The 144,179-nt window shown below is 46.2% G+C and overlaps 1 protein-coding gene, 1 long non-coding RNA gene and 1 pseudogene across 2 annotated transcripts; 1 reads left to right on the plus strand and 2 right to left on the minus strand.

Annotated features, from left to right (window-relative positions):
- The first annotated feature begins 53,885 nt into the window (after positions 1-53,885).
- On the plus strand, positions 53,886-83,105 carry LOC141498085 (uncharacterized). Its single transcript, XR_012471550.1, has 4 exons — positions 53,886-54,035; positions 79,966-80,088; positions 82,055-82,163; positions 82,805-83,105. It is a non-coding gene; the product is annotated as an uncharacterized LOC141498085 (long non-coding RNA).
- A 2,537-nt stretch (positions 83,106-85,642) lies between these two features.
- Positions 85,643-97,639, minus strand: LIF (LIF interleukin 6 family cytokine). The gene is made up of 4 exons (XM_074201034.1): positions 97,548-97,639; positions 94,020-94,152; positions 89,483-89,661; positions 85,643-87,030 (listed from the first exon to the last, which is right to left on the minus strand). The coding sequence occupies exons 2-4, from the start codon at positions 94,036-94,038 to the stop codon at positions 86,620-86,622; spliced, it is 609 nt and encodes a 202-aa protein (XP_074057135.1). The 5' UTR covers positions 94,039-94,152; positions 97,548-97,639; the 3' UTR covers positions 85,643-86,619.
- Positions 97,640-126,876: 29,237 nt separating this feature from the next.
- LOC141501904 (uncharacterized) lies at positions 126,877-134,224 on the minus strand (annotated as a pseudogene).
- Between the last annotated feature and the right edge of the window lie 9,955 nt (positions 134,225-144,179).

A 144,179-nucleotide genomic window follows, 5' to 3' on the forward strand; every position in this document is an offset into this window, starting at 1 on the left:
TGGTGTGCTATCGGTTATTGGTGAGCAACAGAGACTGGCAGTGGCATCTACGCTGGTAACCAAGGATAAGCTAGTTCTCTGGAGGAAAGACAATGTAAGCATTCTAGAAGGAAGGAAGATGAAAAGGACCTACAGGTACAAAAGTGTTGATAGTACGTTTTATCATGGTGGCCTCAGAATTGGATTCTAAAGAGATTCCCTATTAATTGATGAACAAATGGTGCTCAGTGAGTGGAACAATGGTTTTGTGCCATAGGAGAGGATGAAAAGGACAATTTCAGAGGAAATTTGGAAGATCTTTGTGAATTGACTCATGGCAAAGTCAGTTGAGCTTGGAAAAGATGTTGCATAATGGAGGAAAGTGACTTTTGAATTCTGATCCATACAAAGGTAATCCAACAGTAACAAACAATGAAGATAACGCACCCTACTTGTTTCTTGGGTGGTTGTGAGCAGCATAAATGATTTGGTTATTTGGTGGTGTTTTTGATCTTTCATTTTTTTTTTTACTTTTTGCAAGGCAATGGGGTTAAGTGATTTGCCCAAGGTCACACAGCTAGGTAATCATATGTCTGAGGTCAGATTTGAACTCAGGGACTCCTGACTCCAGGACCAGTGCTCTATCCACTGTGCCACCTAGCTGCCCCTGATCTTTCATTTTCAAAGAAGATCAATGATACGGTGGGATGATACTAAATTGGATTTAGGTGAGGTTGAGTGGTACAATCATCAGCCTCACTCTGCTACAAACAGATCTGAACTCAAGATGGTTTTGGCAACTATATGAATGCTAAGTGAGAGAAAAGACACTCCAGAGGAAGAGAGACCAGTTAGAAGGCTGTTGCAATAGAAAGAAATGAAAAGAGGGCAAACTAGAGGAGTGGCAATGAGGGTGGAGAGGAGAGGATGGCTGGTTGCAAGAGATGGGATGTAGATTCAATGAAGGTGGGTGAGGGATTGAATAGAGGAAGAGATAGGAGAGAAAAGATGCATTGCCTAAAGTTTGGAGCCTGGGTGACTGGGAGGATGGACATTGGGAGGGGATCTAGGGCAGCCCCTTCATTTGATGTCGTAGCACTCAACATGAGATTCAGCACATAGTAGGCTCTTCCCAGAAGTCTGTTCAGTTGAACTGAGCTATTTCCTCATGCTGAAAGTGGGTCACCAGCCTCTGGAACATAGCTTAGCCTGGGGTTTAATTAGTAGTTAAGATTCATATCATGAACTTATATAACTTTAGTGTGGGAAGGTTCTAGGAGGTCATAGAATTCAATGCTTTATTTAATGCATGGACATTTCAGGTGCCCAGATCCTCAAACTGGAGGGATCCTCAGAGGCACCACATTCAACTGGAATTTGGCCAAGGACCTCCCTCTTCCCTAGGAAGAATCCATCTATTCCTTCTCCAAAGGCCTGCAGTGAAGGGGGGGAGGGAGTCACTGCCTCCCGAAGAGCTCCCAAGATTTCTACATCACTCTCATTGTTAGGAAGGTGTCCATTCCATTGTGCTCAAATTTGTTTGTGTCCTCCACTCCATGTCCTGCCCCCTGGTGTCAGGCAAAACCTGACAATGCTCAATGCTCAATGCTCATCATGCTTCTCTTACCTCTAAATTCCAAGATGATAAATTTGATTTTAGGTGACTTGCACTTGAAAGATACATCCCTAGTTCAAGGCCTGGGTTGGCTTCTTTCGTGAGCTGGGGTAGTGGTGCAGTGGATAGCCTGGAATCAGGAAGACTCATCTTTAGATGTTTGAATCTGGTCTCAGACTTATCAACTGTGTGACTCTAGGCAAGGCAAGTCCTGTTTCCTCTTTTTCTCCTCTGTAAAATGGACTGGACAAGGAAATGACAACCCACTCCAGTATTTTTGCCAAGAAAACCCCAAATGGGATAACAGAAACACTGAAAAATGACTCAACCACAACCAAGAAATTACTCTAGAAAAAGTAGGCTAGGACCTTGAAAACTAAGAATGACATCAGTTTGGAAATTTGAAATCTGGTGCTCTAGGGAGCAGGTGTAGGAGAAGAACAGCATCTTGGGAAGATGTATTCAACTTGTGAAGGGAAATAACCATGTTGTCTGGTCTTGCTTGATCTCATTTCACAGATCAGTAGGCAGTGTGTAAAAACTGTCCCAAGGTACAGAATATGGATTTTTCTTTCTTTTATTTGCTATCTAATCTAAAAAACATTTGTTTTAGGGCAAGAAGTTTTTGTATTTATGGGCTAGGATGAATGACCCCTTTCTTCTAAGGACCTCTAAGTACTTTCTCCCTGGCCTTGCTCTGGCTTCTCATCCTTGAGTCACATGGAGGGGGCAGGGTTGTCATCAAGCTAAAGCAGATAAGAAGAGGGAGGCTGAGGGATGAGGGAATTGAGGAGTTCAAGGTCATAGTGAGTCAGTGGCAGGGCAGGGTCTGGAATGCAAATCTCCTGATTCCCATGCCTTGGTCCTGTCCACCAGACCATGCTTAGGGTGGTCCCAGCTATGGAGGAATGTAACTGAATGAAAGCTTTAAATAGTCTCCTTCCTTCTCTCTCTCTCTCTCTCTCTCTCTGGCTGGACTTCTCTCTTTGTCCTTCTGAAACTTAACCCTTTCCTTCCAGTTCCCTAGTGAATCCCTGCAGGTCTGAAAACCTTTGGGTTGAACTGGGAACCTGGCCTGGAAAAAGGCGAGGAAACACCCAGGCCTCCTCCAAAGCCTTCCGGGGGCTGGAGGAAGAACTGGTGCGGCCTTGTCCGGCAGAGCCAGGAGGGAAAACATGTGTTTCACATTTGTCTCAGGGATGGGAAAAGAGAAACTTTTCCTTTCACTTAATCTCTGTTTAAACAAACAGAGGACCTGCCCTTTTTGTAAACCCACTCCACGTCAGAGATTGTTCCTTGGCATGCTACCCAGCTTACTAAGCCCCTGCAGAGCCCCCTCTGCCTCACGTAACCCCTCAAGGGGCTGAAGTTGAAGAAGGGGGAAAGGAGGGTAACTAGCTGGGGGCAGATTGCCTCCCTCCTCCCGCCGGAGAGCCTGAAGAGGAGGTCCCAAGGGCTTTGGGTTACCCAATCCAGAGCCTCTCCTTCGATGGAGCCAGGGGCCCCCAGGGGCTGCTGCAGCTTCTAATCATGACTCAGGAGTTTATGTCTATGAGCTAGCACGGCAGATGATGTAAGAAAATTCCCCCCATTCCCTTCATCCTACAGGCTGGTGAAGTAAGCTGGCCCCTCCGGGGGAGCAGGCCCCATGGCATTCATGGGTGCTCCATTGCCAATGGGTGGCCAGGCCCTGCCCTGCCCCGATGGCAGCGGGGGCCAACGTCAGCATCACTTGACAAAGGAAGTATTCAGTTACGATGATTTTCCTGTTGGCCAGGGAAGCTTGGATGATTGCTTGTGTGTGTGTGTGTGTGTGTGTGTGTGTGTGTGTGTAATAAAGTAAACTGCAGACTTGAGGGCCGGCCCCTGTCTAAAGAGCGGGGGAAGCAGTGATGCAAGACTGGCTTTGAAGTCACTTTGTTTATCGAGAGTCTACTGTCCAATCTTCAGGAAACTCCTTGGAATGAGGTTTCTGTGGCTGGGGGCTCGGGGCTATTGTTGCTGGCGGTGGTGGCGGTCCTTGCAGGCCCCAGCTAGGCCGCGTGTGCAGCCCCTCGCAGCTGCCTCACATACCGTTGCTCACCAGTTCATTACATCAGGGGACTTGTACTCAGACACATTTGAATGCCTCATTGTTTCATAGGGCAGGAAGTTTACTCTCGATGTAAATGAGGAATTTTTATTGCTCCTTGGAAGATTTTTCTGAAAGAGACTGGCCCGTGCCCAGGTGGTGCCCCCATCTCCCGTTGACTGCCCTAGGATTATGGAAGGTTTGGACTGCTTCCTTCCAGAAATCCCAGGGCTGGGTGGGATCTTGGAACCTAGAACAGAGAATGTCAGACTTGGAAGAGACCTTAGATACAACCCAGAATGTTCCTTAGGGTGAAGGATGCCAGAGCTTGGCAGAGGGAATCTTAGAGCAAAAATGATGATGATGATTGTCCTTCGTTCTTGAAGACAACCATCGCATCAGGGAGTTGACATGCATGTGAATTGGATCTGAGTGAGGGGGCGCTGTGCTAAGTTCTCAGCTTCACTTTCTCCTCCAGAGCCACCTGGGTCCAGGGGCCAGATATGAATCAGGACGACTGGAGGTGGTTCTGGATGCGAGGCAGTCAGAGTTAAGTGGCGAGTGTACAAGGCTGGATTTGAACTCCTGGCCTCCTGACTCCAAGGCCAGTGCTCTATTCATCTACCACCTAGCAGACCCCTGGATGCTCTCCCCCCATCAGGAAGGACTAGGAGGAGGGTAAAAAATGATGAGATTATTGCATAGAGTAGACAGGGGAGCAGGGTGAGATTAGATTATCTGTTTGTCCATAGCCTTGAATGCCAGAATAGTTTGAACTTATTCTACACCCCAAATAAAACAAACTACTCTGCTCTTAGGACAAAAAACAGAAGATCTGGAAGTAGTCAGAGCTGGGCAGAACCCTAGAATATCACAACTCCAAGAAACCTTAGAACACAAAATATCAAAGTTGAATACAAGTCAAAACAATAAGCATTTATTAAGTGCCTACTGTGTACCAAGCCCTAGAGCTACAAAGAAAGGCCAAAAAAATCCCTGATCTCAAGGAACTCACAGTCTAATGTGGGAAATTTCAAAATTTAATGTCAAATTAGAAAATACCTTAGACCAGAGAACACAGAATATCAGAACAAAGAATGTTACAGGTATAAGGGACCCTAAAACAGAAAATGTTATACTGGGAGGAATCTTGGAGCACAAGCATCAGAGTTGGAAGGGTATTTATGTAGGGAGTATCAGAGGGCAGAGAGACTTCAAGACACAGACTTCAAAAATGTGGGTGCTAAAACACACACACACAGACAGACACACACACACACAGATAAATGACCTTTGATGATCATGATTTTGCCAATGAGGAAACTGAGGTTCAGAGAAATATGAAGCAAAGACTGGCCATGCAGAGCCTGCAGGCTGGATCCTTTCTCAGAATTTACCCCACTCTTCTCAAGACCAAATGCAATTTTGCTTTAATTTTTTGGCCTCAGAGATGGAAGGGGAGAGGATGCTTGCAAGGTGGCAGGTGAGGAGATGATCAGGGAATCAAGAGAAGCATGACTGGGGCTTCCTGGAGGGAGCAGATCCCCGGATGCTCTCTCCCATCAGGACAGGCCAGGAGGGAGGTGGGAAGTGATGAGGTTTATGCATAGAGGGGACACTGAGGAGCAGAGTGAGATTAAGCTTGGAATGGTATCTGTCAATAGCCTTGAATGCCAGAATAGAGTTCAAACTTATTCTGAACTCCAATGAAAATAAACTTCCTGCCTCCCCGACATGGCCTCTGTAGTCCTGCTTCTGCTTACTCCATGGCCTTCCTAAACCACCAGTCCATTCTCATCTGACTCCTTTTTCAGTCAACCCCTTCCTTGAGGGGGTCAGTAGAGGAGGCAAAGGAGCTATAGATGGTTCAAGACCAGGCGAGGGAAGGGAAAATGTTCACCAGTCAGAGAGCAGCATTTTAGAGAAGGATGGACTTTGGAAAGGGGTGAGTCCAGAAACAAGTCCTCACACTTGTTTGGACAGAGCACAGTGTGATTCTTTGCTGTGGGGAAGCAAGGCAGACTTTGGGAGATTTGGAGATGAAAGCATGCCTGTGAGTGTGTGAGTGTGTCTGTGAGTGTGTTATTTCAAGTGTAAGCTTCATGCAATTAGTGGCACAGTTAGAGAAACTAGGGCCACATGACCCTAGTGCAGCCTTTGGAAACCACTGGTCTAGTGCAAACTTTCTTTTTTTAATTTTCATTTTACAGAGAAGGTAACTGAGGCCCTGAGAGAATTGACTTACCCAAGGCCATCTATAGCAGGTAAAGAACAGAGTTTAAACCCAGTTAGTTCTATGTAGAATTCCTTGTCTCCTCCCCAGTGGAGCCTTCCTTGATTTCCCTGGTCACTAGTGTCCTTCCTTTGGTGACTTCCCATAGTGCTTTATCTTACCATCTAAGGCACGTATCGAAAAATATCATTTATTAGAGGTATCTGTGCTTCTGGTTTCTCCCCCTGTGAACTGGATGAGAGAAGGGATGATGTCCTATCTAAATATTTGCATTTGGAACAGGGACCTTCTGCCTTACATAGTGTCATTCTCTTCGTTTAAAGCCCAGTGCTCTTGCCCAAAGGACTGGAACTCCTAACTGGCCCCATGTGGGACTTAGTTTCCACTTGCTTGTCATCTCCAACTCTTCATGAACCTATTTGGAATTTTCTTGGCAAAGGTAGTTTGCCATTTCTTTCTTCAGCTTATTTTACAGATGAGAAAATTGAGGCAAGCAGGGTAAAATGACTTGCTGAGGGTACACAGCTAGTAAGTGTCTGAGGTTCAATTTGAATTTCCTGGCTACAGGTCCATTTAGCCACCCAACTGCTCCCCACACTTTGATTTACCCTTTTTCTAGAACATCTATCAAATAATCTTACGGATTTGACTTATCTGTATTTGTGCCAGATCATTCTGGCAGCTGTGTGGAGGGTAGAGGATGACTCTGAGTTATTGAAACCAATGCTGTGAATAAACACAGTCTTGCACTAGCATGGTAGCCTTGGGAGGGATGAGAACGGGGTGGTTGGGAGGTGGATCCAGAAGACTAGGCCACTGATAAGAGCCCGGTGGAAAGGGAGAGGGAAGAGGTGTGGGTACCTCCAAGGCTTTAAAACTCAGAGAATAAAAGGGGAGTGTGCTTGACAAAAAGAAGGAAGTTGGGAAAGGGGGTAGGTTATTGGGGGGCAGGGAGAAACAAGGAATTCTGCATGAAGCTTATTGGGTTTGGGCTCTATTCTTTAGCAACTGGATGACCATGGAGCAGCCAATTGCCCTCAGTTACTTTTTCTGTAAAATGAGAGAGTTCCAACAAGACCAATGGTTCCCAAGGATGTGCTAGAGTCATGTGACAAGTTTCCCTATTTGTGGTACAAATTGTATGAAATGCACACTTGAGATAGTATACACACAAACACACCCACACACTCATATGCATTTTTCTTCCAAAGTCTGTCTTGATTCCTCCCAGCAAAGAATAACACTGAGCTCTGAGCAAACAAATGGGAGGACCCCTGGACTCACCAATCTCCAATGTCCTTTCTTCTCTAAAATCCTAGTCTCTGACTGGTGACCTTTCCCTTAACTTTGCCTGGTCTTAGTTAGGTCTGAAAACATCCCAGAAAGCCTTCCCATTCCTGACAAGGAGACCTCCATCAAGATGGCTCTATCCTCTCTGTCTTCCTTCTCCAAAACTCTCTTTGGTTACCCCTCCTCCAGCAAGTTAGACTGTAAGCTCTTTGAGGACAGAGACACTTTCCTTGCCTTTGTTTAGATTCCCAAATACTGGCTTAATAAATGCTCTTTTCATTCATTTATTTTGTGGTGACGAAGGCCTTGGACCTCTGAATTCTAGGTCCCCTCTACAAGATGGGACTGGGATGTTCTCTTGCCCCAACATATCATGCAGAGAGATTGACCCTTCTCCAGACTGTGAACATTGCCTGGCAAGCCGGAGGCAGATGAGTTAGGTGATTAAATACCAAAGAGCATAGCAAGTAGCAGAATGAGTGGCAGAAAGGGAAATACTGACTAATAATCAGAAGACTAGCACACCCAACGCTCCCCACCTGACCCCGGGCAACTGCTGCTATGCTGGCTCGGGAGGGAAATAGAACGTGTGACCTTCCATGGAACGGAAGAACCAGCTCACGAAGTCAGTGGAAACAATGGCTGGGAGATGCCTAGACATTGGGCATGACCGAAAGGGACCAATGAAAGCACCATTGGTTGGATGTGACAGGATGAGCCCAAAGCAAAAAGAGTTTGCTCATCAACTCAGGAGGAGGTCTCCAGTGGAGTTCCTCAGGAACTGTTCTGATTTTGAAGCTCTTAATCGGTGAATTAGCTCAAAGCATGAATATTGAGTTTGTCAGCTCGGTGGGTGACACACTAGTTGAGATGACTCACATGGCGGATGGCAGAGTCAGGATACAAAAGAATCTCAACAAGCTAAAACATTGAGCTGAATCTGAAAGTGGGAGTGGGCAGAAACACACCTACTATGGTCTAGACACTGTGCTAAAGCACATGACAAATATTGTCTCATCAAAGATTGTATTTTTATAGGAATAATTTAGAGGAGTAAATGGAACATATTATGCTTGGGTATCTGGGACACAGCCTGGAGTTCAGATTCAGCCTCAGACACTAGCTGTGGGACCCTGGACAAGTCAACTTCTATTTACTTCTAGTTCCTCATCTGTTAAAAGGAGAGTGAGAATAGGAGCTGCCACTTAGGGTAATTGTGAGGATCAAATGACACAATAATTATAAAGTCCCAAGGAGAGACCCAGAGGCTGCCATGCTTATGGGGCTAAAACAAATCTACCAGGATGACAGGTGGAGAGTGTTGCTAGACACTAGTTCACCTGGGAAAAAATCTCCCTTTCTATCCCATATAGATAAGTTGGAGTGCATCTGGACAAGGATAACCGGGGCGGCTAGGTGGCGCAGTGGATAGAGCACCGGCCCTGGAGTCAGGAGTCCCTGGGTTCAAATCTGACCTCAGACACTTCATAATGACCTAGCCGTGTGGCCTTGGGCAAGCCACTGAACCCCACTGCCTTCCAAAAACCTAAAAATAAAAATAAAAAAGAAGTAGACGAGGATAGCCAAGAAGTTCACGAGCCATCCATCATGGAGGAAGGTCTTTTGAAGGAAGGGGTTTGACTGAACTGCAAACTCAGTGTGAGTTGATGATACAGAAACCATGATAATAAATGTGTTCCTAGACCACATAATAGCCAGGAAGAGGACCAGGGAAGTGCTAATTCTGTACTCTCCGTGGGTCCCTCGTTCAATCAATAAATATTTATTAGGAGCAGACAAGACGAGGACAATGATTAGGGTATTTGGGAAAACAGCCTGTAGGTATTGAAGTCTAACATGAGCATGAGGTTCTGGAGCTCTTGCCCTCTCGTTCTCCCCTCAGCCCCTCCCTCCCCACTTTGGATCAGGTGAATATGACCTGCGTTCAATCCTAGCCACCCTACTCTCCTGGAATAAGAAGGCTCAGATTCTTTTTTGCAGCTGCTTTGACTATGACATACTTCTCCACCCCTCACCCCCTCCAGTGCCTGGGGTGGGGGGGGGAAATGACTTAAAATTTAGATTTTGACTCATGTCTAGGGTCTACTGAAATGAGGACGTAGAAAGAGACTGAGTATGGCACGGGACCACCATTTATTTCCTATATACAAAGAAATAAATGAAAGGCTCTCAGAAGCCTTTATTGATAGAAAGGCTGAAAGGGGATTCTGGAATTTCTGACTGCTGTTGTACCTGCCATATATTTCACAGAAACACACACACAAATGACTGTTTTCCTGTCCCAGGAGGGTGCAACTTCAGTTTTGGAACATGAAGTAGTTTATAGCAGAACTGAACAGGCAGGGTTACTGTTCATGTGGTTCTAGGTATCTTCTGGTAAGACAGACCAAGACTTAGGATCATCTTCTTATGGGTCATCTTTGTTACAAAAACTCTTCTCATCACCAATCAACCAGGATTGAGAGGTAGAGTCAGGAGCTCCAACCTCTAAACCCCACAAGCGGTCCTCCAAAATTGGACACCTCAGGATTGCTATTGGATCACCAAAACAAATAATGACAACCACCTCAAAGTAGAAAAGAGAATCAGTGGTTTGAGTCCATCTGTTTGAATTCTTCTGCCAATCAAATGGGTTCAGTTGCTTTGCATCCAGGGATGGAGAATGGTGGTTCTTTCTTCCCATCCCTCATGACTTGAATAGTTTTGACATGATCTCCAGCCAGAAAGGGAAGAGATGGAGAGCAGGGAAGAGATCACTCTCATTTAAAAATCCAATGAGTCAGGATAATTTTGGGGTATCTGCTATGGAGAATACCATCTGTATCCAGAGAAAGAATTGTGGAGTTTGGACAAAGACCAAAGACTATTACCTCTAATTTAGGGGAAAAAACTGTTTTATTATGTAATTTTGCTCTCTTCTACTTTATTTTTCTTCCTTAAGGATACGATTTCTCTCTCATCACATTCAACTTAGATCAATATATACCATGGAAACCATGGAAAGACTGGCAGATTGCCTTCTGTGGGGGGTGGGGGAGGGAAGCGAGATTAGGGGAAAAATTATAAAACTCAAAATAAATAAAATCTTTCTTAAAAAAATGTTTGGGTAAAAATCCACTGAGTCAAAAGCTCTTCCTAAGAAAGGGATTGCTTCATTAGACATAAGGAACCCAAGTCATCAGAGACAAGCCAACATTCATGGAAGTGTTCTACATGATTCTATGTGACCCAGTTTATGTAAGCACAGATATAATGATTGATGTTGATGATGATGATGATGATGATGTTGATGATGATGGTGATGTTGATGATGAAGTCTGACCTTCATTCCTGAAAGAGACCATGATATCAGGGAGGTGATGTCATGACAGGCAACTGGACTGGGTTTGAGTGAGGGGGACCCTGATAAGTCACCAGTCTTACTTTCTCCTCCAGAGTTGTTTGGGTCTAGTGGCCAGATATGAATCAGGATGACTGGAGATAGATCTGGATGTGATGCAATTAGGGTTAAGTGATTTGCCCAAGGTCACACAGCTAGTAAATGTCTGAGGCTGGATTTGAACTCAAGTACTCCTGACTCTAGGGCAAGGCTGCATCATCTAGTTAAATCAGGATATTTTATATACATATATATATATATATATATATATGTATGTATGTATATTTGAGAGAGAGATAGCAACTGTGGTTTCAGGAAAGGATTTCTGTTAGAGTTAGAAGGCCCTGAAGTCAGGAGGATCTGAGTTTAAATCCAGTCTCAGACACTTAATAACTGCCTAGCTGTGTGACCTTGGGCAAGTCACTTTACCCCACTGCCTAAAATACATTTTTTTAAAAAAGGGAAAAAAAGGAAAAGATTTCTGAGAAAGGTAGAAATGCAGTTGAATTTTGAAAGAAATGAGAGAATTCTGTGAGATGGAGATGAGGAGATAGTACATTTCCAGGAGTGGAGCTAGCTTGCAAAGTCACTAGAAGGGTAAATAGCAAAAAGATTGGGGTGTGTTTGATGAGTGGGGGACAGCTAGATGGGGATACAGCACCAACCCTAAAGTCAGGAGGACCTGAATTCAAATCTGGTCTCAAACTGTGACTATATGACTTAATCCTCATTGCCTGCTCCCTTGCCCTACCCCCCAAAAAACAGATGGTTTAATTGAGTCATAAAATGTAAAAAAAGGAAATGTTATATAGCAAAGAAGGAAAGTTAGATAGAGGTAGGGTTATGAAGGACTTTAATGCAAAGACATAAAGGCAATAAAGAACCAATGGCATGAATCAGAGATGTAATGGTGGACTGGACTTTTCCTAGCCAGTCTCTAATGAATAGGAAGGCTTAAAGAATATTCCAGATCACACCTTCTCAGACAATTGGGTTTGGTTCTGGTTGTTGGATATCAGGAAAGACATTGATAAGGTGAAGTGCATCCAGGATTGTGGAGAACTCACTGCCAATCCATTCCCCAGAAGGATCTATGGAAGGACTCGGAGATTTTTAGCTCCGAGAGAAGACTCAGTCAGGGAGGGGAGGACACGAAAGCCATTTTCAGGTATTTGGAGGGCTATCAGGTGGATGAGGGATTCTTTTTTATCTGCTTGACCTAAAGGGTAAAGTGAGGAACAATGGATAAGCATAGAAAAGAGACAAATTTAAGCTCTAAGCTGGGAAAACTTCCTAAGGATGGAACAGGGCTGATTGCCATGAGGTCCCTGAGGAGGTGATGGGCTAGGTGAGTCTATGAAGAGATTGGGTTAACCCTTATTGAGGATACTGCCTTTGGAGTCTTTTTTTTTCAGACTTTGGATTTTGTGATCCTGAGAAGGAACGCCATGTTCTTCCCTCCTTTGTACTACCTCAGCTGAGACCTTCTAAAGGATGGGCATGGGGAGACAAGAACAGGGTTCTAACATCTGGCTTCCAGAACAAGGGAGGCCTCATCCCTGACCAAATCCCACCCATGTCCTGTCTTGGATCCCATTATTACAGGGCCATTGATGTACTGGAACAGCAGATTAAAAATTGGCATTTTTTAAAAAATAGGATGCTTCATGTTGCAAAGGGTCTTACTGTGCATTGCTCCAGAACTTGGGTTCCTAAATCAATGAGTGAAAGTTACAGGAAGACCGATTTCAGGTTGCAGTTAGATCTGTCTCAAAGTGAAATGATCTATCTTGTGAAGTAATGAATTTCTTATCACTGAAATGACTTAAATTGAGTCTAGCAAGCTATAAATATCAGGGACATGAAAGAGAAGTACAAGACGACAGTAGACCCCTGAGGAAGACGGCTGGTTCTGGACTCCCATCTTACCTCTGATGCTTACTCTAGGTGATCTCAGGCAAAATCCTTCATCTCCTTGGGCCTCAGTTTCCTATTGTGTAAGATGAGGGTTTAGAGGTGGAAGAACTCTGAGGTTTCTTCCAGGTCCAGATCTATGATCCCATGATCTGACTTTAAATCCTGACCTTGATACTTAACCAGCTGTATGACCCCAGCCAAGTTCCTTCAAAATCACTTGGCCTCGGTTTCCTTTTCTGTAAAACTCTAGGGGTTCAGCTAGATGAGTCCAAGTCTTTTCTAGCTCTGGCTCAAGTATTCTATGAAAAGGGAATTCCTGCTCAGGCCAAGAGGCTGAAACTCTCTGGTCCCTCCTCACTCTGACATTCTTGCTCCTAGGAGGGGTGTCTGGCTTGGTGGGAGGCCCTTCCTAACCATCAGTCTCCCTCCAACCACCTCTGACGTCAAACTGGGTTGTCTGGAAGCCTCATCCAAAGTACAGCCCCACTGACTCCCACTTCATGTCTCTGTCTCCCCTCAATGGTAAGATTGCTGATTGGAAATGAGAGTAGGGGACAAAGAAGGTCTAAATCTGGACCCTCCCTCCCACTACACACACACATACACACACACACACACACACACACGCACACACACGGGGTAGCCCCCATGGGGCTGGAGAGATCCCTCTGGAATCTGGTGTTTCCCCTTTGGCCAGGGAAGGGCAGAACTGGGAAGGGATGGTGCGAAGCTGGTGGGTGGCCCAGGCTTTTCATAGGCTAGGCCCCTGCGGGTGATAGGGAGAGGCTTCGGGCTTCTCAGAGGCCTCTCCTCCCAGGAGCCAACACAAAGCCCAAGCCGAAGCCAGGGAAGTTAATCTGCCCTCAGATATGGGAGAACCACTCCCCAAGGTGGAGATGGAGGTGAGAGCCCCAAGGAAGCCCAGGACCTAGCTTGGCTCTGAGACCTAGAGGGTTGCTGAGTCACAATGTCTGCTGGGGGAAGCTTGCCATCCAAGTTACATGCCTACAAAGGAACAAGAAGAAAGTTAAAAAAAATACCTTTCTGGCTTGAATGTTGCCCTCTGACCATGTGAAAAAGATAAAGACATTTTTAAAGGACTTTTCTCTGGTGCAAGGAAATGTCTGGTACCTAATACTAAGGAGTCACCTTCAAACAAAAGCTCCTGCCAGTCCCTGGCACTCCTCCCACTCCCCACCTGATCCCACATCCTTGATTTGTTGTTGGGCTCCCCCGATATGGTCATTGCCTTTAGAATACAGAGAGATAGGAGGGAATCTGGTGACCAGTTAGGTGGGGAAACTGAGGCTCGGAAAAGAGAAAGGGCTTACCCCAGATGCCACAATGAATAAAAATAGCAAAAACAGTGATCTAGGGGCAGCTAGGTGGCACAGTGGATAGAGAGCACTGGCCCTGAAGTCAGGGGGACCTGAATTCAAATGTGATCTCAGCACTTAACAATTGCCTAGCTGTGTGACCCTGGGCAAGTCACTAAACCCCATTGCCTTAAATAAAAAGAAAAAAAAACAGTGATCTGAATCCAGTGTCCATCCACCCCAAAGTCCAAGGTCTTTCCATGTCCCAAGAAGGAATTCTAGGGGCTATCTCCTGATACACTAGGGGTCAAGAGTGTGGCATCTTGGAACCTTAGGGCCCAGATCATGACCAAGAGCTAATGAACCTGTTGGACATTTAATACATTATTGTTTGCCTTCTCTATGAGTGGGGGAGGCAGTGAAGAGAGGTTGAAAATGGGGATTTGAGCATTTTTTTCAATGTTTAAAAATCAACAATATTTTTTTTTTAGGTTTTATTTTGCAAGTCAGTGGGGTTAAGTGGCTTGCCCAAGGCCACACAGCTAGGTGATTATTAAACGTCTGAGGCTGGATTTGAACTCAGGTACTCCTGACTCCAGGGCCAGTGCTCCATCCACTGCCCCACCTAACCACCCCTCAACAATATTTTTTTAAAAACCACTCAATGAGCATTTATTAAGTTATTTGCCAGCAAATTTGCCAGGGACTAGGTCTATAAGGCCCTCTAGTTTCCACTGGATTTGGAAAGAGAGGGAGGGGAATAGAATGTGCATATGCACAATATAGAGAAAAGCCCTGTGGAGGATGTTGACTCTGGGAGGCAAAGTGAGTTGGTGACAGCCCATGGATGAGGGACCGGAGTGGAGAGAGACTTGTGGCATGGAGACCAATGACGAGGCCATTACAGTAGGTCTGGATAAACAGATCTGGTACAGAATGTCTCAAGATGGTCATCATCAAAACTGACATGGCTTCTTTAGCCTTGAGTCTCATGGAAATTTTATTTTTTTTAATTTTATTTATTTAAGGAAATGGGGTTAAGTGACTTGCATAAGGTCTCACAGCTAGGCCATTATTAAGTGACTGATGTCAGATTTGAACTCAGGTCCTCCTGACTCCAGGCTCTCTATTCACTGTGCCACCTAGTTACTCCTACTCATAGAAATTTTATTTTCAAGGATCAGATCTTACATCCTTCCATCTTGTTATCAGAAAATAATAGGAGCGGACATCTTGGCAAAATATTGCTGGGTGCAGAGTTGGAAAGCTTTTCCTCTGGTCTTCTGTCCGCCTTTGCCAGGCCCAGTTGGTTGATGTTTTTCCCCAAGACTCAATTTTCCATCTGGTACAAAGAGAGACTATTTCCCTCTGGCTCTAGTAAATATTCTGGTAAATGGCTCTAGTAAAAAGAGAAAATATTCACCTATGATCCTGGAAGGGAAAAGGCATCACACCTGAAAAACCCAGGTGTCCCAGCCTGACGTGACAGCTAAATGATAGAAAGGGTCATTTTCCAAATGCCTGGTCCCAGCTACCTGAAGATGCTAGCAGAGGATCACCCAGCATGGCTTGCCTGCATCAAAGATGGCGCCGGGCTCTAAAAGCAAAGCAGATTATACTAGCTCAAAAGTAAAGTGAGATGTGTAAACTGAGAGCCGTCTCCACTCCAAATGGGCCCATGAACTATTTGTGTCTGCCCTATGGCAGAGCCTTCCAAGCTCATATTGGTCTCATCAGCCACAGTTGGACACCAACACAGTGATCGGCCATTTCGATCCTCTTTGAGACTGAAGGACAAACAACAACCTGAAGACAGTCTTCTTCCTTTTATCTGTTAAAACCTTTCACCATAATGGGTTCAGGGAGGGAAATGGTGCTCGGGAGGAGGGGAGGAGAGATCCTGAAGATGGCCCATGGCCATGCCTTCCTTCATTTCTCAACCACCTTCTAAGTACAAGGTGCTGTGTCAAACATCACAGGGCATGCAAAGGAGACAAAGCCAAGTCCCTGCCCTCACGGAACTTATAGTCAATTAGAAGGCTGAGATGGTCAAGTCATGGATAAAGGTGCTAGGTATAGAATGTGAAAGGCAACTGAGAGAGAGAGGGAGAGAGAGTGGGAGAGAGAGAGAGAGAGAGAGAGAGAGAGAGAGAGAGAGAGAGAGAGAGAGAGAGAGAGAGGAAATTCTTTCAGAGGAAGGAGAGAGAGGGAGAGACAGAGACAGAGATTAGAGAGAGAGGGGGTGAGAGAAGGAGGGAAAGAAAGAGAAGAGAGAAGAGACAGAGAGGAGATAGAGAGAAAACGGAGAGAAGGAAGGAAGAAGGAAGGAAATGAGAAGAAAAGAAAGAGAGGCCAAGAGATTGAGAGAGATACAGAGAGAAAAGTGAGAGAGAAGGAAGGGGGGGAGGGGGAAAAGAGAAGAGAGAAAAGAGAATCAGAGAGACAGAGGGACAGTTAAAGAGAGTGATGGCCTGCAGCATGGGCCCCCAAAACCTTCATGGAAGAAGCATCCTTTCAGTCGGGCCTTGGAGAGGCACAACAGTCAGGCCTGATAAAACAGGATTCGAACTTGGAGTAAGGACAATAGTAACTCATCTTTCTGTATTACTTCAGGATTGACATGGAGTCTTCCTCCCAAACACTAAGTCTAATATGCAGCTCCAGGGTCCCACTGGTCTTTTCTGATCTTCCCCAACTGCAGCTGTTGGAAGGATCTAGGAGATGCCATACTGCACAGGAGATCAAATCCAGTCTCACACACTTACTGATTGTGTGACCCTGGGTGAGTCATTTAACAACCTATTTGTCTCAGTTTCCTCAGCTGTAAAATGGGGATAAAAACCTACCTCCAAGGGTTGTTGCAAGGAACAAATGAGATAATAATTGCAAAATGCTTGCCATATAAATACTACTTAAATTTTTATGCTTATTATGATTATTATTATGATTATTATTGGAAATCTAGGTGATACAGAACACAAGCCCTAGAGTTAGGAGGACTCAATTCAAATCTGACCTCAGTCATTTACTAGTCATGTGACCTTGGGCAAGTCACTTAACCCTGATTATCTTGCATTCAGGACCATTTCTAGACATCTTGATCCATATCTGGCCACTGGACCCAGATGGCTCTGGAGGAGAAAGTGAGGCTGGGGACTGAGCACAGCCCCCCCCCACTCAAATCTGAGTCACTTGCTTGCCATGGCATCACTCCCTGATCTCATGGTCTTCGAAAAAGGACAAATATCATCATCATCATCATTCTTGGTGCCTTCCCTCTGAGATTACCTCTAATTTCATATATATATTTGCAAATATATATATGTATATATACCTATATATAACTACATATATTGCCCCTGCCCCCCCGCCTCCATTGTCTGATCAGGTGACACTGGCCACTTTGTGGTTCCCTATCTCCTGCCTCTACTTCCCAGTTCTGTCCTTTCTCCCTGGCCATCTCCCATGCCTAGAACCTCTCCCTCCTCCCCCCACTGAGCCCTATCTGAGTCTTCTGTGGCACTGGATTGTTTGCTTAGGGTTCCCCTTCCCCCTCCACTAGAAGAAACCCCTGTAGGGCAGAGTCTGGCATCACCTTTCTCAGTGTTGCGGTGATTGGCACTTAGTAGGCACTTAATAAATAGCTATTGACTAAATATAAATCATGACTAATATTTGCAAACAGAGCTGTGTGGGAAAGAGCAGGTTCATCCCCATAAAAACCCATTAGGTTTCTGGGAGGGATATAACCTAGAAAAAACCAAGACTTTATTTGTCTTCACTGTCCTATGAATCATAGGAACCTTAAGGATCATCTGGTCCATGCAATTTATTTTTCCAGATGAGGAAACTGAGGCTCCGAGACTTGCTCATAACTAGCTGAGCTAAGATTTGAACCGCAGTTTTCTGATTCCAAAGTGAAAGAGCTATCCATTCCACCATACTGCTTTTTCTTCTTTTCTCCCCTTGGTCCTCATGGAAGACCTTAGAGTTTGTCCAATCACAGAATCACAAAATCTCCAATTTGGGGGTCCAATCTAATCCAGACCAGAGTGAATCTTGCTTCTACAATAATTAAGATGAGTGGGTATCAAACCAATCTGCTGGAAGGTCTGGGAGTTGGAGAGGACAGACCCCCAGTTCCAAAGGCAGCTAAGCCCATCTTGGGCAGAAGGTTCTCCAGACATCATGCCTTAGTAAGTTTGATTGTTGCTTGTGACCCTCATCCCTCCTGATGTGCCTTGGGGTATCCATCTGTCCTGGCTAAACTTTAAGGCTCCCATTCTTGCTGGCTGAGCCTTGAGGCCTTCCAGTTATGCCTTGGGGCCCCCCTCCCTCCTGGCTGAGCTTTGGGGGCCCTATCTCTTGTGGCTGAGCCTTGGGGCCCCCCTCCCTCCTGGCTGAGCCTTGGGGCCAATCAGACTGGGTAGAGCCCCCCCTCCGGCCTTCCTTATCCCAGTGCCACTTGTATCTGGCCTTGGTCTATGTTCTTGCTTTTTTCTTGGGAATCAGTATACCTGGACTGGAAGGGAAAAGAAAGGAAGAGCCTATCTCTACTGATGCTCCTGCTGCTCACTCCCTGGGTCTTGTCTCTCTGAGCCTCAGTTTCCCCCTTTGAAAAAGAGGAGAGACTTCTGGGGTTCCTTCCAGTTCCAGATCCCATGAAGGTTCACCCCAGTCCCTCTCTCTCCACCCACCCTGTGGTCCAGGTCGTTGCTTCGGCTCAAGGGCAGTGGACCGGAAGGAAGGAAATCCCCGCCAAGGATGATGACATCAGAGTGTCTGGGAACAGGGCAGCACTTGGGAGCACGCCCCCCACCCCTGGCCCCGAACAGCCTCGAGGGAGCTCATTTGGAATGTGGGGTTGAGCCAGGAGACTCTCGTGACACACAAGTTTGACAGTGAAAGGGACCACAATTTCCCCATTTTTAAGAAAGCCTCTGGCATGAGAGAAATCCCCAAAGGGGAAATGAGGGGGATTGGGGACAGGCTTTGGGTTAGAGGCTGTCTGGAGACCGGAGAGAAGACCAGAAAGGTCAGTGCCTGTCTGCACTTCATTTCCACTCTCAGAACTCTCTTCTAGTCACGGCTTGTTGGTCCCTCCCCAGAGGACTGACCCTGGGTTGGACCTGGGAAGGAGGCCAAGAGAGGGCATTCTGAACTTGGAGGTAGGGCCCTGGTGTTCCAAGCATTTTATCAGGTGGAGGGAAGCCTTGATCCCTGGGGAGGGGCTGCTCTGCCCATCTACCAGGAAGTAGGCAGGGAGCCAGAACTAGGGTCAGGGTGTCCAAATCTACCTGGGTTAGATCTTTAAAACTTCTTAGAACCCGCCTATTTTACAAAAAGGGGAAACTGAGGTACAGAGAAGTGGTCTATTCAGGAGTGAGATTTGAATCTCACTCTTTGTAGCAGGTCTAGGGTTCCTGCAGTGTCCCCCCAACTCCAAAGTCCTTTCTCGCCACCCCACTCCCCCAGTTTTGACTGGGAGGAGAGGCAGAAGAAGGAGAGGGAGTACCCTGTGCCCCAGAAGTGCCACTCTCACGGAACCTGCCCCTTCTTACTGTGCCATAATGTCATCCAGAATGAGATGCCAGCCCAGCCTAGAGCTGGCATCTTAACAGTCAGAAGTGAGTCACTTTGGGGTTTTGGGGGGGGACTGTTTATCAAGCCCAGCCATCCCAAAGTGTAGGGATAGTGGTACCAGGATCTGTCAGGATCCAGGAATGAATGGAATTCACCCTCGAAGGCTCCCACCTGCCCCCAGAATCCACATCCCCCAGAATGAGACAATGTTTGTCCAATGACAGGTGCAAGTGAGAAGCTGTACAAAGAATGAGTCTCCCCACAGGACTGCCCGCACAATGCCAACCTCCTCCCACCAATGTCCGCGTTCCTGTGTCCCTGGGGCTCCACTGAAGAGCACGAAACCACTGGTGAGGAATCCAGGAGGAGGAGAAAGGAGGGGGAAAAAAGCATTGTAAGTTCTGGAGGGAGGAATCTCTTGGTTTTAAGCCACCATGAGCTGGTCGGTAGTGATTGCCAGGTTCCCTTTCCCAAAGCTCGGCTGTGACCACGGCCCGCCCCCATTCAGAAATCTTCAATGACTCTTGTCGGGTGCCCTGCCTTCAAATCTAGGTCTCTTTAGTCATCATTATTATTTGTGTTCATCCGAAGGAAGAATGGATGGATGGATGAATGGGATGGCTAGATAAATGGACGGATTAAATGAATGAATGGAGGAATGACTGAACATATTGAAAAGAGCCAGTGCCTCTCACTCTGCCCCATCTTCCTCCCCCGAGCACAAGATGCTCATATGGATTTGAAGGGCTAAATGTAAAAGTTACTGTATCTTCCCCTGTTTTAGTAGTTTAGACCTGATGATGTCACCATGACTGCCCATCATCCTGAGTCAATGTGAGATTACCGAAGCATTATGGTTAGTGACCTTATCCACCATCTCAGAACCAGTTCATCGTCACTGGTTTTATCTCCCAAGAGTAGAACCCAGAATCACTGGGTGGCAGGGCCAAAACAGAGCTCTGAGATGATTTAGTTTAGCCTTTCCATTTTACAGATGAGGAAACTGAGGTTCAGAAGAGTAAAGGGCCTTACATCCAGTCCTGACAATGCTCATCCACTCAGATCCTCTCCCAATCTGCTCTAGCAAGCATCTCAGTGGCACAGGGATTGCATTGCTGAGTCTCATGTCAAGAAGACTCAGGTTCAAATCTGACTTCAGCTGTGTGACCTTGGACAAGTCACTTCACTTTTATATGCCTCTGTTTCCTCATTTATAAAATGGGAATAGTAATAGCCCTTAGTTCCCAAGGTTGTTGTGAGGATCAAATTAGAAAATATTGATTAAAAAAACATTTTGCAAATCTTAAAGTGTTGGGGCAGCTAGGTGGCACAGTGGATAAAGCACTGACCCTGGAGTCAGGAGTACCTGGGTTCAAATCTGGTCTCAGACACTTAATAATGACCTAGCTGTGTGGCCTTGGGCAAGCCACTTAACCCCATTTGCCTTACAAAAAAAACCCCACCAGACTTGCTTTAGGGGGTGGCTAGGTGGCACAGTGGATAAAGCACTGGCCCTGGAGTCAGGAGTACCTAGGTTCAAATCCGTTCTCAGACACTTAATAATGACCTAGCTGTATGGCCTTGGGCAAGTCACTTAACCCCATTTGCCTTACAAAAAACCTAAAAAACAAAACAAAATAAAATCTAAGTGTTCTATAGATCCTGGCTATTTGCTATTTATTAAGCACCTACTATATGCCATACCTGAACCACCTGAGTGTTGGGAATACACAGAGACAAGTTCCAAGGCTCTCCTCCCATGAGGAAATGTCTATTGCCCTGAAATGGTCTCTATTTTCCACTCTCCTTTCATTTTCCTGAAATTCATTTTTACACCGACCGTACCCTGGCTTCTGGCCCTTTGGGCCCCATTTCTGAGAGGGTGCTGGTCTCTGGAGATAGTCTCCTTAGTAAGTAGGTAATTCTACTCATTAATAATAATAAAAAACTATTAAGTAGTTATTCGACCGAAGAATCCTCCAGGTTGATTCTTAGGTAAATCATGGTGAGGTACAGGGGGCCCTGAGCTCTGGAAGGTTCTACTGGGGAGAGAAATTCAATTTTGGGCTGTTCTTCTCCATCAGAAAGGGCTTCAGTCATGCCAAGGCTCCAAACTCCTTGACATCTCTCCATCTGAGGCCATCTTCAGTCATCTTGCTGTCTTGCCACTGAACTCCAATGACTCTGAAAAGGGGAGTGAGGTGGGTGGCTTTGTCCAGTTCTGCCTTATTCAAATCCAAGTCAAGACATCATCCTCCTGATGACACTGACCCTCTTCAAGAATGAAGGATGATTCACTGCCAGGAGGAGGAGGGAAGGAAGGGAGGGAGGTCGAAAAATGTGAAACTCAAAAGCTTGCAAAAAGATGAATTTTTTAAATTGATATTTTATTTTATTTTTCCAATTACATGTTATAGAAAATTTTTCAACATTCATCCACTTCCATATTTATAAGTTATACATTTTTCTACCACCCTGCCTTCCCACACCCCTTCCCTTGGCAGTGAACAGTCTGGTAAAAGTTATATATTTACCTATTAGTCACTTTGTGTATGAGGAATTAGGACTAAGGGAAAAGAAAAAAAAACCCTGAGATAGAAGGAAAAATTGAAGAGAAGTTTTAAAAAGGTGAACATAGTATCCATTCAGATTCTGAGATGTTTTTCTCCCTCTGGATGAGGATGGCATTGTCCATAGTTGGTCTCCCAGGGCTGTCCAAGCTCTCTGAACTACTGAGAAGAGCTGTATATATACCTATATATAACTACATCAATATTGCCCCTGCCCCCCCCGCCTCCATTGTCTGATCAGGTGACACTGGCCACTTTGTGGTTCCCTATCTCCTGCCTCTACTTCCCAGTTCTGTCCTTTCTCCCTGGCCATCTCCCATGCCTAGAACCTCTCCCTCCTCCCCCCACTGAGCCCTATCTGAGTCTTCTGTGGCACTGGATTGTTTGCTTAGGGTTCCCCTTCCCCCTCCACTAGAAGAAACCCCTGTAGGGCAGAGTCTGGCATCACCTTTCTCAGTGTTGCGGTGATTGGCACTTAGTAGGCACTTAATAAATAGCTATTGACTAAATATAAATCATGACTAATATTTGCAAACAGAGCTGTGTGGGAAAGAGCAGGTTCATCCCCATAAAAACCCATTAGGTTTCTGGGAGGGATATAACCTAGAAAAAACCAAGACTTTATTTGTCTTCACTGTCCTATGAATCATAGGAACCTTAAGGATCATCTGGTCCATGCAATTTATTTTTCCAGATGAGGAAACTGAGGCTCCGAGACTTGCTCATAACTAGCTGAGCTAAGATTTGAACCGCAGTTTTCTGATTCCAAAGTGAAAGAGCTATCCATTCCACCATACTGCTTTTTCTTCTTTTCTCCCCTTGGTCCTCATGGAAGACCTTAGAGTTTGTCCAATCACAGAATCACAAAATCTCCAATTTGGGGGTCCAATCTAATCCAGACCAGAGTGAATCTTGCTTCTACAATAATTAAGATGAGTGGGTATCAAACCAATCTGCTGGAAGGTCTGGGAGTTGGAGAGGACAGACCCCCAGTTCCAAAGGCAGCTAAGCCCATCTTGGGCAGAAGGTTCTCCAGACATCATGCCTTAGTAAGTTTGATTGTTGCTTGTGACCCTCATCCCTCCTGATGTGCCTTGGGGTATCCATCTGTCCTGGCTAAACTTTAAGGCTCCCATTCTTGCTGGCTGAGCCTTGAGGCCTTCCAGTTATGCCTTGGGGCCCCCCCTCCCTCCTGGCTGAGCTTGGGGGCCCTATCTCTTGTGGCTGAGCCTTGGGGCCCCCCTCCCTCCTGGCTGAGCCTTGGGGCCAATCAGACTGGGTAGAGCCCCCCCTCCGGCCTTCCTTATCCCAGTGCCACTTGTATCTGGCCTTGGTCTATGTTCTTGCTTTTTTCTTGGGAATCAGTATACCTGGACTGGAAGGGAAAAGAAAGGAAGAGCCTATCTCTACTGATGCTCCTGCTGCTCACTCCCTGGGTCTTGTCTCTCTGAGCCTCAGTTTCCCCCTTTGAAAAAGAGGAGAGACTTCTGGGGTTCCTTCCAGTTCCAGATCCCATGAAGGTTCACCCCAGTCCCTCTCTCTCCACCCACCCTGTGGTCCAGGTCGTTGCTTCGGCTCAAGGGCAGTGGACCGGAAGGAAGGAAATCCCCGCCAAGGATGATGACATCAGAGTGTCTGGGAACAGGGCAGCACTTGGGAGCACGCCCCCCACCCCTGGCCCCGAACAGCCTCGAGGGAGCTCATTTGGAATGTGGGGTTGAGCCAGGAGACTCTCGTGACACACAAGTTTGACAGTGAAAGGGACCACAATTTCCCCATTTTTAAGAAAGCCTCTGGCATGAGAGAAATCCCCAAAGGGGAAATGAGGGGGATTGGGGACAGGCTTTGGGTTAGAGGCTGTCTGGAGACCGGAGAGAAGACCAGAAAGGTCAGTGCCTGTCTGCACTTCATTTCCACTCTCAGAACTCTCTTCTAGTCACGGCTTGTTGGTCCCTCCCCAGAGGACTGACCCTGGGTTGGACCTGGGAAGGAGGCCAAGAGAGGGCATTCTGAACTTGGAGGTAGGGCCCTGGTGTTCCAAGCATTTTATCAGGTGGAGGGAAGCCTTGATCCCTGGGGAGGGGCTGCTCTGCCCATCTACCAGGAAGTAGGCAGGGAGCCAGAACTAGGGTCAGGGTGTCCAAATCTACCTGGGTTAGATCTTTAAAACTTCTTAGAACCCGCCTATTTTACAAAAAGGGGAAACTGAGGTACAGAGAAGTGGTCTATTCAGGAGTGAGATTTGAATCTCACTCTTTGTAGCAGGTCTAGGGTTCCTGCAGTGTCCCCCCAACTCCAAAGTCCTTTCTCGCCACCCCACTCCCCCAGCTGGGAGGAGAGGCAGAAGAAGGAGAGGGAGTACCACCTAACCACCCCTCAACAATATTTTTTTAAAAAGCCACTCAATGAGCATTTATTAAGTTATTTGCCAGAATCCACATCCCCCAGAATGAGACAATGTTTGTCCAATGACAGGTGCAAGTGAGAAGCTGTACAAGCCCCACCTAACCACCCCTCAACAATATTTTTTTAAAAACCACTCAATGAGCATTTATTAAGTTATTTGCCAGCAAATTTGCCAGGGACTAGGTCTATAAGGCCCTCTAGTTTCCACTGGATTTGGAAAGAGAGGGAGGGGAATAGAATGTGCATATGCACAATATAGAGAAAAGCCCTGTGGAGGATGTTGACTCTGGGAGGCAAAGTGAGTTGGTGACAGCCCATGGATGAGGGACCGGAGTGGAGAGAGACTTGTGGCATGGAGACCAATGACGAGGCCATTACAGTAGGTCTGGATAAACAGATCTGGTACAGAATGTCTCAAGATGGTCATCATCAAAACTGACATGGCTTCTTTAGCCTTGAGTCTCATGGAAATTTTATTTTTTTTAATTTTATTTATTTAAGGAAAATGGGGGTTAAGTGACTTGCATAAGGGTCTCACAGCTAGGCCATTATTAAGTGACTGATGTCAGATTTGAACTCAGGTCCTCCTGACTCCAGGCTCTCTATTCACTGTGCCACCTAGTTACTCCTACTCATAGAAATTTTATTTTCAAGGATCAGATCTTACATCCTTCCATCTGTGTTATCAGAAAATAATAGGAGCGGGCATCTTGGCAAAATATTGCTGGGTGCAGAGTTGGAAAGCTTTTCCTCTGGTCTTCTGTCCGCCTTTGCCAGGCCCAGTTGGTTGATGTTTTTCCCCAAGACTCAATTTTCCATCTGGTACAAAGAGAGACTATTTCCCTCTGGCTCTAGTAAATATTCTGGTAAATGGCTCTAGTAAAAAGAGAAAATATTCACCTATGATCCTGGAAGGGAAAAGGCATCACACCTGAAAAACCCAGGTGTCCCAGCCTGACGTGACAGCTAAATGATAGAAAGGGTCATTTTCCAAATGCCTGGTCCCAGCTACCTGAAGATGCTAGCAGAGGATCACCCAGCATGGCTTGCCTGCATCAAAGATGGCGCCGGGCTCTAAAAGCAAAGCAGATTATACTAGCTCAAAAGTAAAGTGAGATGTGTAAACTGAGAGCCGTCTCCACTCCAAATGGGCCCATGAACTATTTGTGTCTGCCCTATGGCAGAGCCTTCCAAGCTCATATTGGTCTCATCAGCCACAGTTGGACACCAACATAGTGATCAGCCATTTCGATCCTCTTTGAGACTGAAGGACAAACAACAACCTGAAGACAGTCTTCTTCCTTTTATCTGTTAAAACCTTTCACCATAATGGGTTCAGGGAGGGAAATGGTGCTCGGGAGGAGGGGAGGAGAGATCCTGAAGATGGCCCAGGGCCATGCCTTCCTTCATTTCTCAACCACCTTCTAAGTACAAGGTGCTGTGTCAAACATCACAGGGCATGCAAAGGAGACAAAGCCAAGTCCCTGCCCTCACGGAACTTATAGTCAATTAGAAGGCTGAGATGGTCAAGTCATGGATAAAGGTGCTAGGTAGAATGTGAAAGGCAACTGAGAGAGAGAGGGAGAGAGAGTGGGAGAGAGAGAGAGAGAGAGAGAGAGAGAGAGAGAGAGAGAGAGAGAGAGAGAGAGAGAGAGAGAGAGAGAGGAAATTCTTTCAGAGGAAGGAGAGAGAGGGAGAGACAGAGACAGAGATTAGAGAGAGAGGGGGTGAGAGAAGGAGGGAAAGAAAGAGAAGAGAGAAGAGACAGAGGAGATAGAGAGAAAACGGAGAGAAGGAAGGAAGAAGGAAGGAAATGAGAAGAAAAGAAAGAGAGGCCAAGAGATTGAGAGAGATACAGAGAGAAAAGTGAGAGAGAAGGAAGGGGGGGAGGGGAAAAAGAGAAGAGAGAAAAGAGAATCAGAGAGACAGAGGGACAGTTAAAGAGAGTGATGGCCTGCAGCATGGGCCCCCAAAACCTTCATGGAAGAAGCATCCTTTCAGTCGGGCCTTGGAGAGGCACAACAGTCAGGCCTGATAAAACAGGATTCGAACTTGGAGTAAGGACAATAGTAACTCATCTTTCTGTATTACTTCAGGATTGACATGGAGTCTTCCTCCCAAACACTAAGTCTAATATGCAGCTCCAGGGTCCCACGGGTCTTTTCTGATCTTCCCCAACTGCAGCTGTTGGAAGGATCTAGGAGATGCCATACTGCACAGGAGATCAAATCCAGTCTCACACACTTACTGATTGTGTGACCCTGGGTGAGTCATTTAACAACCTATTTGTCTCAGTTTCCTCAGCTGTAAAATGGGGATAAAAACCTACCTCCAAGGGTTGTTGCAAGGAACAAATGAGATAATAATTGTAAAATGCTTGCCATATAAATACTACTTAAATGTTTATGCTTATTATGATTATGATGATTATGATTATGATTATGATTATTGGAAAGCTAGGTGATACAGAGCACGAGCCCTAGAGTTAGGAGGACTCAATTCAAATCTGACCTCAGTCATTTACTAGTCATGTGACCTTGGGCAAGTCACTTAACCCTGATTATCTTGCATTCAGGACCATTTCTAGACATCTTGATCCATATCTGGCCATTGGACCCAGATGGCTCTGGAGGAGAAAGTGAGGCTGGGGACTGAGCACAGCCCCCCCCCACTCAAATCTGAGTCACTTGCTTGCCATGGCATCACTCCCTGATCTCATGGTCTTCAAAAAAGGACAAATATCATCATCATCATCATTCTTGGTGCCTTCCCTCTGAGATTACCTCTAATTTCATATATATATTTGCAAATATATATATGTATATATACCTATATATAACTACATATATTGCCCCTGCTCCCCCGCCTCCATTGTCTGATCAGGTGACACTGGCCACTTTGTGGTTCCCTATCTCCTGCCCTCTACTTCCCAGTTCTGTCCTTTCTCCCTGGCCATCTCCCATGCCTAGAACCTCTCCCTCCTCCCCCCACTGAGCCCTATCTGAGTCTTCTGTGGCACTGGATTGTTTGCTTAGGGTTCCCCTTCCCCCTCCACTAGAAGAAACCCCTGTAGGGCAGAGTCTGGCATCACCTTTCTCAGTGTTGCAGTGATTGGCACTTAGTAGGCACTTAATAAATAGCTATTGACTAAATATAAATCATGACTAATATTTGCAAACAGAGCTGTGTGGGAAAGAGCAGGTTCATCCCCATAAAAACCCATTAGGTTTCTGGGAGGGATATAACCTAGAAAAAATCAAGACTTTATTTGTCTTCACTGTCCTATGAATCATAGGAACCTTAAGGATCATCTGGTCCATGCAATTTATTTTTCCAGATGAGGAAACTGAGGCTCAGAGACTTGCTCATAACTAGCTGAGCTAAGATTTGAACCGCAGTTTTCTGATTCCAAAGTGAAAGAGCTATCCATTCCACCATACTGCTTTTTCTTCTTTTCTCCCCTTGGTCCTCATGGAAGACCTTAGAGTTTGTCCAATCACAGAATCACAAAATCTCCAATTTGGGGGTCCAATCTAATCCAGACCAGAGTGAATCTCGCTTCTACAATAATTAAGATGAGTGGGTATCAAACCAATCTGCTGGAAGGTCTGGGAGTTGGAGAGGACAGACCCCCAGTTCCAAAGGCAGCTAAGCCCATCTTGGGCAGAAGGTTCTCCAGACATCATGCCTTAGTAAGTTTGATTGTTGCTTGTGACCCTCATCCCTCCTGATGTGCCTTGGGGTATCCATCTGTCCTGGCTAAACTTTAAGGCTCCCATTCTTGCTGGCTGAGCCTTGAGGCCTTCCAGTTATGCCTTGGGGCCCCCCTCCCTCCTGGCTGAGCTTTGGGGGCCCTATCTCTTGTGGCTGAGCCTTGGGGCCCCCCTCCCTCCTGGCTGAGCCTTGGGGCCAATCAGACTGGGTAGAGCCCCCCCTCCGGCCTTCCTTATCCCAGTGCCACTTGTATCTGGCCTTGGTCTATGTTCTTGCTTTTTTCTTGGGAATCAGTATACCTGGACTGGAAGGGAAAAGAAAGGAAGAGCCCATCTCTACTGATGCTCCTGCCACTCACTCCTTGGGTCTTGTCTCTCTGAGCCTCAGTTTCCCCCCTTTGAAAAAGAGGGGAGACTTCTGGGGTTCCTTCCAGTTCCAGATCCCATGAAGGTTCACCCCAGTCCCTCTCTCTCCACCCACCCTGTGGTCCAGGTCGTTGCTTCGGCTCAAGGGCAGTGGACCGGAAGGAAGGAAATCCCCGCCAAGGATGATGACATCAGAGTGTCTGGGAACAGGGCAGCACTTGGGAGCACGCCCCCCACCCCTGGCCCCGAACAGCCTCGAGGGAGCTCATTTGGAATGTGGGGTTGAGCCAGGAGACTCTCGTGACACACAAGTTTGACAGTGAAAGGGACCACAATTTCCCCATTTTTGAGAAAGCCTCTGGCATGAGAGAAATCCCCAAAGGGGAAATGAGGGGGATTGGGGACAGGCTTTGGGTTAGAGGCTGTCTGGAGACCGGAGAGAAGACCAGAAAGGTCAGTGCCTGTCTGCACTTCATTTCCACTCTCAGAACTCTCTTCTAGTCACGGCTTGTTGGTCCCTCCCCAGAGGACTGACCCTGGGTTGGACCTGGGAAGGAGGCCAAGAGAGGGCATTCTGAACTTGGAGGTAGGGCCCTGGTGTTCCAAGCATTTTATCAGGTGGAGGGAAGCCTTGATCCCTGGGGAGGGGCTGCTCTGCCCATCTACCAGGAAGTAGGCAGGGAGCCAGAACTAGGGTCAGGGTGTCCAAATCTACCTGGGTTAGATCTTTAAAACTTCTTAGAACCCGCCTATTTTACAAAAAGGGGAAACTGAGGTACAGAGAAGTGGTCTATTCAGGAGTGAGATTTGAATCTCACTCTTTGTAGCAGGTCTAGGGTTCCTGCAGTGTCCCCCCAACTCCAAAGTCCTTTCTCGCCACCCCACTGCCCCAGTTTTGACTGGGAGGAGAGGCAGAAGAAGGAGAGGGAGTACCCTGTGCCCCAGAAGTGCCACTCTCACGGAACCTGCCCCTTCTGACTGTGCCATAATGTCATCCAGAATGAGATGCCAGCCCAGCCTAGAGCTGGCATCTTAACAGTCAGAAGTGAGTCACTTTGGGGTTTTGGGGGGGGGACTGTTTATCAAGCCCAGCCATCCCAAAGTGTAGGGATAGTGGTACCAGGATCTGTCAGGATCCAGGAATGAATGGAATTCACCCTCGAAGGCTCCCACCTGCCCCCAGAATCCACATCCCCCAGAATGAGACAATGTTTGTCCAATGACAGGTGCAAGTGAGAAGCTGTACAAAGAATGAGTCTCCCCACAGGACTGCCCGCACAATGCCAACCTCCTCCCACCAATGTCCGCGTTCCTGTGTCCCTGGGGCTCCACTGAAGAGCACGAAACCACTGGTGAGGAATCCAGGAGGAGGAGAAAGGAGGGGGGGAAAAAAGCATTGTAAGTTCTGGAGGGAGGAATCTCTTGGTTTTAAGCCACCATGAGCTGGTCGGTAGTGATTGCCAGGTTCCCTTTCCCAAAGCTCGGCTGTGACCACGGCCCGCCCCCATTCAGAAATCTTCAATGACTCTTGTCGGGTGCCCTGCCTTCAAATCTAGGTCTCTTTAGTCATCATTATTATTTGTGTTCATCCGAAGGAAGAATGGATGGATGGATGAATGGGATGGCTAGATAAATGGACGGATTAAATGAATGAATGGAGGAATGACTGAACATATTGAAAAGAGCCAGTGCCTCTCACTCTGCCCCATCTTCCTCCCCCGAGCACAAGATGCTCATATGGATTTGAAGGGCTAAATGTAAAAGTTACTGTATCTTCCCCTGTTTTAGTAGTTTAGACCTGATGATGTCACCATGACTGCCCATCATCCTGAGTCAATGTGAGATTACCGAAGCATTATGGTTAGTGACCTTATCCACCATCTCAGAACCAGTTCATCGTCACTGGTTTTATCTCCCAAGAGTAGAACCCAGAATCACTGGGTGGCAGGGCCAAAACAGAGCTCTGAGATGATTTAGTTTAGCCTTTCCATTTTACAGATGAGGAAACTGAGGTTCAGAAGAGTAAAGGGCCTTACATCCAGTCCTGACAATGCTCATCCACTCAGATCCTCTCCCAATCTGCTCTAGCAAGCATCTCAGTGGCACAGGGATTGCATTGCTGAGTCTCATGTCAAGAAGACTCAGGTTCAAATCTGACTTCAGCTGTGTGACCTTGGACAAGTCACTTCACTTTTATATGCCTCTGTTTCCTCATTTATAAAATGGGAATAGTAATAGCCCTTTAGTTCCCAAGGTTGTTGTGAGGATCAAATTAGAAAATATTGATTAAAAAAACATTTTGCAAATCTTAAAGTGTTGGGGCAGCTAGGTGGCACAGTGGATAAAGCACTGACCCTGGAGTCAGGAGTACCTGGGTTCAAATCTGGTCTCAGACACTTAATAATGACCTAGCTGTATGGCCTTGGGCAAGTCACTTAACCCCATTTGCCTTACAAAAAACCTAAAAAACAAAACAAAATAAAATCTAAGTGTTCTATAGATCCTAGCTATTTGCTATTTATTAAGCACCTACTATATGCCATACCTGAACCACCTGAGTGTTGGGAATACACAGAGACAAGTTCCAAGACTCTCCTCCCATGAGGAAATGTCTATTGCCCTGAAATGGTCTCTATTTTCCACTCTCCTTTCATTTTCCTGAAATTCATTTTTACACCGACCGTACCCTGGCTTCTGGCCCTTTGGGCCCCATTTCTGAGAGGGTGCTGGTCTCTGGAGATAGTCTCCTTAGTAAGTAGGTAATTCTACTCATTAATAATAATAAAAAACTATTAAGTAGTTATTCGACCGAAGAATCCTCCAGGTTGATTCTTAGGTAAATCATGGTGAGGTACAGGGGGCCCTGAGCTCTGGAAGGTTCTACTGGGGAGAGAAATTCAATTTTGGGCTGTTCTTCTCCATCAGAAAGGGCTTCAGTCATGCCAAGGCTCCAAACTCCTTGACATCTCTCCATCTGAGGCCATCTTCAGTCATCTTGCTGTCTTGCCACTGAACTCCAATGACTCTGAAAAGGGGAGTGAGGTGGGTGGCTTTGTCCAGTTCTGCCTTATTCAAATCCAAGTCAAGACATCATCCTCCTGATGACACTGACCCTCTTCAAGAATGAAGGATGATTCACTGCCAGGAGGAGGAGGGAAGGAAGGGAGGGAGGTCGAAAAATGTGAAACTCAAAAGCTTGCAAAAAGATGAATTTTTTAAATTGATATTTTATTTTATTTTTCCAATTACATGTTATAGAAAACTTTTCAACATTCATCCACTTCCATATTTATAAGTTATACATTTTTCTACCACCCTGCCTTCCCACACCCCTTCCCTTGGCAGTGAACAGTCTGGTAAAAGTTATATATTTACCTATTAGTCACTTTGTGTATGAGGAATTAGGACTAAGGGAAAAGAAAAAAAAACCCTGAGATAGAAGGAAAAATTGAAGAGAAGTTTTAAAAAGGTGAACATAGTATCCATTCAGATTCTGAGATGTTTTTCTCCCTCTGGATGAGGATGGCATTGTCCATAGTTGGTCTCCCAGGGCTGTCCTAGCTCTCTGAACTACTGAGAAGAGCTGCATCATCATAACTCTTGAATGTGTTCATGTGTACAGTGTTCTCTTGGTTCTGCTCCCTCCACTCAACCACAGTTCATATGGTTCTTTCCATGCTTCTCTAAGGTCTGACAATTTGTGGTTTCTTATAGCACAATAATAGTATTCAAATAACATCGCTTATTCAACCACTCCTCAACTGATGGGCATCCCCTCAATTTCTAAAGAAAAGGATGGTCGTTAAAAACTATCTTTGCATGTAATTGGAAAATTAAAAAAAAAAAGAATGAAGGACGATCCACAGCAATCCTTTCTCTCCTCTTGCACATCCCTCCTTCTAGCCCAGGTCTTATCTTCATTCTCATGGATGATTATGAAGGAGGCAGGGTTTGGTCATCTTTCCTCTGGGTACTCTTCCCATCTCCTCTCCTCCCCAACTCACAGGATCCTCCCTCACAGCCTCCTAAATGGTTTACTTGTTTCCTCTCTCTCTCTCTCTCTCTCTCTCTCTCTCTCTCTCTCTCTCTCTCTCTCTCTCTCCTCTCCACTCCATCCTTAACACAACTACCTAAGTGCTATTCCATTAAATTGTTAATCCTTCCATTTCAGGGCCTGTTTTATGCATTCCAGCACTTAACGCAATGTCTAACATATAGCAGGTACCTCATAACTGACTTGATTTGGCTTCCTAAGCACAGTTCTGACCATGCCACTCCCCTGCTCAAGAAACCTCAATGGCTCCCTATTACCACTAAAGAAAAATACAAATTTTGTATGTAAACTCCCTTATCATTCCATATCCTTCCTTATTGCCCTCTCCTCATGCACTCTCAATGGCAGAAAAATGCAGCCTTTTTGCTGTTTCCCACAGAAAGACACACACACACACACACACACACACACAGAGAGAGAGAGAGAGAGAGAGAGAGAGAGAGAGAGAGAGAGAGAGAGAGAGAAGGTAGTGACTGACCCACTACCTAAAATATTTTCTTCTCCCCATGCCTCAGGACATCCCTAGCTCCTTTGTAAGGGTGTGAGGTAAAGCCCCTTCAGATTTTGTTGCTGTTCAGTCATTTCAGTCATATCCAATTCTTCATGCCCCACTAAAGGCTGGAGAGGAATAGAAGTCTAAAGGGGAGTTAGATGACTCAGTGGATGGCATTCTGGGCCTGGAGTCAGGAAGACTCATCTTGCTGAATTCAAATCTGGCCTCCGATGCTTACTATGTGACCCTGGGTAAGTCACTTCAATGGACTCAGTTTCCTCATCGATAAAATGAACTGGAGAAGAAAATACTAAACCACTCCAGCCTTTAGTAGCAACATTAACATTAATTTAGTAGCCACTTTGTGGATAGGCCTGGGATTCCCTGAGATCATGACTTTGCCCTCCAGTGAAATTTGCCTCAGAACATTTTCCCTGCCCACCAGGGAAAGAACCAAACTCTCTGACCCATTTAGTGGTTATTGGGGGGCAGGGAGCCAGAAATAAAGAACTGTGAGGAACCTCAGAAGCCATCTTTCTAATTTCCACATTTTACAGATGAAAAAACTGAGGCCAAGGGAGATTGGTAGCCTGCCCGAGCCTATGCAGTAATCAACATCAGAGCACATGGTCCCTGACCAGAGATGTGCAACTAGATACGTGGTGATACATACACAATGGAGACAATGTATATACATGTTGATACAAATGGATACATACAATATGATGTTACATAGTGACACACACATATAACGTGATACATCTAGACTTTGATACATGGTGAAATATGTTATATATTGATGCATTGTGATACATACATATATTTACATATAAATATAGAGACAGACAGAGAGAGACAGACAAAGACAGAGAGACAGAGAGGGACAGAGAGACAGAGAGACAGAGATAGAGAGAGACAGAGAGAAAGAAAGATCAAGAGAGACAGAGAGAAACAGAGAGAGGGAGGGAGAGAGAGAGGTCATTCATTATAAACTAGGGTGGCAGCTGTAACCAGAGGCATTTACACCCCTTCCTGAATTTCCTTCATTGACTGATAAATGAATGGTCATGGGAAAAGGTCTAGGACATATTCTAGGCCCAGGTCCTTGTCTCATCTAACTACTCAGAGAATTGTTGCCATTCAGGCAGATATACCCCCCCCTTAAGGTCTGAAAAGGGCAAAGCCTGAAAGTGAGGCCCAGCTTGGTATCTACCAAGGTCAGCTCCGAGGTTACTTACTGTCTGAGGAGTGGATGTTCCCATCCTCCCAACTGTTAGGGTTCCTCGCCCCATCAATAAGGCACTGGAGTCATTGGCTTCCACCATTAACTTCATTGTTTTTGTATTATTTTCACATCCTAAATTACAAAGTCCTTCTGAAGATGGGTCACTTGCCTTGGTATGGCTTCCTCATGACACCCTTTGTGTCTCTTATACAATTCTAGGTGGCCCCTGGGGTCTGGAGGGTAACTGTCCTCTACATTCTTCAGGGGTTGCTGTGGAATATCATTACTCAGTGGGAAGTAACCAAATTGGGGCTTGAACCCAGATTCATGGAGTGTTAGGACTGGGAGAGACATCTCAGAGATCACCTCTGAATGAATGAAGCCTGTCCCACTGAATTAATGAATGAGGGTTGAAGGCAGAATTGGAAAGGAAGAAATGAATGGTGAGGCATTTATTAATCACCTATTATAAACTGTCTAGGAACAGGGATGTTCTAAGGACAGAGTTGGTGCATGAAGGGAGGTGGTGGCCCAGGAAAGGAGTCTAGGCCTGGGGCCTCAGGGAAATGAGCTGGCCCATCTTTTCAAGTACAATCATAGTGTTTATCTGATTGTTCTTCCTAGGCAAATGAGGGAACAGGTCTGGTGCGAGGGCAGATGCCAAGCTGTTTGCGGAGGCCTGGCTTTCCTGAAGGATGGCACCAAGGTCTGGTCTAGAACCAGCCTACTCATTCATCAGTCAGAGTTCTTAAGTTTAGGGGAGGAGAGTGGTAGGGGAGGGGGGCTCTAGAGGTCAGACTCCATGTGTGAACCCTCTAGGAAGGGAGGAAGAGAGTGGCAGAGGTGCAATGTCTGGGAGGAGAGCTAGCTTTCCTTGCAGATAGTTCTATATTATTTGACATATGAGTAAACTGAGGCTTAGAGAGAGGAAAAGACTTGCTCAGGGCAGCTTCTCAGTGGCAAAGGCAAGACTTGAGTCATCTTCTGACTAGATCAGAGCAGCTTTCAGATTCACTGGGCTCCTCTCTGACCCTGGCATACCTCCTGCTTCCACCTGTCCTCCAGGGCCAGGAATGCCACCATTGCCCAATCATTCCTTTAGGCAAAAGTATTGCATGCTTGTCCAGGAATCTCCTGCTAGTGAGAGGTCGTCTGGCTGGGGGGGGGGGGGGGGGCAGGCTTTGAACCTGAAGGGTAGAGGAAGAATTTGGGGGAAAGGCCCCCAGGAGGGGAAGTTTGGATCAAGGGGAAGAAACAAGATTGGACTCCCTCCTGAGTCCCCAGTAGGGAGTCAGAGCAGGGCTTTGGGGGGGCTGTTCAGTGGAGACTTAGTCAGTGGGTCTTAGCATCAAAGGATAGGGTTTCAAATCTGCCCTCTACTTCTTGCTTTTTAATGTGACCTTTGGCTAACCAGTGGCTTCTGTGGGCCTCAGTTTCCTCAGCTGTAAATTGCAGGAATTGGGGTCAGGGGCTTCATGGTCTAATGCATATAACAAAAACATCATAAATGTTTTTCATGCATTCATTTATGGGTGTCCTCTAGCTCTGAATTTGGGGATCCTTCAAGTATGAGAGGTGCAGCTGGGGTATGAAGGAAACAGGAGAGAGAGAAATTGTTTCCTTCCCAGTCCTGTCTGGATCCATCTCTGGATGGAATGAATGGATTTCAGGGTGGAAGGTGGGAGGTCTCAGAATGCCGGCCTGTGAGATGTTAGTCACCATCGGAGGCTTATGAAAGGGTGGATTGTCTGGCCTGCTGCCTTACTCACCAGCAGGGTGTCCAGGGCTCAGCCCCCAGGGCCTGGCATCAGAAAGGTTCCAGGAACTGGATGACACTTGGAGGGCACAGATCGAGGGGTGGCCCTGAGGTCATGGCCAGCTCCAGTAACAGGTGAATCACTCGGCTGAGCCCGGGATTTTCTCTCTCTCCCCCATCCATCTCTTGGCTTCTTCCTCAGCTTCGTGTCACCCCCTTCTTGTCCATTCTCTCCTCCTAGCAAAATTAGCTTCTTAAGGCTCAGGGCTGCCCATCTATCTCCTTCCCATACTCCTGTGTACTCAGAGGCTGCTAGAAAGTTTGGACCAACAGGTTGTCAGCAACACCCTCCCCACTTCCCTCATGGCCAACTTTTATCATATTCAATAGAATTATAGGAACATGCTGGAAATGACTTTGGAAGTCTTTAAGTCCAATCCAATTACAGATGAGGAAATTGAGGTCTAGGCCCAAGGTCACACAACTAGTAAAGGTCATGGTGTGATTGAAATCCAGATTTTCCTGGTTCAGGGAAACCAGTTGACTCAGTGAATAAGGCAAGGGTCTGGAGTCAGGAAGCTCTGAGTTTGAATTCTTCCTCAGATCCTAACTAGCTATGTGATCCTGGGCATGTCATTTAACCCTTTTTGCCTCAGTTTTCCTTATCCGTAAAATGGGTAGAGAAGGAATTAGCCGACCATTCCAGGGCTCCCAAAGAGTCTGAAGTGACAGAACAACCACAAAGCTTCCTGAATCTAATTTAATTCAACCAGTATTTATTTATTAAGTATCTACTATGCAGCAGAAGCATAGATTTTTAACTGGGAGAGACCTTTGAGGTCGCCCCTTTCTCTTACAGTTGAGTATCAGACATAAGAAGTGGCTAGGCCTCGGTTGCAGCTCAGGGGTGTCTGAGGCAGGTCCCCAGACTCGGGGTCCACTTGTCCTTTGGGGAGATGGTGATCATGGAAACCCAGACTGTCTGGAGGTTCAATCTGCTGTTGGGCAGGCCCTTCTCAATCTGCCTCGGGCCCTCCACCCTCCCACATGGATTTCCTATGATTCCCCTTTCCCATGCTCTGCATCTCAGCTCAACAGAGCCACTACCTGCTCCCCAAACTTCTCCAGCCTTCTGTTTTTCCAGGCTTTGAGCTGAATGTTGACTTCAGAGTCAAAGAAGTTGAGTTCAGATCTCACCTCTGACGCTGTGTAACTTTAGGCAAGTGACCTCAAGTTCCTAGGCCTCCATTTGCCCTTCTGTAAAATAGAAGTAGTGGAGGGTGAAATGGGTACTGAGCTCTCTCCAGCTCCAGATCTGATGACTCTCCCAAGGACAACCAGGAATTAGAGGCCGGGGTGGAAATAGGGCTCAAGTGACATCCCTATCTTGGGCCCAGTCAGGCAGGACAGGTGACATGCTGTTTGTGGTGGGGGGAGCTGCTTAGATGATCTTTGGGCTCTTTAGAGTTCATCTTTTAGTCAATACTCTCATTTTATGGAAGAGGAAACCAAGACGCAGAGAGGGCAAATGATTTCCTCAATGTCCCCCAGTAAGTTAGAGGCAGACCCAGGATTAGAGACCACTGCCCAGCCACACTGCCTGCCCATATTTCCCATATAAGCTGTCTGTCCACACTACCTGTCCACATCAGATGGTGGGAGGGCTGCCATCCAGAAAATTTCTAAGGGTGGTAAACTCTGAGGGAATTCAGAGATCAGTTCCTTTTAGAGAAAAGGAAACTGAGTCTCAGAAACCATCAAGGGAATCCCTCAACTCCTACAGCAAGCTAATGGAAGCATTGAGACAAGACCCCAGATCTCCCAACTCCAAATCCTGTGCAGAGATTAGGAATTCTCATACTGGGGGCAATTGACCTGATTCCAGGACCAATGTCACAAAGCATGCTCTCAGCTAAGGAAGAGGATGAGTGGGGGGAGGAAGAGGTGTAAAGGAAGCAGCTCTTGTCCCATTCCAACACCTGGTACCCTCTGGTATCAGCACCTCATTCTTGCTAAGCAGGGACCAAGCTCTGATGTCCAGAACAGATAGTTCTTTAAATTTATCACTCTGAGGCAAAGGTCTAGCTGACCTACCCTAGTTACAACTAAATTGTGTTCTTTCCCCCTGAGGTCTGACATTGCCAGCCTGCAGGGTTAAGGAGTGAGATCGGTCTCCTAGGTTACCTGGAAGTTAGGCTCATCTGAAGCTCATTTAGGTAAAGGGGCAAATGCAGCAGGGACAGGGAGGAAGCTCAAGGTGGTCAAAAAAGAATTTTCACTCCTTTGGATGTGTTTGTAGGAAGAAAAGCAGAGGTAGATTTTTGATGCTGGCTCTGGGCCAGAAATGGGAGCTTTGGTGTTGGGGTGCCCCCAATGTTGGGAGAGAAGATGCCACCTTTGGAATGGGGAGCCTATTAGCCCTTATTAACCCTTGATGACTTAGCACAAATTTGTTTATCAGATGAATTGGCCAGTCATGTGATGCTGAGAGGATGGGACGTGGGCATCTAAATTCTGATGGGAAGTAGGGAAATGTGAGAACTCCAGATGTCTTCCTGGATTTGGGAATGAGCCAGGAAGTAATAGAAAGACTTTGGGAGCACCGTGCTACATTGTAGAGAGCAAGGCTTCTGAGGCAGAGAACTCTGAGTTCAAATCCTGCTTTGGGTATCCTTGGATCATTTCAGTCTCCTTCAGGGACCTCAGGTTCCTTCTCTCTAAAATGAGGAGTCTGGTCTAGAATCTGGTCTCTGAGACCCTACTGGCTCTTAATCATGTCAGAGCTGATTCACTAAATAGAGAGTCCATAGGACCTGTCTGATCTCAGACAGCTGTGTGACCCTAGGCAAGTCACTTTACCTCATTTGCCTCTGTTTCCTCCTTTTGAAATGAGTTGGAACAGGAAATGGCAATCCATCCTGGTATCTTTACCAAGAACCCCACCCCCCAAAGTCTGACTGTCACAAAGAGTCAGACTGAAACAACCAAACTATAGCTTTTGCAAAGCAATGGGGTTAAGTGGCTTGCCCAAGGCCACACAGCTAGGTAATTACTACATGTCTGAGGTCGGATTTGAACTCAGGTTCTCCTGACTCCAGGGCTGGTGCTCTATCCACTGCACCACCTAGCTGCCCCACTGAACAACATTAAAAAAAATAGAGCTGATGTCCTAGAATCACGAATTTGAAGGTCAAAACATTGACCCCCAAATCCAACCTTTTTTCCTCCTCTCCATGCTGAAGTCAAAAGGAATAATTATAGATGCTCCAAATTTTCTCATTAAGTGGATTCATTCAATTCTATTGAACAAACAATTATTCAAACACTAGCTTCAAGCAAAGGCCCCCGTCGGTGGTGAGACCACAAAGATGAACAGGACTACCCTCCCAGCACTGACAGGGAGCCATGTATGGAGAGCAAGAGTTCTTCAGACCTTCCCTCTGAAGTCAGCTTCAATTTCTCCTGTGAACAACTCATGGCACATGGTCATTTGCACATTTTTTTTCTCCCATGGGATGGTGAGTTCATTGACGGCAGGTACCCTTGTGGGGTCCTAATAATTAGTGTAGTGTATATAGTAGATGCTTAATAAATGTTTATTGCTCAGAGAAAGTTCAGGGAGGGAGAGAACTCAATCAGCTCTTAGGATCAGGAAAGGGGCAGTGTTGAGTTGTGCCTTGAAGGGAGAGAAGACTTCTCTAAAGATGAAGGGATGAAGGAAAGGATTCCAAGCACTGCTCCCCACCATACACTCAGCATCAGTCAAAAGAGGAAACCGACTGTGCCTCCATTTCCCACTCCCATGCACTTGCCAGTCATCTCCCTCCTTCCCCACCTGATGCACCCTCTCTCTTTGAACCCTCCAGTTGTTCGTGTTATTTTTCCCCTATTCGCATAAGTCTTTCTGCAGAGATACTATATGGTCACTCCCCTGCCCTGAACAGAATGGAAGCTCTCTGAGGGCAGAAGCCATCTTGGCTTTGTCTTTGTATACCCTGTGCTTCATGAAGGGTCTTACAAACATTGTTTTTGTTTGTTTGTTAGTTTGTTTTTAGGTTTTTGCAAGGCAAATGGGGTTAAGTGGCTTGCCCAAGGCCACGCAGCTAGGTCATTATTAAGTGGTTGAGACCGGATTTGAACTCAGGGACTCCTGACTCCATGACTGCAGGGCTGGTGCTTTATCCACTATGGCCACCTAGCCACCCCACAAACATTGTTTAATGAATATTTGATGACTTGAATTCCCTCCAGTCCCTTGGTGTCCAAGACTAGAAGACTCTCTTCAAAGTCACCAAAGAGGGGCAGCTAGATGGCACAGTGGATAGGGTACAGCCCTGGATTCAGGAGGACCTGCGTTCAAATCTGACCTAGCTGTGTGGCCTTGGGAAAGTCACTTAACCCCATTTCCTTGCAAAACAAACAACAACAAAAAAAAAAACCCCAGAGTCACCAATGACTCTTAACTCCCAACCCTGATGAGCTACCCTCCACTTTCATTGCCCCCTTTACAGATCTGGACACAATTGGCCACATCTTTCTCCTGTCTCCTCTCTGGACTGTTTTGTCTGTCTCTGTTTCCCTGACTATCTTTCTGTTTCTCTGTCTCTTTCTCCTTGGTCTGATTGCCCTTACTCTCCATGCTCCTTTGCTGGATCGTCATCAGTCCCTCCCTCCCTCTTGTCTGGGTGACAAACTCTTCTCCTTACATCCAGTATTTCATGCCTCCTCTCTAATAAATTCTTTACATGACCCACAAAATGATCTTCACATGGCACAGCTCTGCCTACATCACTCCCCTTCTCAATATTCCTCAGTGGCTCCCTATCACCTTGGGGACATAACATAAGCTTCCACAGCCTTGCTCTAGCCTACTTCTCTCCACACCCCTTAGACTTCAGTCACAGTGGCCCACCTCCAGAAATGATGGGTCCTGTCCTGATTCCTGACATTCACACAGGTCAGCTCCTCCTCACCCCCATGTGCAGCATGGTGTCTGGAACAGTTAGCACTTAAGAAATGGAGATTGTTGTCATTCACCTCTGATATCCCCTGTTCTGAGGCCCCTCCAAGCTCTGACATTCCCTGTTCTAAGATCCCTCCCAGCTCTGGCATCCCTTCTTCTAAGGCCTTTCCCAGTTCTTAGAACATTCCTTTTTCTAAGGTCCCTCCTAGCTCTCTAGTCAGTAAAGATTTCCATATTATTAACTTTGACCTTAAGTGGGGGGATTCAGGAAACCTTATTTCTGAGAAGCTGGAGGGGGTGGTGGTGTGATAGGGTAGAGCTCAGACCTGCTTCACCCCCCACCTCCCATCTCCAGAGCCACTGTTTTATCAGCCTCCCCAGACCCTGCTAATCAGTGTTCCCCATCCATCAGCCCCATGAGGAGCTGAAACAGGTTTTATCATTGTTCTTGCTGTAGAGAGATTAGATGATCCTCTCTGATCACAAGACTGCTACTGTTGATGACTGGGCAGAGAAGAGATTAGATGTGGAGCTTGTGATGGGCCCTGGAGGCTCCCTGGCCTCCCTGAGGCCTGGGGCCTGGGCTTACTTCTGCCACAGATCCACCTGCTCTCCTCAGTCGTGACCTCCTAGCTATCACCCCTGGTTTTTAACCTCCATCCAGTGCAGAAGTAAACCTTAATTCTGAAGTCAGACCTTCCCAGTTCTAAAGCTCTTCCTAGTTCTGCCATTCCCTGTTCCAAGATCCTTCCCAGTTCTGCCATCCCCTGTTCTAAGGCCTCTCCCAGCTCTGCCATTCTCTTTTCCAAATGTTCTCCCAGTTCTAATATTCTCTTTTCCAAGAGTCCTCCTGGTTCTAATATTCTGTTTGAAGTGTCCTCCCAGCTCTGACATTCCCTGTTCTAAGGTCTCTCCCAGCTCTGATAACTCTCTGCTCTAAGATCCCTCTCAGCTCTGATATTCCCCTTTCTAAGGCTCCTCCTAGCTCTGCCATTCTCTTTTCCAAGAGTCCTCCCAGTTCTAATATTGTCTGTTTTAAGGGTCTTCCCAGCTCTGACATTCTCCATTCTGAGGTTCCTCCCAGAATGGACATGCTCTGTTCTAAGATCCTTCCCAGCTCTGCCATCTGTTCTAAGGTCCCTCCTGGCTCTGGCATTGCCTATGCTAAGATCTTTCCAAGCTCTGACATTCCCTATTCTAAGACCCCACCCAGCTTTGCCATTCCCTTTTCCAAGGGTGCTCCCAGCTCTGATATTCTCTATTCCAAGATCTCTCCTAGCTCTACCATCTGCTGCTCCCGGCTCTGACATCCTGGGTTCTTTGCTCCTTTTTTGCAGCTGGTAGGGCAGCTGGTTACCAGCCTTCATAAAACTATTTCCCACATTTCAATCGTGCCTCCCAATTTACCAAAATGCCCCTCGAGGCAGGTGTAGCAATTACTCTTGTTCTCATTTACATATAAGGAAATGGAGTGAGGACTTGTGAGTCACAGGATGTGTGATTCACAATCAAAGGAGCAGACGTTTGGGACTGGAAGGGGCCTTAAGGATCTGCTAGTCTGTCTCTCCTTTTACAGATGAGGAAACTAAGGCCAAGAGAGGAAGAGGGCTGTACCCAAGGTGGCAGAACCAAGATGATGCTTTGATATTCCAAACTAACCCTGCTGCTCTCTGGAAAGTGAGGCAGCCTCTGTTTGGGTGGGAAAATGGGGGGGGGCAGGAAAAGACACCCCTTCTTTGGGAGGCCCTCTTTCTGACCAGAGTCTGTGACTTGGGATCAGCCCAAGGTTCCTTAGAAGCGAGCATGGCCAAGTTCCTGAACCACTCATCCATGAAAGGACAGTGAGGTTATTTGTAGAGGCCTTCTCAGAGGAAGGGACATGAATTGAATTCTTGACCCCCCCCCCATCCCTAGGCCTCTAGGAAGACCTCTAACTGAAACCATTCCAGACCAGTATGTCTGGCTTATAACAGCTCCACTTTAGGGTTTGCAAAGCCCTTTCCAATATATATCTCAGAACAACCCTGGGAGGTGGGTGCTACTATTAGAAAAACTTGAGGAAACTGGGGCACAACTGAAAATTCCTAAGGAAGGATTTGAATTCAGACATTTCTAGGGCTAAGTCTAACTCTCTCCACTATACCACCCACCAGTGAAAGGGAGGCTAAGAAACTCTGAAGCTCATCAGTTTTAGTCAACAAAGAATTTTTTTTAAAATAATGATGATGATGATGATGTTTGTTCTTTATTTTTGAAGAAGACTATGGCATCAGGGAACTGATGCCATGACAAGCATGTGAATTGGATTCGAGTGAGGGGGTGCTGTGCCAGGTCATTAGTCTCCCTTTCTCCTCCAAGAACCATCTGGGTTCAGTGGCCAGATATGGACAAGATGACAAGAAATGGTCCTGAATGTGAGTCAATCAGGGTTAAGTGACTTGTCCAAGTTCACAAACCTATTGAATGTCTGAGGGGAGATTTGAACTCGGGTCCTCTTGTCTCCAGGGCTGGTGCTAGGCAAAGCTCTGGTGATGAGAAATGTGCGAGTAGCCCAGTTGAGTTAGAATGCAGAACACTTGAGGGAGAATGTGGAAAAAGTACGTTGGAAGCAACAGCATGCTTTGAAGCCACACAGAAGAACTTGCATCTGGTCCTGGAGGTAGAAGCAATATCATCATCATCATCATCATCATCATCATCATCATCATCATCATCATCAATAGTAATAGTAATAGTAATAGTAATAGTAATAGTAATAGCAATAACAGGCAGTGGAGCGAGATGAGCAGATATGAGCAGGATTTTGGTGTGTGGAGGATGGACTCTGAAAGGGGATAAATGGGAGGCAGGGAGACCACTAGGCTATGACAATGGTCCAGGGGAGATGGGATGAGGACCTGACTGTCAGAAATGAGAGATAGCTTCTCTGGTCCCTTTTAGTCCAATAGGAGAGAGAAGTCCATCTCCTGGAGTGATCAGAGCCAAAGTCTTGGGGCCTTGGTACAGGAAAACCTAGAGAGCCTCTGCCTGCCCCCATCTTTGCCCCACAGGTGGTTTTCCCTCTAGGCTCCTGCCTCTTCCACCTTACTCTTACCCATTCTTGGCCCCCTCCTCTCTTTATATTTTATTTAAGGTCACACAGCTGGGCCATTATTAAGTGTCTGAGGTCGGATTTGAATTCAGGTCCTCCTGATTCCAGGGCTGGTGCTCTCTCCACTATGCCACCTAGCTGTGTCCCCCACCCTTTCTAGGACAGACAGCAACATCTGGACCCTTGTGTTGACCCACATAGATCTGGGCAAGCAGGAGTCAATGCCAGGTCTGGGAAGCCTCTGGTCCTAGAACCAGAATCAATGGGGCCCATTTTTTGGTGCCCAGACCATTGGGGGGGGGCAGATGATGTATCTCATGCCTGCCAGTCCTTTGAGCCATATTGAGAAGGCGGGGGGGGGGGCGGTGCAGTCAGCACAGAGGGTTCTGATTCTGCCTGCAAATGGCTTTTGTGTTCCGGAAGACCAGACCAGGGAAATGGTCTCTGCCAACCTGGGAATGGCCTCCAACAATAATGTTTTCCCTCATGATGTCCAGGAGGCATCAGCTGAGCCCTAATTCAAACCAGGCCCAGCCTGGAGGCTCAGACAGGGAGAACTCCCAGCCTGGCTCTAAAGGAAAGAAATCAGCCAACCAGTAGATGTGCTGAGTCTTGTTAATGGGATCTATTCTACACCCAGGATGCCACTTCCTCAGGTGAGCATCCCAGTCCCCCCCACCTAGGTCGACCTTCAAAGGTCCTTGGAGAAGGAAAGCAGGATGTGGTCCCCCAGTAAAAGTGCTCCAAATGATGCTTGTCCAGGCCAGGCCACTGGGTCGGCTGCCAGGGCTCCGAGAATGATGAAAAGAGCCATCATCAAAACCTCAATAGGAATGGACATTCGTGGACTTGTAAGGAGCCAGTTAGGAAGTTAGGAGACAGACTGGTGGACTTGGGGTATAAAAGATTCCTTCTTCCAACTCTTACTCCCCATGTGCCCTTGGGGAACTCTCTGTGACCATTCCTCAGCTCTAAAACAGAAATAATCAAAGCTGCTCCTTCCCAGGATTGGTGTGAGGATAAAGTGAGATAATATTTATGAAGTGGTTTGCAAACCTTAAAGTGCCTTTGTTGTTATAACATCTGCTTCTCTATTGATCTTTCTAACCACCCTGGGAAGTAGGTGCTGCCATTTTACAGGTGAGGAAACTGAGGCAGGGGATGTTAAAGACTTGCCCTGCTTTATTTAACTAGTGGATTCAAATTCACCTATGTTTCCCATTGTCCTCTGTAGATCTCCCCTTCCTACTGATATGAATAGAGATCTTGGATCTTGCTTCATTCACAGTGATAAAGGTAGTTTTAAAAGCACATGAGGAAACAAGAGAGAGTCAAGAGGAGGCTGGATGGCATGGGGAAGTGCCTGGCATCCACCTCACTGATGATCAAACTGGAGGAGAGAAAACGAGAGGGAGGCAGAAGGGCTGTGTCCAACTCATTGTGACTGCTGCACTTAACGAGATGGAGGACTGGGGGAGGACAGATGGCCATTTGTCTAGTCTGTAGTATTCTTTTCCTGCATGGGTTGGGGGAAATGATTTCTGAGGCCAGTCAGGCAGTCCACAAAGATTTATTAAACACCTACCATTTGCCAGGCTTTGGGGGTAAACACTGAGGATACCAAGAAAGGCAAAAACTTGGGCCCTGTCCTCAAGGAGCTTCCAGTCTCATGGTGGAGACCACTTGCGAACATCTCATCCCAGATTCAGACAACATCAAGAAAAGGTACAGATTGCAGAAGGGAGCCATAGGAAGGGAGGAGAGATCAGGAAAGAACTCTTGCACAAAGTAGGCATTAAGGTGAGGCCTGAAGGAAGACAAGAGGGGATGGTGAGTAGGGAGAAGCATCCCTTGCATGGCGGACAGCCAGTGTCAGTGAAAAGAGGGGGGGACAGTATGGGAGATGGTAGCATTCCTAGAGAGTTCCTTCTGCCTCTCCAAGTCTAATTCTCTCATGGGGAAGCAGGGATCTTACGATCAGATAGATCCCAGTATACACCTGTCTTTCAGCCCATTCCCGTAGCAAGGTTTGGTTGGCCACTCTCCAGTTGATGGGTTCCTCCTCCAGTTCTCTGCTGCCATAAAAACCACAAATAGTTTTGTTTGTGTGGATTCTTTTTCTATTTTATCCCTAGACAAAAACCTAGTCAGTGGTATTGCTGGGTCAAAGGGTATGACCAGTTTAGTGACTGGGGGGGGGGGGGTGACTCCAAATTGCTTCTCAAAATGGGTGAGCCAATTCTCTCAAACCTGAGCTTCTCCCATGAGGCCTTTTCTCATGGTGGTCAACTCTCCTTCTATACCAACCCCATCTTATCTGTGTTCCTCGTGGCTCCCAGAATGAAATCCCATCCTCCAGATGGGCTCTCCTCTGAGGAACCTACACTTGGGCTCCCTGTGCTCCTCAGGCCTGGAAGCTTCTTATTGAAGGGGGACCCTGAGCAAGGTGCTGACCTTCTTAGGGTCCAGGGAATTCTCTGAGATTATTTTTTAAAAAAAGGGACCAACCTCTTCTGATCAAGGGAATTTCCTCAGTGGAGAGTACCTTAAATCAATGACAGCACCCCCAAAGTCTGTATTAAAATGCCTTTTGCATGGACAGATACACATAAAATATTTAATATACATGGAAAAGATTTGTTAACCTCAGTGGTGAAGTCACATAAGCCATATAATGGGTTTGCATAGAACTGGGCAATATAGAAGATATAGATAATATTACATCCAATATGAATATTTTAGTATTTACGAATAGTTCACACTGATTTTGCAGCTCACTGAAACTCCTATAGATATTGGGATAGCTAGAACATCCATATGAGGGGCAGCTAGGTTCAAAAAAAGAAAAGCCATATGACTCTACATAGCTATATATAACAGATATTAGATAGCTCCATATAATATATACTCCTGTGTATTGACATAGATAAATATAATAGGAAGTTTCACAATCAGTTTGCAATTCACAAAACCTCCAAATATTTTTATGTATGTTTGTATGTTCATACACACATATACATGCTATATATCACAGATCACTCTATATAGCTATGATAACAAACTATTATAGAACCACATAGAACAAGCAAGAGAACTATTTAAAATATAACTATACATGGGGTGGGGGGGGGCAGCTAGGTAGATAGAGCACCGGCCCTGGAGTCAGGTGGACCTGAGGTCAAATCTGGCCTCAGACACTTAATAATGACCCAGCTGTGTGGCCTTGGGCAAGTCACTTAACCCCATTGCCTTGGGAAAAAAAACCAACTAAAAATAAAGCACCTAAAATATAACTATACAACTATAATAACATAAATCTACATAACAAAAGACCATATATAGATATGATATATGTAAGATACTTATGACATTCTACATAGCTATTTATAACAAATCTGACTCCATAGCTATCTAAGGTACAGATTACTACATATAACACATTAATACAAAGAGCTCTAAATAACATAGATTACTCTGTATGACTAAGCTTTGGAAATTCAGGTCTAAATCTAACCTTGCTTCTTTAAGACTGAATGGAAGGCTTTACATTGACCTCTTGAATTTCATTTTACCAGATCAGTGCCAGTGATCCTTCAGACTTGGCTTCAATTGCACATGAGATCTCTAGGCCACTCCACTGGAGACCTCCTTCCAGTTGACATTAAATGGTTAATGACCATGCTTTGGAGCTGCTCATTCAATCGTTTCTGATTCCATCCAAATATACTATCACTGAAGCTATATCTCTATCTTTTTCACATGAAAAACATGAGAAAATATCAAATATTTTGCTATCCACTATATATAGCATTCTCTTTACATGCCAATCTAGTAATCTCATAAAAATAGAAATAGGCTTAACCTGGTGACCTATTTTTTTAAAAAATTTGTTTGATTTTTTATCTTTATATTGCAGTCTTATTTAGAAGGGGAAAAAATTGCTACCACCCCCTTCCCCCACAGACACAAACATTCTAGATTGAATAAATAAAGGCAATTTAAAAACATCTGAAGCCTTTAATGGACTTGCTCATTCCATCAGGGCAAGAATCAGGCACAATTTTGGGATATCTGTGACAGAGAATGCCATCTGTATCCTGAGAAAGAATCGGGCAGTTTTTACAAAGACCAAAGACTTTCTATGTACCTTTAATTTTTTAAAAAATTGTCTTATTATATGATTTTGCCATATCTCACACTACATGTTTCTTCCTTAAGGATATGATTTCTCTCTCATTACTTTAACCTTACATCAATGCATACTATTGGGAATGATGTAAAGACTAGCAAACTACCTTCTGTGGGGGGTGGGGAAGGAAGCAAGATTGGGGCAAAAATTGTAAAACTGAAAATAAATAAAACCTTTCTAAAATTAAAAAAAAATAAAAACACGTGAAGCAATGGGCCCATCCAATGATATATATGTATATATGACATTCTACCCCAGTAGTTCTCCATCTCTAAGGCAGGATTTAATCTTGATGAGGTCAAGCTATCTTTGCGGCATCTTCATCCCCTTTTCTAAGTGTTCACTAACCATCTCTTTCACAATCCTTCCTTCCCAGTACTTTGCTGGGAATCAAAATCAAGCTCATTGGCCTATAGTTTGAGAAAATGGGGTTGTTTCCAAGAGTCATTCCTCAACAAATACATGATCCAAGAATATGAACAAACTGTTCTCAAAAGAAGCATTGTGAACTGTTAATGCTAGGAAATCATCAAATCATTTGAAAGATTGCTCAAATCACTAATAATAAGAGAAATGTAGATCAAAATAGTTTTGAAGTTTCACCTCACACTCAGTTAATTGGCAAAGATGACAAACGAAAGGAAAAGTCCATGTTGGAGCAACTGGGGAAAGACAGGCATGTTAGTGGAATTCATTGTTGATGGAGTTTATTAATTTGGCTCAGATTGGAGATGTCAGTCCCTGCACCTAGGATAGAAAAGAGCAGATGAAAAGATCAATGTTCCAAGCCTTAGGGGTCTTCTAGGTAGGGCCACAAGGATGAGGGAGAGAAGTTCCAAAGAACCTCCCACACTTAGGAAATCTCAACAGCTAGCAGTGATACAGTCATTTCCCTCCCCCAGACATAACTGGCACCAAAAATGTGGCTGTACCAACTCAGGCTCTTTTGAAGATTCAGACAATTCTGGCAACACAACCTAAGGAAGAAAGATTCCTCCAAGCATGTTGTAGGTCATCTGGAACCAATTACAGAATGTCCATGTATATTCCAGGCCTCCCAATTTTTCCCAGAAGCAACTCCCTATTATCCTCCATGTGAATTATGCCATCTTAGCAAACCGATGGAGACAATATCAGCAACAGATGCCACCAAGACATAGAGAAGCATGGAAAGATTTCCATGAACTGATGCAAAGAGATCCACTACAGAGCAGTGTTACATGGAAAGAACCAAAACCATAAAATACTTGAAACTGGATGTTGCAAAATTATAAGCAAAAAACTTGGACCCAAAGAAGAGATAGGGGAAGACACTTCCTCAGACTCCTTTGCAGAGGTCAGAGTTCACAGTTGTGGAACATTTCATGTCAGATCTGTTTTGCTGAAATTCATTTTTCTTTTTAAAATAATTCCTTGTTATAAGGGATACCTTTTGGATAGGAAGAGAGGGAGCATTTTAGGAGGAGGAGAAATTTAGATAACATGAAAAAGAGATCAATAAAAATGAATTTTGGGACGGCTAGGTGGTGCAGTGCATAGAGAACCAGTCCTGGAGTCAGGAGTACCTGAATTCAAATCTGGCCTCAGACACTTAATAATTACCTAGCTGTGTGACCTTGGACAAGACACTTAACCCCATTTGCCTTGCAAAAGAACCTAAAAATAAAATAAAAATGAATTTTTTTCTTTAAAGAAAGTAATATTTTACCCTCAAAAAAAGGAAAATGAAGGTGATGTAAAAAAAAGATCTTAATATTTGGGGAAAAAATTAAAATAAATGGGATCCTTTGACCTCATGCAATCCTGTAAAACTCTCTTCTTTTCTCTGAAGTTTGTTTGGAGATGGTTTTTGCAGTGGATAAAGCACTGGATTTGGAAACAGAAAGACTTCTCTTAAAGAGTTCAAATCCAGCCTCAGACATAATTACTAGCTGTGTCCTTCTGGGCAAGTCACTTAACCCCATTTGCCTCAATTTCCACATTGTAAAAAAAAGAGCTAGAGAAGGAAATGACAAACCACTCCAAAATGGGATTGCAGAGAGTTGAACACAATTGAAATGATCGAAAAATAATCTCATCTGCCAATGCTTGCCATTCTTGTGGATGTGGTCTATCCAGGCTTGGTAAAGTGAAAAGAGGCAAAAAAAAAGGATCTAGCAAAACAAAGGCCCAAAGATGGAGGTCAGTTTGTGGGAAATAGAGTGCATGATGATGAGTAAGAAGATGGGAAAGGTAAAAAGGGTCCAGGTAGGGAAGGGCTTTAAATGCCAAATGAAGTACTCTATACTTGAGGCTAGTATTTGTAAGGAGCCATTGTTGCTAATTGGGTGGTGGCATGGTCAGATCTAGGTTTTAGGAAAAGGTGACTGAGTGGAGAATGGTCTGGAGAGGGAGAGACTTAAGGTAAGGAGACCAATCAGAAGGCTATTGTGGAACAGAGCAACCTCAAACTCATCAAACTGACAAAGATGTCAAAAAGGGGGAAATGGTGATTGTTGGAGGCCCTACGAGATAGAGGCACATTAGGGCACTGTTCAGGGGTATCTGTAAATTGGTATGCCATTTGGAAAGCAATTTGGACAAAAAATAAAACTGCACAGCCTCTGGACTCAGTGACATCATAATTAGATTTTTTTCCTCAAAGAGGATCAAGGAAAGAGGAAAAAGGATCCATATGGACAGGAGTGTTCATTCAGAGCAGCTCTTTTTGTGGTGGCAAAGGAATGAGGGTGGCCATTTGCTGGTGATTGGCTGAACAAATTATGCCATGTGAATGTAATGGAATATTAGTACTCTATAAGAAATGATGAAGGGGATGGATTCGGAAAAACCAGGGAAGACTTGTATGAAGCAATAGAGGGTGAAGCAAACAGAACCAGGAGAACAATTAATGTAATAATAATGATATTTTAAAGACAATCAATTTTGAAACGACTTGAGAATCTAATCCAACGTAAGGACCTATTGTGATTACAGGGGACTGAAGGAACCTATTTTCTTGCAGAGAAGTGATGGCCTCGAGGTGTAGAGTGAGACAAACTTTTATTTTTATTTTTGTTTTTATTGATTTATTTTTTTTTGTAGGTTTTTGCAAGGCAATGGGGTCAAGTGGCTTGCCCAAGGCCACAAAGCTAGGTCATTATTAAGTGTCTGAGGCCAGATTTGAACTCAGGTACTCCTGACTCCAGGGCTGGTGCTCTATCCACTGCGCCACCTAGCCGCCCCCTTGAATCTATATTTTAAAGGAAACACACACTATGTGGAATTGAGTTTCAAGTACAATCTTTACCTTCTGTTGTATGATTTATATGGAAGTATCCTTTTGTCTGGCGTTTGTTGAATTCAGAATAAATGATAAAAAGGAATCTGGGATGATAATCAGAGAATGAGGGGGGTTTGAACTAGACCACTAGGTGGTGACTGTCTTAGTGGAGAAAAGATAGAGGTAATAGAGAACAAGCAAGAACTGGAAACTAAATGGATATGCAGGATGAGTGAGAGAGGAAAGATCTGAAGATGGCCTTGGGGTTGTAGCAACCCGGATTGTAAGAGATGAGTTTAGGAGAATGAATTGGAGTTGGACTTGTTTCTGGAGCATTTAGTTTGAAAAGCAGTTGGCAGTGAATGACTGGAACTCAGGAGAGAGGCCAAGAGTTGACCTTGGGAAGGAGAAGGGCTATTTTTCATCAGAGATGAGAATGAAAAAAGGAGATTTGGGGGAAGAGGTGATCTGAGATAGAAAAGAATTCTCCATGAATAGCCTCAAAGACTGAAGCAAGGCCTTCAGTGGAGAGGAGACCACGGCAGTCTTGAGAAAAGAAAAAGGTTTGGAGCAGTCATAGTGGTCAGTGTGGTCAATGTTCATTCATATCCAACTCTCCATGATCCCATTTGAGGTTTTCTTGGCAAAGATACTGGAATGGTTTGACATTTCCTTCTCTAATCCATTTTATAGATGACTAAATTGAGGCAAAGAGGGCTAAATGACTTACTCAGGGACAACCAGCTAGGAAGTAATTGGAATCAGATTTGATCATCCTGAGTCCAGGCTCAGTGCTCTATCCACTGCACCACCTAGCTTTTCTGGTCAATGGGCAGAGAGTTGATTTAAGACAGAGCCTTTAAGCCTTGCTGCAGTGAGGGCCCAATTGAGATAATATAAATGTGGAGTGAAAGCAATCAAGGGTTCCATAATTTCCTCCAGCTCTTAATCAGCGAAAGAGTTGGAGGGAAAGAGGTGGGTAAGTGTTGGTACTTCATGGGCAAGGAGTGATCAGTGTGATTTCATTCAGAAATCAGTAGGGAGCCCCCAGTAACTTGGGGTAACGGTAGGGGATGGGAAAGTACAGAAGGGATCTCAGGGAGTCAGAAAACTGGACCCAGCAGAAGGCTTGAATCAAGTCTGGGCTCCCAAAGTCATGCCAAGAGACTCTCTCCTACTTGTTTCTCACAAGTTCATAGATGGAGGGGTCACTTCCCTCCATGAGGTTCTCATCATTTTTGGCCCCAGTAACCACTTCCTCTTTTGATTGCTGATGAGAATTAGGTCGATAATGACAGTTCCCCTTAGAGATAACCTTTCTTTTTTGTACTGGGGTGACTGTCTTGGAAAAAGAACACACAAGGACCAGGAACTGCCCCCATGATTTCCTAGAAAGGGTTCACAGTTTTTCTCTGTTTTCCATAAGACATACTGGGTGACAGCCCCACCCCTAGCCCCAAGTTAAAACCTCTGCAAGAGAATTCTGAAGACTCTTATATGATTCTTATGTATATCTTGTCCAAAGGACTCACAGCTGGGTTTTAGGCCCAGCCACCTTGGGGTGAAGTGAATTCAAATTGCCCTGTCTGTTCCTTTTACCTGTTTTGTAACCTCAGGACTCAGCATAGTGCCTGACCATAATAGGCACTAAATAAATGTTTATTGGCTAATTAATTCACGATTAGGGGAGTAACCACCTTAGAGAGGTCAAGGAATTCTTCAACACTTCCCTCACTCTCACATTCTTCATCACTCTTGTCAGCAGACTGACTCAATCCACTTCTCTCTTCTTATCGCCCCAACACCCAGAATTCTTATTTTTCTTTTTCCATAAGCATGTTCAAATATGTCGAAGGATCTGTGATCTCATTGATTTAAGAGTTCTCTTCAATGACATTGATTGTAATCCATTAGTACCTTCCCATCTTGGGTCCTCCCATAAATGCTCTAGAGAGGGTCCACTTAATGTGCCTTCCTTACTTTCTCCCAACATTGTGACCTGCTTCCAAATCGCCCAACAGTATTCTCATTTAACATATCTGTCCACAAAAATAACACAATAAACTATTAAATGTTTATGGAAAGCTAAGCACATTATGACCATAGAAACTGACCTACCAATCTATCAGCAGGATGCTTCCAATAGATTTTTTTAACATTTAATGAGCTATTTTTATTTATGTCTTTTTAACATTCGTTTTTTAAAAATGTTGAGTTCCAAATTCTCTCCTTCCCTTCAGTCCCTCCTCCACCTATTGAGAAGGCAAGCAATATGATGTCAATTATACATGTAGAGTCATGCAAAACGTATTTCCATATTAGCCATGTTGCAGGAAAAAAAAGGTCTGTTTCAATCTGTACTCAGTCCTTTCTCATTAGTCCTTTCTCTGGAGGTGGAAAGCAGTCCAGGATTCTGGCATGGCCCATTCTTTGGGAAACCAGGCTGTCTCTTCAAAAGACCGACATTCTGCTAGTGTTGTCCACAGTCTGGTCGCAAGACATGGAGAGAACCCATCATTGAAAAACCGAAAGTGAATATTTCTGTAAGTATTATTAATTAAATAGATATTTATATATTATTGGAACATAGGTGAGTGAAAAGATGCCAAAGTTGGGGGGTGGTCCAGAAATGCAATATAGTTTTCTCCATTAAAATGAGTGGAAATGGAATTTGTTTTATATATTTTTGCTTTATGGGTAATTACCATTGAATGGAATTTGTCCCTATGATGAGGGATTGGCATACATACCTCCCTGGGGTGTTGGAAAGCCAAAATGAGATCATCCATGCCAGCTATTGTCCTGGGGACAGGGATTACTACCCTATTTGACAGACAAAGAAGCTAAAGCTCCTACTGATGCAATCCCAGAAGAGTTAGAAGAGATTTTTTAAAATAAGAATAAGAATAACAATGACTGTTAGCATTTATATGACTCTATAGCTTACAAAGATCTTTACAAATAGATCTCATTTGATCCTCACAACAGCACTGGGAAGTTATAATCCCCATTTTACAGATGAGGAAACTGAAGTAGACAGAAGTTAAGTGACTTGCTCAGTATCACAGCCAGAAAATATCTGAAACTGGATATCCTCTGGAGTCTTCCTGACTCCAAGTTTAGCATGCTAACCACTGCGCCACCAACCTCTTCCACTTAGAAACAGTTTTCATTGTTAAGAAACTCTTCCTTACTTCAAACTTTAATCTGTCTCTGTGATTTCCACTCCCACTGTTCCTCATTCTTCCCTCTTGGACCAAACAGAACAAGTCTAACATATTTCTGAGGGAGGGTCTTTCAAACAGTTGAAGGCTGCAAGTGTGCCCCACCCCTTCCCCAGCTCTGAGTCTTCTCTTTTCTGGATTGCCCATTCCCCAGTGTCCTTAAGCCACCTTCATGTGACCATGGGCTCAAGGTCTTTTGTCATCCTGGTCCCTTACTTCTGTATACATTCTATCTTGTCTCTGTCATTCCTAAAAATGTGGAATCTAGGACTGAGTTCCACACTTGAGATTTGGCAGAACCAAGGCAGGATTTACAGTGGGATTGGTACCACCCTATTCTTGGAACTATTATCAACTAATGTGACCCAAGATCATATCATCTGTTTTGTACTCATATCTTACCAATAATGCATTCTGGCATTGCGAGCCCCTAAGCCTTCGAGATCTTTGTCGCTGATGCTGTTCTCTAGTCACACGTCCCTATGTCCCATAGATCAGATTTTGATCCTGGGGTAGAAACTCACATCTTTTCCTGCCCAATGCTCTTTTTTTTTTAGACTTTGACTCTGTTATATAAAGTATTAGCTCTTCCTTGTTCCTTGGCGCTATCTGAAAATGTGGTCATTATGATAACAATAACACCAGTTAGCATTTCCAGAGCATTTTAAGGTTTGCAAAACACTCTACCATTGCTTTAATTTGAACTTCACAACAATCCTGAAAAGTAGATACTATTGATATATTCATTTTATAGCAAAGGCAATTGAGGCTGAGAAAAATTGAGTGCCTTCTAGTGAATGTCTGAAGCAGGATTTGAACTCATTTACTGTATCTCTCTATTGCTCTAAGTCTCTCTCTCTCTCTCTCTCTCTCTCTCTCTCTCTCTCTCTCTCTCTCCCTCTCTCTCTCTCTTCCATAAAAATTATTGTCAGATGCTTTATAGAAATTTGGTCATAACTTTTCCCTTATCTACTTCCATCAGCAAAGGAAATGAGGTGAATCTGGCATGACCTGTTCTTGATAAAGCAATGATGGTGATATGTGATTGCTGCTTCCTTTTCTGGATTTTCACTTATCATCCCTCTACTAACACGTTCCAGAATTTTTCAAGAATAAAATCTAGTAGCCCAGTCTATAGTTTGCAGAATCTCACCTCTTCCCCATCTTCTAACTATTTAAAGCATTTAAGGATCACATTTTCCCTTCTCTTGAGGCATCTCTGGATCTCCAGTCTTTCAAAGGTCACCTATCATTCTCAGTAACCACATCTGCCTGTTTCTTCAATACCCTATGATAATGTCTGAGTCTAGTGGTTTGAGCTCTGTGAGGGTAGCTACATGATGGTTGTTGATCTCCTCTCTTGTGCTTGGGTTGCCATTCTCAAGATCACAGAATTTCAGAGGCAGAAGGGATCCTGGAGACCCTCTAGATCAAAGCATTCCTTTTAAAGAATACACTCTGAAGAACATTCTTCTTGGAGAAGAAAACCAATAAGAGGAGAACGGAGCAGCCCATTTTTATAGGAAATGTCTTCTGTTCACTCTAAACACTTCCTGACTGTGTGACCATAAGCAAATCACTTTACCTCTGCCTACCTCAGTTTCCTCATCTGTAAAAGGGGGATAACAATAGCCATTGTGAGGTTTAAATGAATTCCTATTTGTAAAGCACTTGGCACAGTGCCATGCAAGCACACAGTAGGTGCTTATTAAATGCTTCCTTCTTCTGTCCTTGACATTCTTGGCTGGCAGAAAACAATAGATGCCATGTAATACTGGCAGAAACACCTTAGTGTATTCTCTATAGGTTGCTCCAAAATTCTCCTTTCTTTCTCTCCTTGTTCATCTTTTGGGTGGCTCTCTCGGTTAACCCTGTGACTATGAAAAATCACCTGTTTGACAAGAAATAGGTCTAATGAGATCCTCCCACCTTGTTTCACCTTGCTGCTGAGCTCTTGAGATTTCCTTCCGTTTCCCTGGATGTCTTACTCCTTTACCTACTGGAAGACCAAGGAGACAACTCAGCCATGAATACATAGGAAGAAATTTAATTGTCCCCAGGATGTAGATCTGTGGCCAGCGTTCTCTAGTTTCTTCATGCTTCTGCTTTTGCCTTGAATTCTTAGTTCTTAACTAGTTCTTGTCACAGAGTAAAATTTCATTAATATTTAACTGGAGCTGGAAGAGACCTTAAAAACCCCTGAGTTCAATTCTTTCCTTTTACAAATGAGAAAATGGAGATACCAAGGCCTTATCCATTCTCCAGCTTTCCAGAAATCTCTTCTCAGTCCTTCATGCAAAAGTTCAATGAACTATGTGCCCCCCCCCAAAGAGGCAAAAGAACAAAAAGGACCTATTTGCAGAAGCTATTTTTGTGGTAGTAAAGCCCTGGAAAGTGAAAGAAGCATTGGTTCTATGCCGTTAGGTATCTGGAGGAGGATGAGAGATGGCAAATGAGTCCTGCAAGCTCGCAGCCTCTGATGAGCTGAGAAAGGTTTCAAGAAAGTGGGGAGAAAGGCAAAGAGGAAGCCCCCCACCTCACGTGAAAGGTGCCAGGTGGAAGCTCTGATGTGAACTAAAACCACCAAGTGAACCACCCTGCGGGAAATAACCCCTGCAGGATGTGTGACCCTCAAGAAATAGAAACTGAAAGACACAGGCACTTTCCCTCAGAGGATTCTAGGAAAGAGAAGAAAGGAGTTTCAGGGCTAGAGCCATAGGCCTTGAACCAGGAAGGAAACTGTGGAGGTGCCAGGGAGAAAAGAATGCTACTGAGGGGGTTGCCCCAAGTCCATGGCTGACCTAGGATCTGAAGTGGGGCAGGGACTCTCAAGTCCTCCTTCCTCCCAGGTTACAGAAGGCCTCAATGACTCCCAGAAAGATCTGGAAGGGGAAAGTCAGAGCTGGGAGAAGCCTTAGAACAGGGGATGTCAAAACTAGGAAAGGCCTGAGAACAGGGGATGTCAGAGCTGGGAGGAATCTTAGAACAAGGGATGTCAGAGTTGGGAGGGGTCTTAGAACAAGGGGTGTCAGAACTGGAAGAGGCTTTGGAACAGGAGATGTTAGGGCTGAAATGACACTTAGAACAGGGAATGTCACACTTGAGAAGGGTCTTAGGACAGAGAAGATTAGGGACAGATTAGGGAGGGGTCTTAGAACTTAGAACCTAGAATGTCAGGGCTGTGAGTGATCTTAGATCAGGGAATATCAGAGCTGGGGGGGGGGGTTAGAAAAGGGAACAGAGAATGTCAGAATTTGACTGTCCAAAAACCAGGAAGACCTGGTTTTAAATCCTCCTCAAACATTTACTATCCATGTGACCTTGAGCAAGTCATCTAACCTCTTTTGGTCTCAGTTTCCTTGTTTGTAAAATGAGGCAGGCACAGCTTTTATGAGATCATCTGTGCCAATCTATTTAGCAAACCTTAAAAGGTTATATAAATGTAAGTTATCATAATCAAATAAACCCATGTAATAGTCGTCTAATTAAGAGAGTGGGATTTCCCAGGAGTGAGGAGGGAGTCATCTCACTGGTCAAAGTGGGGAAGCTGAAATGCTCCTTCCTGTCCTTGGCACCTTCCAGGTTCACCCCCTCCCTTCATCGCTCGGTGATCTCTCTGTTAAGGTCCACATAATCCACATCTCCAACCCAATTTAAATCCTGGCAGCTGCTGTCTACCCAGGGGTCAGGTCACTCCCCTTCCTTCCTCAATGCATTTGGTCCTTGGTCACAATTTTCTTCTCTTTTGGATTCTTCCCCTGGTACTTGGGGACTTTAATATACATAACTGACTCTCCCTCAAACACCCTAACCAATCAGCTCTTCCTTGCACTCCCTTCCTGTGAACTTCTCCTCCACCTCCCTTGGCCACACATAAAGATGATCAAACACTCCTATCTTGTCCTCACCAGGAAATACGCCACCTTCACGTTCAAGATTCCTGAAATCCTCTTATCATACCAATGTTGACTTCCCTCATTAAACCCTATTTTTCTTCTATATTTTGATCTCTGGTGTTTTGACCCTTCAATTCTCTCTCTCCCTGGCACTAACCATTCTCTCCACTTGCCCCCATTTTGACTCCTTGATGAACCAGTTTAACTTTACACTATTGTCCCTTCTTTAGTCCCCAGCCCCTTTATCCCAGATTCTGCCCAGTCAAGTCTCTGCCTCAGATCACTCCCACCATCCCCCATTTTCCTTCCTGTGCATGTGTTGTTGAATTAAAATGGAGAAAAGTATGCACTCATTCTGATTGGGTCCACCACAAAGTTATGTTATGTGATTTCAACTGGGTCCTCACTGCTGCTAAGCAACCCTGGGCTACCTTCCTTATCAACCCACTATCTCATTCCCCACAGTGTGTCTTCCAAACCTTCTTCCTCAGATCTCTTAGGGTTCCTCTTCCCTTCAGCCTCTCATCTGAGAACCTTGAGAACTCATAATTTATAGGGAAAAAAGAGACCATTCACCAAGAGCTCCCTTTTCCTCATCATCTCTACTCAGATTTCTTCTGCCACCCTCTCCACCTGTACCCTTGCCTCTCATAAAAAGGTGACCCTTCTCCTTACCAAGGCCCACCCTTTCACTAACCCAAGTGATCTCATCAATCCTGTCTTCTCCAATAAATCACTCCCTCTATTATCCCCATTCTATCATTTATTTGCAATGTTTCTTTGTCCAAAACAGAACTCATTGTCTTTCTCCCTAACCCTTCCCCACCTCCGACCTTCCCTATGATAGTTGAGGGCACCCCCATCCTCACAATGTTCTGACTCATAACCAGGGAGTCTTCCTGGACTCCTCCCTATCTCTCATTCTGCCATCACTAAGCTGTCATCAAAGTCTGTTGGTATCACCTTTGCAGCATCTCTCAAATACACCCCCCTTCTCTCCCCTAACACTGATAATCCCTTAGCACAGGCCCTCATCACCTCACACCAGGACTATTGCAATCTGCTTGCCTCAGCTTCTCCCCTCCACTTCACCCTCTATTCAGTCACTAAAATGATTTTCCTAAAATTTGAGTCTTATAAGGTCACATCCTCTACTCAATTAACTCCAGAGTCAAATAGAAAATATCTATTTGGCATCCAAACCCTTCATAATCCATCATCCATGATCCAAAGCCCCCTCCTGCCTCTCCAGTCTTCTTACACCTGATTCCACACTATGTCCTCTTGGATTCACTGACACTGGCTTCTTGAAGCTGTTTCACAAACAAGACCCTTCATCTCTCAGCTCTGGGAGTTTGTTCTGGCCATCCCCCAAGCCTGGACCACTCTTCCTCCTCTGCTCTGACCACTGACCACCCCAGCTTCCTTAAAGTTCCAACTAAAATCCCACTTCCTATAGGAAGCCTTCCCCACCCCTCTTCATTCCAGAACCTTCACTCTAATTGTTTCTTACTTAGCTTACTTGTTTGTTGTCTATTCTGGGAGATTGTGAACTCCCCAAGGGTGGTCTTTTGCCTCTTTTTGAATCTGAAGTGCTTAACAAATGTATAGGAGGTGTTTAATTAATGCTTATTAACTGAGTGACTGGTTGGACCACGTGCAGAATATTATGTTCAGTTCAAAGAGTCTCATTTCAGGGGGGACATTGATAAGCTGAAGAAATGGAGAAAGGGGGATGGGTACCTGAAAGGCTGTCTAACAGAAGGATTAGCTTGGTTCTGCCTGGTCTCAGGGAGTAGAACTAAGAGAAATGGGCAGAAATTGCAGAGAGATGGATGTCGGTGAGGCTCGGAAAACTTTATCATGATGAGAGAAATGAAAATGATCTGGGCCGTCTTGGGGAGGGAATGGGATGCCTTGGGCCTGGCAGGCCTTAAGCAGACGATGGAGGACTAGTCTTCGGGGGCTCCTCTGATGGGGGCTCCTCCAATGAGCAGTGTCCACCGGTGACCCTTCCAGCTGCTACCATTCTCCATCCATCCTCATCATACAGTCTTGAGAAAGAAATCATTGGTCATTTGAGCTTTTTGTTTATTTGTGTGGCTTCTGGATAAACTGGAAATGACGGTATATGGAGAGAGGAAACGTATGGAAGTCATTAGCCAAAGAAGGGGCCCGGGCCAAAAGCTGGGACAGAGTGGAGAAAGGTTTAAATAAATGCATGGATGGCAGATGTCTAACGGGTCATTAAGGGAGACCAAGAGGGTTGGGGATGATCCCTAACCTCTGATGGCAATTATATCCTTCCTGAAAAAAAAAATTATCCCTGTTGCTCCTCTCAGACAAAGAAACTAAACAGGGCAATGCCAAGAGCATGGGGCTTTCAATCAGTGACTGTGCTTAAGAGATAAGAAAACTCGGGTTCAAATCCTTCCTCTGTCACTTATTAGCTTTGTAACCCAGAAAAGTGACTAGATTTCTCTGGACCTCAGTTTCCTCCCAATATATGCACATGCATATATCTATATCTATATCTATATATCTATATATCTATGTATCTATATATCTATATCTATATCTATATCTATATCTATATCTATATACAATATAGATTTCATTTATATATGAATATAGGCCATTATAGTAAATATATGACATATGAATATGATATTTAATAATAAAATCTTTTAAATAATATTTTAATACTATTTAATAATATATTATTTAATAATAAAAATTCTTCATTTGATATTTCCATATATGTGGACATTGCTCTATCCACATGGTGTGGTAACCTTATATGTGTGCATTTCTATACATATATGTCCCAATTGTTCTATCCACACGTTACCTACGTGTATTGCCTTCCTCTGCCCAAACACATTTTAGCCATATTTAGATATGCTTAGATATGCATTCTTCTATCCACTCATGCTACATGTGTGTGCATTTATAAATACATAGATATACTGTCTTCTGTCCACACACAAGTTTCCTTACATGTATGGATGCTTTGATAGAGACATTTTTGCATGCATCACTTTATCCATAGTGTTATCTGCATGTATGGATGCCTTCCTCTATCCAAATAAATATTATCCATATTTAGATATGCTTAGATATGCGTTCCTCTGTCCACACATGTTACATGTGTGTGCATTCATAAATAAATACATAGGTACACTGTCCTCTATCCACACACATGTTATCTACATGTATGGATGACTTCCTTTGTCCAAACACATTATTATTAGCACATACATGTGTGTGAATATACATTGGCCCGCTCCTTCCCAAATAGCTCTTTCTAGTAATAAATAGATATAAAAGGAAAATTAGCAAACTTAACAAAATTCGCCAACATATTTGCTAAACTTGGCAGGTACTCGGTGGTCCATACCCATAGCTTCTCACCTTGGCAAAGAAGGCTCTATTGATTTCCTTTGATTAGAAGTGTCTCCCAATCTCTTTGTGTTTTCCATAGGCCAGATAGCATTTACCACCCAGGGTGATCCATATGCCCTACACCACTGGCCAAGTCATCACTGGAAAGGGAGTAGAAAGGAGTCTGCCATCTCCAGGGCTCCACCCTTTATGATATTACTTCCTTCCCCTGCTTTGAGGTAGAGTACAAGGTGGCGGGGGGAGAGGAATGCTGGGTAACAAGAAAATGGGTAGATTTGAAGATCTGACCTCAAATCCTTGTTCTGCATGACCTTGGGTAATTCATATCTCCTCTGAGCCTCAGTTTCTCATCCACAAAATGAAGTAGGTGAGGCGACCTCTAAGTTCCTTCCCTCCATGAGTGCAATCTTGCTGACCATATGCCTCAAGTGTCTGGGGAGTAATAGAGTAGGAAAGTAGGGTTTGACTGCAGCTCAGTCATTTGTTGTATGACTTTCAGGAAGTCCCCTGACCTAAGATACTTCTTTATACTTAGGAAGGGTTCAAGTAAGTAGAGAGACATGTGTATGTGTGTGTTGTGGCAGGGTCAAGTATGGGTTGGAGGAGAGGTCCCTTCCAACTCTGGGATTCTGGGATCTCTGCCCTATCTCCTTGTCTTTGGTCAGGGTTCAATGAGATGTATGATGCAAAACACTTCAGAGATAAGTGGGAACAATAAGTGGTCCTTTAGGATGGTTTTGGTCCTTTAGCAGAGAAAATGGTCTAGACCAAGTGATCAGAAAGCTGTGAGACCCTGTCAAAGTCACCTCCCTTCTCAGTATCCTCATCTGTAGAATGGGGCTTCTATACAAATGTTTCTCTTCTCCCAGGATTGGTATGAGGAAAGTTCTTTGGGAATCTTGCTGTGCTGTAAAAGGAGTTTGGGGTTCTGACACAATAACTGTGAGATGACTAGCCAGCAGTCGAATCTCTATCCGCCTTGGTTCCCCATCTGCATCATGGAGACAATAATCTTGGCAATGTGCTCTTCTTTCAAAGGAGGGAAGGGTCAGCTTCAAGTCTAGGACCCTACCATCCTCATGGGGAAAAGCTCTTGGTCAGGTTTTTGTTTTTTTAGTTTTTTTGCAAGGCAAATGGGGTTAGGTGACTTGCCCAAGGCCACACAGCTAGGTAATTATTAAGTGTCTGAGACCGGATTTGAACCCAGGTACTCCTGACTCCAGGGCTGGTGCTCTATTCACTGCACCACCTAGCCGCCCCCTTGGTCAGTTTTAAGGGTAATAGGGAGCCCCTCCAGCTTCTCGATCAGAGGAATGCCAGGGGCAGATCAGCACTTTAGGCAAACAACACTATGACATCTGTGTAGGGAGAGACCGGAGGTGGGGGCAGCTCTTAGGAAACCACTGTAAGAGTCTGCATGAGAAAGGACAGGGACTCGAGTGAGGGGAGTGGCAGCACCTCTAGGAAGAAGGGATTGTGAGGGATATTGGGGAGGCAAATGCAATAGGATTGAATAAATGATGATAGGAAAGAGGAGAGGTAAGAGTTGGGGAGGACTTTGAGGTTGATTGCACATAGGTGCTTTGAGGGATGGTTGGAAGGGTTGGCCATGCACTCAATAAAAATGGGAAAATTTAGCAGAAGAGAGTTTGACCTCAGTTTCCTCATCTGTAAGATGAAGTTGTTGCACTAGTTGGCCCCTAAGGTCCTTTTTGACTCTCAATCTCTCATCTGATAAAGGGCTGTATTCATAACAGCTTGGAATGTTGGGAGTGCAAAACGGATACTTTATAGAGGAAGAAACTTAAATTCAGAGGTCAAGTGACTTGTTAAAGGTCACACAAAATGGCAGGCATTGAACTCCAAACAAGTCCTATGCTGTCTTGACTGCACTGAACTCTCTCTCTCTCTCTCTCTCTCTCTCTCTCTCTCTCTCTCTCTCTCTCTGAAGGCCAAGCTTGTCAGTGTGTCAGTAACACACACACACACACCCCACACCACACGCACACCACACCACACACACACACACACACACACACACACACACACACACACACACACTTTCCCTGCTCCCATCTTGCATCAGATGAGCTAAGTAAAAGACGTGGGCTCACGGAGCTTGGGAAAAGTTTCTTCTGAGAATATGGAGGCAGAGCAAATGAGGGTTGATGATTTGATTTGCTGACAGCCTCCGCGGGGTGGGATCCCAGGTTATGGCCATTTGCGTTCACTCTGGACTGAGCCAAACCAGCTGGCGCCTCCTCTGTGTTTGAGAACCAGATGGTTGGAGAAATGAAGAGAGTCAGGACCCTGGGGCCTTGTGCAGAGTCAGCCAGCCCCTTGGCTATCCCGAGCACATTCCTCCCCACTTCTGGCATGGATCCATCTTCCAGGTCAGCCCGTTCCTCCTTGCTTCAGCCAAGGGAGGCAAGAAGGGGACCACCTGTACAGATAGGCAAATGGTGACCCTGGGTCACAGAAAAGATCAGTCTTAATCTTGGTAAATGTGTTAGCAACTCTGGATCAGCCCTCCCAGGGAACAGAACGCCTCAGACTAGCTATAATGCTTCCAAAGTCTCCCCTCTCCAAGCCAGTCTCTACATAGCTGCTAAGGTGATCTTCCCGAAGCATAGGTCTGACCATATTTCTCAGATCAACTGCTCAAGAAACTCCCATGGCTCCCTTTTATCCCTAATATTTGTTTTTGTTTTGCCTTTTTTGCAAGGCAAGGGGGTTAAGTGGCTCACTCAAGGTCACACAGCTAGGTCATTATTAAGTGTCTGAGGCTGGATTTGAACTCAGGTCCTCTTGACTCCAGGGCTGGTGCTCTATCCACTGCACCACCTAGCTGCCCCTTATCCTTAAGATTAAATACGAATCCTTTGTTGGCATTTAGAACCCTTCTAAATCTGTTCTGACCATATTCCTCAGCTCAACTGCTCATGAAACCTCCATGGCTCCTTCTTACTCCTGGGATCAAGTACAAATCCTTTGTTGACATTTAGAACCCTTCCAAGTCTGCTCTGGTCATACTTCTCAACTCAACTGCTCATGAAACTTCCACGGCTCCCTTTTACTCCCAAGATCAAATACCAATCCTCTGTGGACATTTAGAGCCCTGCTCAGTCTGGTTCCTGCATGTCTCTCCAGACTAATCTCAACTTCACATTTTATGTTCCAGTCAAACTGCCTAACTTCCTCTGGTCTATGTACATCTCTCACCTCCATGTCTTTGCATAGGCTGTATCTCCTGCCTAGAATGCACTCTCCCTTCCCATTTCTATTTCTTAGAACTTCTGGCTTTTTTCTAAGGTTCATCCCAAGCACCATCTGTCACATGAGGTCTTTCTTAGACCCTGCAATCCTTACGGTTTCTCATTGCCAGCTGAAATCAATTCCTAATTACTATGCATATATTTATCTGAGTATTTTTTTCCCTTCCAGAAGGGCCTAAAGCATTTCTTCATATTTTATTTCTTTCTTTTTCAGTATTTTTCCTGGACTTATCCTTTCATTGGTGAAAGGAGATCCCAGTGGTATTCAGTTCCCTCTACCAACTTAGGTGATCATCTCCTTTTCAACATAACCTTACTGAGACATTAGATGACTTATCTAGAGTCACACGGCTAGGGTGCTTCACTGGTGGGACTTAGTTTTTTTGACTTTGAGACTGGTTTGCTCATATCTGTACAGTGGGACCATGGTGGGTGAAGGAGACATGCATCACCCTTTCATTTGATCAGAAACTCCCCTCACAAGCAAATGGGAGAGACAGTGTTTTATAAACTTCAAAGCACTGAAGAATCATGGGAGCACAGATCTAGCAGGAGAAGAAACCCCAGAGGTCATTTAGTCCAGGCTTCTCGGGTTCCTTATCAATGGAGCAAACTAGCCAATTAATTGTTAAGGTCCTCATATGTGCAGGTAATAGTCTGTTAAGAAGGGGCTAGACAGACAAAGACATAATAGTCCCTTCCCTCAAGAAACTTATGTTCTGGGTGGCTAGGTGGCGCAGTGGATAAAGCACCGGCCCTGGAGTCGGGAGTACCTGGGTTCAAATCTGGTCTCAGACACTTAGTAATTACCTAGCCGTGTGGCCTTGGGCAAGTCACTTAACCCCATTTGCCTTGCAAAAACATTAAAAAAAAGAAGAAGCTTATGTTCTAGTGGGGGAGCATGTCAGTGGAGAAGAACATAGATACAAGAAAAACAATAGATACAAAGTGAACATCAGGGAGGTTGGGGGGAGGGTGCCCATCAGGATAGGGATGGGGGTGATCAGGGCAGGCTTCATGTAGCAGAGGATGCTCAAACTGACGTGTGAGAAGGGAGAGCATTCCAGATGAGGGGGACAGTCAATGAGAAAACATGGAGGTGGGAGATGGAGTGTCCTAGAGAGAGGGAAAGATGAAGAGAATTGTGAATGTAGAAATTGGGTGGAGAGGTAATCTGGCTACCACCTACTCTTGAGATGTAATTGGAACTATGAATATAGCAGAAACAGGCTTCTAATCTTGTCAAATTGGGTGGGGATCCCCATTGCTGATGTAAAATGTATACCCTGATCTCCTTAGACTTTACTTTCTACCTAATTCCTGGGCCAGCAAAGGAAAGGGAATTCACTTTTTGCCCTCTGGATGAGAGGCAAGACATAAAAACCTGAATTGAACTCCCGCTCAGGCGCGCAGTCTTCTCTGACTTGTTGGTCCAGCCAACACTGCTTGGTGTTCTCTCTCTGTCTCTCTGTCTCTGTTTCTGTCTCTATCTCTGTATCTGTCTCTGTCTCTCTCCCCCTCTCCCTTCCTATGTGTGTTGTAAATTCTTTTAATAAATTTTTCTTTTCTTTCCACCCTTGCTTTCCCAAATCTGCACAATGATTCCTCATAGGCAGAACTGAACTCAAGTAGCCAACAGCTACACTAGTTGAAGGCCAGTGTGGTAGGACCATGGCATTTGTGGAAGGGAACTAAGATCTGGCAAGAAGTGTTGGGGTGGCTAGGTGGTGCAGTGGATAGAGCACCGGCCCTGGAGTCAGGAGGACCTGGGTTCAAATCCGACCTCAGACACTTAATAATGACCCAGCTGTGTGGCCTTGGGCAAGCCACTTAACCTCATTGCCTTGCAAAAACTAAAAAAAAAAAAAAAACGACTGGAAGTGAAGGAAGGAGCCAGAGATCTCAAGAACAATTGATACTCAATAATGTTATGGGGGTGAGGGGGTTGATTGGGAAAATTTCTTTTGTGGCTGTGGAGAAGATAGATTATTTTGGCAAAAGACTTGAGGCAAGAGCCCAAAATGGAGGCCGTTGTCATTGTCCAGTGAGGAGGGGCATGGAAAAAAGATAGGAGGTCTAAATATCAAGGATTAACAACTGATTGACTATAGCAAGTAATAATGAGGAATCCAGGGTGACCCTCGGAGTGCAAACATAGGTGATTGGGAAAATGGTGCTCTGTTTGATAATAAAAGTGAAGAATGTGGAAGCTGAGTTACAGATCATAATGATAGTGACCACTAGAATTCATAGAATGCTTTACAGTTTGCAAAGTGATTTCATTTTTTCTTCACAACACTCTTGGGAGGTGGGGTTCTATTTTTCTCCCCATTCCACAGATGAGGAAAGTGAGACCCAGAGGGACCCAGACAGTAAATGGGAGAGCCAAGATTCCTTCAGCTCCAGATCCAGCCCACAGCAACCCAGTAACAGAGATGATCTTGGCTGTTTGGTCCTAACCCAACATACCAGAGTGATTTCTCTCTATTGGTGATGAGCGGATTTATGGGCCATGCCTGAAACTGTGTCCCTGTTCTCAGCCAATAGTGAGTGGGCTATCTAAGTGATGATGGCCTTCCCCATTGGGAGTTGTTGGAACAACAAAGTGCTATCAGTTGAGTTGGGGCAATGATTCTACACTGGACTTTATTCTTTGGTTTCTGAGATCAATTAAATAATAACTGAGACTCTTCAGATGAAGCCTCCAGGGAAATAAACAGAACGGAGCAGATGACCAAGTGGTTTTTTGGGAAGCTTTTCTGATTACCTAAGGGGAAACCCCTGAAAAGGTATCCTGGAGGGATCCCAGAACTTGGGGGGACCTCCATGGCCAGCTAGTCCAAGTCCCTCACTTTGCACTTCAGGTAATAGAAGCCTAAGGGCCCTCAGGGACCTACCCAAGCTCAAAGCTGGAAAAAACATTAGAAGGGATTTGAACCCCGGGCTGCTGACACCAGAGCCTGGGCTGTTTCCACTGAACCAGCCCCCAGGACTGTCTGGAATCTGGGCTGGGGGCGGGTGGGGTCTCAAGCACCAGACAGTGGGGAACTCAGGGGCTGAGAACCCCCAGGGCCTGGCCCAGGCTCCATCTCAGCTGCCTGTGGTTTGGCCAGGGATCTCTGGGCCTGTGGGAAGGATGGAGATCAGACCTCCTCCTCCAGGCCTGGCCCTGGCTCAGCCTTCTCTTCCCGGTCTCGCTCCAGCCACAGCAGGGAAATCGGGAGGCTGACGTGAGGGGCTGACCTCACCGGGCAGCTCTCCCTCTTCCTGGGAACCTGGGGTCACCAGCTGCTACTGCTGGGAAGGAAGTGAGAGGTTCTACTGTGAAGAAATGGCACCTCTTGGGGATAGGGTGTCCACACGGCCTGGAACATGTGGAAGAGGAGATTCTGTTTGGTGGGACAGAGAAAGAGTGCTAACCCTGATGGAAGAAGCTCTGTTTGGACCACTCTGGCCACATCAGCAACTCTCTTGGAGACTCAGCTTTCTCACCTTTTAAATGGAGCTAATCATACTTGCCTCAATCTGCCTCAGAGAGTTGTGAAAAAGGAGCCTTAATGTGACAGAATGACATGGTCCATGTGGACTGAGTATTATTAGTACAAAGACTAAAGGGAGACAGTCCCTGTCCCCACTAGTGGGAGGAGAAACTACATAGCCAGAAAAGTAGTGAGCAGGGAAGGGAGTAGCTGGGAAATCATATGGATAGATAGATAGATAGATAGATAGATAGATAGATAGATAGATAGATAGATAGATAGATAGATAGATAGATGGATGGATGGATGGATGGATGGATGGATGGATGGATGGATGGATGGATGGATGGATGGATGGATGGAGATAGATGACGGATGGATAGATAGCTAGATAAATTGAAAGAAAGCTAGTTGGCTAGATAGATGGATAGACAAGTGATAGATAAATGGAAACAAATGATAGATAATTAGACGTAGACATCATAACTAAAAATTATATATCATCATAAGGTTTGCAAAGCATTTCACAAATATCATCGTATTTTCCCTTCATGGTAACCTTGGGAAGCAGGTGTTATCATTACACCCATTTTTACAGATGAAAAAACGGATGCTGACAACAGCGAAGCCCAGGGACCAACAACTAGTGTCTGAATCAGCGTTCAAACTCAGATCTTCCTGATTTCAAGTCCTGCACTCTCTCCACTCTACTCCATTTGCCCTAAAATAGACCTAGCTAAAGGTAAAGACATAGATACTGATGGTACAGAAATGTATGACTACAGATCACAGATGCAGAGCCAAAGGGCTTTCAGAAGCCATCTAGTTGAGCTCCTTCATTTCACAGGGGAAAACTGAGAAAAGGGGGTGTTAAAAACAGAGACCTAGGGAAAGAAAGTGACTTATCCAAAGTCACACATCTAATTAGTGGCAGAACCAAGATTAGAAATCACTTTCTCTAATACAAGAGTCAATGTTCTCCCCTCCATAACACACTGTGAATAAAACTGTGTGACTCAGTGGGGAGAGAGGCCTACCTCCAAAGGCAAAGAGACTTGGGTTCAAGTCCCTCCTTTAATATGCCAATTTCATGCCTCTGGACAAGCCTCAGTTTCCTCATCTGTAAAATGGGGATAATAGCAACCCCTCTTTCATAAGGTGTTTGTGAGGATCAAATGAGATGAATCTGTAAAGTGCTTAGCACACAGGTATCATATAAATGACAGCAATTATTATTACTATTTAACCTTTCAAGGCCCCAGGCCCCAACTCTCTAAGACACTAAACACTGTAGAGAAAAAGCAATTCTGTTTTGATAGAAGACAGTTTCTCCCTCTTATGCATGAGATGACAGACTGGGTCCAAAACTAATTATTCTTGTTGTAAGAGGGGCACCTGTGATGAAGTTGGGCTTGCATACTCAGGGAGGGCTAGATAGTCCAAAAGATCACAGAGTTGTCTCTGGAATTATGTGTGTGAGTGTGTGTGTGTATGAATGTATATAGCTATATCTATATCTAATCTATATATCTATATCTATATTTATCTCTATCTCTATCTCTATCTCTATCTCTATCTCTGGCTCTGGCTCTGGCTCTGGCTCTGGCTCTGTCTCTATCTCTATCTCTATCTGTTAAGCCAATGAATCAAGATTTATTCAAAGACCATCATTCCAGGCACTTAAGTTACAAAAGAAAGACAAAAGGAATGACTGCCCTGAAAGAACTTACATCCTATTCATCACCAATCAGAAGTCCTGAATTCAAATCCTAGTTCTGTCGCTCACCATGTGTCCTTGGGCGAGTCCTTTAACTTCTTGTATCTCAGTTTCTGCATCTGTAAAATGTTGGGCTACTTGACCCCTAAGGTCACTTCCTAAGCATTGTGCTGCATTGAGTCATAAGACAGCAATACCAGGGGCACGGGGGAGGCGGGGAACCGGACAGGTACTGGCATTTATTAGCTGAGCATCAGATGATAAACCTTTGAGGGTTTGCGCAATGATAAGACATTGAGGGAAGACTCATGGTGAGGTGGTGAAGCTTGAGGCTTAGTTAGGCATCTCAAGGGGGTTTATTCGACTCTATATTGAGTAGAGGTACCCACCTCTGGATCTATGGGGCAATCTCAAGGAGATTGAGTCAGCTCTATGCTGGGTCCCCCAAGAGTGGAGTATAGGATTGGCCAACAACTTTTGACATGATTTCACAAGGCCAGTGATCCTCTGTGTGACCTTGGGCTAGCCCCTGTGCCTCAGTTTCCTCCTCTGTAAAGTGGAGTTGATCTCATTGATTTCAAAGGTCCCATTCACCTCTGACTACCTACAATTCTATGGAATCCAAGATTCTACTCCATGAGGAAAACAAATTTAGAGTGGCAACATTGGCCCAAGTAACTTCTCAGTCTTCTGAAAATTCTGGTACATGGAGGCTTCACCTGGTGTCACTGGTTCAAACAAAGAAATGAAGGGGATATCTTTCTGGGAACCTGTTCTAACCCTAACCCTCTCCCCCAGCTCTGGCATTCCCTGTTCCAAGGTCCCTTTTAGCTCCCACAGTCGGAGGTCTCTCAAACTATGTACTCTGGGCTGAGTTGGATTGCCAACCTTGCATGCCACCAGAATTCTGGCCAGGGGTTAATTGGATAGTTGTTGAACTAAGGACAGTGTGTGAGCTAAGTACAAATCATCAGTCAAGAGAAAAAAATGTGAGGCATTTTTCTAATTCCAATCGGCTCCTTCCCAGCTCCTCCTCATCCAGGCAGAAGATCAAAGACCCGAGGAGCTGGCTGCTTCTCAATCCCTGTTGTCCTCTCAGCTGCCTGGGCTGCCTCTTTCTGGCCCCCCTCTTCCTCTTCCTCTTCGGGGACCCTGCTTCCATGGTTCAGCCAGGGAGGGACAGGACATTCTAAGTTTTGTCTTCTTTGTGAATTCAATTAGAGCTGGAAAAAAGGAAGGGCCATAGAGAATATTGAGCCCGCAGGATGTCAGCCTACCTAAAAGACTTGGGAATGTCAGAGCTAGGGGAATAAGGGGGACCTCAGAAGAAGGAATGTAAGAGCTTTGGTGGGGGGGACTGGGGGGGCCTCAGAACAGGGAATGCCAAAGTTTGGAGAGCCCCTAGAACACAGAATGCCAGATTTGGGAGGGACCTTGAAACAAAGGATGTCAGAACTGCAAGGGGCCTCAGAACACAGAATGTTGGATATGGGAAGGGGCTTAGAACAGAGGATGTCAGGACTAAGAGGGACCTTAGAAAAATGGGATGTCAGAACTGGGAGGGACCTTAGAGTTAGAGAATATCAGAGCTGGGGTAGAACAGAGAAAGACCTTAGAAGAGAGAATATGTGGGGGGGGGGGAGGAGTGGGAAAAGGATGTGCAGCCCTTAGAACAGGAAATTTCCGAGCTGGAAGGGGCTTAGAAGAGAAATCCTAGACTGTTTACATTGAAAGGACCTCTGAGATCCTACCTCTTCACCTCGAGGAGGAGACCACATGTGGGCCTGCTGGGTTTTCCACCCTCCTTATCACTACCCTACTTCCTAATCCCAACCCAAGGATGACTTAGGAGCAGCTGGCTTGACTTCTTGTCATCAAGATCTGGCCGGTTAAATTGGGCCGGAAGGTGTGAGGGTGGAGGGAGCAGAGGGACATCATTTCCATCTCCCTGACTCCAGATGTGGATGTAGCCTCAGCCCTGAGGGAGGTGGAGTTTTGGCATGGGCAGGGCGGGGAGGGCAGAGGCCATCACTGACCAGAGGGACTCTCTATGTCTCTTGTCCAGAGGGAAAATCAAAAGGCATCCTCACATGGTCCCTCTTAATCACGGTCCCGTTCCAAAAGCCAACAAAACAGAACCGGAGTCCTATGCCATTATTCCTAGCTGGGGCACCCAAGTGACTAGGTCTTTTTTTTTTTCAATTTTTTTCAAAGTAAACACTTCAGGCCCCTTGGGACACTTAGCTAAGACTATCCAGGGGGTGCCAAGAGGCAGGGACTGGAACAGGCAGTGACTCACCTCACAGAGGACCACCAGTTTGATCCCAAGATTCAAGGATCTGGTTCTACTTTTTGATGGTTTTTGGACCTGGGGCCATGATTAAGAGGGATGGCCAGAGACATCCACATTGCGCCACTAGAGGTAAAATTCTTGGATTGGCACAAGACAGACCAGAGTGAAAGCATTTTCCAAGAATATTTTCATTAACCAAGAACAAAAGTCAGAGGTTCGAAGACAATCAGATACAATTGTGGTTCTGATCACAAACGATGTCGACTAGTGATCTTGTGATGGTATTCCCATGACCTGCCAGGCAGCTTCTGGGTAACCAAAGTCTTTGGGTCCTATGGAGAATAAGGTTGAAGGTCTGAGAGGAAAGGCTGAATTGGCAATTAGTCCACCAAGAGACAGGTTTGGATTAACCATGTTGTCATAGACCAGTGTTGCTGAAGTATCATGGTGCAAGAAAAGCTCCTAATGATGATTAGTCCATCTAGAGACAAGCTTGGATGTCATATGAATAGCTACTCTGTTGCCAGAAATCACAAATTGGCTCTTTGCCAGGTATGACTGGCACCCCAAGGTGCCTCACTGATACAGGAGAGGAAATCATGCCCAAAGCCCAGGACTCTCACAGTATCTTCCTGTCACAACATACCCTAGGATGAAATGGTTCTGCAAAAGACAAATGAGAAGGATGTTTTTGCATAACATACCCCTCACTATAATAAACATAATGTGAAAGTCATATCGCCGTTAACTTGGGTTGGTCTTCAAATTCAAAGGACGACAACAACGTCAACTACCTCTACTACCACCACTACTACTACTACTACTACTACTACTACTACTACTACTACTACTACTATTACTACTACTACTTTGGTGAGCTCATCTCAGATGCTTGATACCTAAAATCAGAGTGTCAGAGTCAGAAGCAATCTTAGGAACCATTCTCTCATTTGACAAATAAGGAAACTGAGGCACAAAGAGGGAGGCAATGGATTGCTCACGACCACACAGGCAGGTAGAACTGCAATGGGAACCCAGTCCTCCTGGCCCTTGATCTGAGGCTCCTTCCCTTGGCCTAGACTAAACTGAAGCTCGCAGGCTTGTTTGGGAAGCAAAATTATATTTACCCGTGAAACTTAACACAGGATAAGATGGAAATGATGACTGACATGTAGGACTTCATCTAGAAAAGGAGAGAGTGGAGGGCAGCCAACTGTGAGGTTGTAAGCAGCCCCTGGGCTGGAAGATGAAGGAGCCAGGATGCTTAATTCCAACCTTCCTCCCAAGTTTGCTCAGGGCAGACCAACCCTACCTCTCAGGATGAAAACATGCAAACTTGGACTGGTGGTTGATGGGAAAAAGCTGGAGAACCCAGGAGCCTTTCCTCCTCTTCTCCCTCTTTCCCCTCCTCCCCCTTCCTCTCCTTCCCCTCTTCCACTTACTTCCTCATCTTACTCTCCCTTCTCCCCTCCTCCTCCCCTTCAGTTTTCTCTCACTTCTACTCCTCCTCCCTTCTGCTTCCCTTCCCCTACCTCTTCTCCCCTTCTTTGTCCTCCTTCTCCTCCCTCTGCCCTCTCCTCCTCCTCCCCCTCTTCAGCCCCCTCTTGTAAGCATTTTTCTTGCTATTCCTAGGGAATATTTGAAGAGGTATCCACTCAGAATGATGCTCTTAGGGGAAATGTGCAAGCTGGAAGCAAGATCTGTGGAGGGAGTCTGAGACTTTAAGAGCTGGGTGGGACCCCTGAAACAAACCATCGTTTCCAACTCTTACATTTTTCAGGGGAAGAGCCAAGAGGCAGCAGGGTATAGTAACTAGGATGCTGAAGTCAGGAGGATCTCGACTTGAATCCTATCTCAGACACTTAACTAGGGCCATCCTGGTCAAACACTTCATTTCTTCAGGACTCAGTTTCTCTTTCTGTAAACTAATTTGCATATTCTGTAAGCTAATTTTGATGGCTTCAAAGTTCCCATCCAGCCCCAATCTAGGACTCTATCATTCCCCAATGGCAGTCCATCCACGGATGCTTCCCCAAGTCCTCCTTGCATTGTCAGACTAGGGTGCCCACAGGATTCTAGAGTTAAGCCTCAGGAAATTGTCACCTATGAGTTCCTACCAGTGGTGTCCTTCCAGTCTTTCCAGGTAATTTAATTTGCTTTTAGGTAGGGTATTTACTAAGTAGGCAAAGCAAGAACAGTTAGTGAAAATAACAAACAACCAAACCCCCAAAAAACAATCCTCCCTCAAAAAACCCTGAGTGTTCATTCTCTCCCTGAATATATGGAATCAGTCAATCAACAAACACTTATTAAATATCATCGATGTGCTAATCATGGCATTAGATACTGGAGACTCAAACAAAACATGCTCTGACATCAAGGAGCTTACATTCTAATGAGGGAGGCAGCATGAACATATATAAATTTGTTCTTTTTATCTAATGGTAGCCACCAACTGCAAGTTAGTAAGGAAGATCTGGGTTCAAATCTTACATCTTTCCTCTTATCAGAAGACTGGGAGGTGGAGGACCAAACCCCTCCCAAACTCCTCCCAAACTCTTCGCCTTGCTTTGCAGAGGGTAGGAACTGTATTTCCAGATCATTCCACTTTACATCTGTAGCTCTTTCTGGTTTCAATTCCCTGGAACAAGATGGTTGCCTCATGCCATTTGCATTCCTTTCCCAGTCTCCCTCTTTCTGACTTCCTTTTGTGTGTTGTCTCTCTAAATTAGTTTCTAAACATGACTGGAAATTTGGATTCCCAGAACTTAGCATAGTTGTATAAATCTTGTTGAATTGAATTGAAAATGTGACTCTACACTTAAGGCCATTGCCTTAAATAAATAAAATTTAAAAAAAAAAGAGTGACTCTGAATACCTCTTTGACCCTCTCAGAATTCTAAAGCCTCTCAATCTATAAGTTCCATAGCAGTGGCCAATCTACATTGGGGAAGGAAGTTTCCATGCTGGAAGTGACCTATCCATTGACATCACAGATCTGTACCTAATTATAGACATACGGTTAGTTCATATTCCTCTAGCATTTATGGCTTACAAACCATTTTTCTTCTTCTACACACAAACCCAGGACTTTCTCAACACACAAGAAATTAGCTGGTTACAATCTGACACTTCTATGGCTTTGTGATAGAGAAATGACATTGAATTGATCCCAGGCCCCTAATTATTGAACCCCAAATCTAAATAGGTAGGGAATGCTGAAAATCATATCATAGAATCATATATTGTAAGATCTGGAAGGACTTTAGATCACCTACTGTTAGAGAGGGCCCTTAGAACAGAATATCAGAGCCTAGAACAGGGAATGTCAGCTCTAGGAGGGATGTTAGAGTACAACCTGTCACAATAAGGAATGTCAGGGGAAGAAGCTTGGTTAGAACCTTTGACATCATCTAGTCCAATTCCCTCATTTTGGAATGAAGAACTTGGAACCCAGAGAAATTAGATGATGTGTGGTCAAAGTCATACACATGAGGTCAGAACTGTAGCCAGAAGCCAGGGTCCATGTCCAAGGATAAGAGAAGTATGGTTCAGATTTGGGGTCTGGGGACAATGTGATGACTTCAAACAAGACATTTGGCATCAATCCCCTTTGTCATTTTCAGTAAGACTTTAAAATAATATGTGATCTTGTATCTACAAATCAAAGTCCCATACTCATTTCCACCACATACATCCTATGCTTTGGCTGTCCTATAAATACATGTGTATGTATGCTTAGACTCAAGAGGATGAATGGAGAGAGGATGGATGAGGAGAGGAAATACATATCCCATATATTCCCACTTAAGATATCAGGTGCCCAACCACCATTTTCCTTATATAAGAAGTGTTCTACACTCTCAGTCACCTGATCTTCTCAACCACCATTGTTAATTCTATATTAATGAATTTCTCCTGAAACTCTTTAATCAAATTTTGGGGGCAGAGCTAAGATAGCAGCATGAAGCTAGCATGCTCCTGGATCTTTTCCCTACACAACACTAAATGAAGCCTTTGCTTATACATTAAAGCTACAGATTTCACCAAGAAAAAGACAATATCCAAAGAAGTTTTTCAACAGTAGACATCATAGAGGATCTTCAGTGAAAATCTGTCTCTTGGGGATAAAGGGGAAGTAGAGCCCAGACAGGCAGGAGAGTGGGAAAGTCAGGGGGAAGGCTTTTAGCCATGGTGCAGTCCAGGTCCCGACAGCTTGACAATATCTTAAGTCCCAGCAGCTCGATAGCAAGCCAGTTCCAACCCCAAACAAAGTCTGAACCCTGAGAACCCAGGACAAAAGACAGGACTGAGTTGGGGACAAACCATTGCAAAGACAGAACCTGGCCATAAATGAGGAAATAAACGTCTGCAAAGGCAAGGCTCAGACCTCAAAGGAAACATCTTGGCCAATGACAAGCCAGGGATCAGATTCCAGCCCCAGCATAAAAAGCTTAGGTCTATACTCCCTATACCCCAGTATTAGAGCTCAGACATTTCACGATGAGCAAAAAAGCTAAAAGAGTGCTCACTATAGAAAGCTACTATGCAGATAAAGATGATAACAATGCCACCTCAGAAGAAGAAAACAGTGAAAAATTACCCACAGGGGTAGTCTCAAAGAAGTTCATGAATTGGACTCAAATCCAAAAGCTTATAAAAGAGTTTTAAAAAGAATTTAAAAACCAAAGAAGAGAGGAAGAAAAATGGAAAAAAGAAATGAATTGTTTGTAGGAAAATTATGAAAAATTGCAGGAAAATTATGAAAAAATGACCAAAGAAATCAACTCCTTTAAAAGTAAAAATAAGCAACTGGAAAAAGAATGTAACTCTGAAAAATAAAATTGATCAATTGGAAAAGGAAACACAAAAGTTAATTGAAGAAAATAAAACCCTAAAAATTAGAATTAAAGAAATAGAAACTAATGAATCTATAAGACTACAAGATTACATCATTCAAAAGAAAAATGTTGAAAAAAATTGAAGAAACCATAAAGTACCTTTTAGGAAAAACAAATGACTTGGAAAATAGATCCAGAAAAGATAATTTAGGAATCACTGGACTAGTAGAAATCATAGCTCAAAAAAAGAACCTGGAAAACATCTTGCAGGAAACTATCGGTGAAAACTGTCCAATTCTACTAGAATAGGAAGACAAAATAATCATTGAAAGAATACACACAACTCCTCCAGAAAGAGACCCCAGGATAAAAACTCCAAGAGCTATTATAGCCAAATTCCAGATTTCTCTAATAAAGGGGAAAATGCTGCAAGCAACAAAAAGGAAGCACAATCAGACTTACATGGGATTTATGAACTTCAACACTGAAGGACTGGAGGACCTAGAATATCATATATCAGAGGGTAAAGGACCTTGGATTACATCCAAGAATTTACTACCCTACAAAACTCTGCATATACTCCCAGGGGAAAAGATGGATGTTCAATGAAATAGAGGACTTCCAAAATTTCCTGATAAAAAGACCAGAAACTGAACAGAGAATTCACTCACCAAACACATGACTCAAGAGACATATAAAAAGGTAAATGAAAAGGGGAAGGAAGCAAACAAACAGAACAAAGCAAAACAAATGTTAGCCAAGACCATCAAATTGTATACAACACCTGTAACCCTTGAGAATGTATTTCTCTTAGGACAGTTTAAGGGTTGAATATAATTGAAGAGATTGCATTTAGAGGATATGGTATATTGTTGGTTCTTGTCTTTCCATCAAAAAGGACCAAGATGACATCACTATACTTGAATTGAAAAGCAGGGGTGTTTACTCTAAATTTATGTATCTCAATTTCCTTTGACCTACTTTAATTCTGCTTTGTTCACAAAGCTTAGCACTTTCTCTGATGAAGGCATCCTATGCTGGGCAGTTCTGAGCCAGTGTCTCTCATACCTTACTCCCCTACCTTACAACCTAAAGTTCTTAAGAGAAATCTTCAGAGAATTTCAGTACTTAGAGCATGTTGAGACTCTGTGGTTAATTAACTCACAAGTTACTTTAGGGGCAGAGAGTGAGAACCTACCTTAGAACTTAACCCACACTTCAGTTAACAAGGGTTTAAGTACCCTGGATGGGGAGCTTAAAAGGGGGAGTGTGGAAGAGAGTATACTTAGGGGGAGGGGGTACAAATGGTTCATGAAATGATTTGGCTTTGGATGATTCTTTGGGCCATGAGGATTGTGTCCTTGGAGGATACTTAAAAAAGAGAGTAAAGTATAAAATTATTATAATTTGATGTAATTCAAGACTCATGAGAAGTGTATTTCTAATGAGAAAGAAGAGGGGAGAATAGTTAGTATCTTTGAGGTAATGCTTATCAATCAATCAATCAATCAACCAACCAAGCTTATCAATCAGTCAATCAATCTGTGGTTATATTTTGGTAGTACTTTGAGCTTATCAAATAATCAAGCAATCAATTAATCAAGTTTTGATTGATAGTTCCTGATTAATTGTATTTGATTGATAAATAACACCAGGTGAAGAGGCTCAAAGATCTTTTATAAAAGAGGGAAAGAAGGGAGGGAATGGAACACTGAGTAAATTTTATTCAATAGATTTGGCCCAGAGATAGAATAAAATACATTCCCACTTGGTTTTAAAAATCTATCCTACTCTACAGGAGGTGGGGGGAGGGAAGAGAAAGAAAAGGGAAGAAGAGACTGATAAAAGATAAAGTGAAGGTATAAGTGAAAATAAACTGAAAGTTAAAGTTTGAAAGAAAAGCTAAAGGGGAAAGGAGTAAAACTTTGGTGAAGAGAAATAAAAGGAAAGAGAACATATAAATGGGGAAGATAGCAAGGAGAGAAATACAGAATTAGTAATCTTAACTGTAAATGGGAATGAGATGAGCTCTCCTATAAAACAGAAGTGGATAGCAGAATGGATTAAAAACTTGAACCTCTTTAAGCAAGACCAGTTTAAGAAGTCGTTCCTTTGTTCTTGCCATCTTAGGGTCTGGACCTGGTTCTCAGGCCTGCCTCAGTTGCTTCATCTGTCAAATGGGAAAAATAGCTATCCTCACAGAGTAGTTGTATGAATCAAGTGAAATAATCTAAGAGAAGGTATTTGAAAGGTGTAAAGGAAGGAATAGGCATGGCCCATCAACTTCCATTGACTCTATCATCACCTCTAGGAAGATGACTTTCTATCCCTTTGGTCCTTCAGCACCCACTCTCACTTGGACAGTTCCATTTGGACATCTCCTTGGGATCACAAACTCAATTGTGTGAGTTTTCCTCCAAACTTCCACATGCCTGTTGGGGCACTACCATCCTTCCAGGATCACAGGTATGAAATCCTTAGAGACACAGAAGTGATTTACTCAAGGTAACAGCAACTGTCAGAACAGGAAATGTCAGAATTCAAGTTCTGCAGGTCCAAATTCAGAACTCTTTCCCCTCTACAGCATTGTTCAATGATAGTGACCATAAGGTCTTTTTTTGGTGAAAGGGTGAAGTAGGGTCTCTCCATCTCTTTTTTGAGACCTTGTTTATTTGCTCATTCATTCATTATCAAACACAACTAGGTACAAAGCACAGTGCCAGGAACTTATATTGCCCTCACTGCAGCAGAGTCTTGCTCATCCCCCATTTGGCATCATGCAAATCTTTTCATCCCTTTGACCTCCCCTTCCCAGCCAAACACACCATCTTGTGGTTCATGCTCAGTGAATTTGCCTTCTCCCCCAACTTAGTGCTTCTTTCACTCTGGAGAAACATTTTGACCTTTGAAACTAGGAGCACAAAACTTCATTCAACTTCAAAATATAAATATATATTATATATATTAAGCACCTGCTGTATACAAGATCTTGTCCTCAGCACTGAAAATATAAAAATAAAAAATTATACTCAATTCACTCAAGAATGCTAACAAATGATCTTAGGGGAAATTAGTGGCTGACCATTTTAATCTACCCCCTCAACAATGGCCTTTTAGTAGGGGAAGGGAACAAGTATTTATTAAGCTCTAAGATTGTCAAGTGAACCTGATAACAACTGTAGAGGTAAACTGATCAAAGACCTCTCATCTACTGCTTGAACATATCTATGGTGACATAGCTCTCAAGGCCACCTATTCCACTTTTCAAATCTCTCTCATTCTATAGGGCCTTCCTTATATTCAACTTTAATGGGCCTCCCCTAACTTTTGCCTATAGTTCTGCCCTTGAAACAATGCTGAATCCCCGCTCCTTTCCTTTCTTTCCTTCAAATATTTGAAGGTAGTGATTATGTCCAAACTAAACCATTTTTGCAGAGTAATGAGTACTCCATTATTTAATATTAAAAGAACTCCAACAATGAAAATTTCAAGAAAAGTACTTTTCTTCTTTTCCATTCTCTTCTTGTCTTCTTCCTTAACCTCCTCTTCCCTCTCTTTCTCTGGAACATCCTCAGATTTCTTATAGGATAGATTTCCAGCACTCTCACCATCAAAGTTGGTGATTTCCTTTCTGTGGTTTCCAGCTTCAGGATCAAGCAATGACCACATTCATCTAGAGAAAACTATAGTCTTTACTAAATAATATATATAGGAAATTTGGTCTTTGACCAGTCCTCCAGACAAGAAAACCCAGAATGTAGTCATAAGATCAGTCTGACTGACAAGAGGAAGACATTTAAAGAGCTCATCAATTCAGAATAACTTAAGGTACAGCTGGGAGCATGGAGTCACTCCAAACAGATATGGTCACAGAAAGACAGGCACTTGATGGAGAGGGAGCCCCAAGAAAGGAGATCCTTAGCATAGAATGAGAGCTGGCTCAAGAAAGCTGGATCTGACGATCAAGAATCATTGTGGAGAGAAGCAGATGCTGGGAGTCCAATTGAGCTCTCTATTTAGCAGAGATCCTACACCTAAGGATAAGTTTGGGGGGAATTTGAAGAGAAACTGCTGGCCTTCAGTACCAGTAGTCTCAGGTAGTTTCCCTAACCACATAGAGTTGAACTCTAAATTTGTACACATTGATGGACACTCGGTGAATTTGTTGGAGAGTAGATCACCAGGTTTACATGGAGTGACTGATTGCTAATAGGAATACGCAGATGGGGGCTCATAAACTACATCATTAGCAGAACTTGCAGTGGTAGCCACTCTATTGGAATTCAATTCTTTAGAATTGAGAAAATTGGAAGAGTATCTCAGATAATGCTGCATAAACAAACGATATGGAAATGTTCATAGAGAAAAGATAAAAGAGGACATGTACCTATTTGTTTCCCTATCAACCCCTGGTTCTTCTTTCTTTGTCTAGTCCAGAGAAATGAAATCCTACATATGATTTCTCTCAGAAGATAGACAACCCAGATAATCAAACAGCTGACTAGCCCACAGAGTTTTGGACCATGAACTTTTAGACTGAGGTAGGTGAAGGAGCTAGATGTCCTGGTCTGAGGTGAGCAAATCAACTCCTCCTAAACACACAGGCTGGCAAGATACTTTTGGAGTCAGGACCTGTACATGTCATCAGTCACCTTGACTGTCTCCCTTTATTCTCTGGGGGGAAGGGGTCTGCATCACCTTCTTCAAAAGGACCCATTGAACTGAAGCCCACACATGAGATGTCACCGGACCAGGACAGAGAACCAAGGGGCTACTTAACATAGCCCAAACTGTTGTTGATTTTTTATGACTTTATCACACTTTTGTTGAACATTGAGATCAACTAAAACTAAGGTCAACAGCTACTAAGCTATATGGATCCTAGGATTTCTGTCTTCACTTTTCCCCTCCCCTCCCCTTTTCTCTTCTCTCTGTTCCTCCCTTTTCCCTCTCCCTTCCTTTTTTCTCCTTTCCTCTTCTCTCCTGTCACTTCCCCTCCCCCTGTCTCTTTTCCTCTCCTTTCCTCTACCACCCAAGAATCCAGAACATGCCCCCCTCCCTGAAGTTTGCAAAGTCCAAGCCCATTTCTCTCTGATCACAGCATTTAAGAACTGGAAATAATATTCAAGGTCATCAGTCCATCCCACATCTGACCTAAAATCCTCTCTCCTCTCTACAACAGATCTAATACTCATGACCCTCCAGCCTTGGCTTAAAGGCTCTTGGTAACGGGGAGCCAGGAGGATGTTGGAGCCAATGGGAACAAGCCAAGCTGATGGTTCACTGTTCAGTGCAAGCATTGACACCATTGAAATGGACACATGTCACAGATCAGGGCTCAATTTATTGGATTCTTGATTGTCTGGTCTTTAAAAAATGATGAAGAAAATGTTAATGCAAATTAAACTTAAAAGTGGGTCGTGGGTGTGGTTTTTTGGAGAGGGAAATGTTTTGTACACTGGACAAATTTTGCAAGTTTTGTACATTTGCCATTTCACTCTACTTCCCGAGAAGCCTATTCCACTTTGAAATAACTGCTTTTTCTAGTCTAAAGCTTCAATATGCCTCTTTGCAACTTCCCCTGCCTCAATGTCCCTTTGATTCACTGAGGCCCAGAGAGAACAAGTCTAATCTCCTTTCCCTTGAACACTTCTACAGATGTGATGGGTCTTTGACTTAGAGCTGACAGAGACCTCTCAGGTCATTGGATCCAATTTCTTCATTTCACAAAAGGGGACATTGAGGCTCAGGGAAGGGAAGTGACTTACTCACAATCACCTAGATAGTAAACAGTAAAACTAAGATTCCAAGTCAAGCCCTCCCACTCATCAGCTTTTCCAGGCTATCTGCCTCTCAGTCACATTCTTCCTGAGGTATCTCTCCTCCAGGCATCTTCTCTTGAATCCAAAGCCAACCCCAATACCTCCCAATCACAACAATACACAAGGAAAGAGAAGAGATTTTTTGTGAGCAATCTCCTTTTATTAATTTATATTCATTTTGGTATAAAAAATAAATATTTAAATATAAGACTAAATAAATAAAAAATTTTGTCAATACGAAATATTTCCACAGGGTACATTCATCAAACAAGGAGTTTCTCCAAGGTCAAGATCATTCTGGTAGAAATAGGTGGATGAAAAAGACTTTAAAAAGATGACTTGGTGGTAAGTGCTCTGGGTGAGCCCCTTCCAGGCCTAAGACAAAGGATTCAGACTCTATTGGGGTAGGAGTGAATGTGCAGCTATAAAGGACAGGCATTGCTTCCAATGGGAGGAATGTTGAACGGACCCCCCCCTTCCAGAAATACACTGCCACCCTAAGTCCATAGGTTTTCAGGGGGAATAGTCAAGAGTCCATTTAGGGGTAAAGCTTTTTGAAAATGGTGGCAGATGAGTGACAGAAATACCTGGGAAACTGGAAGCTACAAGCACTAAGGTTAACAGGAACAGCATGGGGATGGGTAGCCTCAAAGAGTCTGTATCTCTTATGATTGCCCAGTTAGGACCCGTCGGACCCAGGACTGGGGTGGGGGAAAGAGTGGGGGGGGGGAGGAATTGGGAAAAGGCACTTTCACTGGATTCAAGAATACAGAAAATGTCACCAGACAAAAAAAGGAGTGGGCCCAGGAAGGCTCAGAAGAGACAAGTGAGGGGACGAGGTCCTGGGGTCTCCCTAAGCCTTGGTTTTTTACCATTAGAACTAAAAATCTCCAGTTCCCCAATATTCTGTGCTCCACTCCCACTTCCCACCACCAGCCATGGAACCTGCCACATAGGTGGGGGCTGGTAAAGTGCTTAGAGATGCTCAGAGGAAGGTACAAGTAAGTGCAAAATTATCACAACCGTTTTTCATACAGGCAACTCATTCCCCACTGCCCCCCCCCACCCCCGTTCAGGAGAAAGTAAAAAAAAATCCTCATAGCAGCTGCACCCACTCTGCTTCCTCCTCACCTCATGTTTTATCAACTCCCCCCCCCCTCCCCTGTGCCCAACACAGGACTCTGCACACAGTAGGTGCCTATTATATGCTTGCTGAATTGAGCTTAATCTGAAATCAAAGAAGGAAACGTAACATCTTTATCAGTGCTGAGATTCTAGGGTAGGACAGAAGCCCTTTCTTCCACCACCCATACTCCTTTCCTTCACCCCAAATGGGGAGAAATCTCAGTTCTCCCTTTGCTGCCACAGCAGGGACATATATCTCTCAGCTGGGAGGCCAGGAAGAAGAGGGATGGGCCCGTATGACCCAGGAAAAGCCCTACTGGTCTAACCTTCTGGGGCTCTCAGGTCCACTCAGGGTCTAGATGATGAAAGGTCTCAAAGTGGGATTCTCAATTAAAAAAAAGGCTGAGGGGGAGTGATCCCCAAATTGCCCTCCATATCATGGAAGGTCAGTGTTGATCTAAGGGGAGATCTGTGGAGTTCCAGAGGTGCCTTCATGTTCCACATTGTTTTAGGTGCCTCCTAAGGTCTTCTGTGGAACTTGAACCTCAGCCAGAATCACAACAGGCAACCCTAAGATAAGACTTTAAGGAGACCCAGGCCCCCCAAGATCTGATAGCCTAGAGGCCAGGCCACAAAAGCACATGGAGTGGTGGTGGTCCAAGACAAGCTGAGAACCATCACCACCAAGGCCGTCAGCCCCAGGCACACAGAACCCTTTCAGATACCAAACTCAATTCACAAGCAGTTTTCAGGTCCAAGTCTTGTCTCCCACTTTAGCCCAGAATTATATATTTATATATATTATTACTGTGGTTGCTAGGAGAGGGGTATTAACTTTGACAGGAAAAGCACCAATAAATTAATATAAATAGAAAAAAACACAAATAAATAGACAATCACCTCCGGTTAGATACTGAGGGGGTTTGACCTGGCTAGATCTCAGATCCAGCAAGGCTGGGTTTCCTCCAGTGACCTCATGGTCTTCTCCCTTGCCCTGCTGACTCAGGAACAGTTTTTTCCAGCCCCACTTCCCCCCTGCCCCAGTCTATCCCCCACCCACCCTACTCCTGCTCTCTTTGCAGTTCTTGTGTGACCTTGTGTGGGTCTAGGCAGGTTAATCCAAAACTAGACCACTGCCCCCAATATCCTAGTCTCCCTTCTCCCTTTCTAGGCCTGGGCCCATGAGCCTACTTCTCCTGTTCTGACAATCAGAAGCAACTGAGGCCTAGAGAGGGGAAGGTGTTCTCTCAAGAGAAGAATGCCCAGTGGCAGAGATGGATTTGAACCCAGGTCACTGAACTCTTCAAATCCTGTGCTCTATCCACTATACCACACTCTCAACCACCAATGAAAACTACCTGACCCCTCGCATTGTCCACAGACAAGGAACGGGTGAGTTGGCTCTCTTACTCTCGAGTCCTAGGTAAAGGGGGGGGGGACTAAGGGGAGAGGCAGTGAATCCACAGGGGTTTCCTTCATCCAAACCTTCTTCACCTTCATTCCTCAAAGTACCTTTGATCACTTCTTCCTTCTCTCTATCTAGCGGGATGCTGCTTCTCTGGAAAGAATGGTGCTCTCCTCTGGAACTGAGAATATCCCCAGAGCATCGTAGATACTGACAGCCCTACCAGCATCCTCCATTAAGCCACCTGGCTTCTTTCCTATCAAAATTCCTGTCCCAACTTGCACCAACCAGAATCCCCTCTGACATCAGCTTTACCACCCATCCCTTTAGATGGTAATTCTGTGTCTTCTCTTACTACCTGCTAGAGACATACTGCCACCCCTTATCAATGGCACAGGTTAAGCGGGCACAATGATCCGACCTGCGGATCACCTAAGGAATCTTGAGGATCCTTAGTGAGTGACCCAGACCAAGCTTTAAGATCCCTTCACTCTAAACTATGTTTTGAGATCTTCACTCTCCCCAGGTCTGAATCACTCTTAGGGATCCTTAGGCTAGACCCATGTTCTGAGATCTCTCACAGGTCCAACCAAGAAACTCGAGACTCCCCCACAAGTCAAGATGACACCTTAACTTCCCAGATGCCTAGAAAGCCTGGGCCACTAGAGAAATGATCTGCTTGTATTTCCCTAACAAATGGCAGCCCAGTTTCTTCTTCTGGAACGTGTCCTTGTTGGAGGTATCAGGCCCATAGGAGACGGAGACATGGGCCACATGGTACTTCCTACACAGGCGACAGGTGAGGTTGTTGAGCAGGCCCCTCATTATGGCGGTGGTCATGTTCAGTCGGTTGAGGAGGGTCAGGGCACCAGGATTGAGAGCCTTCTGGTCCCGGGTGATGTTGCCCAGGGAGGCGTTGAGGTAGGCTATGATTCGATATAGCTCCACCAGTTTTTCCTTGTCCGTGCCGTTAGCGTGGAAGGGCGGGAAATCTGTCACATTGGGGTTGCACAGTTTGTCTAAGTTGGTCTGGAAGGGATCCCCCTGAGCCTTGTACTGGGGCAAAAAAAAGAACAGAAGAATTAGCCAACAGGGATGACAGGGAGGCACGGCTTTGCTGACTCTGGAAGACTAAGCAAGGAGTGGTGTGGTCCAGGGAGGGTCTGGGCTAGACCAGGGTAGAAGTTTCTCCTAGAGCCAGAGGCTACACTTTCTAGGATAAGGGCAGAGGCCAAGAACCTGGGAGGCAGGAGAGTAGGCTGCAGGGCAAAGGACTGAGCCATTACTAAATTCAAAGAACATCAGAAATGGGAGGAACCTTACAAAAGAGAATGCCAGAGGTGGGAAGTGCTTTAGAAGAGAGAATGCCACAGATGGGAAGGACCGTAGAACACTGAATGTCAGAGCTGGAAGGGACTTTAGAAGAGAGAACATCAGAAATGGGAAGAAACTTAGATCATGGAATGTCAGAACTGGGAGGGACTTTAGAAAAGAGAAAGTCAGAGATAGACAGGAATTTAGAACCCAGAATGTCAGGCCTGGGAAAAGATTCTAGGACAAAGAATGTCAGAGTTGGAAAAGGACCTTAGAGATAGGATCTTAAGCTAGGGTCTATGAATGATTATTTTTTTAAAATTCTGATCGCTGTGTTTCAATAGAACTGCTTTCCTTTATATGCCTTGATGTTTCATGCATTTAAAAACATTCTTCTAAGAAAGGTTCTTTATTAGGCTTCACTAAACAGTCAGAGACCATTATACACACAAAGGTGAAGAGTCCAGCTCCCTCACTGTGCAAAGGAAGAAACTGAGGCACATGAAGAGGAAGTGATTTCATCAGCTAGTGAGTTCCTGGCAAAGATCAATGGGAAGGCTTGCCTCCTCCCTGGTCAGGGCTCTGCCCATAGCTCGAGGCTTCCTTCCCTGACCTGCCTGCGTCATAAGGAGGGTTGGAGGATCAAATCACACACTGGCTGTGAAAGTGCTCTGGAAAGCCTATAAATGTTACCCAGATGTGAGGACCATTCAGTAAACCCTTTGTATCCAGCCCTAAGCTACAGATCTGTGGAGGATCCAGAGGAAAGCAGAGATTTAGAAGCATCACAGCCCAAGCCTCTGGACTAGGAATGAGGGGTTCTAGGTCTCAATCCCAACTCTCATCTCTCCTCTAGGCCTCAGTTTCCCCATTAGTGATATGAAGGATTTGAACCAAGGGCTCTTGAAGACTTGGCATTCACATCTAGCATGACTACACATACACATACATACATACCGACACACACACACACACACAAACACTCATTCACACCCACCCACACTCACACTCACACATAGGCATTCACTTTCCCTTTTACATAGCTTCTTCCTGTGGTGTCTCTACCACATGCAGTCACCCACAGACCATTGTCTCTCTAAAACACTGCCTCCCTCATTATCTGGTCCTGATCTCTGTTTTACTTTGTCTCTCAGTCATTGCCCTCTCTCTCTCGCTATCTCTCTGTTGCTCCCCATTTCTTCTAGTAGAACAGGAAATATAATAGGGACCCAGAGTCTCACAATCTGAACCCTCAAAAGGACCTCAGAGACCATTGAATCCAATGCCCCTGATCACTGAGTATCCAGCCTCTCCTTGAAGACTTTCAGGGAGGCAGCCAGCCTTCAGAGGAGAGAGCCACAAGCTCACACCTGTTGTAAACATCGACTTGTTCCTGTCAGGTGGCAGAAACAATAGAAGATGCAATAATAATAATTTCAGCTCCATATTAGGAAGCCCTTCCTAGCACCAAGAGCTATCTCACAGTGAGATGAGCTGCTTAGTAAGATAATAAATGAGCTCTCCATCATTAGAGGGCTTCAAACAAAGGCTGGAGGAATCCTTAGGGGGTTAGTCAGATCTAGTTTGGACTTGGTGGCCACTGAGGTCTGTGACATCCTGTGATTTTCTGAGCTTCTTCCTATATGACTTTGGAAACGATCCTTCTTCACTCTGGCACTCAGTTTCTTCATATGTAAAATGATCTAAATTTCTAATGTCTATTCCAGGTCTGAAGACCAAAGATTCTGTCTCTGCTGCTTTCTGTCTGTCTCTATCTCTCTTTTTCCCCTTTTTCCCTCTTGTTGAACTCAGCTCCAAAGTCAGCACCAGGAGGAAACCTATCCTTTCAGATCCCTGACTCTAGCATCCCCAGAGCCCCTCAGGGCAGTCCCACTAACATCCTCTCTGGCTGCCATGTTGAGCCTTTTCCTGCCACATTCCAATCTCATGTCCTAAGGCAAGTACATGAGAAATATTGGGGAGGGGGAGGGGGAGAGGGGCAGCAATGTGATCTGGTCTAGACCAAGGCTCTTATTTCTGTTTTTCCTGAAGCTCCCCCACCCACCAGGTATCTAGGACACCACCCTCAATGGGGACTTGCTGGCAGACAGACCAACTTCCTGGTCTAGCCAACTGTATTAGAAAAAGCCTCAGGTTGGGGTTGAGGGCAGGGAATATGGATAGGGTCACTCACATAATAGGTGAAGAGTTCCGGGGCGCTGTTATTGAGCTGATTCAACTGGTTCCGGATCTGGAACGTGAGGTTGCCGGGGCACTGGTGGCGCATTTCGCATTTGGGATCATCAGGGGTGATGGGTAGGGGGCTCCCGGCCCCATGTTTCCAGTGCAGAACCAGCAGCAGGGGCATGACTCCTGGAAACAGGTGGGGAGGGGTCTATGAGTGGGAGGGCTTGGAAGGACCTGAAGTTTAATCTTCAGGCCAGCTTGGATGGGGAGGGGAGGGCTAAGCCATGGATGAATATTCACATGGCCTCCCTCCTGGAGGATCTCAATCATAGGAACCACCATCACTCACATTTCTATAGGGAGGTAAAGGTTAGAAAACACCTTCCCAGGCGAGCCCTGTGAAATCAGTAGGGCATTTTGAGATATGAAAGGATCATAGAGTCAGGATAGGACCAGGGTGAGCTAGAACTCTCTTCATCTCTTTAGTGCTCCCTCCATCTGTTTCTCTATTTACCTCTGTCTCTCTCTCTTCCCCCCCTTTCTCCCCTCCCCCCCAACTCTCTTTTCCTTTTTGATACTGCATATTTCTGTCCCTTTTCTTTCTTTATTCCAGTCTCTTTGGGATCCTAGGTAAGAAAAGAATGGTGCTTAGAAGCCATCAAGTAATAGGATCCCAGACTTAGGACTGGAAGGGGCCTAAAAGATCATCTAGTTTGTGCTCCCTCATTTTACAGATGTGTAAATTGAGGTCAGGGAAGTCAGATGACTTGCCCAATATCACATGAGAAGTACGTGTCAGAGGGAGGATTTGAAGCCAGGACTTCTGACTCCTGGATCTGCATCACACTGTTCTGTCCCTCTCCATCTCAGGATCACCTCAGACTAGCTGTGTGACCTCTGTAAAATGGGCATGATGAGGATCAAAGGAAATACGTATCTAAAGTATCTGCAAGCCTTAAGACCACATAGAAGTGTCAGCTTGTATTACTGTTGCTTTTGATTTCTGTCCTAGGACCAGGACATTGAGGAGGGGAGGCAGAGGCAAAATGGGGAGTGGAATGAGAGCTTCCTACCCCATTTGTCAGAGACGGACCTTGGGGAAAAAGGCAGAGGTCTGCCATATCCCAACAACCCCTAGTCAGAGGGTTTTGAAGTTAAGGAAAAGTCCCCTGAGACCTGTACAGGCTGGGTTGTTAGAAGGATGCAGTCTCTGATTGGGGACTACACACCCAGTTGAGTTAGCTTATCCCAGGTTCACTGTTCCCAACCAATTCAAGCCCTTGATTCCCTCAGTATCTCCTGAAGTCATCTACCCATTAGACACTTGCTCCAAAACCTCCCTCCACCTCTCTAATCCTGCCCCAATTGCATATGGACAGATGGTCTCATGGTAGATAGAGCAATAGACCAAGAGTGAAAGAGAGTTGCTTTCAAATCCTGTTTCAGATACTTCTTAGCTGCATGGCCCTAGGCAAATCACTTAACCTTAGTTTCCTCATCTTTGGAAATGGATAATAAGAGCCCCTGCTTCCTAGGGTTGATGTGAAGATAAAATGAAATCAAATTTGTAAAATGTTTACAAGCCTTAAAGTACACAATGCTGGCTATGGTCATCATCATCATCATCATCATCATCATCATCATCATTGTAACTACTATTTCACTCAACCCTATCTCTCTAACTCTGTCCCCAAACAAACCAGCATGGTGGGGAGGAAAGAATTCTGGGATTGAAGTCATCTGTCACAACTTGTGTGACTTTAGACAGGTCCTTTAACTTTGCCTGGCCTTCATCTGTAAAATGGGGGAATTGAATTCAATGGCCGCTCTAAGTCTATATTGACGATTCATGTTCCCCCAAAATCCCCCTTACTCTCTTGCCTCCATCTTTATGCTTTGATTCTGCCCCAGCCCTGTCTCTTAATCAATCCATCAATCAAATATGTCAAACACTGGGGACACCTCTTGATTAGTTATATCCCCATAATCCAACACCACTATCCTTTCCCTTTTAACTTTATCTCCTCATCCTATTTTTCGAAAGAAAGTCCCCTATTTATTCCCTTCTCCCCCCACGTCAACAATGAAAATTTAGAGCTGATTTAGACCTTAACCTCTCGCTTTACAAAGGAGGAAACAGGCCTCAAGAAGTCAGAAAGACTTGCCTAGGGTCACACTGCTAGTGAATTTACAAAGCAAGTTTCCTGGGATTCCAAATCCAGTGCTCTTTCCTCTTCTGCACTCCCCACACGAGGGGCCCTGGAATCCTAGACTAGTCCCTTCCTGGGGGTTGGGGAGCTGGAAGGTTTTTATCCTCTGAGTCAGGGCTGGGAGGGTCTGAGGGGTCCCACTTGCCCTGGAGGAGAGAGGAGGGTAACTGGGAGGAGGTGGAGGAAATGTTGCAATAATGAAAGGGAAAGGTTGCAGGAAGTAGATCTGTGAGGGAGGCAGAAAAGAGAAAGGTAACGTGAGGGCTGTTGGGACCTGTCCGCCGAAGCTTGGGGGCTGGGGATGCCCAGCTGCCCAGGACTGGGCCACACGGCTCCCCTGCTCCATCCTCCCTGGATGGCCACCCTCAGCCCCTCTGAGTCACTGAGAGGAGGAGGAGACAGGGACTCCCACTGAGACCCGCCTCCACTGCTTCCCAGACACTCCCCCCTCCCTTGCCCCAGCCTTTCAGATTAGTTAAGCTTCATTCAGATCCAAGGGTGAGACAAGTGTATGGGCAAGAGGGTGGGGGTGGGGAAAGAAAGAAAGCCCAGTCCAGGCTTGGAGAGAATTAAACCCACAGAGAGGACAGTGGTGACACCCCCCTGCAGCTGCCTGCCAGAGGAATAAGAATGCAGGAATAAGATGCAGCCCCTCTTCCCACCCCCAGGAGCTAGGAGAGCTGCAAAGAACCTCCAAGATAATCTCATCCACTCAAGAGGGAAACTGAGGCCCAGAAAGATAAAAAAGAGAGTAGAGCTGTAGTGTGAACCCAAGTCTTCAGATCTGTCATCCTGGGGCCAGTCTGGGGTTCTCACCCCTCCTTCAACAATCCCATTCCTCACTTCATCATTCCCACCCCTAACTCCCTGCAAAGCATTTGTGGAGATGGAATGGGAAGAGAATCTAGGCTTATGGTGGGGGTATTTGGGTTATTTCTGGTCTCAGCATGGCACAGTGGACAGAGGACTGGCCTCTGAGCTAAGAAGACTGGGGTTCAAGTCCTGGCTCTGACCAGACTGTGTGACCCTGACAGTCATTTATCTCTTCAGTATCCTAGACTCAACTCTCTAAATCACCAGGCTGACTAGAGAAAGTTTTCTCCCTGGGAATCACATGGGCAGTGCCCTCCCTTATCTTCTCCCCCCTTCCTTCTACACACACCTGCTTAGATTTTTCCTGTCTCCTCCTACCCCCAGGCAGAGCTCCAGGCAGAGTGGAGGAGGCTCATGAAGTGTGCCCTACCACCACACACACACACACACACACACACACACACACACACACACTACTTTCACCAAGTTCTCAGTCTGCACAAACCATTGGTTTTCCAACCTCTGCCAACCTATACACCCCTCTGCCAGCATCTTGCAAATCTCTCTAATGGGGGAGAGGCAGAAAAACTGCCCACTGAATCCCATATCCTTACAGGGGCACCCTTTCCCACCTGGATGGAGAGCCAAGTGACTGTAAGAGAAAGAGCCCCCCACCACCACCACCAGACGCCACAGAGTCAAACAGCACCAGAGAGAGACAGTAAATGAATGGATGACTGAATGACTGACTGACTGAATGAATGAATGAATGAGAAAATAATTAAAGGATGAAAATAAATTACAGGTATAAGAGAGAAAGAAAAAGTAGGAAGAAATAGAAAGATGAAGAAAAGGAAAAAAATAAAGGAAAAAGAGATAGAGACAAGAGAACGGGATAAAGGACAGAGAGAGAGAGAGAGAGAGAGAGAGAGAGCGAGAGCGAGCGCCAAGGTAGAGCGGGGTGGGTGGGAGGCTTAGTGAGAGAGCGCTGGAGAAGGAAGGAAGGAAAGAAGGGGAGAAGGCTGGAAAAGAGCGGAGCGCTGGCGGGGACTCCCGTGGCGGCCAACCTGCGCCCTGAAAAGGCCGGGCTCACCGCTGTCTGCCGCCGCCTGCATCCCCGGTCCTCCGGAGGCCGGACTGACCGGGGCCACCGGACCATGTGCCTGGCCAGGGGCGAGCCGGCTGCCTCGCTCTCCTCCTCCCCGCCAGCAGCGGCGGCCCCGCAGGTTGGCTCGGCGCACCTCGCCCGGCCGGCAGATTGGGCAGGCAAGCTGTCTGTCTGTCTGTCTGCAGGGTGGGTGGGTTCTCTCTCTCTCTCTCTCTCTCTCTCTCTCCCTCTCCCCCCCTTCTTGCTCCCTCTCTAACTCTCTCTCTCTCTCTCTCTCTCTCTCTCTCGCTCGCTCGCTCTCTCTCGCTCTCTCTCGTCCACCCCCTTCCACCACCCCCCTCCCAAGTCCCAAGCCCAGAGTCCGGAGAAGCCCCAGGGGGTGGGGGCCAGGGTGGGGGGGGGTGTTGCGTTACCTGCGGCCAAGACCTTCATTGTGGGCCGGACCTGAAGCCGGGAGGGCCCTAGTGGAGACTGAGTTTATGTTGACAGGGGTGTTTGCAGAAATTCATGCTCGAGCGGGACTTGGCCTGGTTTATATACGGGAGCCTATGTTGTAAGACAGAGAAAAAAGCTATATTTAGCCACTCAAAAGGATACCCAATTCAGGAAGTTGAGGTGCATCATAGTTGTGGAAATTATGAATGGGACGAGAGTGAAAGTGAGGGGGGGGGGGCAGCGAGAAGGGGGAGAGTGGGGGGGCGGGGAAAGGAGCCTTTTTTTTTCCCCTTCTCTCTTCTAAGAATTTGTGTGTGTGTGTGTGTGTGTGTGTGTGTGTGTGTGTGTGTGTGTGTGTGTGTGTGTGATCGAATTATAATGCTCTTCCAACAAGCCAACAGCCTGTGGCTCATTTTACTGAATGGTTTGACATTGAGGGAAGGAGTAGAAAGACATTCCCTCCCCATAACCCAGGGTCCTAACCCCATTTCCTTGAAAAAAGGACTGTGAAAGGTAGAGACACTCACCTGATTTGGCGAATAATGGGGCAAGGGGATGGGCAGACCTGGGGGGGGGGGGCAGAAAGGGGGGCTGAGGGTAGGAGATTGACTTTTGACCCCCCTCAGACATATTTCCAGGCAATCTGGAAATATGATGGCTGCTATGATGAGCGGCAGTTGGAAAGATCTGGCATGACCCCCCTCAGTCCCCAGGGTTTAGAACAGTGGTGAATCTGGCACTTGACCGTCACCAGGTGCCAGCCCTTGGCAATAGGGTGTTGTCGCTCCCTGAGGTAGGTGTGGAGGACTGATAAAAGGATGGCAGAGAGGAAGCAAGCACAAGGAAGAGCCCAGGGCTTAGCATCAGAGGTTGGAATCCTGCGGGACCTTGGGCAAATTTCTGGGCTTCAGGTTTCTTAACTATGAGGATGTTGGACTAGCTTAGAGCTAAGGACCCTTCTCATTTGAAATGTATGCTCCTAAGGATAGTTAAATTAAGATCTTAATTAATAGCAATTAAGAGATGGTGAATGGACAAGACCTTATAGACCACCCAGTTCAATCCCTTCATTTTCCAGACTTTTCTTTTTTATTAAGGAAACTGCAGCTCAGAGAGGGGAAGAGGTTTGCCTACCATCACACAGAGAAGATAGTGGTAGAGACGGGCTAGACCCAGATATGAACACCCAACTAGATAGTAAACTCACTGAGGGCAGGGACCTTTTCATTGTATGCCTTTGTATTTCCAGCATTTAGAGTATAATAAACTCTTGGATTGGTTGCATACATCTTAGAAGATTTCTTGAAGCTCAACGGTCCAAATTCTCTCATTATATAGATAAGGAAGAGAGGAGAAGAGACTTGCCCAAAGTTCTATCCTACTTCCCAGGTGCTGGGAGAATCTAATGAAAGGAAGTATGGCCTAAGGGATAAAATGCTATAGAAATGACAGCTGAGGGAGAGTGGAGGAGGCAGTCTCCAACCCTGGCCATAGGCTGACTCATCCAATAGGCATTTACTACTCTAGAGACTGGATGCTAAGGATCCAGTGATAAAAGTGAGATGGGTCCTGCCCTCAAGGAGCTTACACTCTGCTCATCTAATTCAACTGAATTTAATTCTTAAAAATTATCAAGCACCTCCTTGCACTGTACTGGAGATAGAAACACAAAAGTGAGAAAGTTCTTGCCCTCAAGGGGCTTATTTGTCTATAGGATCATAGACTCAAAGCTGAAAGGGATGATAGGGTCCACCCATGCAAACTCTCATTTTACAGAGAAGGAAATTGAGGTTCAGAAAGGAGAAGGAACCATGACCACACAGAGAGTAGAGCTTGCATTTGAACCTTCTGGCTCAAAATCTAGCATCTCTTCCCTATATCCAACTACCCTGACACTGTCCTGATTGGGGTCTCAGTTTCCCCTCTGTGAAACAAGAGAGGAAAAGTTGAAAGAACCAGTCAGAGTGCTTTGAGGGTGACCCCAACAGGGTGAGGCCACTGACAAGTCTCGTGCAGCTCCAATTCCGTGTCTCTGGCCCCAAAGGGGAGATGGATGGGAACCAGTTTCCAAGAGGCAAACTCCTAACCAGGCGAGCTCCAGTTTCCACCGAGTGACGGGGGTGGTCCCCGCCCCAGTGCTGCCGTGGGGAGGTCTGTGGCTTTGGCAGCCGGGCCCAGGTCAGGAGCTCGCTCCTCTTTCCCCACCACCCCATTCGACAAGTTGCCACATCCCACCGCTCTCAGGCCTGCCTGGCCATGTGCTCCTTCCTGGTCTTGCCAGGACCGGTCTCCCCCCTTTAGGACTGCATGGAAGTGGGGGGGGGGGCCCTGGAGGCTGAGACCAAGGGCCTGATAACAAGCCTCTGGCTATTCCTAACTGACTGGGGATAAACACAGCTGGACCCAGCTACCCCGCCCAGCCCCTGCCCCTCCCAGCCTCACCTCCTGCTTGCTTCCTCTGGCCCGCCAAAGATTCTGCCTGGCATCTTTTCTCCCACCCCACCCTATCCTGGGATTGGGGCAATCAAAGGATGTTGAGGGTCACCCACAGAGGCAATCTGACTTGGGCCATTTGAGAGATGGGCCTCCCCCCAGGGCCCAACCAAGGCTAGAGACCCTATCACTTGAAGACCTCACCCACCCCAAGCTGGTGCATGCTGGTCCAAGAAATCTCCTGGGGTCCAAATCAGCCCTCAGCCCCCCACCCCCTACCCCATAAAGGTAGTGATTGTCCAATTCTCTTTCCACATTGTCCCCCTTCGATCATCCACCTTGGTCCCCATGTCCCCTTAGCTAGCCCCCCCCCCCCCCAGCTTCCCATCCTCCCCTGAATTCAGGCCTACTCTGTACCCTGATCCAGCCTTCCACCCCAGCTCCTGGATTTCCCCAACTTGGCCCTCAAAGGTATATGACTCAGCCCCTTGGTCCTTCCAACTTGCCCCCCCCCCCATCCCCTGGCTCAGTCCCTCTCTCCCTTTATGTTTCCATCTGAGTCCCTGATGTGTCCCACATTAAAACCTGAACAGGGCCCACTTGCCATGCTGACTCGGCCTTCCCTTTTCCCTCCCCCACCCTGATCCCCTCTTAGTGCATGCTCCCCCATCTCCTTTCCCCTTGGTCCCTCTCCTTCAGAGCTCTGATTAAATTATGCCCCCACCCTTGGACTCTCTTATCTTGTCTACTTGGAATCTTCAGAATCTATGCCCCCCCCCACCCTGATTGCCATCTATGAAAACTGGAAGTGGGGGTGGGTAGAGCAAAACCCCAACTTGTATTACCAGATGCCATTGATTTACAAAGATCTCTTCTTTATTTTATCAATGAGAAACCGAGGCTGGGGGAGAAGCTAGAGATTTCCCAAAGGTCACCCAGAGAGTAAGGGGCACAGCTGGGATCTGAACCCTCATCTTCTGTTTCGAGTCCTGCATTCCTGCCACTCGGACCCTTCCACTACTCCACTGTGCCTCAGTTTCCACCCTCCTTGTTCCCTCCCCCCTCCCCCATACCTGATGTAGGGCTCTGAGATCCTCGGTGGCCCAACCCTGGCCTCCCCCAATAGCCCTCCATGTGCTGGGCTCAGCAGGGAAGCTAGCCTCAGTGGGGGGCCCCGGGGGGGGGCAGTTGGGGCCCGGTCCCAGCTCCGTCCTCAGCCTCAGCCGGTCAGGCCGGCACCAGGCTGTGTGTCTCGGGCCTGGGCCCCTGCTCCCAGAGTAGGGAGCAGCACTGGGGTGGGGTCGGGTGGGGTGGGGTGGCCGCTGGCCCTCCCTGCTCAGGGCCCAGCTCTGGTGTTTGTTTGGGGTTGTTTCTCCCTAGCGCCTGTTGTTTGTCTTCTCCCCCTGCTTCTTTCACTGGCCGGTTCCCAGGGTCACAACCCCCCCTTTTACACTCCCCCCAGCACCCCACCCTGGAGTGGCAGCCCCGGCCGGGCCCCTTCCAGCAGTGACTTCATCTTCGTCCACTCCAGGCCCTGCTAAGGAAGCCGAAGTGGAGTCTGGAGAGCTCCGAAACAGGAATGGGGAACTCAAACGTGGCTGGAACTGGGGGCTTGTTGGCCCCACCCTTGGGCCTAGAGAGCTAGGGTTGCTGGAGACGGCTAGCCCCATCCCCTCATTCTACCAAAGAAGGGAAGAGACCCACCCAAGGCCACAAGTAGAACTCCACACACAAGGAGGGCCCTTCCTTCTGCTAGTCCAGACAGAGCCATATGAGAATACTCCAGTCCTCTCATTTTATAGATGAGGAAACTGAGGCCCAGAGAAGTCACATGGGATCAATAATCATCAAAGTTTCCCAAGCGTTGTACATACATGATCTTATCTGAGTGAGACTGGAAAGTGCTACCGGATGATTGTATGAATAAAGGAAAAAGCATTTATCAATCGATTACTAGATACAGATAAGAAAACTTCCGACTCAGTTAAGCTGGCACGACTAGCCCAGGGTCTCCTATTGGCAATGCAGATGAGTGGGGGCCAGAGCTACTGGATTCTTCCACCCTAGCCTGCCCTAGGTCCCACATGTCCCCTGGTAGCACCCTGTTCTTCCTACAACCATTGTCATCCTCACCATCACACCTTTGCCCATGCAGTTGTCCTCACTAGGAATGCCGCCCCCTCTACTCTGGCTCTCTAGAATCTACACATCCTTCAAATGTACCAGGATGTAATGGATTTGGAAGACAATTCCCTTCTGTTAACCATGAATGAACCCCCCCCCCCAATCCCCCCTCCTCCAAGGAGCCTTCCCTGATGGCTACAGCCCCACATCTCCTCCCTTAAGAGCCTTGCAGCCTCCCCCACACACCCTATGGTTGCCTACCTCACAGGTAGGGACAGCTCTAGGCTGTTTCCTGTGAGTTAATTTTGGTACCATGGAAGCAAACTGTGCTTAATGGATTGTATTCTAGGTTCAGAGTCTTCAAAACCCAGATTTGAATCCTGCCTCTGACACAAATTGGCGATTTGAGCCTGGCTGTGTAGTCTCTCCCAACTCCTGAAGACCTGGGCTCTGCCATTCCTTCTATTGGAAGGCATGCCCATGCCTAGAGCTCCTCCACACTGATGAAATAACTGAGAAGAGCCTAAATTGTAAAAGAATTCGAATTCAGAGCTGTTGGGGGCAGATCTGGTCTCCCAGAGGAGGAAAGAAAAGATGCCATAAATCATAGACTTAGAGTCTATGGTCTAATCCTTTCATTTTACAGATGAAGAAACTGAGGTAGGTCTTAAGTTAACATCTCTGAAACAAGGTGTAACCTTATCCTGCCAGGCAATGGGCTCCCTGAGAGCAAGGACCATTGGGTATTACTCAGTTGGACTCTGTTCATAGGGTGGAGGCCAGGAGGCCATAGTCTTCCCTTGGTCCTACCTCCACATACCAGTGCTCAAGGGGATTGGCGTGGGTTGAGCTGGGCAGGGCAGGCTGCTGCTGATGGACAGACAGGCCAGGTGGGGATCTCCCCCCATGGTGGCAGAAATGGGCAGGGTCCTGGGCCTCAGTGATCCCAGTCATCCTCAGCATGGTCCAAGAACAGTGTGGAACTCTGGGCAGAACAAAGCTTTGAGCTCCAAATCCGGTTCCGTGTGACCTTGGACAAGTGTTCCACCCTTGTCACATAAAGGAACTGGACCCCCATCTAGAATTCCATGGTGTTGTGCCCTTTTTCTTTCTCTAAGAGGAAGGAGGGAACTCCTGCATTGGGTTGAATGGGCTCTGGCCCCTCCAGGCAGGGACCATTCCCGGCATTCTGGGAATACCCCTGACCTTAACCCCTGGCTGCCCTCAAAGCTGATTCACCCCCAAGGACCCTTGGCCCCTGAAGGACTGCTCCCCCTGGGATTTTGAATCACCAGCCGCCTCCTGCAGAGGGTGGGTGGGGGGTGGTGAGCAGTCCTTTGTCTCCCCTTGGGTCACCAGGCAAAATGGGGAGCCAATTGATATGAGTAGCCGTTGGAGGGCCGGGGGGAGGGGTGGGGAGGACCTGGTCGTCCTGTGTGGGCAGCAGTAGATGCCAGTGACTCACCAGGTAGACAGGCTGGCAGGGGGAATTCCCCATAACTAGCCATCCAGAAACTGCCACTTTCCCCACTAGGGCCCCGAGGGGCCGAGCCATCTCAGTCTATTAACCCTGCTCCTTCCCTGCTGTCTCCATCCCACCCCTAACGAGCCTTCCCCCAGGTTAGGCGCAGGATCCCCAGGACTATGAAATATTGGGGGCTGGGGTGGGGGGGGAGAATTAAATTATCTCTAAAATCCTTTCCAGTTAGAAAGACTCTGAGTCTAGGAAAGGACTTAAGCCCCACTATTTGCCAGATGAGGAAACTGAGGGACAGAGAGGCAAAGTGACAGTCAATGACTCCTAGTTCAGGGCTCTTTGGGAGGCGGGACCCTCAAGCACCAGTTCTAACTCAAACACCAACTAACACCTTGATGCCTGCCCCACTTTCCTCACCTGTGAAATGAGCTCCAGGAGAGCAGGGGCCAAGATACTCAGCTCTGTAGAGAGAGGAGGGACTTCTCTGAGCCTGGGGTGGGGCGGGGGGGAGGCTAGGGTCTTACTGGTCTCAGAAAGGTACATTTTCAGGGACTGGGGGAGATGGGATAGAGGTTTCCTCAATTGGGGGGGTGATATAGGAGGAGGGGAAGGAGGCTCGATCTTTTGGACCTCTGTTCGGCATGTCTTTCTCGTCCAGAAAGCAAAAGGCCCCCTGCCAGCCTTATTCTCCCAAGATGGGTATGGGCTCCCAAGGTGCAGTCTGAGACTGGCGTCCAGAAGGGCTGGACCGACTCATCCACATTCTCCAATGTGGCCCCCTTGTGGCCAAGGAGCCGCTGGCAAGACCAGACTCAGAATGTGGAGGGGAACTGGGTCCCCCAAGGTAGGGTTGGTGGGGGACCTTAGAGACTGTCCAGATGAGTCAGCCTCTCATTTGACAGAAGAAGAAACTGAGGTCCATAGAGTTGAAATAGTTCCACCAAAGTCATTCAGAGGGGTCAGCAGCAGAGTTGGGGCAGAGGGAGGTGGTGGGGGTGAGAGGATGTAAACCTGGCCCCAGGGCTAGGACCAAGTCAGAGTCCAGGCTATAGAGATGAGGGCAAGACTCAAGACTGTATCCTGGTAACTCAGTGAAACCAGCACCCACTACGGCCTGAACAGAGACAGGGTAGGCAGTGCCATCCAGTGGACTCTGGCAGTGAGGACTACTGGCTTCTGCCAGCTTCACTCCTCTTTTCCTGTGTGGTCCTTGGGGCAGGCACCCTCTCTGGTCCTTGGGGCAATGGTAGCCATGAGGGAGTTGGAACAGATGGAGAAAGATGTCCAGCCCAAAGGGCCCCCGAAGGGGGGCAGCTGAGACCCTGGGACTGCCTGCAAAGGAAGCCCAGGGCTAGCTCTGGAGGAGCCTCCTCCCTCCTCCCCACCTCCTCCAGGAAGTCCAGCTGCAATCTGGGCATTTCCCAGATGCTTTCTAACTCAGGATTTGACCTCTTGGGAATTGCATCAGGGAGAGTTGTTTTTTTAGTTTTGTTTCTTCCGGTTTGTGCGTGTCTATGCTTGTTTTAAAAATCGAGAGGAAATGGAATGACCCTGGAGCAATGTGTGAGTTACCTTCTCGCACTTTCTCTCTTGGACCCAGAGCTGAGGGGCTCAGCCCCAGGGAATGTTGCCCAATAGGAAGGAAGCTAGCTTCTCAGGGGCCAAAGGATATGACAGGAGAGCTGGAAGGGACCTCAAAGGTCACCAAGTCCAGTCCCCTCATTTTACAGATGAGGAAACCGAGGCCCAAGGAGGAGGTTGACTTTCCCAGGGACATACAGATAATAAGTATCTAAATTGAATTGAATTGAAATGACCCTTTCCTCTGCTCTCAGATGTGCCCCCCTCCCGGGTCTCACCCCCCTGCCATGAGCTGGCCTCCTGACATTGGAGCCAAACCTCATTCAAGGGTAAGGATTAAGGAGGAAGAGAAGGATAAAAGGAGGGAGGAAAAGAGGAAGGAAGTGGTCTTCACCACCCTCCCACAGCAGAGCCCCATGGCAAACCCAGGAAGCCTGGAGTCTGGCTGCAAGGTCAATCTCTCTGTCTTAGCTTCTGGCTTAGGGCTACTGGGTGTGTGTGTGGGGGGGGGGGAGGTTCACATGCATGCACACAAAAATAGGTTCTCCAGGTATGACCCTGTCTGGGTCTTCATATATATCACAGAGAGAAGGCCAAAGACAAAGAGACACACAGAGACAGAGACACACTGAGAGAGCTATTACATATAATGTTTTTGTTGTTCAGTCATTTTCCATCATGTCCAACTTTTTGTGACCCCCCTTGGAGGCTTTCTAGGCAAAGACACTGGGGGAGATGGGATAGAGGCCTCTTCCTTCTCCAGTTCATTTTACAGATAAGGAAACTGAGGCAAATACAGTGACATGACTTGCCCAGGGTCACACAAGTAATAAGTGTCTGAGGTCAGTTTTCAACTCAGGTCTTCTCTACTCTAGGGCTAGTGCTCCATCTACTGAGCCACCCAGATGCCCCTGTTATACATAATATATAATGTTATAATAAATAGATCTCTGTGGGAGTCTGTGTCCATATTCCTAGATCTGGGGCCAGTCAGGAGCTCAGAGACTGAGTCCATTCTCAGATGAGGAAACTGAGGCTGAGGTGATGAAGTCATTTACCCAAGTCCAAGAACAGTAAGCATGTTGGATCTAAAGCAAGGTCCTCTCCCTGCAAAGCCAGGGCTCTTTCCCTTGGATCATTTATTAATTTCTCTCTTTTTTCAATTTATTTAAGGGGCAGTGGGGTTAAGTGACTTGCCCAAGATCACACAGCTAGGCAATTATTAAGTGTCTGAGGGGGAATTTGAACTCAGGTCCTCCTGACTCCAGGGCCAGTGCTCTATCCACTGCATCACCCAGCTGCCCCTGGATCATTTCCTTATGTAGACGTCGGAATTTGCTTGTCTGTACCCAGTCATGATTCCCCTCTCCATCACCTACTTCATTCTCATTGTACAAAGATTCTATCCAACCCTGGATGTGCTACCACCCCATTAGACTGCAAGCTCACTGAGGACAGGGACTATTTCATTTTTGTCTTTGCATCTCTGGCACCAATACAGTGGTGTTTATTGATATATGTACCTGAAGGGAAAGAGCACTGACTTTGGAGATGGGGGACCTGGATTGGAATTCGGATGCTGACACCACCTGCGTGACCTCCTGGGCCTCGATTTCCTGTTCTGTAAAATAGGGGGTTATACTAAATGATCTTGGAGGAACCTTCCAGCTCTTGATCTCTGTGTGTATGAAGGACAAGGCAGATGTCTATCTCTCTCTGGGTGTCTGGGTGTCCATCACATACATCCACAGACAAATACATGTATATTTACACATATGTGTCTTGGCATCTTCCTATGTGTCAATTATTCTCTTAAAAACTGTCCGATGGTGCATCTCTGTGTATTTGTGTGTGTGTGTGTGTGTGTGTGTGTGTGTGTGTGTGTGTGTGTGAGAGAGAGAGAGAGAGAGAGAGAGAGAGAGAGAGAGAGATTTCTTTGGCAGGCGTCCTCCCTCCCTCCTGCTCCCCACCCGGGCCCCGGGGAATGGCCGTGGGCCCCGGAATGTGGCGGGTGGCTCCCGTCCCATCCCGTCCTGTCCCATCCCATCCTGGGGCCTCCGCAGGCCTAGTTTCCTCTCTCCTCTCTAGGCTCCATTTCTCTCCCGGCCAGCCTCCCCCCACCCCCCTCTACCCCAGGCCCGCCCAGCCCAGGCCGGCCACCCTGACTCTTGGCTGGGGGACAGTGCTGATGTCAGAGGCTAGCTGACAGTTTTTCCCACTGGATTTTCCGCAAAGGGAGAGACTGCATCACGGCTCCTCTGAAAGAATCACGGGAGGAGGGGGCGGCGGTGGTGGCGGGAGGAAGGATGTTTCACTCAAATGGTTTCCTGACCTCAGAGGCAATAAACAGGACAGGAAGAGGCTGCTGGGATCCACTGCAGCAGGAGCGGCCTGGTGGCATAGGTGTGGGGAGCATCCCTCCTGCCCAGGCCGCCCCACCCTGGGGGCCAGGCTCTACTGCTCCAGCACCTGGGCAGGCCCTCCCCTCCCCTGGGAGGCTGCCCCCCCCATGCTGCCCTCCCCAGGCCAGGTCTCCCTCAGGTTGGCCCACCAGCCACAGCAGCCAACCTCTCAGGTCCCATCGGGATGGCAGAGCTGAGGGAGGGGTGGGGACCTCAAGTTTAATCCTGACTAGGGTGGGGATGGTGATAGGGAGAATGAGATCATAGATGAACCAAGATGGCCTTCAGGGAGACCCAGAGACAGGAAGGGACTTGCCCAGGGTCACACAGAGTTGGGATACAAACCTATGACTCCAGGCAGGCTCCCTTCCCACTGAACCACCCTGCTTTAGAAGTCTTCTCAAGAGAGAAATTCATAGAATATAGACTCCTAGAATGTCAGAATCTTCGTTCTGTTTGGCTTTTAACGTCCTTCCTAGGCTGGCCTTCCTCCTGCCTTCCCAGCTGCCTTATGCCTTACTCCCCTTCAGCTCCCCTTCAGCCTAGCAGTAATGGCCTCCTTGCTAGTCCGCATACAAGACCCTGCATCTCCAGACTCCAGACACCTTCTCTGGATGTGCCTCCTGCCAGGAATGCTCTCCTTCCTCAACTCTGCCTCCTGCTTTCCTGGCTTCCTTCAGATTCCAAATGAAGTCCTAGAACAGGGGATGTCAGGGCTGGGAAGGGTCCTAGAACAGGGGATGTCAAGGCTGGGAAGGGTCCTAGAACAGGGGATGTCAAGGCTGGAAGGTACTTTGGAGATGTCAGGGCTGAATGGGATGTTAGAAATAATTTAGGTCAACTTCTTTTTGTAAAGATGAGGAAGTTGAGGCCCAAAGAAAGGTAGGAAGGCTGCACTCAGACCGGTCAAGTCTAAGGCCTCTGTCCCTGGGACCATGTTTCCTCTAGGTATGGCGATGCTAAACATTACAATGGAGATAGGAATGGGAGTGGGAGGTGGGATTTTGAGGAAGATGGAGATAATGATGGAAATGAAGGGGACAGTCATGGAGGTGACAGTGATGGTCGATCCTGGAAATGGTCTTATCCTTTCTCTAGACCTCTCCAGCCCAGCCCATCCTTTCCTTTGATCCTCTCTCCTCTTTCTGCCTGTGGGATGTAGAGATTCCTTCTCTGTGAGAGGCTAAGAGAGTACTCTCAGATCTCCCTCCAATCAGAATCACAGAGTTTAGACCTTGAAGGAATTTTCAAGAACATTCCACCAGTGAGGAAATTGAGGCCCAGGGAATTTGTGGCATATCCAAGGTCATATAGGTAGCAAGTAGCAAAACTGAGATTCAAACCCAGGTCCCAGAATGATAGGGTTACATCTGGGAGGGCTCCTACAGGCTGACTGTGCTCCCATTTAACAGATGAGGAACCTAAAGATCAAGGGTATATAGCAGTTTGTCCACAGTCACATAAGTGGTGAGTGGCAGATCCTGGATTTGAACCCCAAACCCATAATCTTAAATCCAGTACTGTCATTCACTGTGATGCCAAATGCTCACTAGAATCCTTCCAATCCAGGGCAACTGTCCCAGCCAATCACCCTCCGTCTCTCCCTTATTGGCCAAAGGCTCCTCCTACCCCTTCCTTCTCCTTTTCTTCTCCATGAGGACACCTCCATGCTGACAGACACTTGGGTGAATTCCCACAGCTATAGGGGACTGGGCAGCCCACTTGTGAGAGGGAGCTCATCCCGAGCCATCAGCGCCAAAGCAGTAGCTGGGATGTGCCCAATAGAGGATTGCCGCTCCATGTTCACCATCCACTCTTGGCATTTCCCCAGCTCTCTCACTGGTGAGCCTCAAAGCTCTCATTGGACCCTTCCCTGAAATCAGAAAATTAACTTCCCAAAGGGATGGACTTGAGAGCAGAGCAAGCTAGGACTGCTCCCTGCTCCTAGGGAGATTCCTCCGCTTTCTCCCTTGACCCCATGACCCCATTGCTGGTACTATGCATCCCATGATGGCCTCCTATCTTGGCCATCAATATTTGTTGACTTGATTAGGCTTGACTTTGCTCAAGAGCCTGGAGTTTGCCTCCTAATTCCAGGAAACTCATAGATCTGACCTTAGAGATTACCTGAACTAACCCTCTCATGTTATAGATGAAGGTCAGAGAGGGAAGGAACATCAGACAAGTCATTTTTTTTAAAGGTTTTTGCAAGGCAAATGGGGTTAAGTGGCTTGCCCAAGGCCACACAGCTAGGTCATTATTAAGTGTCTGAGACCGGATTTGAACCCAGGTCCTCCTGACTCCAGGGCCAGTGCTTTGTCCACCACGTTACCTAACCACCCCCAGACAAGTCATTCTTGGGAGCCTACAGAGGGTTGGCCAACCTAGCCGAGGGACTTTGGGCACTGGTTGACCATTTGTCCTTCCATAGATTAGAACAGAGGCTCTGGCCTTAGCAGTGAGTGATCAGGAGTAGGTGTCTGAGAGGCTCCAAGCTGGCTGGGCTCTCCCCAGTGGCTCCAGCCAGTCTTGGTGGTCCCTTAGAGTCCTGCTTTGCCTTGGGCTGGGCTGCTTCTGCTCTTATCAGTTCATCAAAGGCAAACCTGTTGGATCTCCTGCCAAGGTCTTTCTCCTCTCCTCCCTCCTTTCCGAGTTGCCACATTTCCTCTTCCTCTTCCACATTTGGGTGGTTCTCAGCTGTCAGCTGATCACCCCGGGGCCACCTAGCCACAATAGCTGCTCTCCAGGTCAGAACACTCTCCCATGTACCAAGCCAGAAGGACTAACCCCTTCCTCTCAAGTCCCATAGCCCTCTGGTGGAGGCTCTGGTCATTCCACCAATGGGAGAAGAATCATTCTAGAACCCCAGAATGTCACCTCTTCATTCAATATATTCATTGGACAGATGAGAAAGTTGCTCCAAGTCACATGGGAGAGGTCATGGGGCAGGTCCACCAGAGAGCAGGAGCCGAGAAGAGCCCAGTTCAACTCTCCCTTTTCTACTCTGACCATGAGACCCTCTTCAAGTCACTTAACTGCCTGTGGCTAGAAGGCTGAACTATCCAGCAATGGTGGAAAACAAGGAGATGAGAGTCCAAAAAAACCCAAAAATCAAACACCCAGTCCAGGAGAGGTGGTGTCCCTGATGGCTGTCTGGCACTGACCTAAAAGCCCCTCCCCATGGCAGCTAGGTGGGACAGTGGATAGAACACTGGCCTTAGAGTAAGGAGGACTGGAATTCAAATCCAGCCTAAGACACTTGACATTGCTAGCTGTGTGATCTTGGGTAAGTCATTCCACCCTGACTGCCTCCCATCCAGGGCCATCTCCAGTCATCCTGATTCCTATCTGGCCCCTGGACCCAGATGGTTCCAGAGGAGAAAGTGAGGCTGGGGACTGAGCACAGCCCCCCCCACTCAGATCCACTTCATGTGCATTACCTCCCCTGAGGTCATGGTCTTCTTTGAGGATGAAGGAAAATATCAATGCCCCTTCCAAGACAAGTAGTTTTAGGAATTTGAGCAAACCTCAGTTTCCTCATTTGTGAAATGGTGATTAGGGTTAGTTGGCCTCTGAAGTCCCTGACATCTTTCTATGAGTTACAGGCTAGGTGTGAGTGGGGGAATCCTCAAAAAACCTGGGACTTGAAGTAGGAAGGGTCCCGCCCTGCCTGGAGGAGCCTTTCCTGAGGGAGAAGGGAGTATGGCTGGGCTACAGCCTTCCTCCCCTGCCTCCTGCCCAGCCTAGTGGAACAAGATACAGAAGACGACAGGAGCCCCAGGTTCTCATCCTGCTTCAGCTACGGAGGCACCTTGGACAGATCACTTTAGCAAAGACTCTACCATGATGCTTAGATGCACTGGGGCTCAGTTTCCTCACCTGTAAATTGGTGGGTTTCCCCAAATTCAACTTAGGGTTGGGAGTGGGAGGAGAATCCTTGCAGGTCTCTGAACCCAGGGCTGTGATGGCTTCCCTTCCTAGACAGAATGTTGGTTCTAGAGTCCTTGGCTAAGTCATTCCCTTTTCATTTTTGTCTCTGTATCACTAGTGCTCATGTAAAGTGGGTGATGAATAAATGATTATTGAATGTTGAATAAGCAAATGTCTCTTCCCAGTTCTAAATCTCATGTCTCTAGTGATAAGTCTGGTGGGGAGAACAGATGGGAGCTACCAGCCTTGGATTCAAGAGACTATAAGTCACTAGCCTTGCTACCTTGGACAAGTCACTTCCCCACCCTGGGCTTCCATTTCTGGACCCAGAGCTCACCTCCAGAATCCTCTCTGAGCCTCAGGCTTCCATCTAGGGATCCATTAAGATCATCCATGTAAACACCTTACTTTTTACCCATCACAGGTAAAAGATTATTGCTGCCGGTCCATGAAGTCCCCGTTCTGGGTAGACGTGGGCAACCAGAGAGAGCTGGGCCTCACCCCCAGCCAGGGATGGCAGCGATACCCATTGCAGGGTGGTAGTTTATTTGGGGCTGTCAAACTGGCCAGTCCAATCAACTGCTGGACAACAGTGCCCCCCACTGCCCACTAAACACATGGATAGCCGGTCCCAGGCTGCCATCTGTGCCAGCTGGATCTATTCTAGAGATCTCTTTTAGAGAAGCAGATTAGGGGAGACAGCTGAGGAAATGGACTGGTAGGCCCAGAAGTTCATGGGCTGAGGGAATGCCAGAAAGCAGACTTGGCTGACAGGCTGAGCCAGGAGCTGACTCTGCCTCCCCATGCATTCCTGGGTGACTGCAAAGCCCGTCCATGGAGGGCTGTGTCCAGTGGGGAGGATGCTAAATTTGGATAAAGGAAGACTTGGGTTTGAATCCTGCCTGGGTAAATGATCTTACCTTGGCAATTATAATTGCAGAGGTGCCAATCTGCTTTAGTGGAAGGGGGCTTCCTCATGGGGGAGCCAATGAGAATTTATTAAGCAGGTCAATGGGCCGAGGTACTGGCATTCCCTACCGGTATAGGGTTCTTCAGGGGCCAGTCCCTATTCCTAGTATCTCCTTTGGTCCTCATGATGACCTAGGGAGACAGTCTGAGGAACTGTGGCCCTCCCCACGGCTTATTGACATTGGAGGAAACTGAGTTTCATCGAGGTTTATCTAAGGTTATCTAAGTTCAAGGTTTATCTAAGTAGGATGCAGCCAGACTGGGATGAAAGGCCAGGCCTTCCTTCCTTCCTTCCTTCCTTCCTAGGGGAAATTCGAAGCCTGAACAGAGAGGAAGAAGGGAACCAGGAGAGGGAGCCATTGACCAGAGAGAAGGGGGAAGGAAGAGAGAAGGAAGTGGGTAAAAGCTGGGGTTGCGGGGAGAACCCAGAAACCCTGTGTTTGAGCCCTGAGGCCTCACCTCCATAGGCTGACACTCAGGATCACTGGCTTAGGCCACGAAAGGATTAAAAGATGGCTATGAATTTTGAGATCCTCTATCCAAAGCTCTCCTTTGATAGGGGAGGGACTAGAGGAAAGAATTGGGATTCGAACTCAGAACCTCTTCAACTTCAATATTCTTTCTACTCAACCATGTAAGTCAAGTTTCTCCTTCCTGAGAAAGGAGGTCGCCTGCCCAAGGTCATGCTGGCAGTTAGGAGACGACTGTTGCTGAAGCTGTGGGGCCACTTTGAGGGTGCCCACCACCCTCTGAGCTCTCTCCCTCCCTGCTTCTGATCTGCCCGTAATCACCCATTTAGGAAGCCCTGTCTTCTGAGCCAGAGGGAAGCTTCCCTCCTGCCTTCAGGGAGCAGTCTAATTGGGACCCAAGCAGACCCCCCAAGTGAAGCTTGAGGGGAGTTGAGTGACCAGGTAAGGCCTCCAGGGGGAGGAGGACACTCTAGGTGGGGGGGGGAGGGGAAAGAAGAGGGGGAAACCCCAAGGGCAAAGGTCCTGGTAGAAGAGTCAGTCACTGGCGAGCAGATTACCTGGTCCATAGGGAGCTAGGGAGGGTTGTGTGAAAGACTGGACTCATTGCAAGGACTCTACAATTCATATGGTGCCTTAAAAGCACCATATGTATATTTTCTCCTTTGATTCTCACCCATTCCTGGAAGGAAGGTAATAGTAAAGCCCCATTTTACAGATGAGGAAAGTGAGGCAGAATCATGATTATTGAGACTGGAATTTGAAGGCAGCTCTTCCTGACTACAGGAATTGTGGTCAGAAGACTTTGCATTTGATCCTGGGGAGAGAGGAACCTCCTCTTCCCCCACCCCCACAACTTACTGAGTAGGGAAGTAGACAAGGTTAGAATTTACTTCAGAATCTCTGCTTCACAGAGAGGATAGGGCAACTCTAACCCAATCTTTTCCTCTCCTTTGGCCCTAGAAAGGAGGGGAGGGAGGGAGGGAGACCTGGGCCTCAAAGGCCCAGAATCGACTATTCCCCCAAAACATGGCCCTCTGGGAGGCATTGTATCACAGAAATGGTTCTGGGGTGAGAACTAGGGCCAAATCCTGCTTTATTGTTCTCATGTGAGACCTTGGGCAAGTCATTCCTCAACTTCAGGCCTTGGTTTCCTCCTTTGTCAGATAAGGGCTGGACTAAATGAATTCCAATGTCCTTCCAGTTGTAAGTATCTGACCCTATTTCTCAGGGGTACCCCTTCCCCAGCCTGCTCATTGAGGGAAGTTTAGGGAAAAGCTTAGGGGGGGCAGGTGGAGAGGCAGCTCCAGGTATAGTGGAGAGAGCTCTGACCCTGGAAGTCAGGAGACCCCAGTTCGAATCAGACCTCAGCTATTTGATGATGGGCAAGTCACTTAAGCCCCAAGCCTCTACAAACAGGGGAGGAGTCAGGGAGAGGGTGAAGGGTAGGGTACAAAGGGGTCAGGAAGCTCTACCTTTAGCTGGCTCAGCTCGGGCAGTGGGAGACTTGGAATAAGCATGGCCTTCAGGGGGACTGACAAGGAAATTCCCCTGGAATCTCCCTCCCTTCCCAGCCTGACATCTCTCCCCATCTGACTCTGTTTTCCCTATCTCCACCCCCAAGAGGTACCAGGAGATTTCTTCTTTGGGCTAAAGACCTTGGGGCTGAGGCCAGATGGCTTGGGCAGGATGCTTCCCTCCCTGCTTTGCCACCCTCACACCCTCTGTTCATGAGAGCCAATCTAGACTGAAGTTTGGAATCCTGCTCTGGCAGGACTGTCCAGCCAGCAGGCATCTGGACTTCTGGCCCCCTAGACTCTCCCCCATGCTACCTGCTCCTTGTCTGAGCCCTAATACTCTGTCAGAGATGGGAGGAGCCTGAGAACCGGGAATGTCAGGGCTGGGAGGGTCTCAGGGGATGTCTGAACTGGGAGGGTAGTTAGAACAGGGGATGTCAGAGCTGGGAGGGGCCTTAGAATAGGGGATGCCAGAGCTGGGAGGCATCTTAGAACAGGGGATGGCAGAGCTGGGAGGCGTCTTAGAATGGTGGATGTCAGAGCTGGGAAGGGTCTTAGAACAGGGGATGTCAGAGCTGGGAGGAGTCTTAGAATGGGGGATGTTAGAGCTGGGAAGGGTCTTAGAATAGGGGATGTCAGAGCTGGGAGGAGTCTTAGAATGGGGGATGTTAGAGCTGGGAAGGGTCTTAGAACAGGGGATGTCAGAGCTGGGAGGAGTCTTAGAATGGGATGTCAGAGCTGGGAAGGGTCTTAGAATGGGGGATATCAGAGCTGGGAGGTGTCTTAGAATGGGGGATGTCAGAGCTGAGAGGAGTCTTAGAACAGGGGATGTCAGAGCTGGGAAGGGTATTAGAACAGGGGATGTCAGGGCTGGGAGGAGGCATCTTAGAATGGGATGTCAGAGCTGGGTGGAGTCTTAGAATGGGAGGCATCTTAGAATGGGATGTCAGAGCTGGGAAGGGTCTTAGAATGGGGGATGTCAGAGCTGGGAGGCATCTTAGAATGGGGGATGTCAGGGCTGGGAGGTGTTTTAGAATGGGGGATGTGAGAGCTGGGAGGAGTCTTAGAATGGGGATGTCAGAGCTGGGAGGAGTCTTAGGGGATATCAGAGCTGGGAGGAGTCTTAAAACGGGAGATGTCAGAGCTGGGAAGGGTCTTAGAACAGGGGATGTCAGAGCTGGGAGGCATCTTAGAACAGGGATGTCAGAGCTGGGAAGAGTCTTAGAACAGGGGATGTCAGAGCTGGGAGGAGTCTTAATCAGAGCTGAGAGGAGTCTTAGAACAGGGGATGTCAGAGCTGGGAAGGGTATTAGAACAGGGGATGTCAGGGCTGGGAGGAGTCTTAATCTTAGAACAGGGATGTCAGAACTGGGAGGTGTTTTAGAACAGGGGATGTCAGAGCTGGCAGGAGTCTTAGAATGGGGGATGTCAGAGCTGGGAGGAGTCTTAATCTTAGAACAGGGATGTCAGAGCTGGGAGGCATCTTAGAATGGGATGTCAGAGCTGGGAGGAGTCTTAGAATGGGGGATGTCAGAGCTGGGAAGGGTCTTAGAATGGGGGATGTCAGGGCTGGGAGGTGTTTTAGAATGGGGGATGTGAGAGCTGGGAGGAGTCTTAGGGGATATCAGAGCTGGGAGGAGTCTTAAAACGGGAGATGTCAGAGCTGGGAAGGTGTCTTAGAACAGGGGATGTCAGAGCTGGCAAGTAGTCTTAGAACGGGGATGTCAGAGCTGGGAAGGGTCTTAGAACAGGGGATGTCAGAGCTGGCAGTAGTCTTAGAACGGGGATGTCAGAGCTGGGAAGGGTCTTAGAACAGGGGATGTCAGGGCTGGGAGGAGTCTTAATCTTAGAACAGGGGATGTCAGAGCTGGCAGGAGTCTTAGAATGGGGATGTCAGAGCTGGGAGGTGTCTTAGAACAGGGGATGTCAGAGCTGGGAGGAGTCTTAGAACAGGGATGTCAGAGCTGGGAGTAGTCTTAGAACAGGGGATGTCAGAGCTGGCAGTAGTCTTAGAATGGGGATGTCAGAGCTGGGAAGGGTCTTAGAATGGGGGATGTTAGAGCTGGGAGGTGTCTTAGAATGGGGGATGTTAGAGCTGGGAAGGTGTCTTAGAATGGGGGATGTCAGAGCTGGGAAAGTCTTAGAATAGGGGATGTCAGAGCTGGGAGGAGTCTTAATCTTAGAACAGGGATGTCAGAGCTGGGAAGGGTCTTAGAACAGGGGATGTCAGAGCTGGGAGGTGTCTTAGAATGGGGGATGTTAGAGCTGGGAAGGGTCTTAGAATAGGGGATGTCAGAGCTGGGAGGAGTCTTAATCTTAGAACAGGGATGTCAGAGCTGGGAAGGGTCTTAGAACAGGGGATGTCAGAGCTGGCAGGAGTCTTAATCTTAGAACAGGGATGTTAGAGCTGGGAGGTGTCTCAGAACAGGGGATGTCAGAGCTGGCAGGAGTCTTAGAATGGGGGATGTCAGAGCTGGGAGGAGTCTTAATCTTAGAACATGGATGTCAGAGCTGGGAGGTGTCTTAGAACAGAAGATGTCAGAGCTGGCAGGAGTCTTAGAATGGGGATGTCAGAGCTGGGAGGAGTCTTAGAACAGGAGATGTCAGAGCTGGGAAGGGTCTTAGAATGGGGGATGTAAGAGCTGGGAGGGTCCTTAGGGGATTTCAGGATTGGGTGGGTAGTTAGATCAAGGAATGTCAGGGTTGGGAGGGTCCTTAGAACAGGGAATGTCAAGATTGGGAGGGGCCTGGGGACAGGGGATGTCAGAGCTGGGAGACACTTCAGAATAGGGAATGGGAGAGTTGGGTTGGGAGGGGCCTTAAGTCAGGAGATGTCAGAGCTGGGAGGGGCTTAAGTCAGGAGATGTCAGAGCTGGGAGGGGCTTAAGAACAGGGGGTGTCAGGATTGGGAGGGGTCTTAGAGAAGGAAGGAGGAGGGACCTTCCTCTAGTCCAATGTCATTTTCCATAAGACACATAGAGGTCCAGAGAGGTCTCCGCCATCCCTCGGGCCACACACTTAGTCTCAAAGTGAGCCCTTGCCACCCCTGGCTGAGTGCAGACCCGGCCTCATTACCAATAACGATCACTAACATTCCTATAGTTCCTACCATGTGCTTGGCATTGTGAGAAACGGTTTGCCATTGGACCATTATTTGATCCTCACAATACCTGATGGCAGGAGGAGCTGTTATTATCCCCATTTTACAGATGAGGAAACTGAGGCAGACAGAGATGAAGTGACTTGTCCAGGGTCAACGTTAGTCTGTACATTGTGCCCTCCCTTATTCTCCATCAGCTCTGCCCATTCTGACCCACACACTCTCCACACCCCTGAGGCTTCCAGGAGGAGCCCAGGACACAGACATACTGCTCATGGGGCAGGGAGGTCACAGGGCTACCCCTAGTTAGGGCTCCTTCCCTTTCCAAACCCCACAGAATTCAAGCCCTCTTGCCCCCAAGCCTCCCCTTCCCTGGACAGGGGGTCTACATTTCTCCCAGGAGGCCTGGGGGGGGGGGGCATGCCTAGGAAATATCCCAAACTCCAATGAGCAGAGAAAGGGGACTCAGTTTCCCATTGTCCACCTCTTCCTTCTGTCCACCAGAACCACTTCTAAAATGTTTCTGAAAGTCAGTGTCCCACTGCTGTCCACCCACAGGCCTTTAGATACCATCTAGTTTAATCCCCTCAATTGACAAATGGGGAAACTGAGACCCAGAGCAGCCCAATGCTTCAGTCCAGGTCACAAAGCTGTAAAATCACAGGATCAGGGATGTAGAGCGGGATAGACCTCATCAAATGAAGCCCTCTGCACTTTTCAGCAGAGGGAACTGATCCCCAAAGAGTCTCATGAATCTTGGGACCCCAGAAGCTTGCATGTTCAGCCTCCAGTAACTCACTCACTAAGGCCCAAGAGTTGTTGCTGAATTAAATCTAGGAACGTCTCCTGCCCCCCCAGAGGGGTGATCAGTGCCTTCTGCCTCTCTGTAGCTCCCCCTACCCCCTGCAGCACTCTGGGGGGACCCCAGTCTCCTACCTGAGATTCCACGTGGGTGCTGACTTCTTCCAGGCAGGGCTGCGTCTTCCCCGGTCGGACCCCTCGGCTCCAGGGCTGCGTCCTGTCCCGAGCGCTGGCCCTCTCTCAGATGAGCCCTCTCTGCAGCTGCTGCCTCTCACCCCTCCCCCACCCTCCCACTTGACTTCCCTTCCAGGATGCCCCAGCTGCCCCCCTTCTTCCCCACTGCCACCTCCCCCCCAGTTAAGGGGGGGATGAGTGGCAGAGATAGACTGGATGCCCCCCCAGGCCCTGACTCTGACCCTATCCAGCCAGTGTCTGCCCAACAGTCTTGGCTACAGAGGGTCTTAAAGGGAAGGGCTGGGGGGTTGGGGGGGAGTGAGGAACAGGGACTGGCCAGAGTGGCCACCGCCAGGACCTGAGTCACCGATGACTCCCCTGCACCTGCGACTGGGCCTGCCCAAGCTGGGTGAGCGGGGCTGGGCATATGGCAATGACTAGCCGCAGCCTTCCTCATGACTGGCTACAGGCTTCCCTAGCAGGTTTGACTCACACCTCCCACAGACCCGTGTGCACTAAGGTTCCTAGGGGTCAGGCTGGGCCCCCCCAAAAAAAGGAAATCCAAGAAGATGGGGTCTTGCCCACCATGCCTGAGGGGCCAGGCCCCCAGGTCCCAGGGCCCTTGGTCCTCTCCCGGGGTGGGGTGGGGTGGGGTGGGGGGTGGGTAGACATTCCCTATTGCTGCCCTCCTTCCCTTACCAGCCTCCCAAGACCACAGCTGGGGGACAGGCCTACTGTGCCCTCTCTGACCACCCTCGGGCCCAGCCCCCACACGGACACAGGCCTTCAGCTGCCTCTCCAGCCTGGGGCTACCCCAGGGAGGGGCCCCTGCCCCTTTGGAACCAACCCTTAACCATCTGCTTGCCCCTCCCTGCCCCTCCTTTTCCTTCTCCCCCCTCCCCAGACCTAGACCTTCGATCCCCGCAGGGCTGCCAGGCCTCCAGAGGAAAGCAGAGGGTGGGGCGCCGCCTCCCAGAGGCTCCTTCCTCGGCCCAGAGCTCCCCCTCATTAGCCAGGACTGACCTTTCCTCCACAGCTCTCTCCCAGTAGACACACCTGGATCTCCGGCCCTAGAGGTGGGAGTGGGGGGGAGGGGAAGGTAGAAAGAAAAGGCTAGAGATGGCTTGTAGAGGACTGGGGGGAAAGGGGAGAGAGGGCAAAAGAAAGCAGTAAAAGAGAAGGGGGGCAGAGCCTGTAGAATGGAGACAAGAGATTAAGAAGAGACAGAGACAAGACAGAGAGACAGAGACCCACGAGAGAAGAGAGAAAGTGTGTAGAAAGAAAGAATGAGAGCCAGATGGGTGGGGGGATGAGGAAAGAGAAAAAAAGAAAAGAAAGGAAGAGGGGGAAAACCTGAGAAAGTAGGAAAGAGGAGAAACCCCTCCGAGCATTAGAAGAGAAAGGCCAGAGGCTGTCTCCCTGCCCCGACTCTGGCCTGGAATGCTCTCGCTCCTCAGCTCATCTCCCGGCTTCCGACTCCCCATCCCAGCTGAACTCCCACCTCCCTTGAGAAGCCTTCCTCAGCGCTGGCTTCGGCAGCACGTACACTAAAACCGGGAGGCTACAGAGACCCGTGCGGCCGCCGGGCAAGGATGGCATGCCAATCCGGGAAGAGAAACCTTCCTCAATAGTTCTCCCCTCTGTAGACACCACCAAAGTATTGTCTGCAGTTTGTTTGCATATTTTGGTTTCCGTGTTGTCTCTCCCTTTGGAAAGGCACTGTCTTTGGCCTAGCAAGGCCTAGCGAGGAGTCTGACATATGATGGTCCTCAAATGATTGACTCAACGGTCCAGCCCTCTGTTTGGGACTGGGAGATTTTCTCTAGGTGAACCTGGCAAGCTCGCTACCAAGACATTCTACCTCTTGAACTGACCCACTGCTGGTTGGTCCATAGGTCAGGAGGCCAACGAGCCAAAGTGAGGTCAGCCGCCACCCCGAAGGCCACTCCCAGACCTAGAAGCTAGGAAATGGAAGGTATCTCCATGAGACTTTACCAGTGCTCTTGGACATGAACTGCACAGAGGCCAACCTTGGGAAGTAATGCTGGGAGAGCAAACTGGAGCCAGGTTTTGAGGCCGGCTTAACTGTTGAGGCTGAGCTGGAACCTCATACCGATCTTGAAATAGATCTATCAACCAACCAGCATTTATTAAGCGCTTGCTGTATGTGAGACAATCGGCCAGGGGCAAAAGATAGAGTGACTACCTTAAAGTAGTAATGAATCCACAGCTGGGAGGAACCTCACCTCACAGGTCATCTAGCCCAAGCTCCTCATTGTACAGAGGGAGGAACTGAGGCAAGTTGCTTTCACATTCATTCAACAAACAAGCACCGAGCCTTTACTGTATGCAAGGTCTTGGGGAGACAGAGAATTTTTTATTTTAGTTTTTTTTTTTTTGGCAAGGCAGTGGGGTTAAGTGATTTGCCCAAGGCCACACAGCTAAGTCTTTGTTAAGTGTCTGAGGTCGGATTTGAACTCAGGTCCTCCTGACTCCAGAACTGGTGCTCTATCTACTACACCACTTAGCTGCCCCAAGACAGAGACTTTTAAAAGGTTTCCTCTCTGCCCTCAAAAAGCACCCACTCTATTGCAAGTGACATGTCCACATATAATGTGAAATAAAAATGATCGAAGATAGCAATGATGGGGGAAAAGGAGAGATCCAAAGAAAATGTTCTCAGGAAATCTGGGGAGAGAGGGAACCCTTTTTCATTTAGGAATTGATTGATTGATTGATCATAAAGATAATACTTAGCAAAACTAGATTACGAACCCTGGTCATAGGATAGGGAAGTGGTTCTCTCATCCCAAAACACCCTAGATGCCTCCATTTTTAGGGGAACATCTAGATGAAGACTTCCGTCAGGTAAGTCTGGGGAGGGAGTGTGGAGTGAGAGAGCAACAACTTATTCTGGAGTTGAAAATAACCCATTCCAAACTAACCATGGTACCCCAATGTACTGAAAGAATCGGCAGATGTGTTTGCCGAACCCCATGGTGAATGGGAGCAAGGTATCTCCGGAATGGAGGAAGACAAATGGCAACCCAAATTTCAAAGAAAGGGAAGAACATAAGCTACCTTCCAGGGACCTCAACTTGGATTCCTGGGAAAATACTAGAACATATCAAAGGGATGATTAGTGAATACCCAGAAACAGAAATAATGATGATAAGGAAACAGTCTAGAACAGATCCTGCCAGACATGGACATACTTCCATGAGGAGCTTAGATCCAGAACTACAAGAGACCTAAAAAACCCTTTCATTTTCAGATGAGGAAACTGAGGTGCAGAAAGGTCACAAAACTAGGAGGTGACTGAGTCTAGATTTGCTCTCAGGTCTCCCTTGGCTTCATCCAGGGCTCTCTCCACCACTTCACACTGACTATCCTGCTGATAGATAAGGGAAGGCTGTAGATACAGACACGCAAGGACCAAAGGAAGAGTCCTTAGGGACCATCCAATCCAACCTCCTCATTTTACAGTTATTTTTATATCAAGTCAACAAGCTTTCTTTAAGTGCTATTTTGTACTGGTCAGTCACTAAGCTCGTATGAGCTCCTGATGTGCTTCAGGAACTTCTCTGGGGAGTCAAGGAGAAGTCCGGCTCTCAAAAAGCCCACAGTCTAGTGGAAACTGAGGCACAGAGGGAGTAAGACTTGCTTAATATGACGGCTAGAAAATCTCAGGGGTGAAATTTAAACCCAAGTCCTCCTGATCTAAGTCTACTACTCAGTGGTACCTACCCAATATAGATATGGGGGGAGGAGGAGGAGGAGGAGGAGGAGAAGGAGGAGGAGGAGAGGAAGGAGATAATGAGAGGAGAGAGAGGGAGGGAGAAAAAAAAGAGAGAGAGAGAGAATTCTAGCAAAACATTTGTCTCTAGTGTTGTTATGGAAAAGATAACAGCTATGTGGGTTGATAGTACAAGGTAGTTTCAGAACCAGTCAAATGGGCAGCCCCAGTGAATAGTCATTAATGTTCATTTGGAAAGAGCTCTCCAGTGAAGGAGCCCAGGAAACTCTGGTCTTGCACTATTTGGCCTATTTCTCAGTAACTTGGCTAAATGAAGAGTTGGCAGATTATCCAGTGTCCAGGGGCCACAAATCTGGCTGGGCCAGGCGGGGGGATAATGACTATGTTGGATGACACTCAGGACCCCGAAAAGATCCTGATGGGCTACAATGGAATTTGATCAGATAAAACTGAGTAGGGATGAATGCAAAGTCTGCAACAGGTTGAACAAATCAGTCTCATGAAAAAACATGGGGAAGATTTGGGTAGCTGCCAACTTTTCTGAAAATGACCTGAGGGCCTTTGCAGGCACCACATACATCAGCGGTATGGTCCAAAGGCCAGACTATACATACGATGGTTCTAATCTCCTGGCCTGACCTAATTCCATGTGAAGGGTGGGGTTCTGGTCTAGATACCTCATTTTTTGAAAGACCTGAGTAATCCTAATCATATACCAGCTGGGATAGCTAAGATGCTGAATGCCTCTAGTCCTTGTTGTGTAAGAATGGTTTGAAAGGGGTGGCTGGATGGCGCAGTGGATAGAGCACCGGCCCTGGAGTCAGGAGGACCTGGGTTCAAATCTGCTCTCACACACTTAATCATTACCTAGCTGTGTGGCCTTGGGCAAGCCACTTAACCCCGTTTGCCTTGCAAAAACCTAAAACAAAATGGTTTGAAAGGACTGGGGCTGTTTCACCTGGAGGAGAGAAGACTCTGGGGCACATCCTAGCTTCCTTCGAAGATCTGGAGGGCTGAAGTGCGGAAGAGAAACAAGTTTTGCAGAATGAGGTAATGACAAAGGGCTTTATTCAGGTTTGATCCCACCAAGGAAAACCTCCAAAATGGACTAGGTTGCTTCTGGAGAGAAGTAGGGGCTGCCCTCCGGGGATTCTTGGTCAGGCTCAGGTTGGCCTAGAGGATCCTCTGAGAGTCTGTATTTCCCTCCCTCCCCAGTCTCTGAAGCCTCTACCACTCCCTCCTCCACCCTCACGTGCCATCCTGAACTTACACCCACGACTTCCCAGCAGATGCAGCCAAGAAAACCCCTCCACCACAGGCCCAGGCAGAAATGATTGAGCCGGGGTTGGAAGTAGCAAGGTGAAGCTAGGCTAGGTCAGTGGGATTTTCCAACCTGAGTATTAGCTGCACCCTGCACCGTCTCCCCTCCACCCCTCACCTGGGAGGCAGGAGCTCTGGGGCTGCCACTCATTCACAGGGTGACTCTGGGCAAGTCACATCTCTTAACTAAGGCCTTGCAGAATACAGTGAAACTGGAGTCAGAGGAGCTGGACTAGAATTCTGTCCTGGACAAGATGATCTAGATCTGGAAGCCTTGCAGTCCAATCTTACAGGTAAAGAAACTGAGGCAGGGAGAGGGAAAGTGACTTGCCCAGGGTCACACAGTCAGTATCTGAACTCAAGGCTTCCAAGCTCAGCTTATTCCAAGCTCACTTTCCTTCTCTGTAAACTAGGGGACTTGCGCCAGTCCAGCTCTTAACTAGCTGTATGACCCTGGACTAGTCACTGACACTCAGTTTCCTCATCTATGAAATCAATATAATACTATCTACCTGACGGGGTTACTGTGAGCATCAAACAAAACATTTTTCAAAGCTTAAAGAACTCTAAAAATGCAGCCATTATTATTAACTATCTTCCCCCACTCCCTAGCCACAACCACCTAGGTCTGTGTGTGTATTACTAAAAGAGGAACCCAAAGTGGATAATGCTGAAGTCAAAGCATGAATGGTAGAATCTCAGGCATCCTGACAATGAGATTCCCAAATTAAAGTCTTTCCAGGTTCCTTGAGTCACTCCTCACACATGATCACTCTTTTGCATGAGACCAGTCCTGAATTCTTCCTTGAACTGATATTGAAAATGCCACCCAGCTTGGGTCTGCTATTTATTAGTAGGAGGATAGGAAATGATCATTTCTCCTGAGGTTATGTTATTAAGAAATACTCTATGGGGGCGGCTAGGTGGCACAGTGGATACAGCACCGGCCCTGGAGTCAAGAGGACCTGAGTTCAAATCCGACTTCAGACACTTAATAAATGCCTAGCTGTGTGACCTTGGGCAAGCCACTTAACTCTACTTGCCTTGCAAAAAACAAAGAAAAAACCCAAAGAAATACTCTACAGTCTTTGGGAAACAGGGCAGATGCTGATTCCATTCACTTGGCATTCACTTAGCTTTTACTTACTAGCTGGGTGACCCCGGGCAAGTCACTTCACCCTGTTTGCCTCAATTTCCTCATTTGTAAAAGGAACTGGAGAAGGAAATGGCAAACCAGTCCAGTATCTTTGCTGAGAAAATGTCAAATGGGGTCATGAAGACTTGGACACCATTGGAAAGACACAACAACAATATCATAGCTATCCAGTACCTGCTTCCAGGAAAATAGTGAATTAGAGACAACCATAGAAGCCCGCCCCTGGGGGGCAGCTAGGTGGCGCAGTGGATAGAGCACCGGCCCAGGAGTCAGGAGTCCCTGAGTTCAAATCTGGCCTCAGACACTTAATGATGACCTAGCTGTGTGGCCTTGGGCAAGTCACTTAACCCTATTTGCCTTGCAAAAAAACTAAAACAAATTACAAATTTTTTAAAAGAAAAGAGGAAACTTGCCTCATAGGCAAGTGTTTAACAAATGACTTTCTAAATATTTACGTTTAATATAAATATTAACACTTTCTCCATCACTTTTTAAGCTGAAAAAATCAACAAAACAATACATTGAGTCCTGATCTGTTAGTTTGCCCATTTCTGAAGTATACATCTAATTTGGGGCTCTTTCCAGCTCCTTGGGCACACTCCTGCAGACACATAAGGGCAAGAAATAATGCAGTAGATTCTGAGAAGTGTGAATAGTCATTTGGATGGATGTTCATCCATCGCAGAACCCTCAAATGGATTATTCAACCATTGATCTTAAATATCTGAAGCATGATGATACTGATGGTACTAGCTAGCATCTCTGGAGCGCTTTAAGAGATCCTCCAAAACAACCCCAAGAGGCGAACAAGTCATTGCAGATGCTCTGTTTCCTTTTCTGAAAGGAAACTGCTTCAATTTTTGTCGGTATCCTAGCCTGTATCTTTGCCATTTCCTTCTCCAGCTCATTTTACAAATGAGGAAATTGAGACAAATAGGGAAGTGACTTGCCCGGGGTCACCCAGCTAGTAAGTAAAAGCTGAGTGAATGGAATTAGTATCTGCCCTGTTTCCCAAACACCTTAGAATATTTCTTAATAACATAACCTCAGGAGAAATTATTATTTCCTATTCTGCTATCCTATCCTGGACTGTTGTTTGGTGCCTGCTACATAGGAAGGGGCAGTTAGATGGTGCAGTGGGTAGAGAGCCTGCCTTAAAGTCAGGAGAACTGAGTTCAAATCTAGCTTCCTATACTTACTAATTCTGTGACTTTGGGCAAGTCACTAAACCCTGATTACCTTGCATCTCAGGTCATCTCCTGTAGTCGGGATCCATATCCTAATCCAGGATCAGTTGGCTCTGGAGGAGAAAGTGAGACTGGTGACTTAGCCCAGTTCCCCCTCACTCAAATCCAATTCACATGCTTGTCATGGCATCACCTCCCTGATGTCATGGTCTCCTTTGAGAATGAAGGACAGGGGCACTTAAGTGGTATAAATGGAGAGAGCACCGATCCTGGATTTAGAAGGACCTGGGTTTAAATCCGGCCTCAGAAACTTAATAATTACCTAGCTGTGTGACCTTGGGCAAGTCACCTAACCCTATTGCCTTGCCAAATTAAAAAAAAGACAATGAAGGACAAACATAAAGGGACAGCTAAAGGGTGTTGCAGTGAATAAATTAGAGTCCGAGTTCAAATCTGGCCTCAGATACTTACTAGCTGCATGACCTTCACCTCTTTGCCTCAGTTTACTCATCTAGAGCTGAAAAAAATGGTGAATCACTCCATTATCTTTGTTAAGAAAACCCCAAATGGAGTCATGAACAGTTGGATATGACTGAAATGACTGAGGAATAATAGTAGATGCCCAATAAACATGTTTTGGATTGAATTGGTTATTGAGTCTTCTAAACAGGACATGATTCATTTTGATTTCAACAGACTTCAAGGAGACATGGGAAGAAGGAGAATGTTTCTTACAATATCTTTGGAGAGAAGGGGGAAGGATGCCCTTTTGTGCACTGGCACAGTTAGGTCATTCAAGGGCAAACTGAACTCTGTAGTCTGGATAAATGCTGCTTCTCTACCATATGCTGGCTCTGTCCCTTACTACCTGTGTGACCATGGACACACAGTTCCCCCTTCTTCCACCCTTGGAAGGAGGTGACTGATTTCTATAACTGTTATCTTATATCTTTTGAACAGTAGGAAGCTGGGGTGGAATTTATGACATCTCAACCCAGGAGAATTGGTCTCTAGTGGGACCCTACAGGGCCCTTTCTTTGGCAGACTTTTAGTCAGTGACTTGGATGAAGATAGTTATCTTCATTGCTAAGTTTTCAGATGATGCAAAGCTGGGAGGGATAGCTGATGCCTTGGATGACTCTAAAAAGATCTTGGCAGGCTGAAACAATGGACCAAGTCTGGCATGATGAAATACAGTGAAGATGACTGGCTTACCCTTAGGTTGTGAAAAAAAATAAATCTCTTGCACAAGCACAGGATGGGGAAGATATGAGATGAAGCAGCAGTTTGTGCAAAACTGTATGACCACTGTAAACTCGTTATGACTCAGCTGTGTGTTAACATAGAGCCAGACAATGGTTGGAGCACTTTGGGCTTAGGAAACAGGAGCCACGAAGGAGGAGGTGAATGTCACTCTAGAATCTGCCTTTCTGAGCCCCATCTAGGGACACCACACTCAGTCTGGAGGAGCCCCCAGTTGAGGATCATCAGTGCCAAATGAAAGAGTTTCCTGAGGACAACCAGGCCAGTGAGGGTCTATATGATATAAGAAGGGGTCATAGGAACTCAGAATGTCTGGCTTGGAGAAGATTCAGGAAGAGACATGGCTGCTAGGGGGACAAAAAATTACCTTAACTTAGAACTGAGATGGAGGTTTTGCATCATCTTGCCTCACTTGAGTACAATTCACACACAAGTCCATTATATCATTTATTCTCTTGGAAAATGAAGGAGGAACAAAAACTTGACCCGGAGGGACCAGGGCCAGAGGGGAGGGGAGGGGAGTTGGAGGGTGGTTGTGAAATGGAGATTTAGGAAAAAATTCCTAAGAACTAGAATTATCTCAAAGTGGAAAGAACCTCCTTGTGGAAGGTAGGGACCCCCCCCCCCATTGTTGGAAGTCTTCAGGAAGAGTTTGGATTGAAGTCCAAGTCAATGGGAGAAAAAAACTTAAGGAAGGGGGGGGGGGGTATTTAGCCCAGAGAAAGGAAGACTCAGGAGGGGCACAACAAACTGTCTTCAAGTGTTCTTGGGTTATCTTGGGGGGCGGGGATCAGACTTTTCTGCTTGACCCCAGGAGACAGAACGAGGAGCAGTGGGTACAAATGAAGAAGACTAAGGCTTGATGGAAAGAAGCATTTTCTAATCGTTTCTTACTTTTCCGTGGTTTTTCAATCATGCCTGACTCTTTGTGACTCTATCTGGGGTTTTCTTGGCAAAGTTACCAGAGTGGTTGACCCTTTCCTTCTCTAGTTCATTTTACAGTTGAGGAAACTAAGGCTAACAGGATGAGCGCCTTGCCTGGGCTCACCCAGTTAATAAGTTTCTGAGGCTAGATTTGACTCCAGATCTAACTCCAGGTCTGAGTTCCATTCATTGAGTTAAGCCGCCTAACTGCCTTCTCGATAATTGGAGCCAAAGAAAAGTAAAATGGAATGAATATGAATTCCCCCTTGTCAGATAGGCTGGATGATCACATATCAACAGAATGAGTAAGTCCCCTGAGGGTATTCTGTATCACTAGTGCTGGTTGTCTGAAGCTGTAGAAGAGATCCCTACACAGTCGCAGTTTGACCCCAGTGGCCTCAGATACCCCCTTCCACTTCTGAGCATCTGAGAGACTGTGATTCTGACCTGGGCCAGCTAGATCACCACCCAGGCTGGATGAATCCCACTTTCCAGGAAGCTTCCCCATTCAGTCTTTTCTCAGGAGCAGTGTTTTCTGAAAGCCACAATCTCTTCTCCCTTACGGCAGACTACAGTTAGTGAATATGCAGAGAAGGTTGAAGGGCTGCTAAGGAAAGAGCCTGCACCTGGGGAAGTGGCATCTTCTACCCAGCTCTATATCAGTACCCTGGGGCAAAGCCCCAATGACCTTATGCTAGGTACACTTCCAGTCCCAATGTTTTTCTAGCTAATCTGGAGCTCTGCTCACAGCAGCCTTGAGAGGGAGAAGGGGATGTGTCTCATTCCTATTTTTAGGGTCAAAAGGATGGAAGCTGAGTTCCAGAGAAAAGAGGGGCATGCAAGGTCATAGTGTAGAGCATCCCTCAGAACCAGGGGACACTTGTGCAGCCCTCCCTGGATGCTCAGCTTCTGTCATTCTCAGGGTTGTCCAAAATGTGATCACCTACCCGCAGTGGAATTTTATGTGGTCCCTTGTGGGTTTACTAAATACTTTAGTGAATGAAGCTGAGCTACCACAGAGCTCTCACTAAACTGGCAAATCAAAATATATTGTCTATTGTTTCAATAAAATCTTTTATAATTAAGGTTGGACAGCCCTACTTCAGATGATGAAGGGGTCAGTTTAGCAAACTTCTAAGAGTCCTTCCAGCTGTGTGTAGCACTCTACGATTGGACAGCTCCCCCAACCCCCCATCTAAGGTTTTCACCAGTCTACCCAAGGACTTCTCCATCATTCCCTGCTCTGGGGACCTTCCTTACCCCACCTCCACCCTCCTATTTAGCCTCCTCCTATTCATTGTCTCTCTCATTAGACTGAAAGCTCCTGGCACCCAGAAAGTACATAATAAATGCTGGTGGACTAACTAAGGACACATATGCAATAACCAATGATCATTGACCTTGCACGGAGTCCCTCATGAGTTTTATGGACATTCAGGACTGAGAGACTTCTCAGGGACCCAGGCCCCAGCAGAGGAAGCAAGGACCCATCATGGAGCAATCATGCTGAATTTAGAAGTGGGACCAGTTCTGTGTAGAAGCCTTGCTAAATCTGAGCCCACATTTCTCGGGGTTTGAGGGGAGAATGTGCCTGCAAAATACTGGGAGGAAAATTTACTTTTTGTATATCTTCATAATATTGCTTCATGTTATATAGAACTGTAGTACTAGACTCTTTGGACCACTAGGTGGCACAGTGGATAGAGCCCTGGCCCTGGCATCAGAAAGACCTGAGTTCAAATCTAACCTCAGACATAAGTTGTGTGACCTTGGACAAGTCACATCACCACGTTTGCTCAGTTTTCTCATCTATAAAATGAAAACCATGTCAAGAAGATCCCAAAGGGGGGGGTCACAAAGATGTTGGACAACAACTCATTTGTGGCTAACTGGGGGAAATATAACCAGTGGGGGCTTGAGTGACAGAATGAGGGAAGATAGCCCAACTACTCAGAGCATCCCCAGACCCATGATGGGGGGAATGAAGCCTAGGTCTGAAATTGTGAACAAGAGTATATTTGTTACATGATCACATACACACACACACACACACACACACACACACACACACACACACTCTCAAACACTCATTCACTAAGATACCATGGATACAAGCTCTCCCTACTGTGAGACTTAGGGCCAGTTGCTTAACATCTTGGGCTTCTGTGTAGTGTCAATGACCTCTGAGGTTACTTCTGTTATTAAGTCTGCTCCTGTGATTAACCACATAGCAATTCTATACCAATTGCCCAAGTGTCCTCCACTCCCCAAAGCACCCAAGAGGACCCCTGTCTGAGGAATTCATTCATACCTTATGGTCAACCATAATCCCTCCCCTTCCCATATGACAATAGGCAGACACAGACACATCTTTAGAAAAATAGCTAAAGTTTAAATACATTAGATGTAAATAGCACTGTTAAATACATGTCTAATAAATAAATATAAATAAAAAATTGATAAATTAGTATTCTCTGCCCTCAAGGATGGGCAGGGATGGGGAACTCTTGGATTCTCTGGAATCATCCCTGGGGGACATGCTGACCAGCAGCAGCTTCTACCTTATGGACAAAATCTCCATTTTGTAGGTGCAGACTATTGGAACAAAATCCAGTTGGCTCATATCTCCAGAGGGGGTGTGCATTTTCTTGTCCAGGGAGCCCATCTGCAGTATTTATGGGAGTTGAGCAAGTGAAAGGAGGGAAGGCTAGCCTCTTCATCCAAGGCTCCTACTGGCCATATATTTTTGTGATTTAACACCCTCCCCTTCCATACCCAAACCATCTACCCCGTCCTTAGAAAAGGAAAACTCTTAGGGGCTCAGGGGGAGGTAGGGATAATGAAGTCAGAGCAGTAAGAATTGAGCTGAGGCCCCCAGAATGGAGGCTAAGGAGTGGGGGAAGAAGTGAGGCACTGAGTACTGACTCAAGTCTTGTCATCAGACCCCTGAATCAATGGAAAGTTGGTCTCTGATTCATGACGACTCATGGGGCATTGGACTCTGGCCGCCCCATGACCTGAATGGGCTGCCCTCAAGGCCCGGGGGTGCGAGGGATGGGGATGGGAGGGAGTTCAGTCCAATGATAGCACTCTATCAATAACAATTTGGGAAACTATCAGGAATGCCCCCCCTCCCATTAAAGTGCAGCATTTCTAAACCCCGAGTGAAAACCAATAGAAAAGTGAATAGGCAGGTGATGCATTGGGCCTACCATCTCCAATTCCATTGTTCTTCAGGTAGCCCAGCAGAGACCTCTAGTACCACTTCCTGGAGCGAATGGAGCACCATGTCCCTAGGATGGAGTCCATCCGACTTTACTTTCTCTTTCCTTGGTCAGTAAGGGCAGGAGAAGGGATTGGCATCCTCTAGTTTCTCTCCCCAGGAGTAGAACCCCAACTTTCTAGCTCCTTCACCACAGACTGCATGTAGCACTGGTACTCTGCTAAGGCCTTGCATGTCTCTAACTTCTCTGAGAAACTTGGATGTGGCTGAGGGATCGCTTTGCTTCCTTCAATAGGGTAGGCAAGAGTGGGAGAGGGAAGCCACTGAAGCATACAGTAGAGATTGCTATTGAAGCCATCAAGGTTGCTGACAAACCAGTCGATATTTCTGAGTTTCTGTTTAAAGTAGAGAATTTTCTGTCCCACATTCTGGATGAAGAGGTGTTGAGGTAAATCTGCGAAACTCTGATTTTTGCAGTTGTCCAGGGGCATTTGGCAGGAACCCTTGAGATATGGGGATTTCAAATCAGAGTTCTTCATCTGAAAAGGAAAGAGATGGGAGTTAGACACCTCTGGAAGCAAAACCCCCAGCTCTGGTCAAGTTCCCCAAATGATGGTGACTCCATCCTAGACAGACAGAATGGAGAAATCTGAGAGGGATGTGAGGGATCAGCTAGGTCAGATTCCTCATGTGACAAGAGAGGAAATGGAGGTCCCAAAGCAGAGACCATCAGGGTAACTAGTCCCTGAGCCAGTCCTTTCCTGAAGCCTTCCATTGACCGGGAGCTCACTACCTCCTCTATTCTCACTGTTTGCTAGAGAGCATCCACTTCAGAGGCTAAAGGAACCAGAGCCCTCTTCATGTGGACAGACAACTCTTTCCAGTGCTCTTGGGGGAATCATACAACAATGGGCTCAGAAATCTAGAGTTGTAAAGGCCTAAAGGCCTGTCCAGTCCAATTCCCCTGTTTTAAGAATGAGGACTCTGAGACCAAAGAATTGGAATGGTTTCCTGGGATGATAGATTGGGTTGTGAAGGGACCCAGGAAGGAAGTGCCAAAGATAGCATTTGAACCCAGCTCCTCTGAGATGGGATGATGCCCTTATCCAGAAGGAGAAGTTAAAAGAAGTTGGGTTATTTAGGCTGAAGAATAGGCTGAGGGAGGTAAGAGTTGTCCGAGAGGATTAGAAGGGTTGTTGTTTGGAAGCAGGACTAACTTGGTTCCATTTGGTCCAGGAGGGCAAAACGGGTAAAATCTTGGATTGATATTAATCATTTCAAAAGAATTTATTGTTAGGCAGGTGGGTGGAGTCAAGAAGACCTGAGTTCAAATTTAGCCTTAAACCCTTAATAATGTCACACTGGGCAAGTCACTTAACCTTGATTGCCCCCCCCCAGAAAAAGAGTTTATTTATTGTATGCCAACCTCTGGAAACACCAAGTTAAGCAAATATGAGTTCTCTGTCCTGAAAGAGCTCCCTTTCTGATGGGGCCAATAACAAGCAAAGAACTAGAATTAGAGAAGATGGAAAATGGTGGATAGAGTGAACCAGGCCTCAAGGCAAGAAGACTCCTCCTGAGGTCAAATGTGGCCTCAGGCACTTACTAGATGTGTCACCCTGGGAAAATCACTTCACCCTATTTGCTTCAGTTTCCTCATCTGTAAAATGAAGTGGAGAAAGAATGGCAAGCCATTCCAGTATTTCTGTCAAGAAAACCCCAAATGGGGCCACAAAGAGTCAGACACAATTGAAAATGACTGAACGATAATAAGCTCCAAGGGAAGGTACTAGCATCATGTCGGATGTGGAGGGGGAAAAGGCGGATGAAGACTGGCAAGGTAGGGAGGAGTCAGGCTGGGAAGGAATTTGAGTTATGTCAAACAGGAGGCTTTCTATTTGAGCCTGGAGTTTGACACTTATCTATGAAGTAGGATTTTAAAGAAGATGGAAGAAGGATTGGAAGAGAAGAGAGACTTGAGGAAGAGGGACCAATTAGGTTGGTTATCGCATTAGTCCTGGGGAGTTAGGCACACGGGGAAGATGACTTCTTGTTGGCGCAGATTACGTTTGAGATGTCCACGAGACAAGTGGTGATGGGAGAATGCAATTCAGGAGAGACTAGTACTAATCTATAGGTCTGGATGTCAACTACATAAAGATGATGGTTGAATCCACAGGAACCAACTTGGCCACCATATTAGAACTGAGAAAGAACAGAGAGCCTAGGCTAGAGCAATGATGGTCATTCATAATTAGTGGGTGTCCCATCTCAGACATTTCCTCAGTGGTATGACCCTGGGCATATGGATAACTCCCTTCAGCCTCAGTTTTCTCAACTGTAAAATGGAAATAATAGCAGAACTGATCTCTTAGAGTTCTGAGAATCAAAAGGGATTGTGTGTGTGTGTGTGTATGTGTGTGGCTTTACAAACTCTAACATGCTATATAAATGTTAATATGATGATGACAGTCTAAGATGATGATGTCACCCACTAAAAATTTGAGCCAGAGAGTTCTAAGTCCAATTTCTTCATTTGTCAGATAGGGAAACTGAGACCAAGAAAAAAGGAAGGAATCCCCAGAATCTATCAATAATCCTACCCAAGGATCATTCAGCCTCTGCTTGAAGCCATCTAGCCACAGGGAGCTCACCACCTCCCAAAGCAGCCCAATCTTTGTTTGAAACTGTCCTTCCTGTTAGCAAGATTTTCCCAACTCGCTGAGACTGGCTCCTGATCTCATCATTCCACTGACAGCAAGGATTTCCTAATTGCCCAATCCAAGGTCTCCTCTAACTACTCCTTTTTCTTGATGTCTCTGCTGCCTTTAGCACAACACCTCCCCCTCCTCTCCTGGACATTCTCTTTTCTGCTGGCTTTCCCCCACTCCCTCTGACCACTCTTCCTTAGTTTTCCTTGCTAGATCTTTATTCAATGAGCCACATTTTTACATAGATGAGATTCAAACTTCATGGGCATCAAAAACAACCTTACAGAAGAGATCAAAGAAAGGTGAAAAAGACTCAAGTGCAGACAGACATGTATGTGAAAGTATTAGAATAATATAACTCTTAAGGCCTCAGTTTCCTTATCTGTCCAATGAAGGAGGTGGGGTAGTCAGGGTATGCCAGGGTGCACAGGTCTGGAGTCGGGAACACTCATCCACCTAAGTTTAAATTAACCTCAGACCCTTATAAGTTATTTGACCTTGGGCAAGAAACTTTACCCAATTGGCCTCAGTTTCCTCATCTGTAAAATAAGTTGGAGAAGAAAATGGCCAACCACTCCAATATCTCTACCAAGAAAGCCCCAAGTAGAGTCACTAAGAGTCAGATATGATTGGAAACTACTCAATAACAAGAGAAAATGAAGGGTCTGGGTTTCTAATGAGCCTTTCACTTATAAATTTATATGCCTTCCATTAATCAGGGGTCAAGCCTACAGTCACCATTCTCATCATAGCTCACATTTAACTATGCCTGTTAGAATCTCCAAAGCAACATATATGCAAATGCATAGTTACAGATATGTTATATATGAAGAAAATATTTGCTTCTCTTTTATCATTCCCATTTCACAGTTGAGGAAAATGAGGCCAAGAGAAGTTAAGTGACTTTCCCAGGATCCCACACAGCTAAGGAAGCATCTAAGGCAAGATTTAAACTCAGACAGATGAGTTCTACCCAAACCGCAACCCCCACCCCAGTTGATTATCCATCAGCTCAACAGGGAAGAACATTTGAGGATAGGGAATGGGCAGACACTTACGAATTTCTCATAGTGGTTGATCTTAGCCCCGTTCATCAACTGATCCAGGAGCGTCTTGTAGGGAGAACAACGGATATTAGCTGCCGAGCTCAGACACAAGAGACCACAGGTCAAACCTGGAGCAAAAGAGAGCAGAGACAACATGGTTGGAGGGGTAGGAGGAGCAGACTTGAGGGGACTGACTGAGTCCTGGAATGGAAAGATTCCATTTGCCAAATGGAAACAAAGTGGTGCTGGAAGGAAATCATCTCATTTTGAAGAGGGAGAAATTGAGGCCCATGGAGAGGAAATGACTTGCCTAGTATCACACACTATCCTGGAAAGAATGCTGGCTTTGAAATCAGCAGACTTAGGGTTAAATCTCAGCTTGGCAACTTTCTAACTCTAGGACTTCCAAATGAAGGGACTGGGCCCAGTGTTCTTGGGAGGCTGTTCAGATTGGTGTCTGGAGCTTGTTAGGATTGTGGAGGCAGGATTCTCACTCAGGTCCTAAGGCTCCAAAGAGAGAAGAGGGGCAACTATTTCTAGCTTGTCTTCTATCTCGAAGGATAGACCTCTAGGGATCTGTCCTCTTCTTCCATCTGGATCAGAAGAGAAGGGATATTATCCAACTAGTCTTGGAGTACAAGGTCTTGGAAGGGTTGCCCAGGAAGTAGCCCAAAGCAGGATTGAATTAGTAGTTGGGAGAACCTGGATTCAAATCCTGCCTCAGACTCAGCCTCTCTGTGCTTCAGTTTCCCCATCTGTAAAATGAGGAGCAGGGATCTGATGACCTCTGAGTTTCCTTTCAGCTCTAAGGGAGGCAGGATCTAGCAGAAACCCCTCTGTGGCTAACTACTGTTTTTGCTACTTTCCAGCGGTGTGACCATAGGTAGGTCACTTCCCTGTCTTCTCTGGGCCTCAATTTTCTTCTTTGCAGCAGACAACAAGACTCCTGAGCTTTTCAAATCTTAACACTTGAGTAGCCACCTGCCCCCCAAGGGGAGATGGGGTCTACTCCCCAACAGAAGAGGTTGGAGTCAAGCCCAGGGCTGAGCAAGCAGGGGGAGGGGAGCAGTTACCGCTCCCAGCCCTGGTGCCAAACGCTGGGCAACCACATGGTCGGAAGACACTGGTTTCGCAACGAAAGGAAAGTGGTGACAGCTGCTTCTTCATTTCCTAAGAACTCACTAGATCCCGACACACCGCAACCGCCACCGGGGTGGGTGCCAGGGAGTCCAGTCTCCCAAGGGCATCCATGTCTCGGGCCTGGCCAATGCCTCTCCTGCCACCCCATCTGGCCCATCCCAGAGCATCTACCACAGGGGCCAAGACCACGGGCACGTGTGTAAGTCAGAGTCTGTGGTGTGGCACCTGCTCTGCCATCCATGTACGGACTTCCTGGGGCTGGGGGTGGGGTCAGGGTAGAAGCCTTTTCTTCCTTTGTTCACAGAGAAGAAGAGATCTAGCTGCTCTCTAAGGGGCCTGGAGGGCTGCCATTCTCTGATACTACTGTGAATCTGTGGGTGGAGTGGTTGGATGTGTGGCCTTGTATCTACCGGAGAAAAGAGACCCTGTGGGCAGCGGCATCCAAGAGTATGTGGTCACCTGTGTCTGTATCTTGGGGATCCTGGGCAGTTGATTATGGATGTCTGGCTATGGACTTGCAATCTGGAAGTGCTGGGTTCAAATCCAGCCTTGGATATTCACTGGCTGGGTGACCCTGGGCAAGTCATTTCATTTCCCTGGGACTCAAAGTTATCGGCCATTTGCAATTTGCCCACACCGATGAAATCATGGGTTTCAGATTCAGGGACGTGGAAAATTAAATGAGGTGATGTATGGGATGGAGAGGGGGAAGGGTATTCCTGCTAAATGTGCAGAGCTCTGTCAACCCTAAAACCCTTTATAAATAGCAGCTAAGAGTTACTATGTGATAGTGTTGTTGAGTTGTATGTGCAGGATTGGGTTGTGCATGGAAATAGGTATGTGTCAGTATAGTTGGGGGGTGGGTTTCCCAATAGCCAAGTCAGCAAGTCAACCCTGTGCCAATAGCCAGCCAGAGAGGGTTCTGTGGCCACCTACCCCAGCTCCCACCTTCCACCTTTTCAGAGCCATCTCCCTGCCCCAACCACACTCAAATGAACTTGGCCTGGAGAAAATCCCTTCTCTTCCTCCAGTTCCCCTATTCCCTTAGATTTCACCCACATCTCTTCACCCACCCTCTGCCCCATCCCTCCTTCCAAACTTGCCTTCTCCATGAGCCTTTCCAAATCAGCTTCACCCTCCTGGGGAAGCCCTTGGACCTTCAGTTGATGCCCCTCTAGGGTAGGTTTTAGGGACCACTGGGTCCCATTCAACCGAGCCATCCATGGGATGCCTTCTATAAGCAGCTTCTTGTCCTCTGAAGAAGAGTTACCAAAGCCAAGGGTGCCTGCAGCTTCTCATCTCTGCCCTCCACCCAGTATCCGCTTGGTATCTGGCTGGCTGCCTGCCTAAAGTGAATGGGGCATGGGAAGGAAATACATACCGAAGAGAAAGCTCAGTCTGAGCCTTGCCCACATACTGGGTGCTGGCAGCTGTAGCGGTTCCCTCGGCAGAGACACCTCCACACTGAAGGGCCTCGTGGCCCGAGGGCCACTTTATCCTCCCCTGACTGGCCAGCACCTCCCAGGATGGGGGTGGGGGCAGGTCTTCTGGGAACACGACCCCGAAAATTAGTGGGTCCGGGCGGAGTCAATGGGCGGTCGCTTCTCTGACCCCGGGCTCCTCCTTGAATTCTTCGAATTCAACCATCTTTGAGGTTAAGCCGTCTTCCCTAGGGTGTCACGACACACACACACACACACACACACCCACGGAGGACAGGGAGGGGGTGTCCCTCCCTTCAGAAGGGAGTCAGGTCCCCCCATGCCTCCAGGCGGCCCACTTAGTCTGAGGTCTGCGGTCACCCAGCTGTCAGCTAATTCTCCTGGACATCCTAAGAAGACAAGGGCCTAAGGTGGTGTGGTTTGTGGGGAGAGGGAAGGGGCCCTGAGATGGGGTGGGGGTGGAGAGGAAGCCTTCTTTCTTCTCTAGCTCCCAACCCGCACCACTCTTGGGACATCTGTATGTGGAAACCACTAGCCCTCTGGGCCAGAGCCAGGTACTCGCTAGTCAGTTCTCCTCCACTTGGTGCTAGGACTCCAAGGTCTTAGGTGCTCCCACCCTCTCCATTCCCCATGGGGTTCTTCTGGCCTCATTGCTCCTCCTGCCTTTCTAGCCCCCCTCTTGGGTCCCTGTTTCCACCCATCTTCTTCTCTGGACCCCCTTGGGATAGAACGCCTTCATAATTAGGAAGCCAAGAGCCAAGAGCCCTGCCCACCTTCCACTCATGGCAGCAATGACTTGGGTGACCGTGAGGAAGTAGTTTCCCTTCTTTCAACCTCTTCTTTATCTGTCCAAAGCAGAATAGTCACCCCTGTCTGGTGGGCTTCATGCGTGATTGGGACAATGGAGAAACACCTTTTCATGACAAAACCCCAAGTTTAAAACAGGGGCCATGGGGGGAGCTGGGCTTAGTGAGAAGAAGACGAGCCCAGGCCTCCCAGGAGGAGGCTGTGACTCACAGGGGCTTTGCTTTCACTTTCTCTGAATGAGAATCCCTTGAGCATGGCGACTCCCATCACACTTTTCAAAGAATTTTCCTGTCATAGCTTAACTGAAAACCTCTTGAGAATGAAAGCAGCTTCCTTCCCCTCCCTTCCCTCAGAAATCGGGGCTGGCCTAGGTAATCTCTATAAGTCCTGAGCTTTCCTGGTAGTCTATGGCCATCCACTGAAATCAATTCAGAAGCCAAGGTGGGGGGGGGGGGTGGTTAAACATGTGCACTCGTGAGGATATGCACAGGGAGAGGAGGCTTCTTCAGTCTATACATGTGAGGTCATCAATATGAGGAACTCCCGGGGTATAAAAATCCATCCAATGGTGCACAGCTAGGTGGCGCAGTGGGAGCACCAGGCCTGGAGTCAGAAGGACCTGAGTTCATATTTGACCTCAAGCACTTAATACTTATTTAGCTGTGTGTGACCTTGGGCAAGTCACTTAACCCCATTGCTTTGCAAAAACAAAAAAATAAATAAACAAAGATGCATAGCAGAAAATCATCTATAGAGTAAGATCTGAGTTTCCTGGAAAGCTTGATCTTACCAGATCATCCAGGCTGCACCTGTCCAACAGGACCCTAAGACTGGTCCTAGATTGACAGCGCCATCTCAAAGTATAGAAAACACTAAAATTCTAGGTTCTGAGGTCCCTCCCAATTCTGACATACCCCATCCTAAGGCCCCTCCCAAGTCTGATATCCTGTGTCTTCCCTTTAGTCTTATCATAATTTCTACCTGCCAACTACTCTGTCATCTCAAAATAGAATCCGACTGGCAGATTGGGAAGGAAACACTAAGAATAAATTCACAATTTCTTATTGATTGATAAAGCACAGAAGCAAGGGGTATCAGGAAGCTAAGGATTTTCCTCAGATATCCCCTGGGGTTTTAGGAGCTGTGCAAAAGGACCTGGGCTTTGTGTCATTGGTTTGGGGACCAGGCGAGGGCTTCAGTGACTTCAGAAGCCAGGAAAGATGGTCATCGATGACGTTCCACCCAACTGACCCAACTGAGGTGAACAGGGAGCTAAAGATTGAAGCAGTTTCCAACTTCCCCCCTCCAAAGATGTCACCTAAACAATGATGGAGGGAGGGCCCTCTGAACAGTCTGGGGGTCCCAGCCAAGCACCCCATGCATGGTATAGGAAAATGCATCAGCACTTCTAGTGAGGTCAAAGGCCCGGTGACGTCCTACCAATAGCAGCCACAAATAGAGGAACAGATTGCAACATGGGCTGGGCCCTGGTATAAATAGAGCCCCAACTGACCGCAATGCCCCAGCCTTTCTCCATCTTCCTGGACAACGTCAGCTGGGCCCTCGTGACTTGGGGAGAGGAACCGAGGTGAGGAAGGGCCTGAGGAGCCTTCTGGTTTTCTCAGAACTGCTCTTCCCAGGCCCGTGCTCCATGGGCTTCCAAGGGTGGTGTCCCTCTAAAACAAGTCATGGGTCCAGGGAGTGAGATCATTGGTGTGGTCAGTAACTGCAGGCATCGGCGAGATTCCAAAGGTTCCCACTTTCTACCATCTTGACAAGTTAAAATGACCTACATAAAGGAGCTCACCCATAAAAACAGGCAATATGAACCCACATGTCAGGGTTGCTCTCCCAAACTGGGTTGAGCAGTTTCAATAAGCATTATTTCTACTAGGTTCATACAGTCTAAATCTTGACTCAGGTGCTGTTCATGCCTCCCAGGTCATGGAACCCACCACACATCACTGTTGGATGGTGCATGTAGCTCAATTATTAGCCAAGATTTGGCAAAAGGGACACTCAGAGAGACAAGTAGCCTAGTTCTTCCTCCCAACAGAGACATCACCAGTCTCTTGTCTTCATTATGGCTTGTTTTTTCTATTGGTAAAAGAAGTTCATGTCTTGCCTATCTCCTCCCCAATGAAGTTCTGTGGAGGATTAAGAAAGGAAAACCTTATGCAATGTCAGCTTCCTACCCAGTAGAGGCAGGATGAGTCTGCAGAAAACCAGTCAATGTCAAAGACCAGAGGAGTTGAGGATGGGGCCAGTAAGTTCATTGACACAAAGGGGAGTCGTTGAACAAAGCATTGGTCCTTTGCCTTGCTCCCAACTCTGAAGAGGCAAAGAGATTTTCTTCAGAATAGGTTGAGTAGGATTCTACTCTCAGCTCTGCACCAACTCTTTAGGCATCTTTGGACATCCCTGTTTCCCTATCTCCTCGTCTTTCTCTTCTTGAGCCTCCCTATTCCCTGGGAACACAACAATCTTGAAGAATATTACCTAAATTTAGTTTGTAAAGTAGAGGCAGGATTAGGGAGGACAGACTCCAATTTGGCGGGTTCTACTGTGCACTGATCCTTTCTCTTTGTATCTTAAGGATGTCCATCTGTAAAATGGGAATATAGAGAGGGAGACTGAAGCCCTCCCCTGGTCCCCCAAACCAACGACAATGACACAGTGAGGTTTTGATGAGAATATAGCCCAATGGATGAGGGCTTTTTTGATGAAAGATGATGACGATGACGATGATGATGTTTGTCCTTCATTCTTGAAGAAGCCGATGACATCAGAGAGATGATACCATAACAAAGATATGGATTGGATTTGAGTGGGGGTTGGGGGGGGGGGCTGGGCAAAGTCACCAGTCTCACTTTTTCCTCCAGAGCCATCAGGGTCCAGTGGCCAGATATAAATCAAGACGACTGGAGGTGGCCCTGGATAGGAGGCAATCAGGGTTAAGTGACTTGCCCAAGGTCACACAGCTAGTGATATAAACATATATGTATTGTACAGGTATGCCTCATTTTAATGCATTTTGCAGCTATGCCCCCTTTTTTTTTTTAGCAAATTCAAGGTTTATGGCAATCATGCATCAAACAAGACTACCAGCACCATGTTTCCAAGAGCATATACTCACATCATGTCTCTGTGTCATCTTATGGTAATTTTTGCAATATTTCAAACTTTTTCATTATTGTTTTATACATGGTGGTGACCTGTGATCTGTGATCTTTCATGTTGCTATTGTAATTGTTTTGTATTGCCATGAACTTTGTCAGGATAAGGCACCAAACTTAAATGACAAGTTTTATGTGTTCTGGCCACTCCCCTGAGAGGCTATTCCCCACATCTCCCCACCTCCCTAATCCTGAGAACATAATAATCTTAAGGAAGATTATAGGGGCAACTAAGTGGTGTAGCGGATAGAGTCAGGCCCTGGAGTCAGGAGGACCTGAGTTCAAATCCGGCCTCATATATATAATACTTACCTAGCTGTGTGGCCTTGGGTGAGTCAATTAATCCCATTCCCACTGCAGACTCATCCTGCCTCTACTGGGTAGGAAGCTGACATTGCATAAGGTTTTCCTTTCTTAATTGCCCACAGAACTTCATTGTGGAGGAGATAGGCAAGACATGAACTTCTTTTACTGATAGAAAAAAAAGAATATTACATAAAACTTAGTTGCTAAAGCAGCAGAAGAATTTGAGAGGATTGAGGCCAATTTGAAAAGCTCTGCTCTGAACAAAATGCTATTGAACAGTATCATATGCTACAGAGAAATCTTTTATGAAAGTCAATCAAAGCAGCAAACTTCATATTGTTTATTTTAAGAAGCTTTCACAGTCACCCAATCTTCAGAAGTCATCGACATCGAAACAGAAAAAAAAATTAAGAAATAATAAAAAAAAAAAAACCCCACACTGATACAGGACCCACTCTGCCCCAAAAAGATCACAACTGGCTAAAAGCTCAGAAAATGGTTAGAATTTTATTAAGGGGGGTGGCTAGGTGGTGCAGTGGATAGAACACTGGCCCTGGAGTCAGGAGTACCTGAGTTCAAATCTGGCCTCAGACACTTAATGATTACCTAGCTGTGTGGCCTTGGGCAAGTCACTTAACCCCATTGCCTTGCCAAAAAAAAATTATTTAGTAATATATTTTCTTTAATTTAGGCCCATATATTTTTTAAACATAATACTATTGGACACTTAAAAGATACAGAATACTGTGAACATATTTACTGGGAAATTTAAACATTCGTGTGACTCATTTTATTGTAATAAATAACATATTGTTTTTCATCTTGTTTTTGCAGAGAGCCAATAGCATCTTGGATGATGTCTTAACATACACATGAAATTGGATTTAAGTAATTTTCTCCAAGTCTCAGTCTCCTTGTCTCTTGAGTCCTAAAAGTCCAATGGCAGAACAAAAGTCAAGGCAGCCAGTGATGACCCAGAAAGCAGTGAATGACCTTGGCATCTTGGACTGACCAAGTTTCAAGGGCCTCACAGCACTTCAGGTTGGAACAAATTGTTCTCATCTGCTCATTCCATGCAGAGAAGTCTTCACTACCAATGGATTTGAGACCCCTCAGTTATCCTCAACCTGGTTTAAACGATGACATTACATTGGTCTCTGCTGTTCTCAGTGGATGCCATCTTTAGTCTCGGGTAGGCTGAGATGGTTTACTGGTGTGTGGTTACAGTGTAGGCTACAGTTTCTTGGAACCACAGGTGAGAGCTGGGTGACAGATGGATGAGTAACCTTGAAAAGGTTCAGCAGACCTCACGCCAGAGGTATTAGTTCTCCCTAAATACCCTATATAATATGAATCTTAAACCTATAATATATAAAATATATAATATATATATATACACACGATGAAGATGAGAATATGAACTAGAAAGGTGAAGGGGCAACTATCTTCCCTCTTTTGTTTAATTTTGGTATGCAACTTTATCATTTTGCCAATTGGAGAGGATCCTATGTCAACCTCATAGTCTCAGCCTCCACACACATTCCTGGAAGGGTAGAGAGGAGGTTCAGCAATATCCCCTGATTTGGATTTAGGAAACACAGGATTCCCACTGGAGTTCAATGAACCATGAGAAATATCTAATCCTGAGTCATATAGTTGTCTGAGACCACGGACTTCTTTTTTTCCCTTAATATATTTTTCTTCAGTGATATGTAAAGATAGGTTTCAACATTCATTTTCTAAGATTTTGAATTCCAAATTTTTCTCCCTTCCTCCTTTCCTCCCCCCTACCAAAACAGCAAGCAGCCTGATATGGGTTTTATGTGCTCAATCAACCATGGACTTCTAATCCAGATCAAATACAAGAACTCATAAGAATAGATTTAATCCAATGACACCTACCCTTTGCTAGGCATGATGGCTCATCACCTCAACAGTTAATTAAAGAGTTAATAGTTTCAATTTAGCAGGGACAGATCATCTAGTGACTGCATCTTATCAGATGTGAACTGAGAGGAAAGGAAGGAGGAAGGAAGGGAACAAGCATTTATTAAGCTCCTACTATTTACCAGGCTCTATACGTTTACAAATATGGTCATTTGATGACTGAGAGTCTAGAAGATGGCACTGGATGAATGAATGAATCAGAAATGAATCTGAAAGCACCAGGGATAAAAATAAAAATAAAAAAACAAGGCATTCTCTGCTCACAAGGACCTCCCATTCTAACAAGGCAGATAAAATGTGAGTATATCAATATGCATAGAATATGTACAACAATGCCAGATCCAAAGGGAGGACAGCCACAGAGATGAAAAGATGGCATCCACTGAGAAAAGCAGAGACCAATGTAATGTCATCATCTAAGAGCATCTGACAATGTAAGGGGTGTGAGCTTTCCATATGTATTCTCTGATCCCCTGGGTTCCTGAATATTTTCCTTCATGAACATCTCTGAGTAACATATATTTTCCTTTTGCAACCTCCTATGGGTCCTTCCTCATATCAGTCGAGGAGACACTGGAATAAAATATCCCATGTGATCATAGGAAACTCTTCTCCTGCCACTTTATTTGCTGTGCTATTGAATTAAATGTCTTTTTGTTATTGAGCTGTCTTTACCCAAATAAATCTATTTTTTGAATTTTGAGTGAGTACTAATTTTTAAAATGCTTCAAACAGCAGAGTTTTTCTTAGAAGTCTACTCAAGAGAAGTGATGGTTTAAGAATTTGAAGGCCTGCTTCCCTTACACAGCTGGTGTAGAGATCACATGATATAATGGACATGAAAAAACTTTATTATGTTCACTGTCCAAGAACTAAAAAAAGAATATTGTGGCAGGGGTTAGGGGTGGGGGAGAAAAGCTGAAGTGTTCACCTAGCAAAGAGGGTAAACACATACACCTGAGAAGATGCAGCAGAGACCCTGTAGAAAATGCCCCAGAGTGAACTGACTGAGGCAATGGAAAATTCTACCCCTTTCTATGAGATCAAAGTCACAGAAATATAGAATGTCAGAGCTAGATGGAACTATAGAAGAGAGAGCTGGGAGGGGATCTTAGCAAAGGGAATTGTCAGAGGGAGCAGGGAAACTAGAATAGAGAAAGCCAGAGGTGAAAGAAAATTTAGGAAAATATTGCTGACATGTAATAGCAGAGTTTGAAGGGACTAAAACACCACTGAGTCCAAACTACACTTAAAAATAATTTCATCTGCGATATACTCATTGTAATGTCCAATAATCTGCCCAATGTGTCCAAAATCCTAGTCTTTACTTAAATGCTTCCAAAGAGGAGTGACCTACTATCTCTTACTTCCAGAAGATTCCTCTTTCACTTCCAAACTATTCTAATTATTAGGAATTTTTTCTAAAAGCAATATGGATTTGAAACTGTCTGGTACCCTGGGATTTGTGGTTCAGAAGAACAAACATTCCTTTTTTCTTTTTTTTTTTTTTTAGGTTTTTGCAAGGTAAATGGGGTTAAGTGGCTTGCCCAAGACCACACAGCTAGGTCATTATTAAGTGTCTGAGACCGGATTTGAACCCAGGTACTCCCGACTCCAGGGTTGGTGCTTTATCCACTACGCCACCTAGCCGCCCCAGAACAAACATTCCTACCTCATCCCTTCAAAGTGAATCAAAGACTAAGAGAAGTTCAAAAACAATGGGTCTGCTTTTTTCTCAACTTCCCCTCCTTTGTCTTTCCAGTAACAGTCCCTCATATAGTCTTCTTGCTTCTCCTGTCTACACAGTTTTGGCATCCTGATTTTTGCCTCAGCCATAAATTATCTAGGTATAAAAATAATTGATATTAAGGCAGAAAGTCAAACCTCTGCCTGAATTCAAGGACCCAACTGGGGGCTCTGAGCTATTATTATTGAGCTATTGACTTTTTTGTTTATTATATAAATTCCATGAAGCATCAGAAGAGTGGACTCTATGGACATGAGAGAGAGGTGGTCATTTTATTACTACTAAGCTAAAAAATGAACTAACTATTGTAATAATGGGTGACTAATTATATCTCCAGAGATAAAGGAAGTAGGAAGGAGACAGTGGTGATGAGTTTTGTCCTTGTTCAATTGCTTCAGTTATGTCCGAGTCTTTATAATCCCATTTAGGCTTTTTGGCAGAAATACATGGTTTGCAATTTCTGTCTCTAGATCATTTTACAGATGAGGAAACTGAGGCAAACAAGGTCAAATGACTTTTCCAGCATCACACAGTTAATAAGTCTTTGAAACTGGATTTGAATTCAGATCTTCCTGACTCCATTTACTTCCTATCTCTTGGCAATGAGAACTGTGTGAGCAATTGTACCTTCCACAGTTTCACTTCCAAATACCACAGCTAGGATTATGCTCACAGGGGTTGAAATCTACTTTTTTGTAATCTCCACCCATTCCTCCTGGTTCCAAGTTCTAGGTCAAGCTGAATGAACCTAATTTCTCTTCCTTGTTCCAGTCTTCCAAATAATTAAAGACAGATATATCACCAACATTAGTTTTTTTCTTCTCCAGACTAAATATCACTAGTTAGTTCTAGGGATGAATCAATCAATGAACACCTATTAAGCACCTACTTTTTGATAGACATCCTTCCACACTGGGAGATGCCCTAAGAGGCACTCTGATCCTGTGCCAATCCCTATTGCAAAGATGAAGAATATAAATACAAAATAAATAAAAGACTGAAAAATGGAAAAGATCCAAGAAGTTGGAATGATTAAACCCCAATAGGCCTAAGAGGATCCAAGCAGAGAAGGAAGTTTTTCTACTGCCCTTCTTCTCCCTAACCCATCCAGTACCCAGATTCCACCAGCAGAAGGGGTACAGAGAGTCTTGTCCCCCAGGACATACCTTTAAAGAACCCACACAATTAGGAGGCATGACTTGGAGAAGGATTAAGCAATGAACACTGAGAAGGAGAGGTCAGACATAAAGAAAGAGAACCAAAAAAGAGACCGGTCATGAGAAATGAACAAGGTGAGACAGAGTCAAATGCAGCAAAGAGGTCAAAGATGAAGGATGAGAAAAGGCTTGTGGAGTCATTTTTTTAGAGACTGTTGGTAACTTTGGAGAAATCAGCTTCAATTCAGGCATGAGTTCTGATATTAAAATGCCATCAATAGATCCTGGATCCTCTTTGGGTTCTCACATAGGTGAGAGATAGATCACAGTTAGTCTTCAGCTCCCCCTCCAGAGACATTGCCTCCTCTCCCTACTCCCTTTCTTTCTCTCCCCTGTTTATGGTTTGTCATCCTCATTTTGAATGCATGGAGAAGGAAATGCTAAACCATTCCAGTATCTTTGCTACGAAAATATTATGATCAGAGGTCTACAGAGCCATAAGGTGTCAGACATGACTGAGATGAATAATGACTTCAGCAGCAGTAGAAACAGGACATGATCACTAACAACAATTTGGATATGAGCTCTTTAAAAGAAAGAACCATTTCAAAAAAACAAACAAAAAAGAGGCAGTTAGGTGGTACAGTGGATAGAGTGCTAAACTTGGAGTCAGGAATACCTAAGTTTAAATCTGGCCTCAGACATCTAATACTTACTTAGCTATGTGTCCTCGGGCAAGTCACTTGACCCCATTCTCTTACCTAAAAAAAAAAAAAGAAAGAGAAGGAACCATTTAACACATAGATACTATCTTGGTTTTGTACTATCTTCAGGGTTTAGTACAGTGCCTGATA

The sequence above is a fragment of the Macrotis lagotis genome, chromosome X, assembly GCF_037893015.1.
Source record: "Macrotis lagotis isolate mMagLag1 chromosome X, bilby.v1.9.chrom.fasta, whole genome shotgun sequence".
In the NCBI taxonomy this organism is placed as follows: domain Eukaryota; kingdom Metazoa; phylum Chordata; class Mammalia; order Peramelemorphia; family Peramelidae; genus Macrotis; species Macrotis lagotis.

Bases quoted from the DNA above. Each gene is read 5' to 3' on its own strand.
- LIF (XM_074201034.1), bottom strand. The intron at 87,031-89,482 runs GTGAGTGACCCT...TTTTTGCCCCAG, and splicing joins CGGAACTCTTCACCTATTAT to TACAAGGCTCAGGGGGATCC.